The sequence below is a fragment of the Engraulis encrasicolus genome, chromosome 7, assembly GCF_034702125.1.
Source record: "Engraulis encrasicolus isolate BLACKSEA-1 chromosome 7, IST_EnEncr_1.0, whole genome shotgun sequence".
Taxonomy (NCBI): Eukaryota; Metazoa; Chordata; class Actinopteri; order Clupeiformes; family Engraulidae; genus Engraulis; species Engraulis encrasicolus.
This window is the reverse complement of record NC_085863.1, coordinates 41,191,111-41,309,567: the sequence shown is the minus strand read 5'-3', so window position 1 is coordinate 41,309,567 and position 118,457 is coordinate 41,191,111. Positions and strand designations below refer to the sequence as shown.

Sequence of the window (118,457 nt, the reverse complement as noted above, 5' to 3'; positions counted from 1 at the left end):
AGAGAGCGCAGACCTCTGCCAAGGAAGCTGCTTGACAGAACATTTGACTATGTTACACACTATGTTCAATTTCTGGTCACTAGGGGCCTCTAGATATGTAGGCCAGCAGAGCCGTATATAAAGAGAGTCTGGCCATCTCGAATCATGGACGCCATTTTCACTCCCCACGGCCAGGATTCTACAGTGTAACCCTATGGTAGCATACCGTCAAAATCGCTGGATCTAAAATACAAATAAGGCTTCATAGACCATCAAAACATGGGTTCCAAGATCCCAACATATGAAAACAAACGTTAACAAGTTTGTTCGTATAGAAGGGGTTTGCTTAAAAGAGGGTTTTGTCAGCATAGTTTTGATGTGCTCAGCAGTGCATTCAAGCGTTACTTCATGTTGTTGTTGCCTAGGTATAGGCCAACGTCAGAGTAGATATTTAAGTAATGTACAGAAATAATATTCACAACAATGGTCAAGTTCATGTACAGGGACCCTGGTGATACTTGCGCCAAAGTTTCACGTTGTGTCGAGATTTAGTAGTTTAAAAATAACGATGTGCTCAGCAGTGCATAATCGCGATTGCAGACAGTAGAACTGTAGGATGAGTCTGGATGGTAGTAGGTTGAGTCTGGATATTCATAGTATGAGACTGGACGTGAGTTTAAATTGCAGGGGGAAAAGGACCTTATTAGCGCGACAGAAATAACTTGGTGGGCAAAGTTATGTTTTCACAGTATAGCATAGTTACAGGTGGCAATTAAGATTTGACAAGCTAATTTCAAGTTATGACAGAAACCTAACTTCATTCGTTTTCAAAGTGCGGACAGGAGTTTTTGAGAGCATGTCATCATCATGACTATTTCTTTCAAAAGTAATTGTTAACAAAAGTCGAAGGGGGAAAAAAATACATTTACCTCACACACAACACGGAGAAATCTGCTGCTTTCCGGTTATTAATTCTGACCTTTATATTCCATAAAGGGGAGTTTATATCCGTGTATGTCCCAAATCCTCCGTTTCTGTCACGAGTTAAACGATGCTGTTTTTTTCTCCTGACCCGGCCCTGCACTACAGCCATATGCACAACAGTTTGTCATAATAATAATGTTATAATATTATAGTGTGCGTTATTTTTTATATCTGATAATGCTCATTAATGGGAGCGTGGGGAATGAAAATTGCGTCCATAAAACATGTGAACAGCCCAGAACCAATCAAAATAGCGGGATAGCTCGAACGTTCGAATCCATAGTTGGCCAGACTCTCTCTATATACGGCTCTGTAGGCCAGCAATGGTGAAGAATCGGAGGTAATAAGTTCTGAGTTGGTCAGAAAACCATCCTGAAAACCTCATCAAAATCTGTCTATTCAGTTTGTGAAATCCTGCTGCAAATGTTATTATAAAGAACTAACACAAAGAACACATTGGGTGGACTAAAGAGAAATGCAGAGACAAGTTGTGGACTAAAAAAATGCAACTGGATTTGAGGGTCACAGTTGGGGCAGATTCCACACACACCCATATTCATATGATATATGATTCATATGACATTTACTCATGATTTACATATTTGTACAAAATTAAATAAATATAAAAAGAAGCAAGTTTTCCTTATCATCGCCAGATATGTTCTTTCTTCAAATTACATTTAAGTAATTTCAAAACGATTTGAATGTAATCTTTCATCGTGCTCTAATTTCTTAGAAGACACAGTAGACAGTAAATCAACCCATATTACATCTTCTTGGCTTGGCATGCGAAGCATCTGATAACGGTTACTGAGACATGTTTGTGTAAGGCTTCCCTGCAGCACTGTTGCGGTTGGAGCTCAATTATTACCCCTCTCATCATCAGCATTTATGTTTCATCAGCAGCAATTATGTGCTCTTGTGAGAGAACGAATACACTCAAATAATATCTGGCCCGCATGTCTTGTCGATACCCCCCACAGTCACTGTTCTTGTGTATTAGCCTATGGGCCATGCAACTTATCAGGGTAATTAATACATTTACTTATTTTGTCAACTTTCAGGAATTATGCTTTATATCAGTCAGAGGTTGGCAATGGTGTAATGACGGTAGATATAATGATTAGATATAAATAATTGCTGTGCCAAGGTACAGCAGGGTTTAACAACATCTAGTGTGCGTTTTAATATGCGACCTTGCCTCCTCCACTTGCGCTTGTCTCCTCGTCCCGCCTCCTGGCCCCTCCTCCGTGGAGAAAACGATAAAGTTTCCCAGCTGTCAGCTTAGCCACAACAACTTTTGAGGGACTGTTTTTTATTCACCTTCCCAATTGCAAATGAGAAAAAGACTTTACAATTCAGCTTTTGCAAGATATTGAAATATAATGCTGTTGTCAGTGATGTCATCATGACGAGAAGCAAGTGGAGGAGGCAAGGTCGCATATTGCAACGCACTCCTAGTGTATTTGGTATATGGAACTCTCTTGAGCGCTAAATTAACACTGCATTTAAAAACAAAATTAGACCCAATTAAGGACCATTTCGTCACATTTTTCAATGACCAACCTGTCAACCGATTTGCCGTAGCAAGCTACACGTTTTAGACAGAACCAATTCAGATTCATATTCAAATTCAGAACCCTTATTTGTATATACGTAACTGCTCTTGCAGACTTATTGTAGGCCTAGTGAAAAAAAAAGTGAGAGTTCACCTCACAGTATTTAACGTGCTGGATATGCTGCATGGTTTATTATTCTATTGCACACCGTAGTATCACGAGTATGCATGGATTAGAACAGTAATTCCCAACCTATGGGCGGGGCCCACTGGTGGGCCCTGAAGGTATTCCAAGTGGGCCTTGAAATCATTTTCCAAAAATAATAATCATATTTTGGTGTGTGTTGTTGTTGATTTATTTGAGTTTTATTCTTAATTGGGTCAGAGGTGGGCCCCGAACATTTTTGACAATTTCGAGTGGGCCCCAAGTGGAAAAGGTTGGGAACCCCTGGATTAGAAGATGGATGTATAGTGCAGTGTGCACAGTCAACCCCCATCACGTGTTGGTGTAAAATGGCAGATTTTTACAAGCAACACGCAAGGTCAAAAATTGCAGGGAGCAAAATATCTACTGTGCCACTAAATCAATTCAAAACAAACAGCATATGCAGGTCAGGTACTGTATGTACTCTAAATAACAACCTATCCCAGTGTACTCACTAATCATTCATTTTGGTTAGTGCCATCTGTCAGTTTGGGAAATGTTGAAAGTGAAACTAAGTGAGACATGCTCGACAAAACTCACTGATGATCAGCATTTTGAATGAAATGCAAGTCAAGTTTCTAGATTCATGTTTTTACCAGAGCCAGGCTGCCTAGCCCTCACCCTACTCCTATCTATCTACAGGGTTCCCACTGGTGCTTGAATTCCTTGAAAATGCTTGAATTTCAATTAAGTGTTTTCAAGGTTGTGAAAATGCTTGAATTTTTGGTTAAGTGCTTGAAAATGCTTGGAATTTGTGTCAAGTAAAACTCAGTGAACCAAATAATAGAAATATAGGTACATCAAAAATCTGAGGGAGTTAGATGTCAGATGGGATTTGGCATTCAACATCTTAACATTCATTAAAATGCAGGAAATTGCATTTTAATAACACAACATTTTCTGGGGGAGGACCCCCACACCCCCTTCCCGCAACCTATTAAAGGTGCTTGAAAACTGAAAATTGGGTGCTTGAAGGTGCTTGAAAAGTGCTTGAATTTGTTCATGAAAAAGGTGTGTGAACCCTGTATCTACTGTATGTACAAACGTAAAATTGTTGTAAGTGATGTAATGTTACAGCAAGTTTATTATGTTACTAGTTTTGACTTCCCACTGTTACTGTATGTCTTGAAAGAATTTCCCATGAGTCAAAGTGCAGTACCTGTGGACCACTCTTAACCCTTAACTCTTCCAAACTCGTACAGTGGCACTGCCAGCATCAGAGAAATAGATCTTGTGTCGCTTGTGATTAGTCATAGAATGGGGGTTTTTGTTTATAATTTTTCACTAATAAGAAGACTATTGTTTTGTCCTGATACCAGCTCAATGAATATACAGTACATAAAAGATCATACCTGTTCCTAACTAAAATCAACAACAAATACAGTAGGTCACAGCAGTGTTTTCAGTTTCAAAATTGGTGCCACTAGATGACTTTTAAAATGTACAGCTTCAAATAGAACTGACATTTGAGGGAACTTAGTGGTCTGTCTCATCATCCCATTTAACCATTAAGGTTAATTACACCCCACGACTCCCAAAGTGAGGTGTGTTTCTGAGGTGCGTTCAGAGCTGTCTTTGTTTTCATCACCATACTGTAACATTTACTGTGGAAAGTCAACACTTCAAGAGAAGACCCTAAAACATGTATAACATAAGAGTGTTAAATATGGACTCTTGAAGTGTTGAGTTAACACCCATTCAACATTCAGAGAGTCAAATTTACTACTCCTCTATAGAGTGATCCTAATCTATTTTTGGGGCTTTTTGTCTTTATTATGACAGGACGTGACTCTTGACAGGAAAGTAGTGGGGGAGAGAAGGGGGGGAGGATTGGGAAATGGCCTTGGGTCAGACTCGAACCCAAGTCCCTGGCAGAGGTGTCAAAAGAAAAAAAGTTTTTTTGTGTGTTTTTCAGTAACAACACAGTCTATCCACCACATTAGGTATATGGCTGGTGTAACAGCTAGGTAATATCATGTGTGCTAGTGTTGTAGACCCTACTTGGACCACAAATCTACTTTTTCTTTTACTTAACTTTTGACACCTCTGGTCCCCGGATGTATGGTATAGAGAACTTCTGCCAATTTCAATATTCTGTTGTTGCTCACACTACCCTTGACTTGTCACTACCCAGTGCAGTAATGCTGCATTTTTCGGCTCAGCCCTTTCCGAGATTTGAGCTATTCTAATGGGGGCAGACTTTGTTTACATCAAAAACCTTCTTCACATAGGCCTACTCCAAATATTATCCGAAAAGGTATCGCTGTAACCTTTTGGATGTTATTGGGAATAAATCAAGATGTTTTTTTATTTTTTTATTTAAACATACTCTGCCCCCATTACAATGACCAGGATCTCGGAAAAGTCTGAAGAAAAAACAAAAATATTTCTCAGGTACTGACAAGTCCAGGGTAGAGTGAGTGAGCATTACAACTGCGGGTCGAAATTGGCAGAAGTTATCCTTTAACACTTAACATTTTACTATGCACGAAGTGTAACACATCACAGTCAAAAGCTGTTGTCACTGTCTTTCAGATGTGTGATGAGTCACACCCTTGAGAGGCTTCATTGGCTTCTGCCAAAGTATTGCCAAAACGTCATAACCAAGTCATGATCCAAACACCCCACCCACACCATAAAACAAGACAGATTTCGTGTGTTGCCATTTTCATCACGAACAATATAACCGGTCCTTGGATTCAAAAGAATGACTAATTTTCCATTTGTGACATGTACGTGAACCACTGTATGTGGTGTTTTGACTAGCTCTTCTGTGAATCTAGATCAGTGTTTCCCAACCAGGGGTACGTGTACCACTAGGGGTACGCAAGCACACTGCAGGGGGTACTTGGAAAAATGTTATTATTATAAGAAATGTATGGAACAGTCACATCAGGACAGAAAAAGCGATACAGTATATGAATTAGGGGTACTCATGGCACAACTAAGATGCTTAGGGGGTACGCAAGACAAAAAAGGTTGGGAAACACTGATCTAGATGATTATCATTCAGGATAAGGGCTATACATAACAATTCCCTGGAAACATAATTGTTCTTTACAGCACAAATGTAGAAAGAGCGGAAGAACTGATTCAGTGGAAAGTAAAAAAAAAAAAAAAAAAATGTAATGATATCTCAATTCATTGTCCAACTCTTATCAAACCCTTGATAATTGCTACCAAAGTTTCTGACTACAGCAACTGCTCTCTCATATTTCATTATTAAGAATTATTTCAGTAATCATTTAATGAAGGTGTTAGTCCATGGGAAACAGCCATATTTCTATTTCTATAGAGGAAATGTGTGCACACCAGGTGCAGGACAGGACAAAGTCCACAATTGTGCTTGTCAACAATTGACAAACAAAATAACATAACAAAATAAAACATAAATTAGATACATTTATTTAAAACAAAAATAAGACAAAACACCTGGGAAACTAGCAGTATTGGAGACTTTTTAAACATTTTACTCTATTGGGGAAAATTATCATGAAAACATGTGCCTCATCCTCCAGTTGCAGCCTGTATCCCTCTGTGATGGGCAGAGAAGGGGTCAGTTATCCAGAGCCCATGGGGGGGGGGGGGGGGGGCAGAATTTGGGGGCCCTTTTGGATGATTTTCTCCTGGCCCTGGCCAAAGCTATCAGTGGCCCCTGGTGATGGGACAAACTGAGGAGTTGTTGAGGGGCTTGTACAGTGACTTGTCTCCAGGATTGATGGACAAATTAAGGCATTTTGTCTTCACATGTTTTCAGAAGAAGGCTAACAGGTGGCTAAGGGTAAGAGCGAAATGAAGAGAAGACACGCAAAATTAATTACAGGGCTCATATATGCCTGACAGCCTTGCTACATAAACAGGGATATTTGGCTTGTGAAAAAAAATATTTGGGAAATTAAATAGTGAATTAGTGTACGGCAACAGATCAATATCTGAAAAAAAATCATCTTTAATTGATCCTTTGCAATTACTTGAATTGTGTATGTGTTTGGTATTTTTTTTTACTGTAATACCATTTGCTGTCATTATATTTTTGACAAAAAAACATTCCCTTGTATGCAAAGTAACCGCTAAATTGCAGGTTTGTGGACAACTATGTTAGTAAACCACATAAATGTCCCAGCATCATCATGTTCAGGTGATTGTGAAAAAAACATAAACACAGAGCCCTTTGCCAGGAGTCGTGTTGCGACTTGAACCCTGTGTGTGTGTGTGTGTGTGTGTGTACATAATCACCTGTTCCATCTGCAAAATGACACAGGGGTCTGCCTTGCTGCTGCAGCCACTGCTGATGGGGAGTAAGTATGCGCTCCATGCGGACATGCGTTTCTCCAGCGACACTGCCGATGCACCCAAGCTGGACAAGAGCCCCGGGGCTGCTGCTGCTGCTGCTGTGGCTAACGCTTGGTCTCTCTCTGGCCGCCCCACTGGCCCCCGGCGTGGGACACCATCAGGATGAGGAGCCCCGGGCATTTGCAGAGGTGAGCTCAGCTGATCGGTATTGGCGGTTGTGTGAATCTTACTGCATGCCTATATGGTTTTGTGAAATTGCGTAGAAATATGGAAATACTTGCTGCATAGACATTCATGTACTGTCATGAGTTTGGAAAAAGCACAAAAAGTCAACTGTGGTCAGTGTTTGCATTGTTTGTTACTCAGCATTGCATTACTTTGGTGATACATACGGTGTAGAACGTGAGAAACATTGTTTGGTCAAAATAGATTGTGATTTTACACCTGGCAGTTGTTTTTTGATTGAGTGAGGTGCAGTATGTGTTGGATGCATCAATGAGGCACATGTGATATGAAAAGGACCATATGCTATAGTAATATTCACTTAGACTATATAGCTTAATATGCACTCTGAACAAAGAACACATACAGCACAGTTAGACTCTATGACAGGCATTGCTGTTGGGTTTTGTTTTTGCTCTTTACTATCTTCCTTTATATTAAATTGTCTCTGATGAAAACTTGACTGCTAGCCTCCGGCTTTTTGATGATGACATACTGTACTCCAGCTGCAATGCAGTGAGTTTATTTAGAAATTGATTTATTGATTGCCTCAAGCTGTCTATAAGCTTTCTATACCATATCAGATTTTGGCAGCTGTATTCTTGCTTTGATCCTTTTTCAGCTGAAACTAAGATAGTCAAGTCGGCTGTGTCCTCTGACGAAAAAGGGCTAAAGCTAATTCAAATATCTTAGTAGCTCTCCGAAAACTCAATGTCACAAAACAACAATGTTACAGTCAGTGAGACTTGTAGCTCATTCCTCATGGTGATCGTTAATTGACTGGGCATAACAGTGGATTAAAATTAGTAATAACTCAAAATGTGTAAGTAGTGTATACTTAAAGTGACACTATGCAATATTTTTAGTAGCTTATTTTCAGAATTCATGCTGCCCACAAATGTTATACTAACCATCATCATGACATTCTTAGTATTTATTATGACTGGGGAAATTGCACTCTTTATACATGAAAAGATGGCTCGTCTCCATGCCTGGCATTTTGAATTTCAAGAAATAGACCGTTTTTAGCGGGAAAACGTACTGTACTTTGATCATACTGGAACAAAGCAAGTATATTACAGAGTAAATATTCATGAGAAAGACAAATTTGGCAGCTGCACTGAACAGCATAGTTGCAATACCTCCTCTGACCACAATCCTACATACTGCACATTTAATTATTTTATTCATAAATAAGAAGGGGTAAAGGAAAGACAGACAATAACAAGGAGGGTGATACTGTTTTAGAGGACAATGCCTATCCATGTCGGAGAGATATTTTGCATTTTGGGGAGACATGGAATAATTAGTAGGTTGGCATAACATCTCTGCCTCAGACGTCTGTTTTTTAGGTGTGGGGAATCCCTGGAATGTTTACAGTACAGAAGTGCAATTTATGGATATGTTGAATGTTCAAACACATCCTTTTCTTGTCATTTTTGAGGTTTCAGAAAGTGTTTTATTCTCTTGTCTTTTGTTTGTGTGGGTCTATCTTAGGGCCCTGTAGGTGTGTGTTTTTGTGTGTGTGTGTGTGTGTGTGTGTGTGTGTGTGTGTGTGTGTGTGTGTGTGTGTGTGTGTGTGTGTGTGTGTGTGTGTGTGTGTGTGTGTGTGTGCGCGCGCAGAGCCGCTGACAGCTTTTGATGTCCCCGGGACAGTCATCTGTAAGGGCCCCCCTCCCAATACATACAATGAGGACCTAATTCTTTGTGCCTAGGGCCCGGGACAACTGATCCCTTTGTCCCCTGTTGGCTTCCCCGTGCGTGCGTGCGTGCGTGCGTGCGTGCGTGCGTGCGTGCGTGCGTGCGTGCGTGTGTGCGTGCGTGCGTGTCTGGACCCCTGTTGCGAAAACAAAGCAAAGGGCAGAGTCAAAGGGGACCAGAAAATGACAGATTAAAGGAACCGCAATAACAAAAACAAAAAACACTTTGTCTTACAGACTTACCAACATCATGCTTCACAGTAAACAATGCAGTGTTAATTTAACACTATTCTGAGAATATCTTGTCCCATTCAATGCTAGTGTTGAACCCAATACTTTGAGTGAAGCCATATGTGCTCTAAAACTGTTAAATTACACTCTATATGTGTTAATTTCAACACTCAAACAGTTGAATTAACACTATTGAATTAACAGAGCATTCTTGACACTGACTTTTAAAAGCATTTTGGGGCCTCAAGAGAAGTCAGGAAATGCTTGTGTGTGAGAGAGAGACGGATTAAGGCCGGGGAATGACCTTGGGACTCAATTGAACCTGAACCTGAATTGAAAGATTGAAAGCCATTTTGGCTAGTGATGAAAAAAGGTTAATTTAGAGCCCTGGTGCTACTTACAGTACATACCAAAATAATCAAACCCGTCTTCCACCCTACAGGCCTATCTGCAGAAGTTCTTTGGCTACGAACCTCCTCCTCTTCATCCTCTTGACCATGATCACGGAGGTCGAGAGAAGCGCAGCTGTGGCCCGGACGCCTTCCAGGTCAAAGTGCGTCAGATGCAGCGCGCCTTCGGGCTGCCAGAGAGCGGCCAGCTGAACAGCGAGACGCTGGAAGCCATGAAGAAGCCACGCTGCGGCCTATCAGACGCCGAGGAGTTTGGCCCTCTCATGAGGTGGACCAATCACAACCTCACCTACAGGTGAGGGAAGGCGTCAAGGTGATAGCAGAGAGAGTAGAGAGAGAGAGGTTCCATTGGTCCATTGTTTCCGAGTTCTATTATTGCAAGGGGGAGGGGGGGTCCCCCTTTAGGCAGACCTAGGCAGACCTAAGGACTGTTCTATTCAATGCTAGGAGTATTATGACACACCCCTTTAGGCAAACCGGAACCTGGTCATGTTAGGTGTCCATAGCAACCTATTACATTGGCATATCTCTATAAAGAATCTCTGGTGATAGAGGTCATGTGGTGTTCTGGTGTCAAAGGTAGTGGTGTTTGGGTCATCCTGACTCCTCCGTTGTCAATATTGGTCCTCCCATCCTTTCCTATGGTCTCTCTGGCCTCATGCGTCAAGGCTCGACCATAGATGAGAGAAGTTTCTGTTCAATATTTTGTAAAAAAGAAAAGTTTTTTCTCTCATGCAATTGGGATGATGAATGGGTGAACCACCTCTGCTCAGATGTGGAAACAACTCTGCTCAAATGTGGAAAGTCATTTTTTTTCTAAGTTGTTACGAAAGGTAAGTTTTGGCACTGGGCCTAATAACACAGAAAATGACTTTCCACACCTGAAGATGCTCTGGTGACTTAGTCCTTAGAACTTAGTCCTCTCCAATAACGCACCAGATTGTGAAGTGCAGGAGCACGGATGATACAGTACCTTACTCTTCTGTGTGCGTGTACTGTGTGTGTATGTGTTTAGCATTGAGAGGACCGAGCAATGCATCCTATACAGAATTATGTGGTAATCTCTCTCTCTCTCTCTTGTTGTGTGTGTACATGTACTATGTGTATGTGTGCATGCGTGTGTGTTTGTGTGTATGTGTATGTGTTTGTACGTGCGTGTGTGCGTGTGACTGTGCGTGTGTGTGCGTGCGTGCATGCATGCGTGTGACTGTGTGTGTGTGTGTGTCTTTGTGTGTGTCTGTGTCTGTGTCTGTGTGACTGTGCATGTGTGTTCAGCCTTGAGGGGACTATCCCCAAGATGAGGCCCAAGCATGTGCGGAAGGCCTTCAGGGAGGCCTGGAGGATGTGGGCGGAGGTCACGCCTCTCAAGTTCCGCCGACGGGCGCGCAGAGAGGCCGACATCATCGTATCGTTCAACAAGAGAGGTGAGCCGGAGTGTGTGCGTGTGTGTGTGTGTGTGTGTGTGTGTGTGTGTGTGTGTGTGTGTGTGTGTGTGTGTGTGTCTGTCTGTCTGTCTGTCTGTCTGTCTGTCTGTCTGTGTGTGTGTGTGTGTGTGTGTGTGTGTGTGTGTGTGTGTGTGTGTGTGTGTGTGTGCGTGTGTGTACTGTAAAACATTGTAGCCAGTTAAACGTAATAAAGTGAGTTGCCCCGCTACCTTAGGTTTGTAAGTTAACTCAACTTGAGAAAGCCTTGAGCTGAGTTACAGTAAGTCTCGAGTTGAGTTAACTTGTAAGCTTAGGGCAGCAGGGCAACTTACTTGTTGAGATTTAACTGGCTTGCAATGTTTTACAGCGTGTGTGTGTGTGTGTGTGTGTGTGTGTGTGTGTGTGTGTGTGTGTGTGTGTGTGTGTGTGTGTGTGTGTGTGTGTGTGTGGAGTGGAGTGGAGTGGAGGTGTTGTTGGGTCCCAGCTGGGTAGTTCAAATGAGGTGAGCACCATCAGGGGCATGGTCAGCCACAGCTGGGTACAGTGTGATCACAAGCATAGACATATCTATTGTATGTACTGTATATGGTCTATGTGTCTGTGTATATATGTCCAGGGCCGGCCCTTGCCGATTTGCTGCCCTAGGCGAGTATTCAATTCAGCGCCCCCTACGCGCTAACATTTTGCGGTTTGTTGCAATTTAACTTCTTAAACAGTACAGGGGGAGGCAAATAAGGCATTGTTTGTTTAGTTTAATGTTGATTGTGTTTATTGTGATGATGTATTATATTCTTAAGAATAGATTAGATTAGATTAGATTTGTTCGATTTTTTTAAAAAAAATCCCTGATTCTCTGGTGCGGCGCCCCCTACTGGAGTGGCGCCCTTAGCATTTGCCTATACTGCCTATGCCAAGGGTCGGCCCTGTATATGTCTATGATCACCAGTGATGAGGACTGGTTTGCAGTTGAAACGCGTATGCATATCCCACAAAATAGAGGATCTTTAACCTTTTTCTCTAAAATCAGTGCTCCTCAGAACTTTCTAGATTAGCACCTACAACAAGGGGCGTTTTCATGTTGTCTTCTGTTACATAGGATGAGCCTTTAGGATAGGATGAGCCTTTATTGTCTCATTGTCTCTCTTGGTATGGGCACAGAGAGTCTAAACGTTTACACAAAGAACACATATCAACACATTAGACAAACACATAAACACACTTAACATACTCCATGGGCCCTTCTCTGGGACAGACAACAAGAAAGACCCCCCCCCCCTCCATGGGTAGTGCTAGTTTACAAAAAGCTTCAGGGTTTTCACATCTGGGGTGAATTTCTCAAAACCAAAGTTGCTTACTACATTAGCTACTTTGCTGTTTTCAATGCATTTTCCCATTAGCAACTACCGAAGTTGCTAACAGGCTAACAACTTCTCTTTTGAGGAACTCAGATTAGGATTGTAGGATTTTAATGCAATATGAAAAAAGAAATAGAGAGGCTTGGGCTTTAGGGGCCCCCTTGGTTCTTGGGCCCCTGGGCCTGGGCCTGGTAGGTCAGTGCACTACTCCGACCTTGATGATCACAGCTGGGATATCAGAAGTCAGAAGTAGCCGGGGGGTTGTAAGCATAGCAGGGAGGAGAGGAGAATACAAGTGGACACGGCAAGGGGTTAGACTCTGAGGGGAGTGGGAGGGTCGGGTTAGGTCATATCTGGATCGGGCACTGGAGGGGAGCAGCACTAGTGTGTGTGTGTGTGTGTGTGTGTGTGTGTGTGTGTGTGTGTGTGTGTGTGTGTGTGTGTGTGTGTGTGTGTGTGTGTGTGTGTGTGTGTGTGTGTGTGTGTGTGGGGGGGGGCATAGCTGGGTATAGGGCAAGAGAGAGGAGCACTGGGGCAGGGGATGATCACAGCTGAGCTGGACAAGCGATGTGAGCAAGAGTTTGGGGGGGGGGGGGGGGTTGTTGTGAAATGTGTGTGTAAACAGTGTGTATGTGTTGTGTGTTTTTACTGTATAAGGCAAGCTGGTGGGGCAGGCTGCCTGGGTCTGAGTAATCACACATAGCCTGGGATTACAGCACCATACATGCTCAGTCAATGTGTGATAACATCATCAACTTTTATTTCAGACTCAAGAGACTCAATTTTACACACAATGACACATACCCGTATAAAAAAAGTGAAAGTGAAAACGCCCTCATGCCTCTGCAGACCACGGCGATGGCTCATCGTTCGATGGCAGCGGTGGAATCCTGGCACACGCCTTCCAGCCGGGCCAGGGCATCGGGGGAGACGTCCACTTCGATGCAGAGGAGGACTGGACCATCAACGCCAAAGGCAAGTACCGTACTATGCAACAGAAGACAACCTGAAAACGCCCCTTGTTGTAGGTGCTAATCTAGAGAGATCTGAGGTGCACTAATTTTAGAGAAAAAGGTTAAAGATCCTTTATTTTGTGGGATAGTATGCATACGCGTTTCAACTGCAAACCAGTCCTCATCTGGGCTTTCTCTGTTTTTGAAGAGCACCTGATTTTTATTCGAACAACTGGCCCAACATAGCACTCTCGCTCCTTTTCTGAGTGGGTCAATGGCCTGATAGTAGTAGCACACGGCATTACAGGCCCGTAGCCAGGGGGGTTCGAGGGGTTCGTTCGAACCAACCCTCCCGTCCCCGACCCCCACTTGTATCCCCCAACACTGGGCCAACAATGAAAAAAACTAGCAGTAATTTGAAGCAATTTATGTCCATTTATGTTAAGAATGGGGAGCAACAGACAAACAAATAAGGACAGCAACAGACTCACAGCAAACTCATAATGAATATACTAAGTCTAAATTAAAATATAAGTGTGCTCGTGTATTTGAGGACATTGGAATAGGGAGCCAAATGAAGTCCACTTTCGGGGTAAAAAAGATCCCCCCTACCACAAGGCTGGCTACGGGCCTGCATTAGATGTTGTACTACCTGACGTCTGAGCCCAAAAAACAAAACGTCATTGACCCAAGTATGTGTGTGTTTTCTTGTTTAGACCCCGCATACCTTTGGCCAATGCACAGCTTTTTGCACCCCTGTCCTTAACTGAGTTTTTTCTTTTGCTGCTGCAGGGTACAACCTGTTTGCCGTGGCCGTGCATGAGTTTGGGCACACTTTAGGCCTGCCCCACTCGCCTGACCCTGGCGCAGTCATGTACCCCTCCTACAACTTTGTCACTCACAACGACTTCCAGCTCTCTGATCAGGACGTGAAAGACATACAAAAAATCTATGGTATGTCTCACCACAATCATCCATGATGCCAGTAACTATCCCTTTCAAAACAAATCAAAATTACATAATGATTCAAGCAACAAAAATGTATAATTCTATTTTATTTAATTTATCTATCGAATCTAGTCTACAGAAATGTATGAACAACAATGAAATATATGAACGTATTTCTGCTTTTGCGCATGTGTGTGTGTGTGTCTGTGTGTGTGTGTGTGTGTGTTCGTGCGTGTGCGTGTGTGTGTGTGTGTGTGTGTGTGTGTGTGTGTGTGTGTGTGTGTGTGTGCGTGTGTGTGTGTGTGTGTGTGTGTGTTTACATGTGTGCACAGGGGTTCATCCAAACTACAGTGTCCTGAAACTGTTACGTCCTCCGCCAAAGACCCCTGAGCGCTGCGACCCCAACCTGGCCTTCGACGCGGTCTGTGGCATGCAACAGGAAATGGTTTTCTTTAAAGACAGGTATAGTATGCACAGTAAAAAAAATACACTATCCTTAAACTCTTAGAGAGACGATTTAACACCTTCTGGAGTATATTTGGCCCCTGGGTACTCTCTAAGTGTTGATTTAACACTGCAGAATTTACTGTGTATACTTGAAGGGGCACTGTGTGACATTTTTAGTTGTTAATTTCCAGAATTCATGCTGCCCATTCACTAATGTTACCTTTTTCATGAATACTTACCACCAGCATCACATTCTAAGTATTATAAGTATATGACTGGAAAATGGTCCGCCATTTTGAATTTCCAAAAATAGACTTTTTTTATCTGCACAAATGACTGTAATTGGACCATACTGGAGAATTTTGTTTATTACTTTGTAAACTTTCATGAAAAGATCAAATTTGGCAATAGGCAGCCCAGTTTCAATGAGCAGCATAGTTGCAGTACCTTTTTTGACCATTTACTGCATAGTGTCCCTTTAAAGGACACACGTGTATACATGAGTTCTCAATTTCTGTTTCCCCCTGACTGCGTGAAACTAGTTGCGCACAACTCAACCTCTGATTGTTGGTTACCGCTGTCGGTCAAAAAAAATATCTCACATGGTTGGCTGCCAGTGTCTTTGCCCTCCTCACAACATTGTGTTTACAAACACGGCGAACCCATGTATACTGTACATAGACGTCTTGATATTATTAACTTATGGAAAATGGCTGGTTTCAACATAACTAATGTTTTATCGTCTGTTTTTACCACAGGTTTATGTGGCGATTCCATCCTAGTTTTGACAAGATTAGTGTGGCATTTATTGTCAGTCTGTGGCCAGATGTCCCCTCGTACATCGATGCAGCATATGAAGATGTGGAGAATGCCGCAATGATGTTCTTCAAGGGTAGGTAAAATTATTATACTTGGGTCCAGGGCTCTAAATTAACTTTTTTCGTCACTAGCCAAGATGGCTAGTAGATGGTTATCTTACTAGCCAAACAAATACCCATTAATGGGACAAAGTGGCTAGTAAGTTGGTCTTTTTTTCCCAGCCAAACTGAAAATTCACCAGCATTTGACCGGTTGGCTGCTGTTAATTTAGAGCCCTGCTTGGGTCTTAGTGCAATCTCAAAAAACTAGTGAAAATAGATAACAGCACACTATTACGATTTACAACTAATGATGTCAGACATAGCCAGCCTACAGTACACCTAAGTGTGAACCAAATCTCAGTTCTTGTTTTTTAAAATGGTCATTCATTTACATAGGCAGTCAATTCTGGAAAATCAAAGCGATGGCCTTGGTAGATGGTTACCCCAAGAACATCTCCGATCTGGGCCTGCCGCCCGGTCTGAAATCTGTAGATGCTGCCCTTCACCTCCGTGAGCAGCGGCAGACCGTCTTCTTCACAGGCAGCGAGTGTTGGAGGTGAGCCTGCAACACATAGACCACACCTCACCACCATCATCTTTTCTCAACGTTGTAACTGTAGATCAATTGTATCAAAGTATTGTAACCGTTCAACAACTAATGGGGCGCTGAATTACCTAACTTTATTGTTTCGAGTAAATTGGCCATTCTATGTACACTCTGATTGAGATTTCAATTATTTCAGTGACTTCCCGTCATTTCAATTGATACATTTTTGTACAGATATGACAATGACAGGGAACAAATGATGAGAGGATACCCCAGACCTATTGCTCACGAGTGGCCGGGAATCGATTCGTCTGTAGACGCAGCCACTGCCTCAAATGGTGAGTCCAGTCACTAACACGTATAAATAAATAAAGGATTAAGTAATTAATTGTGCATCAATGCACACGGTTGTATAAATAAGCAACTAATTAGCTTGTTAAATAATTAAGTAAACAACGTAAAGTGCATTAATACACAAATCTTAAAGGGGTATGCCACTATTTTGGGGCTTAATACAGTTAAAATCGTTGGCTGGGGTTTATAAAGGTGGTAAAGTGTCTTATTTTTCATGTTAAGCGTTGTCTTACTTTAAGACAAGTTAAAAGAGGGAATATGTCGCTAAGCTAGTGAAAGTCAATGGATCTGTGTAGCACACATGGCATTAATGACAAAACACTTGTACATTTTTACAGGCTTTATCTACTTCTTCAAAGGGAATAAGCAGTATCAGTATGACCCGCAGCGGAGGTACGTCATGAGTGTGACTCCAGCAAACCAGTGGCTTCGGTGTTGACATAGCCCTCTACTATAGAGGTTCCCAAACTTTTTCATTGGGGACCCCCGTTTAGACCTCAGAATATTTTCGTGACGCCTCCACCCACCATAGTCTTAGCCTAGCAATGGATCTCTGGTAATATCATCGCCTGAAGGCAATTTTTTTGTCTTGCTAGATTTTCCATTAATAGTTTGTCCGCAATTATTGCTAGAAATCGTCAGGACAGCAACTACATCAATTAAACAAGTGAATACTGTTTCAAACTAAATTATGGAATTATGTTCCCTTTTGTCCGTGACCCCCCTTCACTACCTCCCTACCTCCAGGGGTCCCGACCCCCAGTTTGGGAACCGATTGGCTTAGCGACTGCAACTATCGGGCATTATTACCTGTCCTCCCTGGAGGGCATTGACCGTCTGTCTGTCTGTCTGTCAGGCTTGTACGAAATTCCGAATGGAAAGAATTTCAATTCAAAGTCATGCCATAATACGAACACTAGGTGGTGGTGTTCTATGTACTTTCAATGGGTGTTTTAGATTAAATTCAAAGAAATTCAAGGTAATGGCACCACCTAGTGTTCGTATTATGGCATTATTTTGAATTGAAATTCTTTCCATTCGGAATTTCGTACAAGCCTGCTGTCTGTCTGTCTGTGTACTGTGTGTCCACCAGCAGTGTTTTGGGTCACCTGTGTGTGGCGCCAAATACACAACATTGCGTGCATCTTGAGCATGGGGCCAGATTGCTGTTGTTCTGTGAAATGTAATGTTACAAGTTACATGACAATGTAAATATGTAAATTATTGGGTGAGGAGTTAGTTTAAAAAAATACTATAAATAAAGAACTATTATTTTTGTCGACTGTTGCAATCTTTTGTAAAGAATTCCAAGCACTTAGATTTATTTTTGCTCTACCTGTACTTTTTGTCTAACGATTCACATTTGTCTGAAATAAATAATTGTATGCCCCTTACAATATTTCGCGTTGTCTGTTACTTCACCTTCGATACGTTTGCCTGTTGCATTAACATTTCACATAAAAAAGGTATTGGAGTCAAGCCGCTAGAAGCTAAATGCATTCCAGACCTCTATAAGCACTACTCTACAGCCCACCTCCACCTCTTAAGTACAGGGTTCAGTCTAAGCAAATGTTTGACTTCGTGAGTGATGTGGGCCTACTCTACTCTACACTCCCCCTTACTATACTGCAGCGGTAGGCAAACTAAGGGGGGCACTATGAGGTTAAAAAGGGATTGGTTGTTACAGCTAGCCTGGCTCTCGCGCAGACCCTTAGTGCTTCGTACATCTTCGTGCGTGAGAACCAGGTTATGTTACAGCAGCCTCTTACAGCAAATGGGCCGGTCGACGGGCGACTGCATCATAAAAACATTGCTATGACAATCCACAAAGGCTTGGTCATTACCATTCCGGTGACAAAAAGGTTATAAACACAAGGTTATAGCAGAGGCTCTGTGTTAAGGGGTTAACTTGACAGCAGTCCTCGGCCGTGGCTCAAATGACCAACTGGACCCAGGTTCTATTCCCAAGTTAATTTCTCAATCATCCCCCATCGCTCTCCACTACTAACGTCCTGTACCACTCTTCACTCTAACAATCATAATGAGGGCACCCCCCCCCCCCCAAAAAAAACCCACAACCAAAACCACAAAAAAACAAAAACAAAAAACACCACGTTAAATATAATAGCAGATAATTATTTCAGAAATGGGGTGAGATTGCCCACCTCACTACTGTACTGTACTGCATTAAGTCATAGGCTTTATGCCATGACTTAACCTCTTCAAGTTCACATGTCAATTTAAATAAATGTCATTGACACCACGCACCGACCATAGGATGTACCACTATATAAGAAACATATGTATTTTGTAAAATAAATAATGATAACTAAAGTAGAGATAGGCCACTGCTCATCTGTTTAGAAGGTGCAGGATTCAGTTGAAATTTCTGTATAAAAAGGAGATAATCCACACACTTCAGGTCTTTTTTTGTGCAAAGAAGCTTTACTTGACTAGCAAGCGGTCTGGACTCTGCGTGCAGCCCTATACACACCGTTCCACCAGTGGAACACTGTAATAGGCATTGAAAAGTTAACTACCATACTACACTACTACATAACACAGGGGCTTAAGTAATGCACTACGACTTGGTCGTTGTCATTCTGGTAGCAGCAAATTTATAACGCTGTGTCTTAACTTGTCAAAGACCTTAAAAAGTCGTAACCTCATTCCAAAAACCAATGGTCATGGTCTTGACTCCGTGTCAACATAGGTGATCTTGCCCCCATCACTATTATCTGGACTCCTCTCCAATGAAATTCACTGGAGAAAAGATCAAATATTCTCAGGGCCCACCAGGGCCAGACTATGTTTCCATGGGCCGCTGGGCCACACAACAAGAAAGGCCCCCTCCATGGGCGTTGCTTGTTTACAAAAACGCAGTATGAGAATGAAAATATGGAGGCTTGGGCTTCAGGGCCCCCTTGGCTCTTGGGCCCCTGGGCCTGGGCCCGGTAGGCCCATGCAGTAATCTGTTCTTAGTGCCCACAGCAGAAGCACAATGCGAATTCAAATGTACACGAGCAGCAAAGGGAAGGAAGAAAGTCCTGCTTTGATGTTAATCATTCTTTCTCTGGAAAAGAACAATTCCCCCAGGTTAACACAGGCTCATCAAGGCCTCATCTCCAAACATTTCCCTACATTCTTATGTTGTCCGGGAGCCACTGTTCATAGCTATCAGGCTTCTAGATTGATATCTGATTTTTTGTTTAGGTTAATTTCTCTGGAAATGTGTGCATACATGTGTGTACACGCGTGCACACACACAGACACATCCACACGCTCACACAGACGCATGAACACACACACACACACACACACACACACACACACACACACACACACACACACACACACACACACACACACACACACACACACACACACACACACACACTCATAAACACACACACAGCAAAACAATAGCCTGTATCCCACAAACATGTTGATTACAGACACTCAGACCAGCAGTGCTGTAGGTGACTCACTAATGTGGAAGAAGACCTGACAGGGCAGTACAGCACGCTGTTTTATTTGGAGTGTGTGCTGAATGATCCACTAGGCTACTTATTGATCACAGCAACTGACAACTGTTTCGTTAATTGACCTCTGAGTCAGGATGGGTCAGAATATACAATCCACAGGGCACTCCTTCCTTGCCTGCTGAGTCAGGGGGTGGGCTCAGAGTATATTCGGGGAACTCAGGGTTTTTTTTCACCTCATCATGACCTCTGTCGCCGTGCCCGGTTTTGAGTTTCTATCATGTGTTATTAAACTTTGGGGTATAATAAGGTATTATAAGGACTATTTTTGTTACTTGTCACAACAGTCATACAAGATCCGTGTTGAGTAACAAACTGGTACATACTGTATGGGCGTATGTGTATGTAGTTGGTAATGAGAGTAGTGCATTGTAGAATAGGGCCGCCAACAAGGGGGGACAAACAGGTCAGTGGTCCCGGGCACAGGGGGTGAGCAGAACTGGGTCCTCATTACTGCTGTGGGGGGCCCTTTCAGATTACTTGTCCCGAGCCAAAGCAGTCAGCAGGCAGTAGTACAGTAGATGTGTAATTTGGACGTGTATTTACTAGAGATGCACAGGATCCAAGATCCGGTTCTGGATCCGGCAGGATAATAGGGTTTTTCATAGGATCCGGATCCGGAAGGATCTTAAGCAGTGGATCCGGTATCCGGCAGTTACCTAAAAATCAGGATCTGGTGCATCTCTAGCCTAGGTTTTTAAGTCAGTCTTTCACAACCCCAATTGCTGCATGGAGTGAAAGAACTTTGGAAGCGGCCAGTGCAGGCAGTGTGGCAGTAAGCCAATGAGTCTAAAAAATAGTTTGAGCCAACGTAATAAAAAGGGCCCACATGTGCGAGTAGGCTATGTGTTTCAAAACTTTCGTAGGATCCGGTATCCGGTTCCGGATCCGGCAGGATCTTAAGCAGTGGATCCGGTATCCAGCAGGATCCTAAAAATCAGGATCCGGTGCATCTCTAGTATTTAGGGTCCATCTCTCCTCTGTGCTGAGCCTGGCGTCTGAGCCCTCTTCTATACTCTTCTGCCTCAAAGCACATACTTGTACATGTCAGAGCATCTTTTACGCCCCAATGTAGAGTACGGTAATAAAAGTGAAGACTACTGTACCTTGTCTTACGGTATATTCCATGGATAATTGGGAGGTGTTGACGTGTGTGTGTGTGTGTGTGTGTGTGTGTGTGTGTGTGTGTGTGTGTGTGTGTGTGTGTGTGTGTGTGTCTGTGTCTGTGTCTGTGTCTGTGTCTGTATCTGTGTCTGTGTGTGTCTGTGTCTGTGTCTGTCAGTGTCTGTGTGGCATGGCAAGGTTTTATAACTGTACCTTTAGACAGTTGTGTTATAACATCAGAGAGATGGTACAGTAGTAACTCACTGTCAATACTGAAATAAATCAAATAAATGATGAATCCTGGTTGTCTTTTTTATATACGTCATTGTCAAACAGTCATACAGATGTCATATCACCAGGATTGATTTCACAATCTTTTCAGGTATTTGAACAGATTACACCGCACTCAGGATTAAAAGGTGCCAAACATGAACAAAAACTGTGGAACAAGAAAGAAAAATGTCTGCACACTGTCTGACTGAGCCCTGAGGAAGGTCTGTCGACCGAAAGCTTGGCGATTAAATGAACAAAAGGATTTAAGTGTGCCCCATCTCTCCAGGTGCAATACCCACAACCTTTGTTCAAAACTGAGGATTTAAGTTTATCAGATATTTGAATGGGCTTGGTGTACCATCCCAAACGATGCCACTGGCGATTATGGCTGCTGCCAAGGTTGTGCTCTGAAATGAATGAAGCCAAGGGAGTGATAATACTTCATAGCATGCAGGTCAAGATACGGTTCACATCTGGATTCACAGTGTCACCTGCTGGTCAAAAAGAGGACAATACAAAAAACACAATGTTTGTACAGTCTAGTTGGAGCAAAACATTTCATTAGGTGTAGTAGAGAAACAATAACAAAATGGCATACAAAATATGTGCCTTAGAATAGAATAGAATAGAATAGAATAGAAGTTGTCTGTGTACAACAATGAAATTAGGCCAAACTTAATTCAATCTCTTCCACAAACCTCCGCTGAGCATTTTGTCCTAGTGTCGATATCTTTGAAAACATTTGTGCAATTCATTTCACAATCAATATTAGGCAATATTAGTTCATGCGTAAACAACATTTGCAAATCAGATAGCTGAAATATATCCAGTTAATACGGTAATGATGATCAACCTGACCTAAGGTGCTAGACTAATTGTGTTGTAATGGAACACGCCTTAACTGGACACAAAATCTCCGATCCGTGAATGCTACTTGCATAATACTCTTGCAGTACTGAAAGTTACTCTGTGTATCTTGCCCCAAGTACCCAGTCAGAAATGAATGACGGAATAAAGTGTTGGCCCAGTTGTGGATATAATGGCTGGGTACAAGACTGCCAAGTGGGCAACCCGGGTTCGATTTTCGGCCCAGGGCATTTTCTGATCCTTCCCCCCAAGTCTTTCTCCCCTCTTGCTTCCTGTCTCTCCTCCACTTTCCTCTCTGAAAAATAATACCCCCCCCCCCGAAAAAAAGAAATAAAGTGTTGCTGTGTGTAAAATGTTTTACCCCCCAGCCCATAATAATAACAATAATGCATGAGGCAAATGCAAGTATGTGGGGATCGATCAGCCAAAGGCCTCTGTGAAAACAGCAACTGTCACTAAAGGCCGTCACTGTCACTTGAGTCTGCTGCAGCCCTCGGAAGGGGTGCGTGGGGGATGAGGAGGTAGGAGAGGAAGCGGGGTGCCAGAGTAACGGATGCCGACTAGTTTGGTGGTAGAACCTCCCTCCCAAAGTCTCATACATACTATGGCACTGAGCTATCGCCCTACACCTAGTTTTGTAACCTGTTTTGAACTTGTTTTGTAACCTCCCTTGCCGCACAGTTGCTGATTGGGAGTTTGAGCTCTGTGTTGCAAACTAGCACGGAGGAATAATACCATATAATAATTAGAGATGTACAGGATCCAAGATCCGGTTCCGGATCCGGCAGGATAATAGGGGTTTTTCAGACTATCCGGATCCGGTTCCAGGATCCAGGATCCGGTAGCCGAGGTTTTTAAGTCAAAATAGTTTGAGCCAACGTGATAAAAAGGGCCCACGTGTGTGAGTAGGCTATGTGTTTCGTAGGATCCAGTATCCGGTTCCGGATCCGGCAGGATCTTAAACAGTGGATCCGGTATCCGGCAGGATCCTAGAAATCAGGATCCGGTGCATCTCTAATAATAATACCAGACTGTGGAGAGATGTACTGTATAGGTGAAGTGGAGAGGGCCTCTCCCTGGGCCCGGAGGCGACAGGTATAGACGAGATGGGACATTCCGTGGATTTTGTGACTTTTCTCTTGTTGCTTTGTTCCTGTTTTATGCCCTCAAGCAAGTGACTCCCACAGCCTGTCTGTTTTTGTCAAACATATCACAGGTCCTATAGAAGTGTGTGTGTGTGTGTGTGTGTGTGTGTGTGTGTGTGTGTGTGTGTGTGTGTGTGTGTGTGTGTGTGTGTGTGAGTGATTTTGTTGTTACTGACAAATTTAAAAAACGCAAAAAAATATGTTTTCTGACAAAGTTGTCGAGGGGTTTAGTCGGGGCACAATGCACAAACTTGCGCCTCTGTTTGTGTCTGTGTCTGTGTGTAGCCTATGTCTTAAGCTTCCTGGTTTCACTGTTTGGTTGTTGTTGCCTAAACTGGGGGTGGGACAGGTGATGCAAACCATTTGTCATTACAATACTGCCGTATGATCTTGAAAATAATCTTCCATAGGCACTGAAAAGAACTACGCCTTATGCTTCGGTCTGTTCGATATGAACACTGTACAAGGGAGAACTAAATGAAAAACATGAACAGTTCGGATTCCATCCGTACTAGGCCTAATCTTTTAAAAGATCCCGTTGATGATTCCCTCTCTGATTCCATCAATCAGAGTATACTGTATAAAAATATAACTGAAGCATGTTTGTGGCCAAGCCAACATAATAATAAGCATTTGCAAGTACTGAAAGCCAATCTCATGACATTGACGACTTTCTTGCCACCAGACCTGGACTGGCGAATCCGATCTGGAATACAGGGCATTTCCCAGTGGGCCGACAGTCCTCAGATGTCAATGCTGGGCTTTCTGCATTTTCTGAGAGGGGACTTGCACAAACATGCCCAGACCTTTTCATTTTCTTTAATAATAATAATTTTTAAAAGGCTCTTTCCATTCCTGCTCCCTTTGAGAGATGCTTAAAATGATTTGCTGTAGTAATAATAATATCAAGAAATGTATCTTCTCACCACATATTTGCCATTTACCGAGAGTATTCATTATCCAAAAGAGAAGGATGATTACAGACGGCAAAAAGGTCATTTTTCACTTATGGATTAACCCCCAGGTTCCACCTTGTAAACTTTGGATGAACTACTTGAACAACATTGTTCTTGTTACCTGATTTGTATATGATGTGTATGCTGGCAGGGGTGTTTGGAAGGGGGAGGGGGGAGGGGTGGATGCAACAATTTGTATATTTTTGTATATTTGTGTTTTTATTCTGTGAGACCAAAGGCAATTTTCTGCTGGCATGACAATAAAGTCTATTCTATTCTATTCTATTCTATTCTATTCTATTCTATTCTATTCTATTCTATTTAATTAATGTAGAATATCACACAGCTAAAGTAAACAAAGCCTGCCTTCCATGTTACAAAAATAGCAAACATTTCTTGTTAGAATTCAAGATTTAAATGGACAATCTCCCCTTCAGTGAGTTTACATACGTGTATGTGTTTTTTTTTCTCTCTTCTTCCTAGCTGAGTGCTTTTTATTTCTATGTCACTACATGTCTTTTTTCCTGTAATACTCTTGTGGGCCAAAACCTTGGCATTTGGACTCTGATGGGCTCAATGGACTATATGGCCTCAAGGGACATATTTATTATTCACATGTACCAGAGCTTGATATGACAGACACACACGCACACACACGCACACACACACACACACACACACCCACGCACACACACACACACACACACACACACACACACACACACACACACACACACACACACACACACACACACACACACACACACACACACGCACACACACACACACACACACACACACACAGTGAGCCACCGATCAGCAAGCAGCAGAGAGCTATTACGAATGTTGGCAGGCACGCTAACGGTAGCCTAATTATATAGTAGTGTAGCATCTTAAGATCAGGGTGCCCTGATGTGGATTATAACACAACAGAGCTGTCACACATGTGATGTGTTGCCCTCCGGCTGGCATGCATGCCACAAATGCTTAAGTGACATACGTAGAGAACGCACCAGGGATGAAACCCACAAGCTTTACTGTACATAGTTGCCTGAAATCTGCGATTGGCAGATTTTTTTCAGGCACCTGTTGGTGGTGTTGAAAGATTGTTTCCTGGATTAGCAACATGTTGACACATGTACCTGTAATAAATTAGACCACATGCACATGTGTAATAGAGTGTGATCATCTCATTTCTTGGTGGCATGTATAGGATAAATTTTGGTTTTATAGACTTCATTAGTGACAGGACAGTTTGAGCGAGAGAGACAGGAAACGTTTGGGAGAGAGAGATGGGGAAGGGTCGGCAAAGGAGCCGGACCAGAATCGAACCCAGGTCAGCCACATCAGCAGACATGTGCCCTACTGTTAAGCCACGGTAGGGCCATAAATTGATGAAATTTAACCCAAAATCTTCCCTTGCTTTAAATTGCTGAGATAAAAAACAATGTCGTATGCCAGAGCCATAGGGATGTCAATGCCATAGGGACAGGACATAAGACAAACCAGAAACAATTTCCTCCTTCCCTTGTGAATCATCCCTATACGAAACCCACCTGAATGGGTCGTAGGTGTAGTTGCCAATTATTATCAAGAAGAACAATGGCAGGTCAGTCAAAACATGGCCATCACATACAGGGTCTCTCCTGTCATTGGAAATTCCCAGGGCAAGATCCACACGGAGACCTGGCACAGGTATTACCTGGATAGTAGGGCTGTAACGATACACTCAACTCACGATTCGGTTTGTATCACGATTCATGACAAACGGTTCGATACACCCCTCGATTTTACATTTTCCAACATTATAATCTTTATGAATAAAAACTATGATTGTTCAAAGGTAGAATGGGTTACAAGAGGCTACAAATAAGTTTTAAAAGTTTCACTCACTTCATATCATTTGGTTGTTTTCTGGGCAGATGGCTATCAAAACGTTAAAAGGGTGTATCACGATACTGCCTCTTTGTATCACGATACAGTATCGTGACTCTGTGTATCACGATTTCTCGGTTCGATACAATATCGTTACAGCCCTACTGGATAGCATTGACTCATCATGTCCATCATTACCTGTACTCATGTGGAATCACAGTGTCATGACCCCTAGTGACTCATCTGCCCACGACTCCACAAGAGTACTTAAGCAGTCTGGAATCCAGGACAAAAGCATCAACACAGAGACCTGACCTGCAGACACACTGAAGACTCTTCTATACACAACAAACAAGGTGACCTGAGGACAAACAAAATTCTACACACAATAGCAACCAAGCCAAGAGGACATAGATTCTTTTCTACACAAAGTCTCATCAACTGACAGACATGAAGACTGACAGTATCTGGATTCTACTGGTGCTGGCAGCAGTGGCGTACTCAGTGCCTTTGTTGTCCCAAAATGACGCCGAGGAGAGCAGTGATGATATTGCTGAGGTGGGTCCAGATTTTCTTTTCCACTATTGATTTCAACAAAGTTATTTTAACCCTGTATACTGACATGTTATGTGTTGTGATAAATGTTACTATCCAGATGTTTTTTAATTTATCCATACTCATACCTAATTTACTGTTTTTGTGTCCAGTTGTAAACAATGTTGGTACATAATTAAGTCATTTTTAGACTTCAAACTTGCAATAATTATGGACTGATGATATTGTATTTTATACATGCAAGAATATCATTGATACTTTTTTATACATGATCAGTCACAACACACATTCAGACAGACAGACAGACAGACAGACAGACAGACAGACAGACAGACAGACAGACAGACAGGTGGAGGGAGGTGTGTGATGACAAACTACTGTAGCCTATGTAAATACATTGCATACATAACTCATGCTCTATTTACTCAGTCAGAAGAAATGTAAGCCTAAAAATAAACAACTGCGATGTAATGTTAACAAAACTACAGTCAATCAATCGCAACCAGTGGTGTAGTCTACGTAGAACGCAGGTATACGGAGTATACCCACTTCTAAATTTCAGGGATTTCAGTATACCCACTTAAAATTGATTGATCCATTATTTAGAATAGCACAAAACAGTATACCCACCTCAAAAACTTCTCAAATATACAGTATACCCACTTCAAAAAAGTAGACTACACTACTGATCGCAACTAATCGTCCCTCAGAATTACCTGAAGCGGTTCTACAACCTGACCGAGGACCCCAATGCGTCGCGTAGGCGAGGGGGTATCCAACGGAGCAAGGTCCTGGCCGAGATGCAGAGCTTCTTCAAGCTGAGGGTGACAGGAGTCCTGGATGAAGACACGGTGGAGCTCATGAAGCAACCCAGATGTGGTGTTCCTGACGTGGCTCGCTACAGCACCTTTGGCCCACGCCTCAAATGGACCAAAACCAAGCTCACATACAGGTGCTTTCATGTATGGCTGTGGGCACAACCAGTAGAGGAGACTGAATATCTAAAACATCAATTAGGATGATATTGCTCCTATATCTACAATATATTTAGGGCCTAACCTAAGCCATTGAGGTTATACACTCAGAAGAGTTTTAAACTCAATTACTAAATCTCAACATGTGACTGAAAAAAATGAGGCCATGTTTCCACATTGTGTGTTCCTTTTAATTTCTGGATTCATTATGGTTCTACTTCTCTACTTCAATTTACAGCTGTGGTTAATTCTGTGGCTGAAAAGTTGAATGCATACTGTCCACTTAGGGTCCCCATGAAAGGTTGTTGATAATGCTCCTTGCTTACCATATTGTTAACATTTCAAGCCTCACATGATACAAGTATGAAATTTCAATTTACAGACGTGGTTAAGATGTGGCTGAAAAGTCAGAAAGGCTCTCTCATTTAAGGGTATAGCAAGTAATGAACACATCATAAAACATTACATGGGATGCTATCGTAATGTTGGAACACACATTATTTAGCCTGAGACATAGAGGCAATTAAGTTTTAAGAAGGTTAAAACAAAATTTATTATATAGCCTACTGCTAATCAAAAAGCAAAAAAAGAATAATTTAGACTTGGGGTTTGATTATGTGATTTCATCATCAGGGACCTATACTAAGAAGCTGGTTCAGGAGTAAACCAGGTTAAGTTAAGAGGTAAATTATCTAATATAAGAGCCCAGAGTCCTTATTTTCAAAAAAAACCCACGAGGACTCCAGGCTCTTCTATAAGATGATTTACCTGTTTTACTCCTGAACCAGCTTCTTATAGGCCCCTGGCCCTGGTTTTGAATTGAATGCAACTATTGACACAGGGTGAATCTGTGTAAAAACGCATTAAACATAATCCCTGAGTCAATATGCTCTCCTCCCTCCTCCCTATCCCCTGCAGGATCGTAAACTACACACCCGACCTGCCCAAGTCAGAGGTGGATAGTGCCATCGAGAAAGCCCTGCAAGTCTGGGCACGAGTCAGCACCCTGAGATTCACACGCATCAACGCTGGCACTGCAGACATCATGATCTCCTTTGGCAGCAGAAGTGAGCCTCGCTAATGACTAAGTCCACACTGACTAATTACAGACACCCTTGGCTAATATCACGCTAATCTCCTCCTGAATCATCTGCGTAACGGTATTTCAACAGACAGGCAGACAGGTGGAGAGAGGTTTGTGATGACAAACAAACAAGTGAATATTACTACATCACATGCATGATTGATGCTCTGTGCTGTTTACTCAATCAGACGAAATGTAAGGCTGAAAATTACATATAGCCATACAGAGCAATCTAACCAATTAAATGTTAACAAAACAAAACTGTAAAACCATTGTCTGTCCTACTCACTACAAGTAGGCCAATGTGTAGTAATAGCCATATGGACAATGGTCATTTTAATGTATTAATACCAATAGCTGCATTAATATGTACTTGTAACCCCAGCTGATGTAGTCTTAATGTAGAATAATCACTTGCTCTGCCCTTCTCCAGACCATGGTGATCACTACCCCTTCGATGGACCAGGGGGCACATTGGCTCACGCCTTTGCCCCATCCGAAGGCATCGGAGGAGATGCGCACTTTGACGAAGACGAGACATTCACCTCTAAATCCTATCGTGGTAAGCATAGCCTATACATTATTTTTTTTTAAATAGAAAATATCTGTGTTTCCAGTTTCCATACATTAAAGCATAAACAAATGATGGCCACATTTTCCAGTTGGAACCACACATAAGGAACACGATGTGTGATGTAAAACACTACAAGGTTTAGCTTTTACTCCAAGTTAAAGTCTAGTTTTTCATCTTTGGTTGCTGTGACTTGTTCCTGTTCTTGTTAGTGCTTTTGTTTAATGACAAAATTGAAGAGGTGAAGATTGTGCCCAGGAGAAGGGTTTCAAGTGTGCAGACTCCTTACTCTGAAAACGTTGTCTTAAAGGGGTATGCCACTATTTTGGGTGTTTAATACAGTTAAAATCGTTGGCCAGGGTTTATAAAGGTGGTAAAGTGTCTTATTTTTCATGTTAAGCGTTGTCTTGCTTTAAGACAAGTTAAAAGAGGGAGTATGTAGCTAAGCTAGTGAAAGTCAATGGATCACTGTAGCATGTAGAATGCTACACGGATGCATTGACTTTCACTAGCTTAGTGACATGCTCCCTCCTTTAAACTTGTCTTAAAGCAAGACAACGGCTATAAGACACTTTACCACCTTTATAAACCCTGGCCAACGATTTTAACTGTATTAAGCCCCAAAATAGTGGCCTTTAATGACAGCCCTAATGGCATGTTTGTCTTCTCCCTCTGCTCCAGGTTATAACTTGTTCTTGGTGGCGGCTCATGAGTTTGGCCACTCTCTGGGTCTGGACCACTCTAAGGAGCGTGGGGCTCTCATGTACCCCATCTACAGCTACAGGAACCCCAGCACCTTCACGCTGCCTCAGGACGACGTCAAGGGAATACAGTCTCTCTATGGTAAACACCACACAATCTGATCAGTTTGGCTTTCCAGACTCAGCCGAGAACTTTGAAGTGTGTGGGAACAGCAGGGGCTGACTACCCTATACAGCAACAAAATGTAGCATTAATTTAACTCAATAGTGTTAAATTAAACATTCTAGGTGTTAATTCAACACTGTCGATTGGGGGCATATTTTCTCAGAATAGTGTTGAAGTAACACTGCATTTTTTACAGTGTCAGGAACTTCTAAGTGTGCGGGGACAGTTACTGACGATCCCAGCGAGCCAAATGCACTGCAAATATAGAAAGAAGAGGGTGATCACAAAGATTGCTTTGTTACTGCCATTACTCTCTATACTGTAGCAGCATGTAGTATATTGCTCAACATAAAGCTCTCTGATTTGCATATACTAGTTTCCGATGACAGTTGTGGGTGTTCAGATGTTGGCATAATATAATCTGACAAGTGACAACCCTGTCAAACCATAACGAGAGATGCGCACAGTGGGATGTGTACAGCAGTGGGATACCTCGCAAAATATATACCAACCTCTTCATTTGCGGACATGTAGGAACATGCTTCACCGGCACTAAAGAGTTTTTATAGGTGATGCCAGAAGCAAGAAATCCTTTCCAAAGCTAAAGGGCACATACAAAGTACAGTACTTGGCAGGACAAATCTTCTGACATTTACAGTACATAAACATGTTTACTTACGTTTTATTTCAAAAACATTTTGTACCCAAAGGTCAGCCTTTTTAGGTTGTTGCCCCATTTAGGCTGTGACAAATGCAGTGTCTTAATAAAAGGACAAGGCATATAGGCCATGTACAAGGCCAGTGTGTAGAATTTCTCCTATACATCTGACTTCTAACTACCTGACCCTGACTATGCAACATTTTCAAGTTAATCACCTTTGTGAGTTATGCTTGAATGAGTGATTAACAGACAAAAAATAGGCTCTCTCCAACTGTGTCCAAGGTCTATGGCCTGAAAACGACACTTGCAAAGTCTGAATGGACGACCCGGACACCACCACAAAGCACACCTAATAACATCTTTGGTATCCAAGTAGATATAATCACGTTTCTATCGATTGCTGCAACTGTGGGGTGAAAAACATTCAAGGCATGAGAGGAAAACATTTTTTAAGACAATGCAGGTTTTCATCAGGCTTCTTGAGAACTGATGTTCTGCAGGGTTATAAAACAATAATGTATGCATATAAATAGCAGTCCTTGTACAATTACTAGCACTGACATATACGTGAATGGTTACTAGTTCTAACAGAATTATGTTGAATCTTAGGTTCCAATACTGAGAAGCCAACGCCAGAGCCCAAGCCAGAGCCAAAACCAGAGCCTAAGCCAGAACCTAAACCAGAGCCGGAGCCTCCCACCATTCCTGACGCCTGCGACCCAGACCTGGTCCTGGATGCTGTCACAAACCTCCGTGGCGAGATGTTCTTCTTCAAGGACGGGTATGGTTCACCATAGGAGGCTTTTGCACACCTTGGGTGATTAGATCATCATCGGATATCACTATATATAATATAATTAATTACCACACATGCAAAGCTGTTTAGGACGTGACATGACTTGTGCATCACACAGCAACACCTGAGGAGAAGAAACTGGTGTAAAACACCATGATCTTAAAACTTAAGACGGCCTCACTCGAAATACCTTATTGCATAAAACACAACAATGTCTCTGTGAAAATGAAAGACATGATCGTGACAAAAAAAGGCCTCTTTGTCCCTAGCTTCTTCTGGCGTAGCTCACCATATAGATGGTCCGCTGAGCAGCACATGATCAAGAGCTTCTGGCCCGAAGCCCCCACCTCTATTGACGCAGCCTACGAAAACCCATCCACAGACAGAGTCATCCTCATCAAAGGTAATCTTAAACTTTGATAAGTGAGTATGACCCCTGAAAGATGAAACCTTCAACCTTGCCTGGGCCGTTGTCTCCCAGTTAAGCTAATAACATTCTTCTAGGGAGGCAGGTTCCTAAGTAAGGTCATAACCCATATATGGATGTCGTTGTGGCCTAATGGTTAGGGAGCGTTTCACAGGAAGTGGGTCTTTGGATCAGAAGGTTGCAGGTTCAAATCCCAACCTTATCTGTAGGAATGTTCGTGTTCTCCCTACACCTTCATTCAAGGCGGAAGTGCCCTTCAGCAAGATAGCTAACCTCACTTTGTTCCAGGGTAATTCCACTCCACTGTCAACATACCCTGTAGTAACTGGAAGTTGCTATGAATAAAAGAATCTGCTACATGTAAGTGTTGGTTAAAGTAAAGTAACAGTGCATAACTCACATATTAGCTCTGTTAGGGTTGGGCTGGGACTGAGACCCTGGCCACTGGCCTAATGCAGTGAACACCCCCTTGGCAAAACAGAGAAATGACTCAAATGCAGAGGACTGACAAACAAGGATCAAGTTCAAAAAGGTTTAATTTGGCAAAGTCCAGGAAAAATCCACAGCATGCAAAAGATATGTCCAATTCAAGGCAATCAAGGTTTCCAAAAAATAAAGTAAAATCCAAACGCACAGAGGATCCAAATAATTTCAAACAAAAAGCTTCGAGTGGCAAGTTCCAGGATTAAGTTCAACAAAAGTAGATTTTAAAGTCCAAAAAATAACGAAGGCAAAGATTCAAGAAAGCAAAAAGTAATTCCAAAGTATTCTTCAAAGAATGCAAGTGACTCACCCTCAACCAGCACAAAGACTCAGTGACAAGAACAAAACACAGGGCGGAATAAATACCCATAGTCAGGGTCATTTTTCCAAAAAGTGTACACCTGAAGGCAAATCATGTTAATTTTCGGCATACAACTGATTTAGGGGTATTCAAGGGTGCTGAATCCAAATCTGCCGTATGCCGGACGCAAAAATGTACCGAAATGCCTCAAACAGGCAAAATCCAATATGGCCGCCGCCACCGTGTTAAAATCCTGCAATCACTTTTCTTTTGGTCTAAATAAGGTATGAATTTGAAAATAGCACTTATTTTTATGTTTTCAGACATGGGGAAAGCCATTATGTCATCAGATTTAAGCTCAGATTGGAAGAAAATGCTTATGTCATTGGCTGGCAGCCATTTTAAAAGCAGAGAGCCTCATATTGTCATGGATTTTTAACATTTTTACTAATCTTTCAAGATTCACAGAAAAAATGCTCTTTGTCTCTGTGAACACAAATACTACAGAAAACAACACTGAACTGTCTACTTTCACCTGGAAAAAGAAGTTTGAGTCTACCCTTTTCCATTCTTTAGTTATGGGCAGTAGAACATGGGATGACACCACAAAAAAACACTGATTTTTGACCCCAAAATACTGCACTTCTCTCTGCCCATAGTTTTGCTTTAAGGACATATTGTCTTTGATAGTGTTCATGTTTGATGTGCAACATTTTCAGGGGGTTTGATGCCAATATGATGAATAAATGAATATATATTCCCATGGTACATCAAAATGAAGGAATCCAATATGGCCACCATCACCAGTCTACAGTGTACATTTCTTTGATTAGAAAGGTAAACTCTTAAGTACATTATGTAGCATTAGGTTCTCATACAGGGAGAATTAATTTCCATACTCAGCTTTAAGATAGATATCAAAGGAAATTATTTCAGTGTAGTCTATATTCATGATTGCAACAGGAACATATGGTGACACCAAAAAAAACAATATTTTTTGACCCAAAATACTGCACTTGTCTCAACCCACATGTGTGCTTTTAGAACAAAGTGTCTTTGATAGTGTTCATGTTTGATATGCAGCATTTTCAGGGGTTTTGAAGGGTGCTTAATTCAAATATTCAAATATGCTGTGTATTAGGCTCAAAACCTCTTTAATAGGCCTACCTCAAAATGAATTAATCGAATATGGACACCATCACCAGACAATACCAACCATTAGGCCTATCAACCTCCTCCTCTCCAGTGATTTGGCAGGACACACAATATCATGCACTGCATGGCACTTTGGCTGCAAATGCAACAAAAGCAAAGTATGACGTTTTGCAATGATCAGTCCTATCTAATTCAGATGTCACATGGTTACATAAAATGCCCCACATTATCAAATCTCTATATTGAGTCAGGCCCACATACCCCTTCCTATCCTCCTGCCAGTCACCGAAGTGGGATGGGTGGTATTGAACAGGGCTTTAGTCCCACTGGTCCTGTATATGCCACTTATACATGGGTTCTCATTGTTTATCAACACAATGTTATGAAGAGGGGCAAGACACTGGCAGCCAACCACGTGAGCTATTTTTTTTTGACAGACAGCGGTTTCCAACAATCAGAGGCTGAGTTGTGCGCGGCTAGGTTCGCAGTCAGGTTATAAACAAAATTTAGAACCCATGTATTCTCAAGGCCCACAAAGACATCACAACTTGTGCTTGCCTCATCCAACACTGCATCTGCAAGAAGTGGCATGGAGTACATGGAGTCAAGCAGTTGCTGCAATTCAGCAACTCCAGGAGGGGTGATTAGGAATAGGTTAACTTAGTATACCAAGTAAACAATTTTGGTTAGAGTAGAGGAGGGTGACTGTATGTGCATATATATTTGGTATATATAGGCCTATAAACTGGTATCAGAAGTAGTGTGGAGTCAAGTCTCTTGGCGGAAATACGTAGGATGGTGCGCAAGGTTAATAGAAATGGGCACCCTCCTGTCTTTCTCACAGCACATGAACACAATATTCAAAAAAGGACATTCCAAGTCAGCAAGGACATTCTGATTTTTGATACCTCCTCCTCGTATAACTTAAACCATTGTGTCCTGGAAACACATATAGGTTTTTCAGGATCTTGAGATTTTAGCTGTTTTATTAACTATGTGGGTATGTTAGAGCTGAATGAACACATTACAATGCAAGGGGAGGGTATTGGCTTTTAAATGTAACTCATTTCATGTTTGTATGTGCTTCAGAGGTTGAGACATTGCGGATTTAGTAGGAAGAGGGCACCCTTTCCCAAAAAGGGCGTAGGACAAAATGGGTTAATTAGCAGTCCATTTTTGAGTATTGTGTTCATGTGCTGTGAGAAAGACAGGGAAGTGCCCATTTCTGTGCCTAGGCACCTTAAAACTACCACTTGCTCTTCTGCCTGCCATTGGCTCTCTCTCTCCAGCTGAGCACCGTTATTGATACACTGCAGATGTACATTCCAGTATATTTTAACTAGGCCAATTTAAAGTCTATACTTGCACAATTCTACCAACAGAAGATAACAGACAGACTATCTTTTCCTCCTGCTCCCCTGTTCAGCAGGGCTGGATCCCCACATGGCTGCATGCTGAGCCCCCATCTAAAGTCTATCCGTCCATGACTGCAGCATGGCCAGCAAAAGGGAGTGAAGGTGGCATGGTGTACAGAGACCGAGACAAATTTCTCTAGCTCTGAATGAAAAGAAAACCAAAGAGATCATTGCTGCCTTCAGGAGGCACACCTATAGCGAGAATAGACCTAGCCCTCTCTGAACTTCCCACTGTCACAGAGCTAAAACATTGTCTTGGACATTATCCTGGTTCTGAGTTCTTGGGTCTCTACAGATGTATCATTGGCACTACAGATGTATCATCAAAGTAAGGACCAAAGACTAAAACCACATTTCACACACATGGACTGTCTGACTGTTCATTACAATCTCTTGTTCCCCTGATCTCCTTCCATCCTCCGATTGTTGTGAAATAATTGATACAGTGCAATGTGTTGAGCTGAATTCTTGCTGTACTACAGAACAAAGTCCAGCCTTGTAATTAATGGTTATAATTGTCACAGAGTGGCCATCTCAGCTGAAATATGTACATTAAGCAAGAAAATCTATGCAATAACTTTGGATGACTGATGTGCAATACCAGCCTGAGTATGTCCTTTGTGTATATATTCACACACACACACACACACACACACACACACACACACACACACACACACACACACACACACACACACACACACACACACACACACACACACACACACACACACACACACACACACACACAATGCCACTCCCTTATCTGTACACTCTATTCTATTCTATTCTATTCAATTCTATTTTATTCTAGGCCTATATATTATTCAAATCAGTCTGCTTCTTGATCCCCTTTATAGGCATAGATATACAGTGATCTGAGCACAGCAATTAAACCGGCAAACATGAAGTAATTCCCATTGTACAAAGGATAATATTAGAAAATATTCGATTTCAGACTCTTGTGGTCATTTATTTTTTATGGGTGAAGAGGTGTGGAAACATTGTGTGGTGGTTTGAGGTGGGAACATTTTTCATGGTATAATGCATTAAAAGTGTAGGCCTAATTGAAATGGGGAGAGATTTAAATACAAATGGTCAATTTATGGAAAAGATAATCTCCTGTTGCAAACATGAATTCAGTCTACACTTAAATAATTTCCTTTGATATCTATCTTAAATCTGAGTATGGAAATTAATTCTCCTTGTATGAAAACCTGATGCTACATAATGTAGGCCTACTTAAGAGTTTACCTTGTGTAATCAAAGAAATGTACACTGTAGACTGGTGACGGCGGCCATATTGGATTCCTTCATTTTGATGTACTATGGGAATTAAAGGCATTAAGCACCCTTCAAACCCCCTGAAAATGTTGTATATCAAACATGAACACTATCAAAGACAATATGTCCTTAAAGCAAAAATATGGGCAGTGAGAAGTGCAGTATTTTGGGGTCAAAAATCTGTGCTTTTTTGTCGTGTCATCCAATGTTCTACTGCCCATAACTAAAGAATGGAAAAAGGTAGACACAAACTTCTTTTTTCAGGTGAAAGTAGACAGTTCAGTGCAGTTTTCTGTAGTATTTGTGTTCACAGAAACAAAGAGCATTTTTTTCTGTGGATCTTGAAAGATTAGTAAGAATGTTAAAAATCGTTGACAATATGAGGCTCTCTGCTTTTAAAATGGCTGCCAGCCAATGACATAAGCATTTTCCTCCAATCTGAGCTTAAATCTGATGACATAATGGCTTTCCCCATGTCTGAAAACATAAAAATAAGTGCTATTTTCAAATTCATACCTTATTTAGTCCAAAAGAAAAGTGATTGCAGGATTTTAACACGGTGGCGGCGGCCATATTGGATTTTGCCCGTTTTGAGGCATTTCGGTACATTTTTGCGTCCGGCATACGGCAGATTTGGATTCAGCACCCTTGAATACCCCTAAATCAGTTGTATGCCGAAAATTAACATGATTTGCCTTCAGGACCTTAAATAAGCACCTTTTCAGAAATCCTGCCTAGACTACAAGGTAATTGGCAATTAAGAATTGGAGGGAAAGTAAACCAAAAACAGGTGGGGCACAAATCACATGACTATCAAAACAAAGCATCACATGACATCAAAACAAGGAAGCACATGGCTGTCAAAACAAACATGGCAAGGATGCAAGAGTGACCCCTAGAGGCCAAGAAAAGTCACAAAACCTAACAAGCTCATCAATGTTTTTTTTTTTTTTTTTTGCTTTTATTCATCCAGGTGGTAAATACTGGAGTCTGTATGGGTACGAGGTGGAGAGCGGCTACCCCAAGAGCATCAGCACCTTGGGCCTGCCCAGCTCTGTGAAAAAAGTCGACGCTGCCTTCTATGACCAGGGGACTCGAAAGACCATCTTCTTTGTTGGCAACTACTACTATAGGTGCGTATGTGAAGCATCAGGGCTGGCCTGGGGAGAGCAGACTCACCGCACCCTCGTGGGCCCCGCACCCTCGTGGGCCCCTATTTTCAGAAATGTTAGAAGAAAAAAAACATTTTGGGTGTGGGGCCCACCGGGAAATGCCCGTTATGCCAGATGGCCAGTCCAGCCATGTGAAGCATTAGGTTCACTTAGAAAACATCTGATCTCTGAATAAAATTACATAAATCTCTATAGGTCTACATAAAATAAACAAAGAGGTAGTAAGCACTAGTAGAAGTACCCTCCCTGTATCTAGGCACTGTGGAATAACTGGTGTATAAACAATGTAATGACATGTCACTAGTGCTGCAAATACATCAGTAAGAATACGAAGACTACTTGACACTGAAATAAATATAAAATTAATAAGCGCCTGAATTTGGTCACTACCATCTGCTACAAGAATCTTACAATAACAGGGATCATTGTGTTAGCACATGAAATACATATGATGTTAATGTGCATGCAGGATAATATATCCTCCACGTTGTTGTGCAGTCAACTTGAATATATTTTACACACATATGGGCTTCTCAATTTTTTATGTATTTTTAAATGTATTGCTAAAATTATTATTAAATTGTATTGCCTTTGTCTTACATTGTAGGTGAAGTACAGTATTTGAAAACAATGGTGTCAACCAAAAAACTGTGGTGTAAACCAAACCTTCTTTATCTTGTAGTTATGATGAGGCTAGAAGAACTATGGATGCCGATTCCCCCAAACTGATAGCACATGGGTTCCGTGGGATGACAAAGCAAGTTAACGCAGCCGTCCAGCGCCGAGGTAAGTTGCAAACGTACAGCACATTATTTGAGGTATTATGCACCTTATCAATATCCAGGGACTTTGTGGGTATTGGGAGTGGGCCCTGGCAGAGAAGAGCAAGACAGTAAAAAATATGACTATTGAAAATATAAGATCCCCAATGTATATATCACAAATTAGATGCTAATTTTAAGCTATAGTTTTATTATACAGTTTTTATTATGTAATTTGTTTGCCAGCCATTATTGTCATTTTGTCCAATGACTACTGGGTATCCTCTAGTGTTCACTGTCTCTGTGCCCATGCCTCTTTGTCTTCATTCATGTGCTCTCTGCTATGGTATTTCTGTGTATTTCTGTGTTGATTATATATTTGATTTTGGGGACGTGCCAAAACAAATTCCTATCAACTGTGATGACATAGTAATTCATAAAATTAATAAACTTATTGAATCTTGAGTATTGCCTATAGGGCCCCAAACTGAGGGCCTCTCATGGTAGTGACTGGTTATATTTATAGTATAGCAGTATTCACACGACAGCATTGGCAACATGGTGGGTGTGGCAAGACCTCCCCCCTGCTATGGAAATCTCCTGCTATGGAAATCTCCTGTCCTCCATATTATATACTGTATATAACACACACACACACACACACACACACACACACACACACACACTACATATATACATATATACATATATACATATACAGTGCATATACATACAATGCATGTAAATAGTGTATTAGTTGTCAGATGGAAGAGCGCAACACTGCTGATGTTTCGGCATGGCACTCAGAGTCGTTATGTGTGACCGACTACTTGTCTGCAGGCTTAGCCTTCATCACTGTTGTGTATTTGCTTTTTCTCCAGGCTATACCTACCTCTTCAGTGGCCCATACGTATACGCGCACAGCTTCAGGACCGGAAGATTTTACGGTATTCTTAGGACCAGATCTTTCTTAAGATGTTAGACCATATTGGTATCAGAATCGGCATCAGGATCAGGATATTTTTCATGGTGATGGGAATTTAATGGATTTTGAGGGACATGTTTTAAATCACAATGAATTTGTATTGTATACTTTTTATTTGTACAGATAGTAACACTGTATGGTATGTGCTGTATGCTTCCTATGTGCCTCCTAAGTTTAAGATGTCAGATGTAAAATGTAAATGTACTAATTAATAATAAAATAAAATAAATGAATTATATTTTCGATGTTGCTTTTGTGTCAACTGACACTTCCATTTGTTTTGGTAAAATGAAACAGACAATTATTGAACAATACTCAAAAGTCAAATGTTCATATACAAGTGAGCAGTGACCTCTGCTGGTTGCAGGCCTATTGTGGTATGAGATATGTGATGATGAGTGTCTGCTGGTGTTCAGCTGCAGCTGGTAGGCCTGCCTGTTCAAGGCCCTGGTACTCCCTCTCCTGTCTATCCCAGTGTCAGCATTCTAAGAACTTCTGCATGTGGTACAACTCTTGAGCTGTAGGCTACCTGAAGTTCATGGTGTGTAAGGTAAAGAGTACACAGAAAAAAACAGTGGTAATGTAATGTAATGTCATTTTAGTTGTACAGCACATTTTATACATGCATGCAGTTCAATGGGCTTTGCAATTACATAAAAAAACAATAAATGTGAAATCAATTTGCCTTACAATTGCACAAGAATGGGTGAAACATAAGAGCAACACTGAGTGGATGATCCTAGATTCTGGAATAACTGAGATTTTATCTTTTTTTAAAAAAAAAATACAGTAGGCCTATTGAGGGCACAATAGCCTATTGGGGCAGTAGCCTAATTGAACACAAAACCATAGGCCTATTATGCAATGGATAGGCCTAGGGTACTGAATGAGATAAAATCAAATAAAATAAATAAAAAGTTAAAGCTTTTCTACTTGTTTTGCCGTTTTCGCCTATAAGGAATGCTGTATCCATCTAAATCACTTTTAGACTATATATCTGGTTACTCCATTCAGTCACTATGACTCAGCACTTTTTTTTTTACATCAGATAAATTACTTGAAAAAGCTCTGTGGGCGGAGTTCTGTGGTGGAACAGAACTTGCTCCTCCACTCCACCATCAAACGTTTGCGGTTGTAAGCTACTTTGTTGAAGAGCTGACACAATGTCGAAAAAAGTTGCTGTTGTCACAGGTGCTAACAAAGGCATCGGATTTGCAATTGTGAAGGGGTTATGCAAAGCTGGATATACTGGCGACATTATTCTCACTGCCCGTAACGAGAAATTGGGACAAGAGGCTTTGCAACAAGTGAAAGCGGAGGGACACCAAAACGTATTGTACCATCGCCTTGATCTGTGCGACCAAAGCACTGCGGAAGAGCTCCGGAAATTCTTGGAGAATAATTATGGCGGGTTGGATGTCTTGATCAACAACGCTGGGATGGCGTTCAAAGGTTTGTTTGCCGTTGGTTGGTCGCACACATGGCTGCCTATGGCTATTGTTACTGGCGACAGGAATCCGCCACCAGGGTTCCACCGATGCACGATAATAATGTAACAGTTTTGTTGCAAGGGCGGAAGTAGTTGGCATGCACCTGTAGGTGAACATATTTACACCCTGAGCATTTATATCTTCTGATGTAACGCTGTCTGTAACCAAACACAACACAATACACATCAATGAGTCAACACAGCCGTTGTTTTTATCTGCAACTCATGCATTGCGAATTTGCGATACTGAGTAGGCCTATAGCCTACTGCCAATCACGGTTTCATTTGCCCTTCAGTGTGGCCAAATGCATGTCAGGAGCCTACGTCATTGCAAGAAAAGGGACTGTCTCTCTCTCACTGTCTCTCTCTCACACACACACACAAACTCACACAATATGGTATAATGAATATGATATCACACTAGTCTTAAAGGGACACTGTGTGAGATTTTTAGTTGTTTATTTCCAGAATTCATGCTGTCCATTCACTAATGTTACCTTTTTAATGAATACTTACCACCACCATCAAATTCTAAGTATTCATTATGACTGGAAAAAATGCACTTTTCATACATGAAAAGGGGGATCTTCTCCATGGTCCGCCATTTTGAATTTCCCAAAATGACCATTTTTAGCTGAAAAAATGACTACTTGGACCATACTAGAACATATTTGTTTATTACTTAGTAAACTTTCATGTAAAGATCAAATTTGGCAATGGGAAGCCCAGTTTCAATGAGCAGCATAGTTGCAGTACCTTTTTTGACCATTTCCTGCACAGTGTCCCTTTTAAAGCAGTTATTTGTCTTTTTTGCTTAGTGAGTGCAACTGAGCCATTTGGTGAGCAGGCTGATGTGACCATGCAGACCAACTACTGGGGCACTCTGGCGGTGTGCAAGGCTCTCCTCCCCATCCTGAAACCCAAGGCACGAGTGGTCAACGTCTCCAGCTTCGTCAGCAAGCGCTCTCTGGACAAGTGCAGTCCTGAGCTACAGGCAAAGTATGATCGTAGTGAACACTCTCCTGGTCATTTGAAGGGCACATGTCTTCTCCCTGAAGCGTTATGTTTTTGGTTCTCTGTAGAATATATGGAAAAGTGCTACATTAATGCTGCACTTCGGAGGTCACCACACCCAGACACTGTATGCTTTGACATCAAATAAACCTTTAGTCTGAAGACATGATGTCTTCCAAATGTCGTAAGTTTTAACAAATCTATTGCAAGAGATGGATGGGTTGCTCACTCATTTTACTAGACGGCTGACCACATAAACCAAATTCATGTTTCAGATTCCGTAACTCGGACATTACAGAAGAGGAGCTCGGAGGACTCATGAAAGACTTTGTGCAGGCAGCTCAGAAGGGCGATCACGAAGCCAAAGGATGGCCTAACTCTGCCTATGGCACAACAAAGGCAAGGCCACACCTCAGCACATGCATGCACACAAACACGGCATGCAGCTGTCGCCTCAACCTGACAAGAGTATGGGTGGATTCCAATATGCAGACTACCGTCCTCTAGGGCTGCACAATTAATCGAAAATAATCGAAAATCGTGATTAAATCGTGAAATCAAAGTCATGATTTCAATTGTGATTTAATCGTGGCAATAGTGGCCTACCTTTGAGAGCGTCCTTGAAGCCAGAACATACTGACGGGCTGGTGTTTCTGGTCAGAAATCTGTCCACCTAGGTTTCATGCTATTGCCTTTACAATTATTACAATTCATTTTATTTTGCCCATCCCGCATATAATTAATTCTTGCTTATATTTCATCTTGTTATAATTTTCAAAAAAATTGCAAAAAATCAATAATCTTGATTATGATTTTGACCAAAATAATCGTGATTATGATTTTTTTCCATAATCGTGCAGCCCTACCGTCCTCCCTTGCTCACTTGCCTCCTCGTGGCCTCGTGATGACATCAGTGACAACAGAATTGTATTTCAATATCTTGAAAAAGCTTGATTCTAATCATTTTCTCATTTGCAAGCGGGATGGTGACTGAAGTATAGTTCTCCTAAAGTTGTTGTGGTTAGGCTGACAGCAGGGAAACTTTACTGTTTTCTCCACGGAGGCGGGGCGTTAGTGGACGGGAGTCCACACAATGGGAGTCCACACAATGACACTGCACTTTTTCTGCTGTATCATGCAGGACAATGAAGGTGATTCTAGGATAGCATACCAGGTGAAACAGATGAAAGATGTATTTGGGAGCACTCCACATCTGTTTTCTGGAATGATTTTCAGTATTTAGCCTTTATAGTCTTTTTAGTGAAGCACAAACCTCCGTTTGGAGGGTTGATGTTGTATTTCACAATTTTATAATTTCTTCCATTTGCAGATTGGGGTGACGGTGCTGTCTCGGATACAGGCGCGTGTTCTGAGCCAGACCAGGGCATCGGATGGCATCCTGCTGAACGCCTGCTGCCCTGGCTGGGTGCGCACAGACATGGCGGGCGATAAAGCTCCCAAGAGCCCAGAGGAAGGAGCTGAGACTCCCGTGTACCTCGCCCTCCTGCCCGACGGAGCCACGGGGCCGCACGGACAGCTGGTCTGGGACAAAGAGGTGCATGAGTGGTGAAGTGGACCACAGGTCAGCAACAGGCAGAAAATATCATCAATGAACCATGACCCCATTGAAAACATTATCAGCTACGTTTGGCCTTCTCAGCGTTGTCATGCCTTTCTTAGAATGTATATTGTCATATTCATAAAGACTGCTTTATAGAAAATCTCAAGGAATTTATTTTTTGACTTACTCAAATTCTTGCAAGAAATAATAAACTAACTGCTTACTTCAAACTTACTACAAATGTACTGTAATGTAACAAAACTGCTCTCTGCACTCTCTCTTACAATTTTTGAACTCTTGAACAAAATTGAGCTGTATCATTCACCACATACTGAATAATCTATGTGAAGGAATATTTTTCTATTAAATTGATCATGCCTTTTGTAATTCTGCATTACTGGTTTTTTTTTTCTGTTGACATGCCGCTCACACTCAGATATGGTGCTGACTGTCACCAGAACAATGCTTAACAAACAGCCCGCCCCATAATTTATGTTACATAAATAGACAATTAAAAAACAACCACACACTCACCATTTGAAGGCAGTCATAGGTAAACAGTTAGGGCGTCAGACTTGTAGCTCAAAGGTTAAAGGGACACTCCACCCATTTTGCATTAGGCTCTCCATTGCTAGACACCTAGTCATACTTTTGAATGGTCTTGCAAAAATCTCTCAATTCCCCCTGAGATAGGAGAAACCCGCATTCATCTCTTAACACTTCCTATGTCAATGATGTAAAAATGGTCATTTTGCATCATCGACATAGGAAGTGTAAGAGAGGTGGATTTCTGTTGAGACTACAAGCCTTTTTCCCCACCTTTTCAACCCCGCCCATAGGGGGTTGGACCTAATGCTCTAACAGACCTATCACAGATCAGTGTCCCAGTGCTTTTGAAATCACTGGCATTGAGGCTCCGGTAAGCAGTGTTGCCAGATTGGGCTGTTTCCCACACAATTGGGCTGCTTGAGATAGCCGTCTGCGGGTAAAAATGGCATTTTACAGGAAAACTCGCCCAATCTTTCCCATCGACATCAATAGAATTGGGCGGGATTTAGTGCTTCCAGGTGGGTTTTGAGCATTTTTTGGGCTGGAAATCATCAGCCTCATCTGGCAACACTGCCAGTAAGTCACTGGCATAGCTGGAAAGGAGAAGCTGGACCACACTGCAGCTTAGTTTTCAAGACTTTATTTTTTGCACACACCCGACCAACGTTTCGGTGTTGCTACACCTTCTTCAGAGTCAAATGATGGCAAGAGAGAGACACACATTTCAAGACTTGACATTCACAGGTGATCCCACTTGGTTTGGCTAAATTGGTCTCATCTCATTGCAGGTAATTGACCCCACCCCCCAACACCAGGACAAGATTGCAGACAATTAGACAGAGAGGCTTCGTAGAAAGGCATTTTGGATTCATACTCTAAATTCAGTGGAGCCTCAGGGCATAAATGAGGAACACAATATGTCTTTCTCTCTGTAACAAATTGTTCCAGCATCGCGGCTGTATGTCTTCTAATAATTGTAGCTGTGGTTTTATTGACAATTTTCTTTGTGTATTGTTTTTTTCACTTTTTTATTTTGTTTTGGGAAGTTGGCAAGCTGTCTAATTGTCCACAATCTTGTCCTGGTGTTGGGGGGTGGGGTCAATTACCTGCAATGAGATCAGACCAATTTAGCCAAACCAAGTAGGATCACCTGTGAATGTCAAGTCTTGAAATGTGTGTCTCTCTCTTGCTATCATTCGACTCTGAAGAAGGTGTAGCAACACAGAAACGTTGGTCGCGTGTGTGCACAAAATAAAGTCTTGAAAACTAAGCTGCAGTGTGCTCCAGCTTCTCCTTTCCAGTGATGTCTGTCCCACTGTGATGCACCTGCAAGCAGGGTTGCCAGATGAGGCTGATGATTTCCAGCCCAAAAAATGCTCAAAACCAGCCTAGAAGCTCAAAATCCCGCCCAATTCTATTAATTTCTATGGCTAAAATTGGACAGGTTTTTCTGCTAAATGCCATTTTTACCCGCACACGACCATCCTAAGCAGCCCAATCTGGCAACACTGCCTGCAAGCTGAGGGAGGGATGATGCATAGAGTCCCAAATAACTGGGTGTGGCCTGTGGAACTTGAGCATCGCAGTGCATTATGGGGATTGTTGTCACAAATCCACAAGCACTAAAAAGTCATTTTCTGCCTTTTCTTGGCCAAGAATGCACCAAATTAGAAATGTATGTTACTATTCTACTATAAATATGACCCACTTTCAGTAACATATTCATGTCTCCACCGGTGGAATGCCCCTTTAACGGCTTGGCTCCCAACCGGCAGGTTGGTGGGCGGAGCAAGTTGGAGATATAATCGGGAAGGTGTCGTGGAATTTAACTAGGATCTGTAGGAGATTTGCAGTCACTATGATGCTGCATTTTTTGCTTAATCTGATGAGCCTGGATGAGTGTGGATTTGGGTGGAGTTTAACCATGGAACCTGCTCTTCCACTTTAGAATCTACTGTATGTATAAGGACACGCTTCCAATTCACACCATTACACGTTCACTGGCAGCAGTACACCTGGCAGAAGCACTCTAACAATAATGACGAAAAAAGTTACTGTTGTCACCGGCGCCAACAAAGGCATTGGTTTGGCAATTGTGAAGGCGTTATGCAAAGCTGGATATACCGGCGACATTATCCTTACTGCCCGTAATGGGAAATTGGGACAAGAAGCTGTTCAACAAGTGAAAGCGGAGGGTCACCAAAACGTATTATTCCACCGCCTTGATCTGTGCGACCAAAGCACTGCGGAAGAGCTCCGGAAATTCTTGGAGAATAATTATGGCGGCTTGGATGTCTTGATTAACAATGCTGGGATGGCGTATGTAGCAGGGGGAGGAGTTTGTAGCGACTACGCCACCTAGAGGCAGGGCAATTTTACCTCCAGGAAAGATCTAAACCTTAAATTAGCACAAGTTCGAAATACACAGGACAGAGACGGGATCCCAAATATAATTCTCTTTTATTGTTGTACAAATGTGCAAGACAAAAATATTAAAACAATGTGCAAGGTCGCAAAAAGCCCGGTCGGGCACAGTACACAGTATCGGGGGAGGGGCCGAGAGGAGAGGGAGAGAGAGAGAGAGAGAGAAAGAGAGAGAGAGAGAGAGAGAGAGATACAGAGAGAGAGAGAGAGAGAGAGCGCAAGTGGGAGAGAGAGCGCAAGTAAGAGAGAGAAAGGAATGAACCTGGTCGTGCAGCCTGGGGCACCACTGAGATCACTAAACCTATAAGGATCTGTAGTACTACTTATCTTTCACTGTGTGCGCACACAAGGGGTTCCTCTCACCACCAGGCTGCCGACGTACTACACTCAATGGGTTCCACTAGACCAAAAAGGGAATACAAGTAAGGACTCTCTCCTTCACACACATACACTCACACACTCACACACCCTAAGCACTACCCAAACTGCTGAGGGAGGTAGCAGTTACCAAGAGTTCCCTGATCCCACCTTAAACCCAAAATAAATACAATAAATGCAAAATAAAGTAAATTAAACACACAGATAATGCACACAGTAAATGAAATGAAAAGAAGGATAAATAAACAAAATAGGCACTGCACACATATAACCCTTAGCAACAGGGATAGCTATAGCTACCGGCACACAAATAGTTAAAGCAAGCAGCAGAGCACACAGGCATGCGGGAGCAGGGCAAGCAAAATGGGAGCATGCAGCAAACAAAATAAAGAAAACCAAAATAAACATGCAGAAGCAAAATAACAAAACATGCAAAAGTAAATCAAATGAAAAGAAATAATAACTTGGCGAATAGCAGGCAAGGGTCCCGAAACTGCGCACCCTCAGACAAACATAAGCAGGGCAAAGGGGTAAGCGTGGCCAGCAAGCGGGGTACTTCCCCAACCCCAGCAGAGCAAAGCACAGACAAGCAGCAGGTGAAGGAGGGGTGCAACAGAGATTCGAACCAAATTATCCAGCGAAACAGCAGCCGAAGAACATGTAGGCTCACCACACTGGCTGGTTCTTGCCGGAGGGGCCGCCGATGAAAGCTACAAATATAGAAAAGTTGCTATCAGTAATGCGTACTGGAGTAAGGAAGCGGATAAGAGAGCAGACAGGCATTATACGCACCTTAAAACAAGCGAGTCACCGGCACAGCGTTTCCAAGGATCGCCACGCCACACCAATTACCTCGAGCAGGCTAACTGGCTACAAACATCAAGATGGTTCGTATTAGGGGGGCAGCAATAACAGAAGGACATCTTATCGAGAGGATGGAGACCAAACTCACCCTATCAGCCAGCTCCTGGCTCCTAAGCGCCACGTAGGTTACAGTGCGCTTCAAACGATCACAAATGCAGGTGAGTAACGCCGCTCTGCAAAAGGAAGCGTCGCTATAATTCCCAAGTCACAGAACTCAATTGCCGGTAAATACAACAGAACACATGCTCACCTTCGCAGTTCATCCGCGGCCTCTCGGTGGCCAACACAGCCCAACCTCACACCAAAACAACAGGTCCCAATGGAAACGGAAGCGAGACAGGAAACCAGTGTCTACCTGGATAAATAGACTTAAGCCCGCCCCTTGCTGTCAATCACGAGCTGTCAATCACTCCTATTACGCAATGCCAATTCCATCCTGCTACAATCCACCCCCCCTTTGTGAATCGCCGTCCCGGCGATTAGGGCTCTGAAGAAGCCTGACTTGTTCCAATGGCGTTCGGGATGGAAACAGAGGCTGGGTGTGTCACCACCCCATCTGCTGATCCACTTACAGGCCTTGGTAAGTGGTGGACATTTGAGTGCTGTCCTGCGGTGGAACGGGATGATCTTCGGACAGTGCTGCCCTGGGTCTCCTCACGGGCCGGAGGCTCGAGGACCGCGGTCACCACAATAGCCGGTGGCTGTCCAACCACCCTGGAAGATGACGGTACTACCACAGCAGATCCCTCCACTCCAGGCTCGCCCACTGCCCGGGGCGGTGATGCTCCTGAAGATACGGACGGGTTGTGGATGTTGACTAGGGGCAACCCCTGGCACACGGCCATTAAATCCATTTCTTCAGCTGACTCTAGTTCAGTGGAGGATGTTTGAGGCGCACTGCTGGTGGGCGCCTCATGTGGATCAACTGACGTGGGTGGGTGGGTCCCCAGGACAGCCTTCAACAAGGACCGATGGACATGTCGAGTCTGGTCAAGACTGTGCACGGGAGCTATCGTATATACAGATCCGCCTGCGCCAGGCGCCTTAACAACCCGATACACCACCGGGCTCCACAGGTCCTGGATTTTGTGACGCCCCCGTACGCCAACATTGCGTAAGAATACCAACTGACCCTCCCCCAGTGGTGCATCACGCACCTGTGAGTCATGGTTCCTTTTCCGACGGGCCGCGGCGGTCTCCAGACGGGCTCGAGCCCCGTCAAAGGCAGTCTGCAGTCGGACCTGATGTTCTTGCAGCCATTCGTGAACACCCCCCCCAACAGGATCCTGAACCCGGCCCAGGAGGAAATCGAGGGGCAGTCTAGGCTCCTGTCCGAACATGAGGAGGAAGGGGGACTCACCCGTCGACTGATGGGGAGTAGTGTTGTAACAGTAGAGTACCTGCGGTAAACACGTATTCCAATCCTCTTCCGAGACACTGGCAAGGTCCGAAGCAAATTGTGCAGGGTCCTGTTAAACCGCTCACACTGGCCATTTCCGGCCGGGTGATATGGTGTGGTGCGCGTTTTCTGAATCCCGTAGAACCCACACAACTGCTGAATGAGGGAGCCCTCGAAGCTCCTACCCTGGTCAGAATGTATTCGGGAAGGAACACCAAACTTACAAAACCACTCTGCTACCAACACCTGAGCCACAGTGGAGGCACGCTGGTCCCGAGTGGGAATCGCCAGGGTGTATTTGCTGAACACGTCCGTCATGACCAGGACGTTCTCTTGTCCATTACGGGCGGGCTCCAATACCGTAAAATCAATTGCAAGGACCTCGTTGGGCCGTGAGGCCAACAAGTGCCCCATGAAGCTTTGTGCCGCTGGCTGAGAATCCTTCACAACCTCACATCTCTCACATTTCCGACAGCACTCCGCAACGTCGATGGACATAGTCGGCCAAAAGCATCGTGGACTCAAGAGCTCAAGTGTTCGCTCTATCCCTTGATGACCATGCACTTGGTGAACTTGGGTCAATACCCTGTTTTTCAGGGACTCTGGCAACAACACCTGGAGAATCGGTTGTCCGCCATCCGAGCGGAACTTTTGGCGGTACACGATGCCCCCTTCCTCCACCAGGCGATCCCACTGCTTGAGCAGGCGTAAGACCGGTTCCGGAGTAACCTGGCGCTCATCAAAATTAGGCCGCCGCTTCCTCCTCCAAAACGCCATCGCCCCCCGAATCGTGGGGTCAGCCTGTTGGAGCTCCGCAATCTCAGTGGAAGAGTGACCGGGCAAAACAGTCATGGCAGCTTGAATTACTTCAGCCGGTGCAGGCTGCAACACTTCCTGGAGTGGCCTTGGAAGGGCAGTACCAGGGGCCAGTGTCTCCACTGGACCAGAAGGATGCTGGCGGGACAACGAGTCAGCGTTTCCATTGCTTTTGCCTGACCGATACTTGATGTCAAAATCAAAAGAGGCTAGCTGGGATGCCCAACGTTGCTCAAGGGCACCCAACTTAGCGGACGACAAGTGACTGAGCGGGTTATTATCTGTGAAGACAAGACACCGCTGCCCCAGGAGGTACTCGCGAAACTTTTCCGTCATGGCCCATTTAAGGGCCAAAAACTCAAGTTTCATCGAGCTGTAATTTTGCATATTACGCTCGGTAGGTCGCAGCCCACGACTGGCATAGGCTATCGGCCTGACCTTGCCATTTTGTTCCTGCGATAGCACGGCTCCCAGCCCCCCATAGCTCGCATCAACCTCAAGAATGAACGGGAGGGAGAAGTCCGCATAAGCAAGGACTGGCGCAGTTGTGAGCTTCGTTTTCAAGGCCTCAAAGCTGCCCTTGCATTCCTCCGACCAAGGCCCAAGATGCCCCTGACCACCCCGTTTCTTTGCTCCAGGTGTCCCGTGTTCTGCCACTAACCGGTGTAAAGGAGCGGCCAATTTGGCAAAGCCCTCCACGAAGCGGCGGTAATAGCTGGCGAATCCTAAAAAGGAACGCAGCTCCGACACAGTGGTGGGCTGCTGCCACTTGGACACCGCCTCAATTTTACCCGGATCAGTGGCAACACCTTCAGCGGAAATGACATGGCCCAAGTACCGCACTTCTTGTTGGAAAAAGGCACACTTTGGGAGTTTCGCCTTCAAGCCCTCATGCTCCAACCTACCCAATACGGCGCCCAGCCGCTCTACATGCTGCGCTACGGTGGAGGAGAACACCACAATGTCGTCAAGGTACAAGAGGAGTGACTGACACTGCTGGTCACCGAATATGCGCTGCATGAGGCGCTGAAACGTGCTGGGGGCGTTACAGAGCCCAAAGGGCATCCGGTTCCATTCAAACAACCCAAATGGCGTACAGAAGGCGGTCTTGGGCCGATCCTCTTCCCGAACAGGAACCTGGTTGTATCCGCTGGCCAAATCCAAGGTCGAGAACCAGCGGGCCCCAGTCAAGGCATCCAGGGATTCCTCGATCCTCGGCAAAGGGAAGGCATCCTTCCTTGTTTTCGCATTTAGCTGCCGGTAGTCTACGCACATGCGAAGACTGCCATCCTTCTTTTTCACCAGCACGATGGGGGATGCGTACGGACTACTGCTGTCACGGATCACTTGTGCCTCCAACAATTGGTTGATGTGATCTTTAACCACCTCGTACTCAGACGGGGGTATGCGTCTGTAACGCTGACGAATCGGAGCGGTGTCTAACAAGGGAATATCGTGGGTCATGAGGTTAGTACAACCCAAGTCCATGTCATGAGCGGAGAATACATGAGTGAACCTACGGAGAAGTGACCGCACCTGCCCTTGTTCGTCAGTGGACAAGGATGCCAAATCCATAGCCTCGATCTGGGCAGACACAGACGGGGCTACGGTCTGGGACGAGACTGTCGCAATCTGAGAGGGCACCTCGGAAACTCCCACCGGAAGGCTAACAACGTGAGCCACATCCAGTTCTCCCAAAACGGTGCGGGGGTAAAGCGTTACATCCGTCAAACCCACATTGACGATGGGTATAAAGGCAGTACCGTAGGTGACCCGAACTAGTGCAGGGGAGGCCAGCAATCCAGCAGGTAAGCCCGAATCTGGTGGCTCGAACAGTACCGTAGTCCCAGAATACTGTGCCGAACACGTCGCGGCCACTAACTGCATCATTCCACCTGGAATGCGACAAACATTCTTCCCCCGTACCTTCACTTTCCCAGGGGCAGCTGGGAAGTCCAGCGCACTGTTGCATTGCTGTAGAGCCTGCAAGACCGAGGAGGGGGCTGTGGACACCTCAGGAAGGTCAAAGAGAGCAAGGCCATGGTTTCCAAAAAGCTCCTGGTAGCATTTCCGGATCACATTCATCCCAAGGACACCCGGGACTTTTGGGGAAAGACCGCCTGGTGGATCTCGCACCACCAACACCCCACATTGTGGCATGACCTTTCCGCAGAGCTCAATGTCAAGCTCTAAGTAACCCACATAGGGAATGGCCAACCCATTGGCTGCCCTCAACTGTAACCAATGACAAGACTTGAGGCGCTCATTGCCCCAAGATGCAAAATGCTGCAGGAAAAAGCTTTCCCTCAAGGTCGACACCATGGAGCCGGTATCTACCAGGCAGGGCACTTTGACCCCACCCACAAGCACATCAAGATGCGGACATGAAGACATTAAAGTTGAAACCCTCCCCAAATCCCGTGAGCCAATAGCGGCCCCAACCGAACTGTGGCCCTGAAGTCCGGTGGGCGCTAGTTTCCCGAATGCGGAGTGGAGCTGGAGTTCCGGGCTGCAGGTGGAGGTGTAGGGCCAGAAGGCTGGAAGCGAGAAAACGGAAGAGGAACGGTGCAGTCTCTGGCAAAGTGTCCGTGTTGCTGGCAGCGTCTACAGATCAACGGACCATCGCGGGGGGATCGAGATCGTGGCATTGAATTCTGTAGGAGGGTGAGGCCTTCGTTGAGCTGCTGTAGCTGTTGTTGTTGACACTTCAGCTGCTCCTGCTGGACCTTAAGCAGTTCCTTCAGTTCACTCACTTCGGTGGACTGAGACCTATCCGGCCCGCGAGGAGGGTTGCCATGGACCCCATACTGAATCCCAAACGCAGAGGGGACTGACAGGCTACGACCCCGTGCCCCACCGGGTAGACCCTCCCGTTCCCAACGAATCGCTTCGGTCCGCACTTCCAACAGGGTAGACGCAGGCTCCCGACGCACCTTCTGCTTCAGTTCGCGCCGGAGAGCGCCATCGAGAACATATTCTACAAACTGGTCTCTCAATAGTGTTTCTGTGTTAGTCATGTTGCTAGGCGCCCGTTCCTTCACTTTCGACATTAGGCTCATTAGGGCAAGTGAAAACTCCTGCAAAGTCTCCCCTTCTTGTTGCTTCCTAGAAAAGAACGCCTCTTGCAAAGCCACATACGAGTCTGAACAACCATACACTTCCTTCAACACTGCTATGATCCTGTCTGGGTCAGCACGATCGGTTGGACGGTATTTGAGTTCCTCTCGGGCCTCCCCTTCTAGATGGTCATAGAGAAAGAAGGCTTGGTCGGCCCTAGCCAAACGTCTCACGCTCATACAGGCCTGTGCCTCATCAATCCATTCGTTCAAGTCAATGCCAGTTTTCCCCCTAAACATTGGACATTTTTTATCCCGTGGAACAAAAACCAACCTTTCTGATGTCGATGCACTGCCCGTAGCAGAAGGCGATGGCGTGACTGCCTCTTGGGTCACTGTACCAGCACTCGCAGGAATCCGTTCTTGGCGGAGTCTTTCATTATCCGCCCTCAACTGCTCCAATTGATTTCTCAATTCCTGTAATTCCGCTTCCATTACCACAGTATCACACACACTGCTAAGGGAATAAAGGGACAACTGTCCTAAACGTCACCGCCTACCTTCTTATTGACCGTCCACCGGCTGCTGTTTCGCTGTTTCGCCTGTCCAAAAAAAAGGAAGAAAACAAAACAAAACAAAAAAAACCAGGGCAACCCCCAACAACCCACTATTACTGGTACCCCAACCAAAAACACACAAGCAGAGTTTGGCACCTTAATTTCACACAGTACAACAACAAAATTGGGACCCACGTCTCTGTAATAAGTATGTGTAAATCCTGCCGAATCCTACGCCAAATGTAGCAGGGGGAGGAGTTTGTAGCGACTACGCCACCTAGAGGCAGGGCAATTTTACCTCCAGGAAAGATCTAAACCTTAAATTAGCACAAGTTCGAAATACACAGGACAGAGACGGGATCCCAAATATAATTCTCTTTTATTGTTGTACAAATGTGCAAGACAAAAATATTAAAACAATGTGCAAGGTCGCAAAAAGCCCGATCGGGCACAGTACACAGTAGCGGGGGAAGGGCTCCCGAGAGAGCGAGAGAGAGAGAGAGAGAGAGAGAGAGAGAGAGAGAGAGAGAGAGAGAGAGAGAGAGAGAGAGATACAGAGAGAGAGAGAGAGAGCGCAAGTGGGAGAGAGAGCGCAAGTAAGAGAGAGAAAGGAATGAACCTGGTCGTGCAGCCTGGGGCACCACTGAGATCACTAAACCTATAAGGATCTGTAGTACTACTTATCTTTCACTGTGTGCGCACACAAGGGGTTCCTCTCACCACCAGGCTGCCGACGTACTACACTCAATGGGTTCCACTACACCAAAAAGGGAATACAAGTAAGGCCTCTCTCCTTCACACACATACACCCACACACACACCCAAGGCACTACCCAAACTGCTGAGGGAGGTAGCAGTTACCAAGAGTTCCCTGATCCCACCTTAAACCCAAAATAAACACAATAAATGCAAAATAAAGTAAATTAAACACACAGATAATGCACACAGTAAATGAAATGAAAAGAAGGATAAATAAACAAAATAGGCACTGCACACATATAACCCTTAGCAACAGGGATAGCTATAGCTACCGGCACACAAATAGTTAAAGCAAGCAGCAGAGCACACAGGCATGCGGGAGCAGGGCAAGCAAAATGGGAGCATGCAGCAAACAAAATAAAGAAAACCAAAATAAACATGCAGAAGCAAAATAACAAAACATGCAAAAGTAAATCAAATGAAAAGAAATAATAACTTGGCGAATAGCAGGCAAGGGTCCCGAAACTGCGCACCCTCAGACAAACATAAGCAGGGCAAAGGGGTAAGCGTGGCCAGCAAGCGGGGTACTTCCCCAACCCCAGCAGAGCAAAGCACAGACAAGCAGCAGGTGAAGGAGGGGCGCAACAGAGATTCTAACCAAATTATCCAGCGAAACAGCAGCCGAAGAACATGTAGGCTCACCACACTGGCTGGTTCTTGCCGGAGGGGCCGCCGATGAAAGCTACAAATATAGAAAAGTTGCTATCAGTAATGCGTACTGGAGTAAGGAAGCGGATAAGAGAGCAGACAGGCATTATACGCACCTTAAAACAAGCGAGTCACCGGCACAGCGTTTCCAAGGATCGCCACGCCACACCAATTACCTCGAGCAGGCTAACTGGCTACAAACATCAAGATGGTTCGTATTAGGGGGGCAGCAATAACAGAAGGACATCTTATCGAGAGGATGGAGACCAAACTCACCCTATCAGCCAGCTCCTGGCTCCTAAGCGCCACGTAGGTTACAGTGCGCTTCAAACGATCACAAAGGCAGGTGAGTAACGCCGCTCTGCAAAAGGAAGCGTCGCTATAATTCCCAAGTCACAGAACTCAATTGCCGGTAAATACAACAGAACACATGCTCACCTTCGCAGTTCATCCGCGGCCTCTCGGTGGCCAACACAGCCCAACCTCACACCAAAACAACAGGTCCCAATGGAAACGGAAGCGAGACAGGAAACCAGTGTCTACCTGGATAAATAGACTTAAGCCCGCCCCTTGCTGTCAATCACGAGCTGTCAATCACTCCTATTACGCAATGCCAATTCCATCCTGCTACAATCACAAAGGTTTGTAGCGTTGGTTCATTTACCTACATATGGCTATCACATACTAGTCATGTTTTGAATGTGGTCACAAAATGGTCTTTTGTAATTGGTTGCAATTTTTGTCCTACAGTATGACTTGGCTAGCCTTGGCCTAATTGGTTATGGATGTGAGGCTTAGATCAAAGGGCTGCAGGTTCGAATCCCACCATTACCCATAAAATGTGTTTGTCCATCCTCATCCTTGATGTAAGTGCTCGCAAGGCATGAAACCTCAAGTTTCTCCCGGGAATGTACAATACCATGTAATATAACTACTATGCTATGATTTAAAAGCGTCAACTAAGTCCACTATCTTTGTTTTGAAGATAGCGCAACTGAGCCATTTGGTGAGCAGGCTGAGGTGACCATGCAGACCAACTACTGGGGTACTCTGGCGGTCTGCAAGGCTCTCCTCCCCATCCTGAAACCCAAGGCACGAGTGGTCAACGTCTCCAGCTTCGTCAGCAAGATGGCTCTGGACAAGTGCAGTCCTGAGCTACAGGCAAAGTATGTTAGTAGTGAATGTTTATTTGTTTAGTTGGAGTGTGAGCTATTTCCTGAAAAGTGTTCGGAGGATGGTGCTCTGTAGAGTACCTCTATACAGTTATGCTCAAAATAATAGCAGCGTCTTTGAAAACATGTGCAAATGTAAAATTCTTCAAATAAATTGTACTTAATGAACACAAATGCATCAGGAACTCTGTACATTCTATTTCAGAGCAATAAAATCAGACAAAAAGTAATACAGTTTTACAGTAATTCACAGAAAGTGAAGAAATGTAATGCTCCAAAAATAGCAGTGTTGACATCTGTCTTTGGAAACTAAACAAATGCACCATTCAAACTAAGAAACTGTTGAAAACAGTCCTGAGACTTAAATTAGTGGGCGAAAGCGTTTTCCTGCTGACGCTGCAACATGATCTCCAAAAATTCTGTGCTCCTGGACACGGATGTTAAGGACACAAAATCTGTGTCCAGGAGCACGGATTTTGCCAAAATTCTGTGCTTCTGGACACGGAATTATTTTCCGTGATGGACACACAGAAGTGCTCTCTCTATACTAGCCTGGTCCTGACCATCCCATAATACTATCATTTCATTTCGTATTCATGGTCTGGCATTTGTTTGCTCTGAAGCGATTGTAGGAAGCAGGAAGTTTGCACTCAGTTATGGTTTGAAATTATTGGACACCTCTCACCCAATCGTTGGCAGTTACTCAACAACAACATAGCGCAGACCAATGGCTCTGGCGCAGATGTGTACGTCATTGTCATGAGCGTCCTCCCCCTTTCGCCCCCACGTAGGGGGCGTATTCACTTATTGGCCGTTTTCTGGGGGGGCGTTGCGATCAAAATTCTTCTGCTCCAGGCACTCCACAGAGAAGCACGGCCAGACTACAGTAGTGGAGCCAATCCTTTGGCGGAAGTACGTAGGATGGCTTGCGAGGCTATCTCTATACTCCCACAGCTCTATGTTTCCACAGTCTTGTGTTTTCTCAGGATTTTTCTAATTTCAAATATTTTTTCTCAAAAAAACATTTCTTACTGACAGGTTAGGGTTAGGGATTGTTTTGGTCTGGGCACAGCTAGTTTTCTTTCATTCATTATATGAATTTGATAGCCTAGCAACCAACTGGAAAAGGTATTTCTCAAAAATATGTCTTTAATGACAGGTTAAGGTTAGGGAATGTTTTGGTCAGGGCACAACTTAAATTGCTATAACATTATTTTGTTTAGGATTAGCATTTGGTATGTATTTTCTAATGATAGAGTTAACACAGTGCTGTGGTAATAGCCTATAGAAAGCACTTCCGTGTGCCCATCACGGAAAACAATTCCGTGTCCAGGAGCACGAAAAACAATTCTGTGTCCAGGAGCACGGAATTTTGGCAAAATCCGTGCTCCTGGACACGGATTTCGTGTCCTTAACATCCGTGTCCAGGAGCACGGAATTTTAGGAGATCAGGCTGTGCTGACCCAGCCATCGTCCGAATCTATCAGCACTGACCATAGCTTGGTTATGCATAGTGGCTGCTGTCTGCCGTCGCCCTTGAAAGATTTTTGCTAAAGGGGCGTCATTGACTGGATTTTCCCCCCAATTATTTTCCGTGTGCTGTACATTCCCATCGATTGCAAATGGATTCAGACAATGCCTGGTTCGCAGAAAAAACGTTTTCACCCATGTATTAAAGTCTCGGGATTGTGGGGAGACCCTCAATTTGGCCTGCGAGGGGCATATCCCTTTAACACATCTGTCTTTACTGATGACTACCAATGACTACCAATCTAAGACTGCCAATCACATGAACCAAATCCATGTTTCAGATTCCGTAATCCTGACATTACAGAAGAGGAGCTGGGTGGACTGATCAGAGATTTTGTGCAGGCAGCTCAGAAGGGCGATCACCAAGCCAAAGGATGGCCTAACTCGGCCTACGGCACATCAAAGGTATGGCCACTCCTCAGCACACGCTTACACACCCACACAAATACTTCTCAACCTGACAAGCTGCAAACTGCATCTCTGCACCATTTTTTTAACAAACTTTTTTGTGTGTGTGGTTTTTTTTATATATTTGTAATCAAGCATAAAATGTACATTTTATGGAAGGGAAGGAACAAGTGTTGGGGGGAAAAGGTAACTTTTGTTGTGGCCTAAGTGCTGGCATTTTTCGCCCTCTCGACAAAAAAAGTCACAAAATTGCCAACTTCGAAATGCAACATTCAAGCACCGTTTTATCCTCCAATTTGTTTTAACACGCTCCTTTTAATTTTACACAAATTGATTTTAGTTAAGTTTATTTCCCAGCTGTTTCTGAAAAGATTGTAATATTTATTTCGCATTAATTCGCAGCTATGATCCTTTTTTTAATTGATGCATAATATCGATTTGGATGGATGATGTGGTAGCCTATTGCACAGTTTGCATCTATTGTTCACACAATCCATTCTCCAACTGTTTGCCAATTCTTCCATTTGCAGATTGGGGTGACGGTGCTGTCTCGGATACAGGCGCGTGTTCTGAGCCAGACCAGGGCATCGGATAGCATCCTGCTGAACGCATGCTGCCCTGGTTGGGTGCGGACAGACATGGCAGGCGACAAAGCTCCCAAGAGCCCAGAGGAAGGAGCTGAGACTCCTGTGTACCTCGCCCTGCTGCCCGACGGAGCCACGGAACCGCACGGACAGCTGGTCTGGGACAAAGAGGTGCGTGAGTGGTGAAGTGGACCACAGGTCAGCAACAGGCAGAAAATATCATCAATGAACCATGACCCCATTGCAAAGATGAGCTACATTTGGCCTTTCTTTCCTTTCTTTTTTGCATTTGTTAATCTTGTGAAGCACATTGAGTTGCACCTGTGTATGAAATGCGCTATACAAATAAACTTGCCTTGCCTTGCCTTGCCTTGCCTTGCCTTGCCTTCTCGGCGTTGTCATGCCCTTCTTACCATGGATATTGATATATCCATAACGACTGCTAACTAGAAAATCTGATGCAATTTATTTTTTGACTTACTCAAAAATTCTTGCAAGAAATAATAAACTCACTGCTCACTTCAAATCACTACAAATGTACTTCTCTCTGCACTCTCTCTTACAATTTTTGAACTCTTAAACAAAATTGAGCTGTATTATTCACCACATACTGAATAATCTATGTGAAGGAATGTTTTTCTATTAAATTGAGCATGCTTTTTGTAATTCTGCATTACTGTTTTTTTTTCTATGGTACAATGTTGACATGCCGCTTACACTCAGATATGGTGCTGACTGTCTCCAGAACAATGCTAAACACACAGCCCACCCATAATTTATGTTACATAAATAGACAATTCAAAAAACCTCCCACATACTGACCATTTGAAGGCAGTTAGACAGTTGGGTAAACAGTTAGGGCGTCAGACTTGTAGCTCAAAGGTTAGGGGATACCGGGGCTAGTTGGCACAGGGGTAGGTTGGCACACACTCATTTTCTGGGCCATTACAGGTCACATCTTCAAAATTCCAACTCTAAAATGATGATGCCCATCTTGAATAGAGTTAATACAACTAATTCAGAGTGATCAAGTTTGTAAAATGTAAAGTGAGTGAAACTTTTTTTATTTTGTGATGTCCAAACCAAGAATCGGCACCTTCCATTAAATTTGTTCTAGAAAGCTAATAGTAAGGAATATAAACATATAAATATTCTTTGTGATAGATAGGGGATCTAGCTCTAATTTTATATTAAACCTGGAATTATGTGATGTCAAGTGTTAACAGGATAACATGATTTCAGTCAAGAGTGCTGTCCTGTTGTGTATGGGGCAAGTTGGCACACATGTCTGGGGCAAGTTGGCACATGTGCTTCCATTGACTTCCTATGGCATGTGCCAACTAGCCCTGTAGTCATAAGAATGTATTGTAGAAAATTCTTATTCTACTACTATCTACCAATAATATGAGTATGGTTGCAATATATACAGTATAGTTAATGTACTTGTGCTACTGTGTAGGCCTACATGCCTATAGATTTAAGTTATAGTCAATATTGAAGCGCCAATTGTAGCCACAATGGAGCATTCACAGTGATTATGTTTCACTCCATTATGAAGAAGTCAGTGTTGTTTTATTTTACTAAACAGTAACTCATGATATTTTAAATATTCTGTATTCAGTCACTTTTGAGCAGTCTTCATGTTCTTTGACATAATTTAATGCAATTTAAATGCGCGCCAACTAGCCCCACACACGTGTGCGGACTTGCCCCTGGTTGGGGCAAGTTGGCACAAATTCACAACAACACTTTAATCACATATAGATGGAAACAATGGATTATCAACCAAAGGTGCATTTGTCTAATATTTAGCTGAGATGTAACCCTTTTAGAATATCTTAGTATGGGAGTTTTAAAGCAATGTATGACAAAGATATGACACATACTCGAACTGAAAAGTGTGCCAACTAGCCCCGGTCTCCCCTACCGGCTTGGCTCCCAACCTGTTATGGTTTTCACTAGGATCTGAATGACATTTGCCCAGTCACTATGATGCTGCATTTTTTGCATAATCTAATGACCCTGGATGAGTTCTTTGGGTGGAGTACAGTCATGGAACCTGCTCTTCCACTTTTTAGACATCTACTGTATTGAGGGACATGCTTCCTCTTCACACCATTAGAGCTCTGCACGTTCACTGGCAGCAGTACACTTGGTTTGAAGAGCTGTGACAAAAATGACGAAAAAAGTTGCTGTTGTCACAGGTGCTAACAAGGGCATTGGATTGGCAATTGTGAAGGGGTTATGCAAAGCTGGATATACTGGTGACATTATTCTCACTGCCCGTAGTGAGAAATTGGGACAAGAGGCTGTGCAACAAGTGAAAGCCGAGGGACACCAAAACGTATTATTCCACCGCCTTGATCTGTGCGACCAAAGCACTGCGGAAGAGCTCCGGAAATTCTTGGAGGATAATTATGGCGGCTTGGATGTCTTGATCAACAACGCTGGGATGGCGTACAGAGGTTTGTAACTTTGGTTCATTTACCTACATATGACTATCACATACTAGTCATGTTTTGAATGTGATCACAAAATGGTTTTAGCAATTGGTTATATATTTTATCTTACAGTATGACTTGGGTAGCCTTTGCCTAATGGTTATGGATGTGATGTTTAGATCAGAGGGCTGCAGGTTCAAATCCCACCATTACACATAGGAAAAATATATTTGTCTATCCTCTTCCTTGATTTAAGTGCTCTCAAGCAAGGCATCAAACCTCACGTTTCTCCAGGGACTGTACAATACCCTGTAATTAGCCTGATAAACCAGCCTAAATGTGAGACTGGATGTGTAATTACCTCCGCCAAGGAGGTAATGTTTTCGGTCGCATTGGTTTGTCTGTCTGTCTGTCTGTCTGTCTGTCTGTCTGTCTGTCTGTCTGTTTGTGTGAGCAGCATAACTCAAAAACTTTTCAACGGAATTCAACGAAACTTCGTGGATTTGTTGATGATGACCCAAGGAACAAGTGATTAAATTCTGGTGGTGATCCGGATCACGAACCGGAACCAGGACTTTTTTAAAGATTATGTCAGCAGGATAACTCAAAAACTAATCAATTGATTTGGACGAAACTTTGTGGAGCTGTTAGCAATGACCCAAGGAACAAGTGATTAAATTCTGGTAGTGATCCAGATCACGAACTGGAACCAGGACTTTTCAAAAGATTCTTCACCATCTAGACGCCTCCTAGTGACCAGAAATTGAATTGCGGGAACAGCACAAAAACAAGGCAGAAAGACTTATATTAGGGTGTAACATAGTCAAATGTATCAAGCAGCTTCCTTGGCGGAGGTCTGCGCTCTCTGAGTGCTTCTAGTTTTCTTTGCTATGATTAAAAGCGTCAACTAAGTCCACTGCCTTTGTTTTGAAGATAGTGCAACTGAGCCATTTGGTGAGCAGGCTGAGGTGACCATGCAGACCAACTACTGGGGTACTCTGGCGGTGTGCAAGGCTCTCCTCCCCATCCTGAAACCCAAGGCACGAGTGGTCAACGTCTCCAGTTTCGTCAGCAAGATGGCTCTGGACAAGTGCAGTCCTGAGCTACAGGCAAAGTATGTTAGTAGTGAATATGTATTTGTTTAGTTGGAGTGTGAGCTATTTCCTGAAAAGTTTTAATAGGAGGATGCTCTGTAGAGTACCTGTAGTAGTGCTCAAAATAATAGCAGTGTCTTTAAAAATATGCGTAAATGGAAAATTCTTCAAATAAATTTTACTTTAATGAACAAAAATGCATCAGGGACTCTGCACATTCAATGCAGTTGGAAACAGTAATTCAGTTTTACAATATTTCACAGAAAGTGAAGGAATGTAATGTAAAAAATGTTTGCAGTTTTTTTGGAAACTAAAAAATGTGCCATACAAACTAAGAAAGTTATAAATGATGCCAAGTAGGCCTATCCTAAACTAATATTTTGTTTGTTTTTCTGCCAACTGCTTTGCATCTGTGCTGCATTTACTCACCTTTTTAAAGACACTTATTTTTAGCGAAACTGTAAAGTGTTACAGCCTACACAGTAATCCAGTCACTAGTCATTCATCACTTGTAGAATTCAACATATTTTCACAGTTTAATGTGAACAGAATGTTTTTATGAATACTATTTTGGTGGCAGTCACAGTGGAAGAACGTGAATATGTAGTTACATTGTAATTACCTCCGCCAAGGAGGTAATGTTTTCGGTCGTGTCTGTTTGTCTGTCTGTTTGCTTGTTTGTCAGCACTCTCAGCTGCCTGCGCGTGCATCCCACATACTGTAGGCCACAGGGACAGCTAAGGAGATAAATTACATGAACAGAACTGGATGTTATGAATTCTCTGATGCTGTTGTACTTAAAAATTATACAACCTAATGGACTAAACGATGACTTTGATTTAACATGTTTCCTATGATTAATAATTTCTGCGATATTTTATCTAGTGATGATGTTGTTTCTATTGTTGTTTATTTATGTATTTATTATTATTATTATTATTATTATTATTATTATTATTATTATTATTTTCATTGTTGTTCAGCATTACCCCTTTTCAATTCTTTTTATTTGTGTTTTGTTTCCTTATGCATTCTCCCCCTTATGGTAGCCCATGACTGCATTTTGCCAGTTGTCTATGACAGTAATCTATTGGTAGGATGTCTCCATCCACCTGTCTATCAACCTGGATCCAAGCTAGGTTGAACTACCTGTCTTCCGTGAACGTGGCCTTTACTCTATATAAGGGCGTGTCTTTATTTTCAATGGTTGCACTGATGATGGTCTGACTGTGACCGAAACGTCTGCACTACACTTGGGTAGCACCTTTTTTGTTTTTCTAATGCATTGAAAAGTTCAATATTGCATTCGGCAGTACGGTGTGCGAGTTCCCCTTCCTTGCTTCAAGTTAATCCACTGGAACCTACGCACCCACCAGGCATCAAGTTCAAAGGTGCGGTACCTCCACTGAAAGAAGGTTTCCTGGTGACTCACTATTGTCCAAATCTATCAGCACTGACCATAGCTTGGTTTCGCGTAGTAGCTGCAGTCCTTACGCGTGCTGTATGTTCTCCCATTTATTGAAGTCTCTGGATTGTGGGGAGACCCTCAATTTGACCTGCGAGTGGCACTTTAACACAAATGAGATATCCCTTTAACATATCTCTGTCTTTACTGATGACTACCAATGGCTACCAATCTAAGACTGCCAATCACATGAACCAAATCCATGTTTCAGATTCCGTAATCCAGACATTACAGAAGAGGAGCTGGGTGGACTCATAAGGGATTTTGTGCAGGCAGGTCAGAAGGGCGATCACCAAGCCAAAGGATGGCCCAACTCGGCCTATGGCACATCAAAGGTATGGCCACTCCTCAGCACACGCTTACACACCCACACAAATACTTCTCAACCTGACAAGCTGCAAACACAATCACTGCACCATTTTTTTAACAAACTTTTTTTTGTGTGTGTTTTTTTAATATATTTGCAATCAAGCATAAAATTTGCATTTTATGGAAGGGAAGGAACAAGTGGTAGGGGAAAAGGGTAACCTTTATTTTGACCTAAGCTCTGGCATTTTTCACCCAATTGGTACAAAATTGCCAATTACAAAATACAACAGGCAAGCACAGTTTCTATCCTCCTTGTTTCAACCCACTCATTTTTATTTTATTTTAGTTTATTTCCCTGCTTTTTCTGAAAAGATTGTAATATGTTTTTCATATAAATAATCTTTTTTATTGAAGCAAAAATTTCGATCTGGATGGAGGATGTAGTATTGCATGTTTGCATGGACAGCTCACACAATCCATTCGCCAACCGTTTGCCATTCCTTCCATTTGCAGATTGGGGTGACGGTGCTGTCTCGGATACAGGCGCGTGTTCTGAGCCAGACCAGGGCATCGGATGGCATCCTGCTGAACGCCTGCTGCCCTGGTTGGGTGCGGACAGACATGTCGAACGATAAAGCTCCCAAGAGCCCAGAGGAAGGAGCTGAGACTCCCGTGTACCTCGCCCTGCTGCCCGACAGAGCCACGGGGCCGCACGGACAGCTGGTCTGGGACAAAGAGGTTCAGAAATGGTGACGTGGACCACTAGAACAGATACTGTATGAGCTATGGCCTTCTCTGGATAGTCATGTCCTTGTTAACATGGCTATTGGGATATCCCTAAAGACAGCAAAAGAACATTTCATGAACTTTTGTTTAGTTGCTCAAATGCAAACAAGAAAATATTTAAATGCCTGCACACAGTTTAGAGGAATAAACTTGATGAGCTGTAATGAGGTTTTTTTTTTCAAACTCGTTACAAATGCATTCCGTTACAAAACTGCATATTAGAACGGTCTTCATAAACAAATGTATGGCCCACAGTACAGAACAATACATGTGGAGAAGGAATGTACAGTGAGGAGAATAAGTATTTGAGCCCTTGCTGATTTTGTTGGTTTGCCCACTAATTACGACATGATCACTCTTTAATGTTAATGATAAAATGTATTCTAATATGGAGAGACAGAATATCAAAAAGAAAATCCAGAAATTAACTCTAAAGAATATATATTAATTGATTTATATTTCATTGAGGGAAATAAGTATTTGATCCCCTGCCAACCATTAAGAGTCCTGATCCCGCAGATCAAATGGCACTTCCAATTAACTTGTTATCTGAATTGAACACACCTGTTAATAGTAACCTGCACAAAAGACACATTGAATCTGCAGAATCAGTCCATAGTATCAGTCAATCAATCAAACTAAACTCGCCAACATGAGACAGACAAAAAAGCTGTCAAAGGATGTCACGGACAAGATTTTAGAACTCAAGAAGGCTGAAATGGGCTCCTGGATATTAAAGATGGTGAATGTTGGTGCATTTCTTCCAAATTATAGGACAAACAAAATGATTATCAATCATCAATCTTTGGCCTGTTTGTGGTTCCTTACTAGATTTGACCTTGTAGGGATTCAATAACCAGACAAACAGAGATAAAGCACCCTAAAACTGTATGGGAAGAGCTAGGAAATGATCTCAAGGCAGCTGGGACCTCAATCACTAAGAAAACTATTGGAAACACTTAATACCACAGCGGATTAAAATCCTGCAGTGCATGTATGGTACCCCTGCTTTAGAAGGAACCCGTTCAGGCTCACCTGAGGTTTGCCAATGAACATCAAACTGGATTAGGATATGATTGGGAGGTGCTGGAATCAGATGACACCAAAATCAAACTGTTTGGCATTAACACAACTCGATGTGTATTGAGGAAGAGAAATGCTGCCTATGATCCCAAGAACAACACCTTCTCCAACATCATACATGAAAGTGGTAACATTATGTTTTGAGGTTGTTTGTCTGGCCAAGACACAGGACAACTTCACATCGTCAAGAAATGGATGGAGGGAGACATGTAAACATACAATGCTGCATGCCAACCTCTTTCCCACCACCACTAGACTGAAGGTGGGTCATGGATTGGCCTCCCAATATGATAATAATCCATAACATACAGCCCAAGCAACGAAGGAGTTGCTCAAGCAGAAGCACATTAAGGTCATGAAGTGGCCTAGACAGTTTCCAAACATTAACCCTATAATAATCCTGTGGAGGGAACAGAGGAGTCGTACAACTTAAATTATTTAGAGATGATCTGCAAAGAAAAGTGGACAAAAATCCCTCCTAATATATCCACAAACATTGGCATTAACTGAAAGAAACATCTGAACTCTGTACAAGAAAACAAGGGCTTTAAAACCAAATATTTTGTCTTCTTGACTAGAGGGGTCAAATACTTATTTTCCTCAATGGAATACAAATCAATTAAAATATATTCTTGAAAGTTATTTTCTGGATTTTCTTTTTGATATTCTGTCTCTCCATATTAGAATACATTTTATCATTAATATTATAGACTGATCATGTCTTTATTAGTGGGCAAACCAACAAAATCAGCAAGGGATCAAATACTTATTCTCCTCACTGTACAATGTATAATAAAATTGATCAGGCTTTTCTCAATCATTCCAATCAATGCTTTGATTACACCAGAGATCCAGGCCCGTAGCCAGCCTTGTGGTAGGGGGGGATCTTTTTCCCCCGAAAGTGGACTTCATTTGGCTCCCTATTCCAATGTCTTCAAATACACGAGCACATTTCAAATATTTTAATGTATACATATTTTATATTCATAATGAGTTTGCTGTGAGTCTGTTGCTCCCCATTTTTAACATAAATGGACATGAATTGCTTCAAATTATCGCTATCTCACAGTTATTTTCATTGTTGGCCCAGTGTTGGGGGTTTCGAGTGGGGGTGGGGGACGGGAGGGGGGGTTCGAACGAACCCCTCGAACCCCCCCTGGCTACGGGCCTGAGATCCATTACCGGCATGAGGCGTGCAGTGAAGTAACTGCTGCCAAAACATCCTTCCAGTCTTATTTTACTTTTTGCACACATAGATTTGTCAATATAGTGAATACGATGCAGACAGCAGACTCTACAATGAGACCGCCATGACAGTGGTGTTTTTGAAAGGTGAGTACAAACAACTGTCAGTGAATTGATGATGATGATGCATTTCACATTTTCACCTGTAGAGGTCACTGTCTACTTGAAAAATGACTGGACTGCATACCTCAGCAAGGAATCGAGCTCACAAGGCCTGAGATCCTCAGCCTGCCTTACTGGTCTACTACACATATGAAAACTCCACGTTCCCTTTCCAGGTAAAGCTGAAGAGACTAGCATCATGAAAAAGACAGACAGATGTGAACAGATCGTCATTTTCTGATGTTGACAAAGGGTCACATAATGTTGTCCTGTTGTCAATGTCCATACATAAAAAAGACAATACACGTGCATTCATTCACTACAATTTTAAAATTTATTCCAATAGTATCTGACAGTGATGATATTTCTTTAGCTGCATTTGCACGTCCGTACAATCATATTTGATAGCTGCTCCACCTGTGAAACACACAAACCAATGATTTTCAAATGATTACAGAACTAACTCTGAAGTTAAGAACTATGTAACTACCAATTGTGCATGTTAGTCCTTGATAAGCGTGACTACAACTTAAGTCTTTAACTTTAGTCGAAGTTGATTAAAACGTTAATCAATTACTTTTTCTTAAATTGCAATTTAACTGGCGAGCCAGGTGAAATATGGCATGCCGAAGTGCGTGTGAAGAGGGGTGTTAAGAGTGGGAATATTTCAATCACTTTTGGATTAAAGAATATAAATAGAAATTCATTTAAATGTAGCATTGTAGCATTTTAGATATGAATCTTTTTTCGGAGCGAGAAACATGGAGATGGGGGATGGGGGGGGGTATCAATTAATTGATAATGTCAGTCAATTAACAATTAATGAATTAATTGATCATTTGCCTCCTGTAATGTTTACCTTGTGTTGTCTTCCTACATAGTAGAGAATGGGAAGGGGGTCCATGACATAGGGCACACAGCAGGGCTGGGCTGATGCTCCAGGGTTATGGTGCATGTAGAGGGACAATACCTGAACATCAAAACATCACATCATTACAAGACCCCATTTCAGGAGCAGGACTGTAGGTTTTGCATAGGCACCAAAGGAGCATTTTAAAACCAATATTTGAAGATGAAAAAATAGTGTATCATTTTATTTTAATATAACAAAATGGTGAATTTATCCACATACTGTATTTGTTTGCAAACTAAGCTATTTTCATTAGTTCAGGTAGCCTCTTCTTTGAAAAGTTTAAGGGTTCTTCATGCATCTGTGACGCAAAGGCTTATCATGCTTATCATGCTTATCATGCATTTCATCATGCATCTTCACCTGAGCATATTTGTTTTCAGTGTTCCAGACGTATGAACAGGAACCTATGCAGTAGTTGGCATAGTAACCAGCAGGCTCATGTATCCATTTCCAGCCAAGATCCTTCCGGAAGTCTATGTACAGTTTCCTCACACAGCAGTTGTCTGACGTTCTGCGGGATAAAGACACCCTTTACACCAAGTAAAGTCATAGAATTAGTTTCCAATTTCAATTGTCAAAAGGCCCCTTACTCTGTGCATGGTTCATCAGTGGGCGTCGTCTGTCGTTTCCTTCGGGAGTGGGGGTCATCCTGTTTCTCCACAGGAAGTGACATCACTAAAATGTGAGGCTTCTGCATGTACATGCTGGCCAAGGCCCCAGTATCTCCCCTCACCTTGGTCATGCCTGCGTAGATGCATATAATACTGTCAGGTTGTCATGCACCCATTGAACATACCTGTAGTATGTCCTGAAGCTCATGGTATGCAGGGCTCTAGATTAACACCAGCCAACCGGCCAAATGCTGGTGAAATTTCAGTTTGGCCAGTAGAATAGACCCACTTACTAGCCACTTTGACCCATTAGTCAGTGTGTGTTTGGCAAGGATGAACATCTTATAGCCATTTTGGCTAGCGATGAAAAAAATATGAACGATGAAATACCCTGATGGTATGTCCTAACATAATTTTCATTCACATTAATTTGATGGTGTCTTTGGTGCTCCGTACCAGATATTGAGAAGAGAAAATCCTCCCTTTCCTTGCCACAGTCGCAGTGTGGCTTGAGTTGAAATCCTTGTTCTGCCTCTGATCAAGAGGAGAGAAATATTTACTCTTAGTTGCAAAATGGAACTCATCTGTTTGGGGATAGAGGTTCAGGCTTACCGGATGGCATACTTGACATATTAGTTGTTGTTAGGTATCCAAGAATTACATTTATTGCCTATCTATTGAGACATGCAGTGTGATGGAAGCTCGCTCTGACTGGCAGTTTATGATGTAGAAAAAAAATGTGGGATACTGTTTGAAAGAGATAAGACACAACATGGACAAGAACTATTTTAACATCCTCATGGATTATCAGCATGAACAGACCCATATTTAGAGAATGATACCAATGCGCGTGCACACACACACACACACACACACACACACACAATTCAAGTAAACATCTTGGCCACTAATTAAATACACTAGTCATCTCTCGCTCTCTTTCTCTCTTTCTCTCTTCCTCACACTTTCTCTCTCTCTCTCTCTCTCACACACACACACACACACACACACACACACACACACACACACACACACACACACACACACACACACACACACACACACACACACACACACACACACACACACACAAGGCTGGACTGGTAATCTGGAATACAGGGCATTTTAGCGTCTCCAGGGGCCAAAGCTGTTGTAATTTTACACCATTTACACGGGGGAGCCCATTGGTAAATGGTAGGCCTAAATGGACGTCATTTACAGTATGTTGCGCCTTTCCATTCCTTCGAGCACTCAAAGCGCTTTACATTGTATGCCTCACATTCACCCATTCACACTCACATTCACACACCGGTGGCCGTAGCTGCCAGGCAGGGTACCACCTGCCACCAGGAGCAACTTGGGGTTAAGTATCTTGCTCAAGGACACAACGAGGGAGTCAGGCAGAGCGGGGCTCGAACCTGCAACCTTTGGGTTGCCGAACGGCTCCTCTACCACCGCCCTCAGTCCATCGGTCCATCTTTACTGTTATAGACAATGAGCTGAGCCAGTCATAATATTGTAAACAAACATTGGGGGCTGTGTGAGGGGCAGATTTATGGCAAAAATGTCCAGGCCGCATTCCATGTCCTAACCCAGCCCTGCACACACACGCACATGCACACACACACAAATTCACAGACCTACAAGTCCCCATCAGAATAGTATCAGCCACCTCCACACTAAGAAGTGTTACCACTGCAATCACAGTGACAGTGATGTTTTGGATCCGTGTGTCCACAGAACCGTTTTCCCTCACCCGTTCCCTGAAGCCAGCCTTGCAGCGTTTCTGTCACGTCAAACGAGAGCCAGCTGTCGGCCGAGCCCCGCGACACGAAGCGGGAGCCCAGGTAGCGGGCCTTGGGGCCTGTCCCTCTGTAGAGCTCCAGCCTCTGCTCCGTCCCGTTGGCCATGGAGGGGTTCTTGATCAGGAAGCGCAGCTCTGCTTGAAAGAGCACGTCCGAGCCCAGACTGAGCCTCATCTCCGTCAGGTTGAACAGCATTTGATACTTTGTGCCGTTATCAGCTTGTGATGTGAAGGGGAAAAAAGGACAACACACTTACTGTAAACAAACAAACAAAAAAGAAGTATTTGAAGATCAATGAGAATATGAACTACGAATATGGATAAAACATGGAAACTTGCTAAGGTTCTTTATCAAGATTTGTACACAGAAAAAAATGCAGTGTTACATCCACACTTAGAGTCGATTTAACATCTTCTGAATTGTATTTAGTCCCAGAGTTGAATTAACACTGCATTTTGTGCTGTACTGTGTGTATATTAAGTACCACCATGGGAACGGCTCTCTCTCAAGGCTGTATTGATTTGGGGCACAGGTTTGTGTTACAGAAAATGCTGCTGCGAAGCAGGCCCCACAGACTTGAGGTTTCCCGTTTTAGTTCCATCCATGAGGGTTCTCTCCGCGTCTGTCGCATGGGGCCAAAATTGACCCTCTATCATACAGTAATTACACATTGATGAGACCGCTGTGAACCAGCGCCAAACTCACTCCACCGCTCCCCACCACAGACTTCCTCGGAGCCAATTTCACATTAGGCCTTTCCTCTAGCAATTACATGTCCCTATGTGGTGGAGTGGGGAAGAGGACTTGGCGGCCAGCAGACATCCATGGCTTTATGAAAGACGGGGAAACCCTGGAAAAAAAAGGGGGGGGACCATGGCTATCGCCGATGTGGGGGTTGGAGAGAGCACACATCTGGAGGACAAGAGGAGACATCCTTGGGAGTCTGCCTGGGACTGCTCTATTGGAAGACTTTCCTAGATATTGTTAATTCAGCTCAGGGAAGCAAAGAAAGATACACCCATATACACCCGACCACAGCCAACGGCTGAAATTATAGAGCATCTGCATCTTTAAAACCACACCCTGTTTCTAAGTTAAAAAGATTCTAAGGCAACTCAAACGTCTTCCATATCTACGTAGGCACACATCAATCTCCCACATCTACCAAAGGTTCAGATCTTCAGACTACACTCAAAGTCAATCAGTTTTTTTCTGACAAAGAAAAGGGTCTTCACACCTTTGGCACTGATGTAGCTTTGAATGTGTCACAATGCCAAGGTCTGTGTGCTTTATAGGCCTACTGAATTTATTTTGTTATTATTAGTTGCTCAATTCAGTTGACTTGGTATTGCACAGTGGGAAAGGTACTATGAGATCAAGCTTCTAACTGAAATCAATTTGATGCAACTGAAAAAAAATGTGCATGGGAAATTTAGATTATAAATAGCTAGGGAATTCTGGCAGCAGTAGACTAATGCCATGAGGGAAATCAGCACTTCAATTTAATTATTCTTTATCCTTTGGGGATAATCTACAGTACAAGAACGGCATTACATCACAGTTTTATGACAAGGCTACTCTTCAATTCATACTGTTTTTATATATATCGCCTATAAAAACGCGTGCGTAATGCCAAAATTGGACTCTTGCGTAATGTTTTGGCAACAGTTCAAACGAACTGCTGGGGCCAGAGGACCTAAGGATAAACCGTCTGTGACAGCCATGTCATAGATTGGGATGTCTGGGCGGATGGTTCATATTTGTTTTATTGAGTTGAGGCATTGTTGACAGGAAATTAGTCACTCGTGCCGCATGCTGAGTGCCCTCTTCCTTCCCACCCACATAATCAGCATGGAAACACGCACTCGCTTGCTCCAAACATACACGCCTAGACTGCTTCTTCTACTACCCAGAGACACATGTGAACAGTCCACAGCGCACAGTAACAAATTCACACGTTTAATAAAGTTGCACCCTGTAGACTAAGTCCCGTTTTCTATTTCCCCACATTTGTACAAATTGCGCGTTTCGGTGCTATACTGGTTGCGCGTCAGTAAAACGCCTCATCAGGACCACTTACTGTGTTTCATGATGAACTTGTGCACCTCTTTTGCGTAGTACTCCCCTTCGTCGTCGTCTGCAGCCGGCGGTACAGGCGTGCGTCGCGTGTGCTCGTCGCCCAGCTGGATGGTGCTGTTGTAGACGGAGAGCAGATCCGACGGGACATCCTCTCCATCGTCCTCCTGCTCCAGCTCCGGCTCCCTCGCCAGTCGCAGCTTGCTGAGGATCTGGCCTCGAATAGCTTCGATTCGTTTTTTTCTCAGCAGCCCAATGTCCAGAGATGAGCAGGTGGACAAGCCTGCGCAGTGGGCTATGCATGACAGCGCACAGAGCCCCACCAGAACGCCACTCAAAATCCTCATTTTATCCCCTTCGGTGTGCACACACAGCACGCAGCGAGTTTTCTGCCACTGTCGTAAATCAAGCCAAGATGACTAAGATGACTTGGGAGCCGTCTGGTTTAGGAAAGCAGCTGATTAGGTTGCTGCCGCGATGCACTCAAAAGAAATTCCCATTCCATTTGGCAAAGTGCCTCAGTAGTGGCATTGAATAATAAGTATGCAGGTAATTTCATTGCCACGGATGAAAAATGACCGAGCACTCTTCCCAACTGGCAAAAATAAGTTACCATCCACCATAATCTATTCTGGGGTTTAATTATTTACACTGAGACGGAGGAAAAGGAACAGACATAGCCAAAACTTCCTGCCTCCCTGTCAAGATACTTCCTTTCTGGGTCACACACTCACTGCCTCCACAAAATCCCACTTAACAAAAATATTAAGGCTACATAACCTAACATAATTTACAGCACATTAGCCTATTGGAAGAGGGGGAATTCATTTTCCCAGTGCCCTGTGAAATAGAGCACAACATTCACTAAATGAACATTTAAGAAATGAAAGCGTATACGTTATCTCTTTTAAGAAAAATAACCCCTGGAGATTTCTAAGCAAATTGCATATCCAGTTTCCAGTCCCTTAATTGCACACTTGCCTGCGAGTTCTCCCGGGACACCAAAATCCTCCACAGTAAATTCAACCTGACAGGCCCCTTCCTCCTCAGAAAGTACTCTGCTTTCTCTCTGACTCAAATCTCTCCACCCTTTTCCACTCAGGTTCTCAGCCATTGGCTAAAAACCTGATCTGAGCTAACATATACAACGAAGAAAACATACCCTACCCCAAATTGCCATACTTCTCAAAATGGTAAAATAACATAAATCGGCTGAGAAGCCAGTAACTAAGTCAGCGTGAGCATGAGCAGGCGTCTGTGTTGACTGGAGGGAGATATGCGTCAGTGTGTACCAAGTGTAATTCTACTATGGGGTCCGAACAAGTGTTCTAAAAAACAGAGATTTAGCGTATAGGGTGACAGAGTATTACAAGAACCTGGCTCATTAGTAAACCAGGTTAAGTTAACCTTGAGGAAGTGGGAAATCATCCTTAGAAGAGCTCAGAGTCCACATTTTCTGAACTACATGACACCTGTGGTCTCGGTTGGCAGGTTTAACATTTCCAGTAGATAAACTTTGTCAGGTTTATCACTTAACCATGTTCCTGGAATACCCCAGAATTGTAGATTCGTCTAAGAAGGATGGACTGATGACAAATGATGTCAAAAATTTTGCGACTGTAGAGGGAAGTTATACCAGCCACATTACCTGGAAGTTCATTTCAGACATTTTAGGTTCTATGTCAGTCCAGAGCAGGCTTGTACGAAATTCCGAATGGAAAGAATTTCAATTCAAAATAATGCCATAATACGAACACTAGGTGGTGCCATTACCTTGAATTTCTTTGAATTTAATCTAAAACACCCATTGAAAGTACATAGAACACCACCACCTAGTGTTCGTATTATGGCATGACTTTGAATTGAAATTCTTTCCATTCGGAATTTCGTACAAGCCTGGTCCAGAGTAGACTGACTCAGTGAGATGTTCACAGGGTTTTATGTAAATGGGATGACCCTAATAATTTAAGAAAAATAGGTAAACAAAGTTACATATTGAAAACTTTATTACATAAAAATGAGTCATTTGTTGTCATCACAACTCAATACCATAAAATAATTTTGTAGAAATGTTTTTGTTATGAAAGTTTCCTTTTAAAATGTGAGACTTCAAAAGCCTTCAAGTCATAAAAAGTTTATGTAAAAACATGATGGGTCATTACAAAAAGGCATCACGTGGCTTACAAAAACGTATCTGTAGGCCCCTGGCCCTGAATGTTACCGTGGGAACGTACCCATGAGTCTTTGTGACACACCATGAATGTCTTTTCATTCAGCGTTTTTTTTTGTGTGTGTGTGGTGGCGGCAGATAATATTTCAGCCTCTATGGACGACCAGGAGACCACAACATGTCTAAGGGCGTTTCAGTACCACACTGTGCAATAATCTTTTGCAGCCAACATAATGTCTTCATAGCGATTGAATTTCTCTCGGCATGTCTTTCTGTCTTTTTAATGTTTGTTTCCGAAACTAGTCCTTTTGGGAAGGGTGCGCACATCCAAAGACTTTTTTTTTTGCAGGTGCCAGACAATAGGGTAGGTCTGCATACTGCCAAATTAGCTCAGAAAATAAACTTAACGAAGATCCAGGGGGATCGAAACATTGCTTGTTTTTAACCTGATAAAGTTTATTTTTGTGAGCTCACTTGGCAGTGTGCACACCTACCTTTTTTACCTGTTTACGAACCATTTCAGCCTTCCACACCCTTTTTTGGCTATTGTTGTGTTTGTTGTTGTTGTTTGTTTGTTTTCAAACCGTTTCAGCTCTCCACGCCGTATCTGTCGAAATGGCGCAAGATGACCCCCAGCTCCACCTCCACCACCCCCATAGCCACCGTGTGGAGGCGGTAGCGGTCCGCGCCGCTGTAGATCAGGTCCGGCGAGCGCAGTTGCGGCCCGCCCCCCACGAACATCTGGGACAGCTGCTCCTGCCAGGAGCCCAGGGGTCGCCAGGTGGCACACTGCAGCCGGTGCTGTCCCGGGGTGGACGGGACGTGACAGTAGCCGTAACCGTACAGCTCGCAACGGCCGAACGAGTCCTGGTGCCACACCTGCACGTGGAGCTTGGGCCAACCTGCAACAGGTTCCGGTTAGATTAGCGACAGAGAGAGTAGAGAGAGAGAGGTTCCATTGGCCCATTGTTTCCGGGTTCTATTATTGCAAGGGGGAGGGGGGAAAATTCCCCTTTAGGCAGACCTAGGCAGACCTAAGGACTGTTCTATTCAATGCTAGGAGTATTATGACACGCCCCTTTAGGCAGACCGGAACCTGGTCATGTTAGGTGCCCATAGCAACCTATTACAATGGCATATCTCTATATACTTAAAGAATCTCTGTTAGAAACAGCAACAAGGGAAGGGGGCAATGTTTCCCTGTATTGCCTTTGTAAGCTCACTGGGCCTATTAGAAAATAGCTGACTTCCTGCTTGGCATTGAAATACTTGATGAAGATTTTTTTTGTCACTATCAATTGTCAAGTCAAACAACGCATCGCTTCTAAATCAAGAAGTGTATACAGTATATCTGCTTGTTATTATTATGAGATGATATAGCATATGGGTGGTTGACGTTTAAGGGCGTAACGCAAAAAAAAAAAAAAAGTTTTTCAAATTCCTGAAAAAAATGATGGATAAAAATTGGAAAAAATAGAAAAAAATAAAGCACTTAGTGGTCTGTGGAATTTCACCTTATTTTTGCCATTTTTGGGAAAATGTGTCCTGCATCAACACATAGCATAGGCATGTCACACCGCAGGAAAATGGAGTCACACCACAGGGAATTCACTGCATTATGGCCATTTTAATCCTTTTGTATACATGACTGACATCTGAGCTCATGCTAACTTGATAATGATATTGTGTTTAATCTTAATATGTGTTTTCATTAATAAAAAAAAACTTTTTTTCCTCCTATAAGAGCAGTCACACCACAGGACACCATAAAATGAACCTAAGCATTGCGTGACAGAAAGATTGCAATATGAAGACATATTAAGAGGTTAAGAGTCACCTTAAACTTCCACAGCACTCTCCAATAACTGAGGTACTGACTGGTTAGGAGCCAGTCTTTAAGACCCTTGTAGTTGGCCTTGCAGCTGCCCATTCACAAACATTGACATACATGTCACCCCACAGGACGCAATTTGTGTTACGAAATTGAACTTGTAGTTAATATTACTGTCTTGAGTTTTTTCCACATTCACATATCTTAATCTAAAGTTAAGATTTATGCAATCATGCCAAATGCTTCATACATTATTCAAAATGTTGTTGGTTAATTTATATATATATTATTATATATTGTTTCATTAATGTTACAGTCACACCGCAGGAAATTTGACATATAAACCTTTACATAAATCTTAACAAAAATGTTTCTTCTCATCTAAGACTAATATGAAACATAATGTACCACATCTTCTTTCATTGACATTTGTTTTTTAAAGGAAAATAACAGTTTTGTAGGTTTTTAACCAATGTTACGAAAAAACAAGGCGTCACGTCTCCCACCCATATACTATAGAATTAAATATGGCCAACAGTATTCCTCAAGCAGGGCTTTCTAGTTTGCATCCTCCATGCAGATAATGTGTGTGACAAATAAATATCCTTGTATCCTTGTATCCTTGTGTATTTTTATGGGCTTTTTCAACTTTATTGCGGATAGGACAGTGAATATGGGGGGGGTGACCCTGGTCGGACTCTAACCGGAGAACGTACCCGCTGGGGTGCAAGCCCATGATATGGCATGGTGTGCAATAAAGCAATATGCCACTTAAACTCCCACCCCACCCCCACATCCAGGCAGATTAAAAGCCTTTTATGTTTGATGTTCACATTGATTTCCATTAGCCTAACCGCCATACTGCAACGCACAATTTAATTTGACGAGGGAAATTTCCACTTACCCTGAAGACCTTTGGTGGTGTAATGAATGTCAATGGGGTGACTCCAGTAGGCCATTTCACCTATCTGGGGGAAATCGACTTGGGTCTGCCCCTCCCTCAAACCAGACAAAAGTCTCCATGCGCCTCCTGAGGGAGGGGGAGGCGTGGAGGGGGGACAGAGAGACAGATAGAGAGAGATGAAGACATCTGCATATAGTGTCTGTACAGTGTGTACCCTCATTTTGGTGATGCTTGGGTCAATAACAGTTTTTTTGGGGCTCATAATATGCGTCAGGTGGTATGTAATGCCCATTAATGAACTAGTAGTTGGTAGCCTAATTAGTGCACTGCAATGAATGATTCTTAGATAAACCACTAAAAACACAACAAACAAACAAAACAAAAAAACACATTTGATCCATACAACAGTGTCATTAGCTGTGGTTGTATATCATCCTGATGATGTGCTACAACTAAAACATATTTTTTCCTACCTGTGTGGATACCCCACTTGCAAAACAGACTGCTTTGAGGAAATCCGCTGGCTCCAACGATATGGCCTATAATGTGAAGCTCTGCCATAAGCCAAACTGGACTTTCACTGCAAAGTAATAAAGAGGCATTACATTTGTTTCTCATTCAGCAAGCATAATAATGAGGAAGCAAATTTCGGTGTAGTGGAACTGGAAACAGATACGCGTTTTGAAAACACATTACTACTAGTATCTGCCAAACAGAAGAATCAATATTTCGGCACATTTATTTGCGATGATGACTTTGGGTTTGGGTACCTGTAGCCTACCCTAAAGCCTATCAAACACGTCGCTGGTAAACCGCTAATGCTCTACATGGGTAAATTGCATGGTGCCAGTTCAACAACCAGAAGTTTAACTTTACATCATTCAGGCTTGACTGTTCTCGATGTAACGTTAATCAGTGAGAGTCATTTAGACAAGAGGAGACAACACAATCGAGGATAGTAGGCTAATTCATCCGTTTAGATGCAGCTAGGTTACAATGGCTAAGATTAGGTGAAGTCTGAAGTGAGATAATCCAAGACACATACCAACAACCACGGAACTTCCATCAACTTGTCCTCCCGCCTGCAATGTAAGGCTGGCTATAAAACGTTTTAAAAGACAGTGCAGTGAGTCAAATTAAGTTATGGTAACAGCAAGCTAATCACAGAAACATGAAGGTTGTTTATGATGCTCAGCTGTCGCTACGAGCAACCAGAATTAGCTTCTTCTAGACTCATGCAGGAAAATATGGCGCGTTGTCGCCACCAAGTGGACTGGAGACGAAAATGTAGTTCTAACAAGACTTGCTGTAAAATTATGAGACAGTCTAACCCTTCCTTGGAAAATCTGTGCTATTATTACACATTTTAGATTTGTGTGTTTATTATTTAGATATTTATATTTATAATGATATATAGGGCTCAATATATAGATAACCAGAAGCACTCAGAGAGTGCAGACCTCCGCCAAGGAAGCTTGATAGAACATTTGACTATGTTACACCCTATTTTCATTTTAAGTCTTTCTGCCCTCTTTTTGTGGAGTTACAAATTGGAATGTTTTGCCCCGGGTCATTAGGGGCGTCTAGATTTATAGGCCAGCAATGGTGAAGAATCTTTAAAAAGGTGTTCCGGTTTGTGATCCGTATCACCACCTGAATTTAATCGCTTATTTCGTCCAAATCCGTTGATTGGTTTTTGAGCTATCCTGCTGATAGAATCTTTTTTAAAAAGTCCTGGTTCCGGTCCGTGATCCGGATCACCACCACAAAGTTTCATCCAACTTCGTTGATTAGTTTTTGAATTATGCTGCTGACAAACAGACAGACAGACAAACAGACAGACAGACAGACAAACCAACGCAACCGAAAACATAACTAAAAAACAAAAAACAAATAACAATCTAATAACAAAAATGTAGACTTTATTTGCAAAGCTTAACTCCCTTGTAATTCTCAACATTATTCTATATAACCTAATCTGCGCCTTGATTGTATCTCAGGGTCAGTTTTTATGAGATCATTTGACTAATAATAAACAACATTTACTTGAGGCTCAACCCTGGACAGCCCTGGCTCAGTTTAACCCCTGATTAGCGTCACACACTTCTAATCCTAATCACAATCCTACAATCCTTTTTGTGCAACCATGAAACTTGGGTCTTCAGGACAGTCACACCAGTTAAAATGTCGCTTCTGCAAATGTTCAAAGTTATCGTCATATAGGCCTAAATGTGTTATACAGTACTCGCCATCTTGTGTTTTGCTGTTTGCCTTGTAAACTCAATCGATGCTCTTATTCCATGCTGAACCTGATGCTGTCTTTGTATGTGATGGGACTATGAAACAAGTCTGAAGGCCGAGGTCAGAGCTGGTGTGTGTGTGTGTGTGTGTGTGTGTGTGTGTGTGTGTGTGTGTGTGTGTGTGTGTGTGTGTGTGTGTGTGTGTGTATGTGTGTATGTGTGTGTGTGTGTGCGTGCGTGCGTGCGTGCGTGCATGTGTGCATGCAGGGAAGCCGACAAGGGGGGACAAAGGGGACAGTTGTCCTGGGCCCAGGGAAAGAGGGGACCCAGAATTGCATTCTCGTTAGATTATATGTATTGAATGGGGGGCCGTTCCAGATGACTTTGTCCTGGGCCCAGCCAAAGCTGTCAGCGGCCCTGTGTGCTTGCACGTGAATGCAAAACAATTACAATCAACTCTGTAGTAGGATATTGGGATATCAAATAAATGTTTATTGATATAGCTTAAGGAAACTCCCGCACACTGACCATTTCGCTGTTCTTTCTTTAATAAACAACGTTTCAACTTCATCAAGGGATTGCCTGATGAAAGTCTAGTACCGAAACGTCGTTTATTAAAGAAAGAACAGCGAAATGGTCAGTGTGCGGGAGGTTCTTTAAACTATTGCTGAGTGACCCCTGGTGCCATCTCCGACGCACCTGCCAGCTGAGGTGTGTGAAAAAAGCCGAAGTTTATTGATATAGCTTGCAAGGATTCAGTCAAGTCAAGTCGGCGTTGTCAATTTCTTTACATGCGCTGGTCATACAAAGAATTCAAAATATTCATGGGCCACTGCAGAGATAACAGATCATCATCATCACCATCACCATCATCATCATCAAACATCAAACCGAAGTTGCTCCTGCCTGTTGCAATGGCTGGCTCTACAGGTATAAACAGGGGACACTGAAATCTCTAGGTAGTCAGTCTCTGACAAACATGTTTTGCACGATGGAAGACTGACAAGACATGAGCCCCATCTGAGAGATTGTCGTAAATAATTAATACGTTTGTATGAAACATCAGCCACGATCCAAATGAGCAAAATCAGGAGGGGAACTTCAACATGACACCAGGGAGACTGAATGAACGAGGCAACCTGTGTTCAACACGCCAAAGCTCATCATAAACGTCCACAGAGAGTTATACACAGCCCCAAATGCTTCCACACGGGCTGTGGACATTACAGAGTGTTTTTTAATCTTTTGGAATATGTACCAGCAGGGCCACCCCTTGTCGCTTTGCTGCCCTAGGCGAATATGAGTTCAGCGCCCCCTACACACAAAAATTTTGCAGTTTGCTGTCACCCTGCCCAACACATTGCTTGTTTTGCAGTTTAGTCCGGGAGCCGTGGGGTTGAACCCAGATTTCTTTGATAAAGTTTTTTTTTTGCTTTATCTGATAGATTTTAGGCAAGTCTTCAAGATTTCAGACGATGCCCGGTGATATCCCTTGAGCATTTCCAGATTTTGAGCCTTTATTGTCCCATAAATGCAAATTATGACAAAAAACTAAAGACACCTAATATTACTGTGAATAATGTTACAAAATGTACCAAATTGCTTATATTACCTGAAAAACATTCACATTGGACTGCCTTAACACTGCCCTTATTGAAACAAACCCAATATGGGGTAATACTTAACCGTTTCATAACAGCAATCCCACAAATAGACACTGTAGGTGAATAGGGTATTTTTTTTTACTTGCATATATCAATATGAAACCTTATCAGATGATTACTCGTATGAATTGGAGAAAAAAACGTATTACAAGTTTTCTATATTTTATGTTTAAATATGCTAATTAGGCTATTATCTAATTAAATATGCACTAATTTGCATATATTTTGATGCAATGAATCTGACCACCTGAAAATGCCAGCTTCAAAATTCCTTTTTTATTTTGTTAATATCGTACATACAAGAATATTTACTGTGGTTAATTGTGGCTATCTCCTTTTGTTATCCAGGTACAGAGAAAATACTGCTAATAACCTTAAAAATGCGATTTCGGCCTATTTTTATGCATTTAGTTATATAAATCAGGTCATGAATGACAAATCAAGAAATGCCTCAGTAAAAACATTCACAACATTGCTTAGAATAAGACTGTAAAGTATGGAACGGATTGTGCATTATGAGATCCTGCATAACATCACATCATGACAACATACATGACAACATCGCCGGTAGGTAGCCTACCACAAATAGCCAACATAAAAGAACCGCCCCCCCCCCCACCCCCCACCCCCAAAAAAAAGAACAACAGAGTGTGGGGGTAACTGGTGAGCAGTCGTTGGCTGTTCCAAAAGATGAGTAAAGAAATGACATACATCCAGTGTATCCAGACTGGTATTGAATGATCACTTAAATTCATAAAGCCATCAAATAAGATCTGTACATGCATTTAAATTTACACAGAAAGACCTATATACACTGCAACATACAGTACCGCACGCTGAGAGACAGTGAGAGACAGACAGTGAGAGACAGAGAGAGAGAGAGAGAGAGTGGTCTAAACATAGGAAAACAGCTATACATTATATATAGCCTACTGTTGAGTCAAAAAATTAAGTCAATCCAGTGTGTCCTGACTGGTATTAAATGATCACTTAAAAGTCCATAAAGCCATCAAATAAGACATGTACATGCATTTAAATTCGCACAGAAAGACCTGTCTACACCTATACAACATACAGAGTCCTTAACACCTAAAACACCTATAGCCTACATTATATACACTACACGCACACACACACACACACACACACACACACACACACACACACACACACACACACACACACACACACACACACACACACACACACACAGTAAAGCTCACACAACATTGGTTCGGCAGCATCCCAGCCGAAAACATGCACAGAAAATGGTGCAAGGCACACTGTTTACAGCACAGCTACATTTCTTAGAATTGCAGGGGCTTTTACTCTTGCAACCACATCTGATCATCTGTAAAATGTAGTCTGGCGCCACTTTGACATTTTCTGGAACACTTATTGGTATCAGTGCTTTGTTGCATGGGCCTTTCTTCCATCCAAATGCTTCAGGAGATAGTTCAGGTGGAGTGTGAACCAATGTCCTCCACAATATTGCTTGAAAATGAGCCCTTTTCACATTCTCAAGAAATGCCTCTGTTGTTGGTGGAAGAGCAGCCAGGTTAGGTGAAGATAAATGACCTTTCCCATTCTTTTTTCCCCATACCACCAACCTTGTATGTGACATGCTAATACTGTCTGGAATGCCATAACATGCCGACACAAAGTTAGTGGCCTCACTGGAAAGTTGTTGGAATGGTGCCAGCACATTACCAATTGATTGGGTCAAGTGATATCCGGCTGGGAGGGGTGTTATTTGATGAAAATGTTCAGATTCAACTTTAGCCCAGATTTTCTAATGCTACCATGTCTTAGGAATACATTGATGTAAAAATTTTAAAAATCAAGCCCGAAAACCCCCCCCCTACCCCAGAAATTACTTTTTCACCCCAAAAACGCCTGTTTTTGTGCTAATCGTCTATAGTTCCCAATGTTTTATGAGGTACAGAGTGAAAATATGTCCATGCTGGATCATCTAATGGCATTTCATGTGGCATGCCATGCTGGAGGTGTACTTTGAGCAAAAAAAAGTCAAATGTCAAGGTCATATTCAAGGTCAAAGGTCATCAATATGGTCTTAAATGCCTATTTTCTGCCATTTTTCCATGGTTCCCCATCTTTTATGGAGTGCAGAATAGAAATATGTTCATGCTGGGCTATTTGAAGGGTATTTCATGTACTATGCCATACTGGAAGTGAGCAGCAAAATGTGTAGTGTCAGTCCTACTTAAGGTCAAAGGTCACGAAAATGGTTTTAAAAGGCCTATTTTTGATGTTTCAGTGTAGAAAGTTAACTAAGGGCACTTAAATGGTTACTTATGTTGTATATCAATATTTTACACAATGCAATATCTTATTTCTAGGTTATTTTGAGGGTTAAAGTAATCAAAATTGCTTGAAAGTCATGTGAACTGATCATGGAATATAGCCTCTTTGTACAGATGCGCCCACCTACATTCCATGGTCAGCTCAGACCCAATCAGACTTTGCTGGAATGACTCAACTACATCATAACATTGATATGAGAGCCTTAGATAAGAGATTAAGACTTAGTCATTACAATTTTGAGGACAATAAGGTGAAAACATAGGCTCTGCGCAAAGGGGTAAACACATTGTCTCTTTTATGTCACAATGATCAGTGTGGATCACTTTTGTGATATCAGCATGTCCAGTTAGGAAGCAACACTGTGAGTCCATTTGACTACTGTTGTGCAAATTTAACAAATAGTGGGTAGAAATGGTAACGGTAATATAAACAAGCCCCAAAACAGAGTTATCCTGTAGGCTGTGGCACAGTCTATCTCTCTTTTCAAGTTCAAGTTCAAGTACTTTTATTTGTCACATACATGGTAATTGTAGTGAAATGATGATGGGGTCATCAGCTCTGCATCTTAAAAAATAAAAATGAAAAATTAAAATTAAAAATTAAAGAAGTAAATTAAAAAAGGAAATAAAATGTGAGAAATAAGTTAAAGAAAATAATTATTTGAAAAAGTCTCTGTTCAGCAGTCGCACTGCCTGGGGGTAAAAACTTTTCCTCATTCTCTCTGTTCTGGCCTGAATGGTTCTGAGTCGTCTGCAGGACTTAAGTAGGGTGAACATGTAAGAGTTGGGGTGTGAGACATCCTGCATTATCTTCCTAGCCCTGGCTCCCACTCTCTTAGTGTAAAGGCCCAAGAGTCCTGGAAGGTTGGCTTTGATAGTGCGCTCTGCAGAGCGCACCACTCTCTGTAGGTCCTTCTGTTGTTGTTGTGTGCAGCTTCCAAACCAGGCCGTAAAACAGCCTGTTAACACACTTTCCACCGCTGATGAATAGAAGGTGGTCAGGATGGGAGTGGAGACCTTAAACTTCCTCAGTAGGCGGAGAAAGTACAGCCGCTGCCTGGATTTTGCTGTCAGGTGTTGAGTGTGTTGTGACCAGGAGAGGTCCTCAGTCAGGTGTACTCCCAGGTACTTGTAATTTGAGACCCTCTCCACAGGCTCCCCGCTGATGGTAAGTGGCGTGTATGCCCTGCTCTGCACCTTTCTGAAGTCCACTACCATTTCTTTCGTCTTGCTGACGTTCAGGGCCAGGTTGTTGGACTGACACCACAGTGCTAGGTCATCCACCTCATTCAGGTAGGCTGTCTCGTTGTTGTTTGAGATGAGACCCAGCACCACAGTGTCGTCAGCGAACTTTAAGATGGAATTTGAGCTGCTGGTGGTTGTACAGTCATGTGTGTAGATGTTATAGAGCAGTGGGCTCAAAACACAGCCCTGGGGCGAGCCAATGTTGAGGGTCAGCTGACTTGAAGTGACACCTCCACCTATTCTGACCACTTGAGGACGATCAGTGAGAAAGCTGAGCACCCAATTGCACAACTGTGTGTTGAGTCCCAGCCCCCTCATCTTGTCAGCCAGGCGCAGGGGTATAATGGTGTTTTCCCATCCTTTCTGGCTGTTTCTTGGTCACATGAATGTTTTCAATGTCCCACCCCTGGAGTTGGTGTCTATCACCCACTAAGAGCATGGACGAGGTGCCAAGAGACATGCCGTTACACCAGGGGACGTATAGGAGACTAGAACGGTTTTAAAACTTAGAAGCGGGATCACCATCTCCTTCCTTGGGACAGGTGGCACAGGGAAAGCACTGCCAGAGCCCTGAAAAATCAGTTTTGTAGGGTACTGATGTGCATGTTTCTGCTCAACTGGTCAGAAATAGTCTTCATGAAGTCTGTTTGAGGGCCTGGTATCCACAACTGAAGCCTATGCTTACAAAGAGGAAAAGAGCAATTTGCATGAACCAAAAAACATCAAGAAAGGCACATTCACCATTGGTAACATTGATGCTGTTGTTGTTTTCTTCACATGTGAAACTTCAGTTATGATGGAAGAGGGTATTGACCCTGAATAATAAACCCACATTACAATTTTCTAAGCATAGTAGCAACTGTAGATCTGATTTGAAATTGGTGCCATGCACATAAAGTTAACTGATTTATCATTTTCACTTGGGTCATCCAACTTGCTTGACCTTTGTCTCTTAGGTCCCTTTTGTTCTTTACACCACATTATTGTGACACATTAGCAATATTTATGATTAGAAAAGTCAAGAGCTAGATCAACAGTGTGTTAATATTACAGGTTTATTCATTTTCACATTTGTTTTTTTTTTGTTTTTTCGTGAAAAACGGTTTGAAAATAGCACCCCCATCAATATTGTGTAACATTTGACCTGTATTATGACCTTGAACCATTGTACTTGCATAGTTTAAAGACCTAAGATAATTAAATGGACCATTATGAACATAGTCTATGTGTTGTATGGGGTCAGCAACCCAATGACACAATTTTTTCCTTAAAAATCGATATTTTGTAACCTTTGACCTCTATTATGACCTTGACATTGTACTTATATAGCTCAAAGTTCTACTGTGATATAGCATCACACATTTTAGACTATTAAATGGGAAATCATGAACATACTCATGTGTTGTTCTGGGATAACTGTGGATAAACTGGCAAAATAGGCGAAAAACACATCTTTTTGGGTGGGAAAAGTAATTTCTGGGTTAGGGGGGGGTTTTCGGAAGATTTTTTCAAAAAAATTACACAGCAGTGTTTCAAACATGTGGTAGCATCAGAAAATCAGGGCTATTGTGGTATTTGGTATTTACACCCCCCCTATGTAAAAGGTCAATTACAATGTCATTTTGTGGATTTACATTTTTAATTTTATCTCTTTCCATGTTAATACGACCACCACTGAAATTATGTACTTTGTAGGCAAACAAATAATCAGCCAAAAATTATGTAATTATTACTTACAATTTTTATTTTGTGTTACAACAGCACAGGAAGAGTAAATAGCAATGTATGAAATGGTGAAATTCTGCGTTGAATTAGGAATCCTTTCTGGGTATGTCTGAGCTGACACCACCAATATTCGCCTAAATGTTACATATTTCTGCTTGACAAACAGCTAGTTATGTAATTGTCTAAAATTTATTTGGTACGAGGACACTTTCTCCACTTTGATGTGGCAGGCCTACCACCCAGAATGCTCTATGGTTAATCATAGTGCAGTTATGAAGCTGTCAAAAGCTTGAGGGCTATGGCTGCAGCGAAATCAACATGAAAGGGTTAATATATGAAATTGGCACATCTCCCACTCTTATCCTGATGGGTAAGTGTTGGAAAACTACAAACAGCAAAACCAAACAACCCACTATGAGATATAAAGCCACGTTTGGCGAAATGTTGGCCTTTGTGTCTCCGACTTGGAAAATCAGGCTTTTTGGGTGAATGCCCCGCCCCCAAACATGCATGACCACACCCCCACTGATGTCCATACCTCACCACCTGTTCTTATACACATCCTACCATGTAAACAAACACAAAATAAGTATGGTATAGGGTATTTGGTCAGCATAACATGAATTGGGAGCCAAACACTGTTGTAATCTATGGCTGCAGCACATCAAGCATAAAAGGCTCAATATCTGAAAATGCTCAAGGGATATCACCGGGCATCGTCTGGAATCTTAATAGGTACACCTTAAGCAACCACAAACTGCAAAGAAAAAAACTTTATCAGACGAAACTGGGTTCGGCTGATATTTGGCTTTTGGCTGCCGGACTAGTTCATTTACAGTTTGCAAATGAGGCATTGTTTATTTAATAATGTTGGATTAGATTCGTTAGATTTTTTTTTTCAACCCTGATTCTCTGGTGCGGCGCCCCCTACTGGAGTGGCGCCCTTAGCATTTGCCTATACTGCCTATGCCGAGGGCCGGCCCTGTGCACCAGTTACTGCCAATATTTCTATGTATTGTATGAACATATATGATATTTTGTTGGATCAAATAACTAAACGAAGACATTAGTAACTGTTTTTTTCTTTATTACCCATTAACCCATGTAGCCCTGATGCTGTGTATAAGACCTACACTGCATTGACCTACTGTATAGACGCCTGGAGTGACATAGACGCTGCATTCAGGGTCTTGAGATTTGAGGGGTTTTTAAATAAAAGATTGTGGGTACGAAAGAGCTGAATGAACACATTCCAACGCAAGGTGAGGGTACTAGCTTTTAAATGTAACATATTTCATGTTTTCATGTGTTTCAGAGGCTGAGATATTTAGGTTTTTATAGAATGAGGGCGCCTTAGTTCATTAGCTCATTTTAGCAGAACAGATTACGTTTTTCTCCTTTGCCCTCTCCAGTAAACCCATTTTAATGGAAATACATCACACAAAAAGCATTTTGAAATCGCAATAGCCAATAGCCTGTCATTGAGAAGGAGGCATGAATAACAGGTGCTCCATCATCCATATAGGGAGCAATTCATTTTTTTTTTACCAAATGATCTCACCAATCCAACTCCAACATTAAAATGTACATTATTTACATTATTCAAGTACACATTGATGGGAAAACACCACAAATGTTGTACCTGTAGTGTTTTCTAATGATCATGGCATCTAGCGTACTGATATATTGTTAGCCATCCACTGTAGTCATACAATTTCTTGCCAAACAGTATTTGATTTAATCAATCATTATGGATTGCTAAGTATATCTGTCCGCATATAAGAACAATCGATTAAAATTGTTAATGATCCAAAACAGAAATAACTTATGTCTTGGACTGCAACATTCAGATTCAGAAACCTGGAGTCACTTGCAGGTTATTTTATTCTGTCTCTTTTAGAGATGCACCGGATCCTGATTTTTAGGATCCTGCCGGATACCGGATCAACTGCTTAAGATCCTGCCGGATCCGGAACCGGATACCGGATCCTACGAAAGGGTTGAAACACATAGCCTACTCACACACGTGGGCCCTTTTTATCACGTTGGCTCAAACTATTTTGACTGAAAAGCCTCGGCTACCGGATCCTGGATCCTGGAACCGGATCCGGATCCTGTGAAAAACCCTATTATCCTGCCGGATCCGGAACCGGATCTTGGATCCGGTGCATCTCTAGTCTCTTTGTCTACTTGTCACTTGTGACACATAGGCCTACTTTTATGGGTTTTGCACAGTCTAGTAAAAAACAATGATCAGAACTGTGGTTTATAGAGCTTTGCTTTACATGAAAAAATTGACAAGGAAAGCATATGCTATACGTGTGTATACTGCTATTGCCTTCATGTAGGCTTAACCATAGGTTTGGTACCAAATAAGAAGTAATATTTAAACATCCTGCCAAAAGCCTGATCTCTCAGGCCGTAAATAAGAGGGCCGAGGCACCTGGGGAAGATGATGAGGCTCATAAACAGGAAATACTGCACGTTTAGAAATGTTATCCCTTTCAGCTGGTACTTCAGTTGCGCAGTGAGTGCGTAAAAGAAAATAGAAGACAGACACAGGACGAGCTGCACCAAGTGAAGAAGCACCGTCTTGTTAGACTTTGATTTCTGTCCCCTATTAGATGATCTGGCTGCTTTCACAATGGCAATGTACGTGTACATGATGATCACAGATGAGCCGATGAAGAAGACAACAGTGAACGCTACATCTATGCGGTGCATTTCAGAGTCAAACAGGACTGCCTTCGAGCAGTATGGCTCTCCTAGAGATGAGGACGGAGACCTGCGAACAAACACACAGGCCTGAGACAGGGAGTCCAAGGTCCCCAACACCCATATGACACAGATGCACAGCCTGGTTCGCCGCACGGTGCTCATCTCCCCGTGACGCAGGGGGAAGCAGACGGCCACAAATCTCTCTAGCGACATCAGCACAAGGTTCAGGGGTGAGATGCGAGAGATGATGGTCCCAACAGTGAGAACAACAAAACAAGTCAGTTCTGACAAAGCTTCTCCTACTATAGCAAACAGATAGACGAAGGCACTGTACAACAGCTGGAGGCTGTCAATGTACAGCATGTGGCCAAACAAGACGTAGCGGGGCTTGTCCATGAACGTAGTCCTGTACTGAAGAGTAAAAATCATCATACCGTTGACATACAGAAACAGGTAGCACGGGGTCACTGACAGAAAAGCTTTTATGAAAATCCCCCTATTTTCCCTCAGCAGGCTGATAGTAATGTTTGCCTGAATGACTGAAATATTCTTCATTTTTTAACACAAGGAAACGTATCTGTAACATCAAGAGTCTCAGACTAATGAAAAATGTCTAAGATGATGAGAAAGCTCAATGTGACTGTGAAAGATCCTTCTTGTGGACGCCACTGAACTTACTGCTGATGGTCCCACCCTTATATGACCCATCGGCATTCTCATGGCAACAGTACCCAATCTGGAATGGTGTCTTAAACAGGGCTTGACATTGGCACCTGCCCAGGCTGGGAGCCAGGTACATAATACTCCTCACGATGCCTTTTGTTAGTCTTTTCACTGTTATCTTGCATTTTTGCCCACCATAGGTTGATAAAGGCCACCTTAAATTATAGGCTCTTTTAGGGCCCACACCACACCCCATTTAGTCTGCCTATTCAGTTGTTCCTTCTTGAGCACCCTCAGGAAGTGTATCATTGCTTTGACCTTTTTGACCACAGCTGAGGCACTGGCTGACCAGTTTGCAGAGGTGTTTTGCGATGCAGGGTGAATTCTTTAGCACGAGCGCTGCCAGAAAATTTGGGCCCCATGACGGTACATGCACACCAAGATATTCGTGTTCACTTAACGTCTGCGGGAGCAGTGCGAGTCCGAGAGGTTCGCGGGCTGCCTTGCACACTGCACAGTCAGCGTCCACGTTCTATCCGCGGCCATTAATTTTCAATGGAGCCCGCTCATTCAACGCGGACATCCGTGCAGGAAAATAGATTCGAGTTCAATTTTCAAGGAGCAACGCGGACATGTCCGGTCGGGACGTAAATGCTCCGCGCTTACACCTCGCTCCTGTGTGCAAGGCATGATCTCTTTACATGTATTCTAACCGTTTCAGACTGATACCGGACACGTTCAGTGGACATTAAGTGGACGTCCGCGCTGTCGGTGTGTATGCACCGTCAAAGATTCAAATTTTGGGCCCCCTTAAGGGCGCCTGTCAGTGCTTGGGCCCTTAGAATCTATAACACCTTTCCCCCCCTAGCGGCACCCATTTTCCTTAGTATGATCTAGTTTTAGGACCACACTTCTGTAGGCTGTCTCCTTCTCTCCTCTCAGCCCTAACATTGTGTCATCAGCAAGTTTGACAATGATTTCCTGTTAGTTTCCCGTCTGCTAAAGATGCAGCGCTGGTGGCATAGATTTCTCTCTGTGGTTGGCCAACATCAATCCATGAGAATGTGAGTCCATCCATCACATTACGATACTTTTTTGCTTGCAGCCCAGCAAACGAATTGTTCTCCGACAGTTAAGCTTTCTACATTTTCACTCTCACCTCTTGTCTATGAAAAATCTCCAATCATTCTTACACCAGCTTTGAGTATGGTGACCTTTGCAATTCAGTGTTGGGGGAGGTGTAACCTGGTTCTCACGCAGAGGGGAGGTGGTCTTTTTCTGTTCAAAACAGACATATGCTGGGCAAGATCCCCAGGGCCATCCAGCTGTTCAACATCACATAGAAGGACACCCAGAAAGAAATCATCATTGGGGACTGGACTGCATAACTCTTATTGACTATTATTGATTGCTGTCCTAACAACCAGGACTACAGCTCTGCTTTAGCCAGGCCTTTTTTTTATTGTACTGACTGTTTTCTCACACTGAACAGTACATTACCTCTTGTACCACTGTGTGTGTGTGCGTGTGCGTGTGCGTGTGCGTGTGCATGTGCGCATGCACGTGTGCGTGTGTGTGCGGGTTGGTGTGAGTGATTGTTAAGTTTGGGGTTGGGGGGGTCACATAGGCAACACGCACGCACACGCACGCACGCACACACACACACACACACAAAATAATAATATATTTTTTAAAAAAACACTAAATCAAGATTGCCTTTTTTGGGGGGGAAAGAATGCATTTGGTTGGAGTAGCTCCCTGCTGATATTTGTCAAGAATGATTTATGTGCAGAAAATGTAAATAGGCAGAGAATGTGCACACACCAGCAGTCTAGGTGCTGGACAAAGATCCAGCACACTGATCAATGCTCCTAAAAGTTTCAATGGCATAACGTTTCGGACTCTCAGGTCGACCTCTGCCATTAAACTTTTGGGAGGTGGGGGCGGTGACGTATTGCTCTAAATTGGGCACATATGTGGTAATATTGCATATATTGAAATCAGACAGAATGAAAATGGCTTGATCAGATTGATTTGTAAGTGTTTTGTTTAGCATAAACAAGCCTCCCTTTAGAAAAGCTCCCACAATATAGTATTACTAAGGTAACAAGTTATATGAGCCAGTTAAAGTGATACGGTCCCATTTTTGGAAATAAGCTGGCGGCTAACTGGTCTCATAGGACTCCATGTTAACTGCTAGCTTAGAGGTAAAATTTGCGCTGCCATACTCAGAGAACGGTTGAAAGTACAGGAGAAAGGTAAAACACAATAATTTAACTCAATGAGAGGTGTAAAATAAGCTTATTTCCAAAAATGGGACAGTATCACTTTAAGTTAGAGTCATGAGCAAGTCTTTTGTGAATGTTTTGCAAAGCATGACCAGGTCTCACTTCAGAGGAGCTCCCCAGATATACTGAGGTAACAAGTTAAAGGCTACTGTAGGTACAGGAACTGGTTATATATTTTTAAAGTCCTTTCAAGATGGTCCGTCCAATACAAGAGGCATCAGAATCAGCATGCTGTATCGAGTTATAACCATGCTTATCGTAATGTTCAGAATTCAAATGACTGCTTGACTTTTTTTTCTTTCTGAAGCACATTGACTGACCACACATATGATAATATGCTTACATTTTGATTGATTTTAACAAATAGGAGTAAGGACCAAATACCAGTTCACCAAACATTAGTCCAAAGATGGGGGAAAAGAGATTGCTTGTCAATGTTGTTGCAGAATGTTTTTGAAGGGAACTTTCAGACAGCTGAAGTAATCATTTGCAGTTTATTTTATTCCATCTCTGCATTTGGTTTTCAGTGGAACACATTTTCAATGGAAAACAATTATTCAGAACTGTGTAGGCAGTCTCGGCACATTTCTGTCTAATATTGGTTTCATCATGTAGGCTTTACTATAGGTTTGGTACCAAATAAGAAGTAATATTTAAACATCCTGCCAAAAGCCTGATCTCTCAGGCCGTAAATAAGAGGGCTGAGGCACCTGGGGAAGATGATGAGGGTCATAAACAGAAAATATTGCACATTTAGAAATGTTACCCCTTTCAGCTGGTACTTCAGTTTCTCAATGACTGAATAAAAGAAAATAGAAGACAGACACAGGCCAAGCTGCACCATGTGAAGAAGCACCGTCTTGTTAGACTTTGATTTCTGTCCCCTAGTAGAAGACTTGGCTGCTTTCACAATGGCAATGTACGTGTACATGATGATCACAGATGAGCCGATGAAGAAGACAACAGTGAAAGCTACCCGTATGTGGTTCATGTGAGAGTCAAACAACTCTGCCTGGGTGCAGTATCTCTCTGATACAGCGGAAGACGGCGACATGTGGACAAACACACAGACCTGAATCACAGAATCCAAGGTCCCCAACACCCATATGACACAGATGCACAGCCTGGTTCGCCGCACGGTGCTCATCTCCCCGTGACGCAGGGGGAAGCAGACGGCCACAAATCTCTCTAGCGACATCAGCACAAGGTTCAGGGGTGAGATGCGAGAGAAGATGGTCCCAACAGTAACGAGAACAAAACAAGTAATTTCTGACCAACTGACTCCCGCAATAGCAATTAGGTACAGGATGGCACTGAGTACCAACTGGAGGCTGTCAATGTACAGCATGTGCGCAAACAAGACGTAGCGGGGCTTGTCCATGAACGCAGTCCTGTATTGAAGAGTAAAAAGCATCATACCATTGACATATAGAAACAGGTAGCACGGGGTCACTGACAGAAAAGCTTTTATGAAAACCCCCCTATTTTCCCCCAGCAGACTGATAGTAATGTTTGCCTGAATGACAGACATATTCTTCATTTTTACTGACAAAGCCCCAGCTAACATAAAAACAGATCAAACAAACAATCAAATATTGTGTTGCTACAATGTCAAAGTACAAAGAATACAACTGAAAAAATGCCAAAGATGATTAAGTTCAGTCTGCTAGTGAGAGATTCTTGTGGAAAGAGCTTTGTGAACAGCTTGCGACTGTATCTACTGCTGAGGATCCCGCTCTTATAAGACCCACTGACATTTTCATGGCACCTGTAGGCCTACCGCTGTGGCACAGAGTGGCCCCACCTGGTTTCAAACCCACATCTCCAGGGTAACAAACACGTGCGCATGACTGATACTCCAGACAACCAAGCTCATTGGCATGACCGACAGAGACCACACAGAAAACCCTTGTGATGGTCACTCCATCACACTGCCTTCTCCTGCATTAAGCGGACATATACATATGCTTCACACACTCAAGGTAACACACAATCACACCCTCACGTTAATCTTACACAATACTTGTCCCATCCAATGTTTCAACTATCCTTGGGATACCTCACAACATGGTCACATATCCAAGGGGTCCCTCTGGCACTGTGAGGCCATCAGAAACACAGCCATCCCCTTGCTTGATGAAGGTCAGTATACTGAAACGTCGCAATTGAAACTTTGCAAACAAGGAGAGTGTGCATGAGTTCTGCTTTCTAACTTTGATGACCTTTGGAATCTCCAACACACCTGACTAAAAGAAGTGTGCAGGAAAAAAAGATGCTATTTGTAACAAAAGGGAGGAACATTGGCCCATGCTGCTTCAGGCCAGTATAGTGACGGTGACGGTCAGACCACACCCACACCCCTAATCAGGGCCACTGACATCTTTGGTCAGCCAGGGATGAAGTCAAGTGAAAGCCCTAACCCCATCACCCACCCAATACAGACAATGTAATGCGGACTCAATTCCGGGCCCCTCTGCCCCCTGGGCCTGGGACAGCTGACCCCATTGTCCCCCCTTACTGGATTCCCTGCCTCTACCTATGGTCACGCTCATCTCAGAACCAGGACTATAAGCTACAAAGTACTTTAGAGTTGTAATAAGTTGCAGTAAATGCCTTTCTATGAAGAAGTTGTCCTCTATCTAATACTAGGATTGTTTTTATTAAAATATTTGACCTGTACTGTACATATAACATACATATGCCAGGGCTAGGCCTTTAAACGGTCCCTTTTGTATGGCACCTGCGACAAGTGATGTGAGCACCCTACCCAAAATGACAGTAATGAATAAGCATGCATGCTGTTAAAATCCTGATAGCTTGCTGCAAATACAACTGACTTCAGAATGTGTTATAACATGACTCACGTATGAAATTGGACTCATGTACGCTATGAGTTTGGATCGTAATTTGGCCCTAAAAGCTTCACTTGTGATGACATTTCAGCTTAATATTTGAATTCAGTTCTTGTAGTCATAGTCATGCCCTTGTTTTAATGTTCAGAGTTCAAATGGCTGGTTGAAAAGCTGGATTTCTGAATTACATATCTACACGTACAGCAAACATTGACCTTATTTAATGGCTAACAAAAAACAGTAGTAGTAATGCATTTGGTTACAGTAAGGTGAATTCCAGAATCCATGCTACCCATTCACTAATGTAACTACCTTTTCCATGAATACTTACCACCACCATCAAATTTTAAGTATTCATTATGACTAGAAAAAAATCACTTTTCATACATGAAAAGGGGTATCTTCTCCATGGTCTGCCATTTTGAATTTCCAGAAATAGCCATTTTTAGCTGAAAAAATGACTGTACCTTGGGCAATACTAGAAAACATTAGCTTATTATTACTTACACTTTCATGAAAATATCAAATTTGGCAATAGGAACCCCAGTTTCAATGAGCAACATAGTTGCAGTACCTTTTTTACTGTGCCACCCACTAGGGAGCAATTAAATTCAAGATGACATGAAAACACAAGAGGAAAAGTTGAACATTTAATATTAAAATAAACATGCTGCTAAAGTGCAAACATAATTCGACAAGGATAACATTATACAGTTTGTTTAAAAAAAGATCAGATTTACAGACGTAAATTAAAACACAGACACGTACATGATTATTACAAGATTGTGGCGACTATTTCTCAGAGACTTCATCAGATTTGATTATGTTGCCAAAGTAGGCTGTTATTGTCTTTAATTTGGTGTTCAGAAAGTTTTGCTCCACCTCTACCTTTCCACCAGGGCCAGCAAGAGAAGCAATCTAGAGAAAGTAGAAAGAAAATGTTACTTTGTTTGTTCAAACAACAACAACCAAGAGTTGTCTCTTTATCTAGCTGCTAAACAATTTCAGTAGTACATGAAATAGCCCATTACGGAAAAAAGACCAGTTCTCTACAGTATGACACAGAAGTGAGTACACCCCTCACATTCCTGCAGATTTGTAAATATATCTTTTCAGGGGAAAACCTAAAAACACTTTGACACAATGAACAGTAGCCTGTGTACAACTTATGAAGCCGCTTCAATTTATTGTTCACTCAAAATAATTTGAAATACATCCATTGATGTCTCAAATTGTACCTCACAAACGTGTGTAAACCCTATGTTAAAATCCCACAGAGAGAATTATGATTTGCTTTGGTAGTCACAGTACATGTTCACATGCATGTTTCTTTTGGTGAAATTCAGCTTTCCAATGTTGACGGCATTCATGCAGCCCTAAACCATGTCAGTCCCAGAGCCATACTTGATTTTACTCATCGAACACTTGTCTTTGTACAAATCACTTTTTACCACCACACATGCTTGATACCATTTAAAACTAAATTGTTTATCTTGGTGTCATCAGACCATACAACACAATTCTAGCAATCCACATCCTTACTTTGGTTGTCTCTGATGAGAACAAATGTGAGGAGTGTACTCACTTCTGTGACATTCTCTTGTTTACACATTTAAGCATCCCCTTGATTAGCTTAACCCAAAAAAGTTTGGAGCATCTCTAATAGGTATAAATTTAAGACATTTCTGACTTCAGGAGAGCAGGGAAATAGGATAAAAGCGTAACATTTCAGAGGGGGGGAAAAATCAAAATGATGTCTGTAACTTACTTGCTCCACATCTGCGTTTCGAGGAAGGAAGTAAACAATATTATCTGATATCATCTTCGCCAAATTGAAGATTTCAAATGTGGACATGGTTAAGAAAAAAAAACTATTCCAGAGGTCAGTCATACTGAAACAGCATACATGTAGCTACAATAAAGAAAAATGATTCTTGCAGTTGCCCTGAGGCACTGCAATGTCTCATAGGATTAATATTAATCAAATGAATGAATAGTATGAATGGTACTTAATGATAATGAATGATACTTAAATCTAGAAAACACATTAAACCAAAAGTTTGCATTTGAACACGAAACGATACACTATTAATTAAAGTAAACACGCTGGTACTGAGCAGGGGCGTCAGCTGACCTAATGCTATACAGGGGCACAGACAGATAAAATGAGTGTGGGAAGCACGCGAGCAAAAACATTGTTTTTTCCGTTATTGATTTTAAAAGCTTGTAAATTAATTATACTACTGCAAGTTGTGCATGTACAGTGCACTATTTTGTGTGCATTCTGTAGATTAGTCCAAATGCTAAACTTGAGGCACAGCAAATACCCAGGCACGCGCCCCTGTAAAAAAAAGACCTGGGGACACCCCTGGTGCTGAGATCTAACAAACACAATAAAATAAAGGATTCTAAGAAAGATGGAGTCGGACTGGATCCATATCTCTGCCAACTGATCATGCTAGTCTCTCTCTAACTCTGAAATAAGTCTGGTGTGTTTTGTGTAACTGGCAATTACGAACTTTAATTCGTAAAATAAATCCAGAACGTTGTCTATTTCTGTATCCTTTATTTTCTTCCTTCAGCTGAAACACAGTGTGCACTATGAATGTGTGGCTCAGTAAATGTTCTGAATTCACAAATGGGTTGTCCTCAGTTACAGTTCCTGCGCATGGTTGGACTAATTTGGTCGTCGGACCAATGCCACTGGACCTGTAAGACTTGCCTGCACGAGAAAGACAAGAAACAAAAGGATATCCATTGGGCGTCATCATGGTCCTGATGTCGAAGACTTCAGCGGAGAGGTACTCGGGCCCTCCCCAGGGTGGACTGAGGAAGACAGCATCCGCCCGGAGCCCGGGGGCCAGCACCAGGAAGTCCCCCTGCACAAACTCGATGTGATCGGCGACGCCGTACACCTGCGCATTGTGCTGCGCCAACGCAAGCCGGCCACCATCAATGTCAATGGCTATCACTGCCACAGGAAAACAAGGAGAGAGAGAGAGAGAGAGAGAACAAGATGAAAATACTAAATATCAAAGTTTAATGCCAATATGATGCCAAAAACAGGGGGGAGGCTTTATTTAAAGATTTCTTGGAAAAAAGTATGCACAGCTGAGATCTGCAATTGTGGATATGATGGATGTATAAGCAATCACATAGATTTTTTTCAAGCAAATCCAAGGGGATTGAGTGGGGACCTTTTGCTGATTGCAGCTGGAATGAACCAATTTGTTTTTTTAAAATAAGTGAGCTGAAATTAGGGTGCCATGTTGTGCAACCATTTTGAAACCATGACCCCCGAAATAAAACTATAATATATATATATATAATTAATATATATATATAATTAATATATATATATATAATATATATATATATATATATATATATATATAATTAATATATATAATTAATATATATATATATTAATAAATATATAATTTAATTTGAATTTCTCATTGCATTACAGGAAGGGAAGTTGTTAAGCAGCATCCACATGAACATCCACATGAACATCTAAATCTTACCTCTTTTTCCAGTGAGTGCAAATTGAATAGCGTTGCCTCCCACTCCACAGAACGCGTCGACGATCAACTCACACTGAGGGCAGGCCTTCACTCTCTGAGCGATGTACTCAGCAATCCTCTCTGGTGTCACAGAAAACCAGCCCTCTGTTGAAAGGCAGAGAAGATTTTCAGTTGATGCCCGCTTACAAACACATTGAAATCAAGCCTACACAGTTACAAACTGCCGGAGTTACATCACAGAAACCCTCTCAAATCACGGGTTAGTAGGTAAAGCTCCTGCCATCTCAATCATTTGAGGCAAACAAAAAAGATTTAGTGCAAATCTGCCCATCCAGTGAAATAATGTAAAACGAAAAAATTGGCTATGTATCATTCCGTGTTGAGGTGCAAGACGCCTTTGCAAGTTAAGTCATGTTCCTCAATGCCACGGGAGGCACTTTTCTAAGTGACTAGGTTTGCGGATGTAGAAAGTACTGTCTGGCAGAAACGCCCGTTTTCTAAAACAATAAATATTTCATCATTAAAAGTCAGTTTAAAATAATTAATAGATCTCATACACTCATGGAAACTGACAAACAATTAATTATTGATTACTGAAAAGTGGAGTAACGAAGTTTCTGCCGGACAGCAATGTTGTGCAAACACTAAAAGCCAAAGACGGCAAACGCACAGTATGTACATCACTCACCGTGGTCCAGCTTGATGCCCTCGTCAAACCTGGAGAACAGGCGGTAACGCTGCGCCCAGTACTTGGCCAGTTCGGGTTGGGATGCAATCTCAGGGGGCATATCAGGATCCGCCCGCCGCTTCCTTGCTTTCCTCTTCTTCTTCTTCTTTTTCGTTTTAGGCTCACCCTCAGCTGTGGAGATACAAAGGTTTTTAAACTCTCTACTGTTTTCATTCAAAGGACTAGCCTGGCAAGCCAGACTCTACACCTTACTATCCACTGTTACACGGGCTGCACCATTGCCATTTTGGTAGCAGTTGTTAGTGCTAAATCATTCAGAAGGGCTATAGGCAGCCTAACAGGAACTACCAAACCAGAAATCATGCTGTAGTGTCAAAGACATGCAAAATGAAACTGTCATTCAGTGTATGCCTTCTGCTGACTGTAACTTTAAAAAACATGGCACTTTTTATATAATTTTTTTCCCAGTGAATTCATGAAAGCCTCGGCTGTCATCCATTCACTTGAAACATTTTAAAAATCATGTTGTTTTACAGTTACAGTCAGCAGAAGGTATCTGTTACACCGAATGACAATTTCAGTTTGCCACGTCTTTAACCCTGTAGCACAAACAATGACTTTTTCTCAAAGTCAAGGATCCTGGCCTTGCTAGGATGTGAAAGGCCAGTCCTAGCAAGGCCAGGATCCTTGACTTTGAGATACAGCCAATGTTAAAATAGACAGTGTTAGTGGGCATGGTAATGAGGTGGATGGCATGAAATGAATAGCCTGGGGTCGCACCATAGTAAACCACAGCCATGCAATATGATACCACAGCCACGACTATACCGTACGATGTGACATTTGCAGACAAGAGTACAAATTTCTTTCTTGCCACTTGTGAACCACTGCTCATAGAAAAGAATGACTAAACAACACTTACCATTTCCAACGTGAGTACCTCCATCTTGATCATTCTCAGAGACGGGATCAGGTAGCAGGAAGTCGGGAATATCCAGGCTGTAAACCTCTCTGGGCGCCTTGATTTTCTCACTGCTTCTTTCAGCTACCTCCATGTCTGCCCCCTCCTCGTCTTCCTTGGTCCTCTCCTCTTCCTTGCAGCCCTTTTCTCTCTTGTTCTCCTCCACCTCCTCCTCCTCCTCCTCCCGTTCCTCTTCAGTGAAATTCCAAACGTTGTTGTGAAGAAGCAGGGTAGAGCGGCTGCCTTCTAGAAAGGACTTGGTGGAAGCATGGGGTTGCTCTTCCACTTGAGGTGCAGGTGGAGGAGGGCCGGAGGGAGCATCTTCTAGATGTGTAGATGGAGGGCAGGGGGGAGCATCCTCTAGATGTGTAGATGGAGGAGGAGGAGGAGGAGGAGGAGGGCCGGAGGGAGCATCCTCTAGATGTGTAGAGGGAGGAGGAGGAGGAGGGCCGGAGGATAAGGTCGCCGCTTCAGGATCATGGGCAACATCCTCATCAGCTTCACTCTGGACCAGTCTTAGAAAGTTCTGAACCTGTAATGAAGTTCACACCCAATGGCCAGAGGAGACTAAATGAGTTTCTGTGACACGACAGGTCATTTCCCATTCTTTTAATGGTTAAAAACATGATAGGGTATTTGTAACCTGCAGCGTTTTTGGAGAAGCTTTTGCCTTTATTGGCATAGGACAGGAAATCTAGACAAGAAAGTAGTTTGGGGGGGTGTAAATGACCTAGACCGGTTCAAACCTGGGTCCCCATAGAATAGTGTTTCTCAACGTAGGCGTCGGGGGGGCGTTGAGAAGTAGAGAGTTGACAGGGAGCGGTGCTTAGTTGCAATTGGAGGACATTAATCAATTGCATTTTTTAATATTAAGGGGGGTGGGGGGAGGCGTTGGCAAGCTTATGATGAGGTCAAGGGGGCATTTGTTCAATAAAGGCACAGAACCATAGAATATGAATGTGGTACATATGCATTTAGTGAAATGCCCCACAGCATCCGCAACCTGCTGCAAATTGTAACATGGACTAAAACTTACTTTATTCAAGGTCTTGGAGGATGGACAGGCATCTCCCGTCTCGGTGAAGAAGAAGTGCTTGTTCACTTTGCAGGCGGCTCTTTTCCGCCTCGCAGGTCGCGACCTTTTGCCCTCTGAATCCCAGCCCACGTTGCCCTCGTGGCCTTGCCTAAAGCTCATCACACTCTCAAACCTGCGAGAGAGAGAGAGAGAGAGAGAGAGAGAGAGAGAGAGAGAGAGAGAGAGAGAGATGGTGAGAAAGGACAACCAAAGATGCTGGACAAGTCAATCAAAATGAGTGGTTAAATTGGCTGTAGGTTTGTCTGCTGCTATACTCAAGACATTTGATCTTGCCACCAAAAACGTCCAATCCATACAATGTTCACCAGAACCCGATGTGCTTACAAGGTAGGACTCGCAACGGAGCAGAACATTTCCTCCTCATAATCACACCAGCAAAATTATAGTCATCACATTTTTAATGCCAAAGTCCTATCTATGAACTGAATGTGTTCCTGTCTAGGAACTAAACTGTGAATTGAATGTGAGTCAAGTGCTGTAGTGATTTTGTGTTTTGCAACGTTTTCAAGGAGCCCCTGTCAATGCTCTGTGGACCCCACATGGAGAATCAAGCATGCACCATTTCTCTGCAGCGGGTCTTACCTGTGCTGTGTGCCTCGTTTCAGCAGAAGGCTATCCCACGCCTCCTTCGCAGTGATGGAGGGATTTTCTTCTGCATCCAGTTCATGGCTGTGGGAGAACTATCGAGTTACCACACACACAGACAAACATGGCCACAAACCTCTGGCCAAACAAAATAAATCACCCTAAGTCACCAAATCAATTGGGGGGAGGAAAAGGGAAAAAATACAGTGTGTATAAGGAGATTTCAAGTTATTCTGTAATAGTTTCACCTTCAAAGTTATTATGTAACGAATCAAGATCAAAAACCAACTAACCTCCTCTTCAGTTTAGCCGCTTTACTCTCTGGAGGGTTGTCATCGTCCTCCTCATCATCATCCAGATTTCTTTGTGAAAACATGGCTGGCAGCGCTGGTTTGTCAGCTGTCTGACTTGAGTGGCTTTGCTGGTCTGGAAGATCACACATTTGTTCTGAAGTTAATTAAACATTCAAGCCGGCTTTTCCACCTCACCATACCACAAGACTGGCGGCAAATGGAAAAAAAGTATTCTTGCACACCGACAGACTTGGAAGACCCTGGGTGAATTACGGTAGTGGGGAATGACCCAAAACATCAAGAAAACAACAGATAACACGAAACAAAAACACACCAAAAACATAATGTAAATAAAAAAAACTTACCTCCTGATTCAGGGCAGTTATTGTGTGACACAGCCTGGCTCTTGTCGTCACCCTTGTCCTTGGCACACTCATGGCCAGCAGGTGTGCAGTCCCGCCTGATACATCCAGTAGCCTGCTCTGCATGTAAACTCAATGCCCCAACCAGCTGGGTCACATTTCCCATATCACCACAGTCCTCTGGCGCCCTGCTACAAGTGGCCTCTGTGTCATCCTGGCTGGAGTGGTCCACCTCTGCAGACTCTGCTTCTGCTGACTGCTCCTCCTCCACTGCGTCCAGTGAGGGCTCACAGGCAGAGGGTACAGCGGTGTCGCCGCCGGGGTGGGGAGAGTCTTCCTCTCCTCCTACTGCTGGTGATGCTTCCTCCTCCATAGTCCAGCCTTGGGAGGCCCAGTAGCAGAACTGTTCCCAGTAGTAGAGGTAGGTCTGGCTGGTGTGCTGCTCCCACTCTTCAAACGTTTCAGGGCAGTCCCAGGGCCCCATCGCTGGGGTGCCCGAGTCTTCTTCACTCCCCGGGTGCTTCTCCAGCCAGCTGCTCCAGAGCAGGCTCTCCCCCTGCTGCGCCCAGTACCGTTCCCAGGCAGCGTCCTGACCTGCAGGGTTCACCAGAGGATCGGCGGCGGGTGGAGGGCAGGTCTCGGAGTGATCCTCACCACCACAAAATTTGTCTTCTCTAAGCTCAGGCTGGACGGAGGGGGAGATTATTTCTTGCCGACACGAGGACTTTGCAGTTCTCTTTGTACAATTTCTTACCTGAAAATGGAGTAAAATTACATGAACACTTTTTGTGTCTCCAGGAAGCAAACATAAAACATCCATCTCACTTCAAGTTGAAATTTTACCAAGGCTGTTTTGTCAACTCACTCACCGACGTTTTCTTAGAAGAGGTGCTGCCAAACTGTACTGGGAGTCCCATGCTCGCCATGAGCATCCTCTCCTCGTCAATTTCCTCTCCATCTTCACTTCCATCGTCTACTGACACATCGTGGCCAGATGACGCACCTTCACAATCCGAGCCTAAATGTATCACAATACAGAAATGTAGGCTGCTTACTAGGTTAACCAAATTGATTACAACAAGTCATCTACAGGTCCATCATACCCACATTGCCGCTACAGACACGAGTACATCCAGAGATTGCATGATCGAACTAAAAAAATCGTGACACGTAACACAAATAGACACACAAACCTTCTTCAACGGCATCATCATCCAAGTCTTCCCGAATCGAATTGTAATCTGAACGGTACAGCTCTCTGTCACTGCAACAGCAAGACATTTCAACATTGATTAGCCTGCTGTCACAGCTAAGGACACACGGCGTGAGGTAGTTTTTAATGAATATTAAAATCAACTTACTTTACAAATGCTCTTGAACACAGGCAGTGCATAGGTTTGAGCGCTTCTGTATCATTATAAAAAAGTATGTCAGCTATCGCCACTGCTGCCCATTTTCTACCGTAAGTCATGTTGCAACACCAGAAAGTCTATTCCCAAATTAGTAGCAAAAGTGATTAATATAACCGTTATGACCTGACAAGGTTAGCGAAGAGACCATATTCGTTATAAAGCTGCAGTTTCCCCACAAACAATCACTCAAGAATTGCCATCACAAGCGCATGCTACACGAGAGGCGCGCACGCACGATTTTGGAAATCACCGCTTCCGGGTCTCAGTTGATGAAATATTTCAAAGTAAAAGCCTCGGTTGATGAAATTATTTCAAAGTAAAACCCAACAGACGTGTGCTTATCTATCACAGTCATAACTGATGCATCGCACATGGCGACTAGACAGTGATGAGCACTGTAGGGGAGACTGGGGTAAGATGAGCCACTTTTTACATTTTTCGTCACAGCTAAGCGATGAAGGCGTATTTGGTTAAAATGTTCACATCATACCAAATTTCAAAGTGTCCTGATACTATTAGAGCAAAAACTAATTGATAAACTGTCATGGTTAAAATGATATTGCCTTTTAAAAATATTTTTTCAGGTGGCTCATCTTACCCCTTGTATGGGGTAAGGTGAGCCACTGCTTGGGGTAAAGTGAGCCCAGGCAAAAATCTCAGCTAAACAACTTTTATTTATTATAACAAATGTAACTAATGAATCTATGAAATAAAACAACTAAAGCAACAGAACTATGCCAAAAAATACATATTGTGGGCCCTTACAGCTTTGTTTGAATACAATGGCGAACAATGCAGAGTGCAATGTAGAAAAAAAGTTAATATTATTGTTTGAATTGGCTGAAACATGCATAAAGTCATTAATCTCAACTCATCTGGGTATGATATGAAAGAAATTATCTGGTTATGCTGAAATATCATAACATTGTTTTCAACCATTATGCATCCCAATAGGATAAGCGGCTCATCTTACCCCATCTCAAAAGGCTCACCTTACCCCATGCCAAAATTATGTAAATAAATGCTCATAAAATTATCATAAAAGTGCGAAAAGACTTAAAATATCACTCATATAGTAGCTTATTACGTAACATTTCAGACATGATGAGACCAGAAATTGTTCTATTTTTGTTTTCTCTAAATCATCCATGTTTTGAATATACATGGAATTCACAGCAAAAAAACACATTTTCACAAATATCTCTCTTGCCAAATTTGGTACATGCTTCACTTTTTCACAGGTGTTAGAAAAGGATTTCCACCACCTTAGAATGTGGTGACATGTTAAAATGTATTCACCTTTTTCGAGAAAAAGGGGGTGGCTCACTTTACCCCGTGGCTCACCTTACCCCATTTTGCAACTCGGATTGCATTTGGGCAAAAGTAATGGATGGGTTTTTTTTCAATGCATGGTGGGGCGCCGTCTTTGTCTCCTGTAGGCCTACTGTGTGTGTGTGTGTGTGTGTGTGTGTGTGTGTGTGTGTGTGTGTGTGTGTGTGTGTGTGTGTGTGTGTTTGTGTGTGCGTTTAGGCCCACAGTGTTATTGCAGGTAAGGTTGTTTAATCTCTGCTACACCATCACATCACCAATTACAAGGATTTATAACACCAAAAAGGTAGCATGCAACTGCACTCATCATCATAGGCATGAGTTATCATGTAGCCACACAGCCTACACATGATGATATAGGCCTAGGCTATAGTAGGCTATAGGCCTATTGCATGTCAAGCACCTTTCACTTCAAATGGTTGCAAAAGTGGGATGGCTCACCATGAGGTCATTACCCCATACTGTAGTGTGGCCTGAATGGGATTAACGATGGGAGTTACTGTATATGAGGGTGGGAGTTGGCTATGGTGGGAGGCTACATGAGGAACGCCTTGCACTTGAACTGCAATCCATGAGCTTCGCCACCTGGAGGGGAAGGCAATGTGATGTGTGACCATGACTGGAGTTGTGAGAGTCCTGTACAGTCACGACAATGACTCTTACTTGTTTTCTACCCCGCAGGCTCATGTTTAGGTAAGCTACACCAGGTAAAGCCCTCTCACCTGAGTTCACTAGACCAACCCTATTGGCAGATTTGTTTTTTTCCTGCCTGGCAGGTTGGTCTGGCCTCGCACTATAGAAGATAATTTAAGTTGGGCCATGAATCTGGCCTGGCTCTTTCCTCTGGCAATGCTCTGAGTAGTTTTGGATCCGTGTAGTGAGCCATTGGGATGGGCTCAGCAATTAAGTTGTGTGTCACTAATATTATTTTTTTTGCAATAATACCACTGTTTTTATATATTTTTTTATTTTTATTTGAATCCGCAAGGGATAGTCTTCTTTGGATGCTTTTTTAAAAATGATACAGCTGAATATATCTTGAATATATTTTTTTTTTCACTGAAACATTACAGAGATCCAGATCTTAGTGACCACGTAGCTGCCTATGGCCATGGTGGCTGTGGCCTAATATGCGGGGAACTCTCATTCAAGGTTAGAGTGGCATAGAACAACGTGCCCCTTCCGATATTTCTCTAAAGACTGTAAGCACTTAGCAGTTTTGTCTATGGTGTGAGCCCAGCCTATACATTTCAGGCTACAGGATAGTCATTATCCCATGAAACACAGTTAAAGCTGCATGATCGTTCGAACTGTGCTATAGAAATACAATTAACTGCTGATCAGTGGCACTGCTGTCTGGGCCAAAGCCTGCAACCTCATGCAGTCTAGTGGCTCCAGTGGCAACCTTTACTTCAATGTTGAGACACTAACACCACACACAGAACATACCACAGCCGACATCATGCATACACTACTGACCAACAGGGACTAATTGTGAATCCATGGGCCTCTGGGCCACACAGCAAGATAGGCCCCCTTTCCATGGGTGCTGCTGGTTTCCAAAAATAATCAGGGTTTTAGACTGGATGTTAAGAGGGGGGTTTGGTACATTGTTGGGAGTTCGGTGGTTTGCCCCCTGAGAAAATTTGAAAATTCAGTTGTTAAAAGTGAATTTTTTTATCCCAATTTGAGAATGGAATTAGATTTGGACTTCAGGGCCCTCCTTGGTTCTTGGGCCCCTGGGCCAGGGCCCGGTAGGCCTGTGCAGTAATCCACCCTTGCTGACCAACCGACTGATTTTGACCTACCACACTAAAGGGCACTGTTGGCCTATACAGTATTTTGTTTTAAAATCCAACCTCTTTCAAGATTTCAGAACCCAGCCTCCTTTTTGTTACGGCCTTGGCACAGGGTTGTAATAGTATTAATACAAACATTTATTTCTGGGTTATAACAATGGTCTTTTTGAGGACGTGCAGTCAACTCCAAATTGCTTTAAAAAGGTGCTTTGGGTGTGAACAACTGAATCAGCAACTGGAGAAACTGGATCAATGCATTTGTAGTTGAAAAGCCGCACTCTTGACCTAAAATCTTGTTTTATTTAGTGGATAGCACACAGACATTTCGGGCTAAGCCAAGGCGATGAAGATGGCCGAGGAAGACTCTCTGTGTGTCAGGCTTATCCATTAAATAAAAAAACAAGAATTGTAGTCGAGAGTGCAGCTTCTTTGCAATTATAATGATGGCCATTCCCAGCTCTATGTTTTAGTTCTGTTAATGTACTGTTTTCCATAGAGTAGAGAGTAGAGTGCTTTTATTGTCACTACATAAGCCTAACAGTTACGTACATTAGTCCAAAGTTGTCAGGAGACTGGCCTATGCTATGATACAATCTTTATTATTTTACTTTGCATTAGCAGGGCTCTCAAGTCTCACGCGTTGAGCGTGTGACACACTCTTCAGAGTGTTTTCACACTCTCACACGCCACACACGCGTTTTCACACGCCCGTCAAAAAAACTCGCCAGAGTCAAATATTCTTCTGGCTGTTTCTAAGTTTTGTTAAGGGTTCTGGTGAGCCACTACAGGCTTAACCGCGCATGACGATATTGGATGCATCAACCTACAGGTGTTGTGCGCCAGCTTGCACAACAATGGTGTCACAACTCTTTAAAATATATTAAAAAAAAACATCCACCCCAACATCGCGATCATAAAATGTTCACAATAATATCTCCAGTATATTTACACCCCCAGTACATTAAACATTCACAAACACACTTAAAAAGCCAAAACAGTAATAGCATAATTAGTAAAGTGAATGCACTTAATGCATTATCACATCCCTAAACAAATAAATAGAAAGCCTCATTCTGGTAAAAATCTTCACAGATGACCTGCATTTCCGAGCATGTGTGCTTGTGGAGATTATGTAATGCAAAAAAGAGTAACACTTTTGTCAAGCATATGATCTTGAACTTGAACTGCAAAAACCCACTTCATAACAAACATGTGGCCTAAAGGCAGAAAAATACATCCAGACAGGAGATGTCAGAACAGAAGACTATGACACAATCTTTATTACAATACTTTGCCTTAGCATACATCACATGTGCTGTAACATTAATTTATAACACAGGTTATAATAATAATATTTTCAGTAATTCAGTTCAATAATATTCTCAGTTTTCAGTAAAGATTTTAAAACGTGAAAATGTAGAGCACATGATTTTTTGATTCCAAGCTAAACATCAAGCGCTGAAGGCAGTATTTTGTTTCGGATGCAAAAAAGAAAATGGTTCCTGAAATGGGCCCTAAACATATTGTCTCTTAGACCGTAAATGAGAGGGCTGAGGCACCTGGGCAAGATGTTCAACGTTATGAACAAAAAAGTTGTTATTTCTTGCACAACCACCCGGCTCAGCCCACTCATAGCCAGCGACCTGCGAATGACCCCAAACAGAAGCGATAGCATGCAGAGGCCAAGCTGCACCATGTGTAGCAGCACCGTTTTGTGGGCCTTAGTTGCAGAGGAGGAGTCCTTAGTGTTCGCTGAAGCCCTGGCCGTCAGCATGATGGCTATGTATATACACGCAATAACAACACTCACCAGCGCGAACACAAGGCCAGTCAAGGCGGTGTTGACCTGATAGGTGACTGACATTTGGGAGAGGATGAAGTCCGTACAGCTCCCCTGGCCGGCCTGGAATGCCATGGCAGCGGCCAGGTCGACTATCCAAAGGACTGCGCCCAGTATCCAAACAGAAACGACGGCCACAATGGTCCTGCTTTTGTTGGCTATGTCGGCGTGTCGAAGGGGAAAGCATATGGCCACATAGCGCTCCAGTGACATAAGGCCTAGATAAAGCGGGGTGAGATAGTTGTTTGTGATTCGACAGACAAGGTAATTAAAGAAGCAGTAAAAGCCTATTACGCTTAAAGTTGCCTCATCCAACGGTGCCGTGTAAAGTATGTAGTAGATAAAAGTGCACCACATCTGCATCGAGTCGGACAGGAGCAAGTGACAGAATAGTATGTAGCGAGGAGTTTCGGTGAACATTTCTTTAGACCTCAGTGTGAACAACATCACTAAGTTCAGGTACAGACAGAATGCACAGGGCGCCATGGAAAAGAACCCCTGCACTATGTACCAGTCTTGATAAGACAAGAAGGTGACAGGGAAAAGGGCAGGGGATGTAATGTTAGACATGGCTGGAGAAAGCTGCAATAATAACAAAATCGTATGCCTGCAAAAAATGTTTTTCAATTAAATCTATCAATCTACCAAGAAACCTGACAAAATCATGTCAGTGGGCAGAAGCACAATATATCTCACAAAACACAATCGTTTCTCATTTAAAGTCATTGAGCTAATGGGTTATTGAATTATCCGAGTTGTTTTAGATGCAGCACACAATGAATAAAAAGACAGGAAGTGCAAATTCACAATATAGTTGATTCAGATATAAAACATTGTCATTGAATAGTTTTACCACCATAGCACAACACTACATTACACAGTCTTAATACATGTCTGACTTGGTCACTTCCATTCCAAATGTACAACAGGGCCATGTCTTAATACATTACGAAGAAGTAAACACCTAAATCATTACTCCAGGCCTACTCTTTTCCTAGTCTCACATCACATGCCACGCCATAAAAATACAGTTTGGTTAAAAATCTCAAACAAAAGAAAAGAAAGAAAATGATAATAGCAATAACAGGATGCCAGGCACATACAGCACATATGACAAACAACACATATTTGATTTGAGAGGTATGAAACGGCCTCTCATCTGTGGACACAGATCACTGGGTGCTGTATTTTTATCTAGCTCTCCTCAAGACATTACGTCATCTCCATCTTATGTCAGGGGTGTGCAATTACCTTGGGCCAAAAGGGCCACATCGCGTTTGGATTGACAGAATTTAGGGCCAAGTATCGCTGGCAACTTGCCGGTGCCAATAATAAGTAATAATGTACACTCGGATAACTTGTTGGCCAATGCATTCCTGCACACTGCACTGAAATGTATGTAGATGCATACTGTGTACTAGCCTATAGGGACATGGGTGATCCACAAGACCCCTGTCGTATTGTGGTGTTGAATCTCAAGAGGCATTCGTGTGTGTGTGTGTCAGTGTGTGTGTGTGTGTGTGTGTGTGTGTGTGTGTGTGTGTGTGTGTGTGTGTGTGTGTGTGTGTGTGTGCATGCATGTGTGCATGCATGTGTGCCTGCTTGTGTGTACACAAAAACATTAACCGTCATTTGAGTTGAACTATAACCATTTACCGTAACACATCCCTAAACAAATATATTGAAAGCCTCATTCTGGTAAAACGCTTCACAGTTGACCTGCATTTCAGACTCTGTGTGTGTGCTTGTGGAGATTATGAAGCAATTCTAAAAAGACCCTCTGATGAAGACGGAAGTAACACCGTCGAAACATGTCAGGTAAAAGATAAAAACTTTTACATGTCTTAAGGCAAAAGAAACCACTAAGTGTTTAAATTCTAAAAAGAGTAACGCTTTTGCCAAGCATTTGATCTTGAACTTGAACTTCAGAAACCCGCTTCCAGCAACCACCTAAAACAAACATGTGGCCTAAAGCAAACACATCCAGACAGAGGACAGTCTGTCTGTCTGTCTGTCTGTCTGCCTCTCTCTCTCTCTCTCTCTCTCTCTCTCTCCAATGATTAATTGTGTAACTCTACCGTTAAACATACTAAATAAACGCACATTTTATCTTGTCAGCACACAGGGGCGGATTAAGAAATTAGGGCCAGATACTGTTTTGGGGGTGAACATTTTGCATGTTTTAGATGCAATTTCCTGCATTCTTATCAATTTTAGGGCAATGAATGGTAAATCCCATCTCACTCACTCCCTCAGGTTTGAGATGTTGAGATGACAAATTAATGTCACATGGCCACGCATGTGATGCTATGCTGAGATTACTACCTATCAGTCATGACTGAAAGCCCAAAAGCATAATTTGAAATGCCGAATCCACTAATCAGAAGGTAGGCCTACACACAACACAGTCTTTTTCGTAGCTACCACAATCAACAATTTAGAGTGGTTAGGGTGACACTATATTGTAGCATTTGAGGATGGGTCTTCCACTCTTGACAGACAGTCACTGGGCCACTTGGGGTGCCAAGTGTGACGGAGGTCATCTTGCACCTGTTCGTCCCCCTCGCGGTTCTAACCTGCGACCTCGTCAATTACAACGGTCCGGCAATGGGAGACACAGTACGATACCGCTGGACTAAGAGACCAGTCTCCCAGTCGAACGGCATCGACACTGTATGAGGCTTTGGGAGGGAGGTTTACCAACGTTCCAAGCCAACTCTGCTAGTTAGCTTCCGTTACACAAGGACACAAGATCTTTTGCATTATTAGTGTAACTAAACATGATAAAATCATGAAATAAAAAATACCTTGATGTGCACAAGGCTGTATAGAAGGTTTTAAAAAGGGTTTCACTTTGTGATTGTTTGAAGTGAACTTTTTCTTTGCGTTGCTGTAGGGCAACGTTGTGTGATAAAGGGGTACTTTTTTGGGTGACTTTGTTATTATTGTTTTGTTTGTGTGTGGTTGTTACCACATCATCACATGCATTTTATGCAGTAAAGACATAAACTAATGTCTTGAGGTACTTTTTAAAATTGGAAATATCTTATACATATCTTAAATCTTATATTTTATGCACATTTTGACAAACAAAATTAACTTAAGAATGCTTTATGGATGAGGGCATCAGGATCTGTATGTTAGAGAAATTCCATCTGAAGTAGGTAATGAAGACAGCTATGTCAGTGATGAACATCTAAATGTAGAAGAGAGGGCGTTATAGTGGAGGAGGGGAAATAGGGTATTAACTACTGATTATTATTTTAAATCTATGGGGGAGAATTGCCGTATCCAGCTTCAAACTCAGACCTACTACAATAGTGGTACTGGGTACCTAAAGAATCAGACTCATTGATAAAGTCAAAGCACACAAACTGTTGTCTCTAGTCTATCTATTATACTCTCTCTCTACAGGATGTTAGTCAACTCTGCCTTCCTGCTTGGGAAGCACATATTTTGTGCTTTAAACACTCACAGTGTTCCCCACGCAACTCCCACCATACTTCATTTAATTTATTCTGGGCTTGAGTCCTAGAGATAAGGCCATCCTTGTAGTCACTTGCATGGAATTATGGCTCTATCTAAAAGCAATCCCACTTCTGACACCAGCAAAAGGGGACAACATTGCTTGTCCAGCTTCAAACACAGGCCCTTGGGGTGCCAAATGTACAAAAGGACCACCACAACAACCAAACAGCCAGTCTCATTACGATGACATTTAGGGCACACACACACAAACCTAGTGATGATCATTCCATCACTGTGCACCCCTGCCTTACGTGAGGTAATAACATGTTTTGTTCAATTTTAAACTGAATAAAAATAAGAATATTGGGCCTACAGGATAAATAATCCAGTGTCACAATGTCACAGTTTCATATAAATGTTTTGCTATATAGTAGTAGGATATGTTTTTAAAAGTGTAATAGGCCTACTATACTGCTTTGTAGAAATTGTATATGGGTCATTCCACGCCAAATCAACAAGAGCCCGCGCACTTAGGTCTCAAAAAATTCTGAAAATATTACCAAGTGCACCCACTTGTGCCCACATGTTCAGGGTGGAAATTAAAAAAGAAAACATCACATAAGACAAGTCTCATTGGCATTTTTAAAAAGAAGACTTCATGGAGAATGAAGAAAAAAATAAAATAAAAATCTGTGGACAATCCCACAAGGGGTTCTGGAGCTCTGAAAATGACACCCAAAATGATTTGTCAGACTTGTGAGGTCTTCTGGTCAAACACTGATGGGGTTTCCTTTCTATTTATAGCTTTTTATGAGAGTGTTCCTACTTGTCTCTACAAGGGGAAAAAATCAAGAGGCTATGTTGGGCACAAATATGTCTTCTGAAGGCCTAAACAGAGCACAGCCAAGAACTCCAGTACAAATTGTATCATCTTTGAGGGAATACTATGACGATTCAGGATCATACAGACCAAAACTGACAGTTTAGCAACAAATTTTTCCTATCTATTTACCAGCATGCCAAATTTGAGCTTCCTACATGGTTTAGTTATTGAGCTACGGGCTTGTGAACTTTGACAAAAAAAAGAGTGTGAACAAAATGGGCACCCCCCTCCCCCAGTAAAATTGGCTGTAACACGGAGAGTATACATCTTTCATTCAAATAAATTTACAGTGTTTCTCTTAAGTACCACATGTACACTTGGTAATATTTTCAGAATTTTTTGAGACCCAAGTGCGCGGGCTCTTGTTGATATGGCGTGGAATGACCCATATGACTCTGACCATGAAAAACGTCTATATGATTTTGTACCATTATCGCACAACATTGCCCTCAGGCAACGCAATAATATCTGGAAAGGGGTGGTCCAAAAAAATAAAAAAATATATATATTTTATCAATAAAATGAACTAAAAAATCAACTGGAATATTTTTTTTCAAATATATATATATTTTATGGGCTTTTTGTCTTTATTGCAGATAGGACAGTGGAGAGTGACAGGAAGTGAATGTGGAGAGAGATGGGGTAGGGTTTGGAAAAGTGGTCCCCATGGGCATGCAAGCCTAAATGTGGGGGGCTTAGTCCCCCCCGGAATATTTCTTTATCATGCATAGTCATATTGTGTGCAGTACAGGGTTACATTAAAAAGCTATGCCCACCAGTAATGGCCAAGGATTGTACTGATAGCAGTATTTTATATGGATTACACAGCACTTTTCTCTGTCCGGTTAAGCATTATTAAAGTAACTTATTTCCAACATAAGTTTCTCCATATGCAAGTAGCTTTCACTTTTCACTTTCACACTCACACAAACCAAAACAGGCAGTTTGCCTACCTGTGTGTGTGTGTGTGTGTGTGTGTGTGTGTGTGTGTGTGTGTGTGTGTGTGTGTGTGTGTGTGTGTGCGTGTGTGTGTGTGCGCGTGTGTGTGTGTGTGCGTGTGAGCGTGCTGGCGTGTGTGAGTGCGTGCGTAAGCGAGCGAGCGAGCGAGTGAGTGTGGTGTATACTAAAGAGCAAAATATCCATCTCCCTAAATAAATAAGAGGATGGGGTCATTTTGGGTAAAACTGTCTGCAGTTGACCCACTAAGAGTGCACCCACAGGACCTGGGCCACTGACAGCTTTGACTGGGCCCGGGACAAAGACATCTGAAAGGGTCCCAAACCCAATTCATATAATGTAATGAGGCTGCAATTCTGCCCCCCTCTCTCCCTGAGCCCTGGACAAGTGACCCCTTTGACCCCTACCCCATCCCCCCCCCCCCCCCCGGACATCAATAAAGCCAAAATAGGAGAGCCAAGGGGGTTACGCAAAGAGTAGCTGATCGATAAGGTGACATATAAATGGTGGTGGCAGAATCAGAATACAGTTCACTTCTGTCAAGACCAACGCATCAGGAAGAAGAAGCCTTTCCTTCGAAGTGCAGCCGTGCCATAAACATGGGGTGCTCTAACTCCTCTTCAGCCCACATGGCTATTCAGAGTATCTCAGAAGCTCCTGTCTATCCGATGTTTGAAAGGTATCTCTCCGTAAACTCATCGCAGCACCTTGACTACCATTATGCCTCTGTGCGTGACTCGCTCACCCCCCTGCAACTCACCAGCTTTGACCAGAGTTTGAGGACAACCCTAGGAGGAAACGGAGCGGTTCTGTTTGGTGGGGTCGGTGTGATGGCTTTGGCCTTAGCCATGGTCTTCGATGTTCTGGCCTCACAGGCGAAGGGACAGACGCTGCCTCCAGACCCCATCCACCGAATCTTCCACGGCGAGGGCGAGGCGCTACAGAGTATGCGTAGCGCCATGAGTGACTGTCTCCGTCGCCTACCGAAAAGTGGCAACAATGAATGGAGGATGTTGGATGAGACAGAGCTTTGCTCCGCACAATTGAAAATAGCTATTAATGACTACACATCAGAGGTCCTGGAGCAAGCACAGGCCACGGGGCACAGGGTCAACAATAATGCAAGGAATCACTTGCTCAATGCTCATCTCTTTTACCTTCATGTGGGAGTGCACCGACACCGACTTGAACGTTCCACTATCGATCCGCAACGATCCCTTGACCCAGGAGGGGAACACTTAAGAGGAGCACGTACAGTTGAGGACGATATTATTAGCCCCCCTCCTGAAATTAGACATATCTCTTCATTGATCATTGAGAATGATCATTATTAATAAATGTATGTTATTCTGGAAACAAATACACCATGGAGATAGTATCCAATAAGTTAAATTTGGACTTTTCCATTTTCACAATGAGTTTAAACAAAAAAGTGTAAAAATGGCAAGGACAAAATTATTAGCCCCCTTATCATTAATAGTCAATACAGTGCCATTTATGAACAAAAATTGACACCAGGCACTTTGATAAGTTGTTAACTATGTTGGCACATGTCCTACCAGGGATTTTGGCCCATTTTTTTCATTGCAAATAGTTAAGCTGGTCCAAATTGCATGGATGTTGAGGATGGACATTCATTTTCAGCACTCTTCAAATACTATCTGAAGGATTGAGGTCTGAACCACTCCATGACCATGGTTTTAGTATCCTTGAAGAACATTTGAACTATTTTGGATGCAAGTTTTGGGTTATTATCTTATTGAAAGATCTAGTGAAGATCTTAGCTCCCTCTATGAACATATTTTTGCAAGGTCACTTTCCACATTCTATCATAATTTTCAGTTTTTATGGTGCCGTACACCCAAACAAGGTTTCCTGTGGCTGAGGCTGCCACAGAATGATGCATCCATCACCATGTTTAATTGTGGAAACCATCTTATAACGATTCAGGGCCTATCCCTTTCTTCACCTGACAGAAGCAGAAGTCATGCATCAAAGCAGGTGCAATTGAATATCATCAGATGAAAGCAGAGACGTTTAAAACTCATTTTTGACTTTCAAATGTTCACAGGCAAAGCTCAATAACACTCTGATATGCACTGCCTTTTGTAAAGGGGTTCTTCTGTGATGATGGCCCCAAAGCCCAATATGATGACAAGCCCTAACAACTGTCTTTCTTGGGGGGGAAAAAAACTCCAGGTGAGGCCAGGTCAATAACAATCATCTAGGCAGGTGTCCAATGCTTCTTTGGTCTAATGAGGCTAAGCAGTTTCCACAGTTACACATAGTGGAAGGGCATCACGTTTAGTCTGTTATTCAGCCTCAGACACAGGGAGTCTGGGTCTGAATCTGGATTGCTGGGTCTTCGAACAACATTGTAACCCAAAGCATACATTTAGATTAGTTCAGAGGTTCTTCAAGGACACTAAAACCATGATATTGGAACCACCCGCTCATAGTCCAGTCCTCAATCCCACTGAGAGTCTGTGGTCAATGTCTATGCTCAGCATCCATGCGATTTGGACCAGCTAGAACACTTTGCAGTGAAGAAATGGGCCAAAATCCCTAGTGGGGCATGTGCCAACCTAGGTAGCAACTTATCAGAGCCTGTTGTCAGTTTTGGTTCATAAATGGCGCCATATTGACTATTAATGATCAGGGGGCTAATAATTTTGTCCTTGTCATTTTTGCCCTTTTTTGTTTAAACTCATCGTAACAATAGAAAAATCCAAATTCAACTCATTGAACATTATCTCCATCAGTGTATTTGTTTCCAGAATAACAGAAATGGTTAATAATGGTCATTCCTACTGAGAAATCAAGAGAAATGTCTAATTTCAGGAGGGGGCTAATAATATCGTCCTCAACTGTATGTACCTTGCTGCTGACGCAGTGGATAAACAATGGCCATTTATTACAGCGTTTGCTCCTAATGTCACGTATGCCATCCACAACTGGGACAACTCAGAAGATGATAAAATGCGTTCTACTTTGGGAGGCGCATTTCTTCATTTCCCTGGTGTTGACCCTGAGCGCTCAAATGCTTATATCTCATCCATGAGAAATCATCAATTCGAGAAACTGCGTGTGCAGAATGAAACCTTTGTAGTTTTTCAATGAACAAAGGGTCCATCATGAGCAAATACTTGAAGTCACAAATGTTGTAGCAATTTTGTTGAATGTCCATAACTAATTTGCATTATTTTAGGTGTTCTGTCTAGGCTTGCATGCAAACACAATTTTGGGCTATTTGTGATAATGTATGAATAGTGGTCTGTACACCTATCTGTTCATCACTAATGGTGATTATTCAATACTGATCTTGCTTTGCTGGTGTGAGTTACATGCATATTCTCACAGACCAGCACCACGTTCAATCCATCTTCATTCCTAAAGATGCAAACAGTCATGTGCTGACAAAAACATATAGTACCCTACAATCTTGTGGTCTTAAGAATAAAGACCAATGAAACTCAAGGTGTACTTAAGATTTGACTGTTATTTAAGTTTCATACACTAAAAAAATCATCATGTCATTTTTTATTGATTAAAAGAATTTAATTTGCCTTTGAAATGTGTGTCTATGTGTGTCTAATTTAATTTGCCTTTGAAATGTGTGTCTATATGCGTTATTTTAAAACTGTCTGAATAAGGAGTCAAGTGTTTACCACAGTGCATTTAGTCAAGGTGGTTGGGGCGGACAGGTGACAGAATAGCCAAGGTGGGTGGGGGCAGCTCTGGGTGACCTAGAAAGGCTGCAAGCTTGTTTAAC

The 118,457-nt window shown here is 42.7% G+C and overlaps 10 protein-coding genes across 16 annotated transcripts; 4 read left to right on the top strand and 6 right to left on the bottom strand.

Annotated features, from left to right (window-relative positions):
• Positions 1-7,030: 7,030 nt before the first annotated feature.
• LOC134451842 (uncharacterized) lies at positions 7,031-39,896 on the top strand. The gene is made up of 21 exons (XM_063202241.1): positions 7,031-7,207; positions 9,615-9,877; positions 10,858-11,006; positions 13,211-13,336; positions 14,107-14,283; positions 14,631-14,724; positions 15,468-15,601; positions 15,966-16,125; positions 16,351-16,454; positions 16,809-16,902; positions 23,687-23,750; positions 26,647-26,790; positions 27,498-27,739; positions 28,680-28,828; positions 29,279-29,407; positions 30,098-30,259; positions 31,554-31,725; positions 32,010-32,143; positions 37,779-37,938; positions 38,660-38,763; positions 39,620-39,896. The coding sequence occupies exons 1-21, from the start codon at positions 7,031-7,033 to the stop codon at positions 39,718-39,720; spliced, it is 3,039 nt and encodes a 1,012-aa protein (XP_063058311.1). The 3' UTR covers positions 39,721-39,896.
• Positions 39,897-40,808: 912 nt separating this feature from the next.
• On the top strand, positions 40,809-44,174 carry LOC134452904 (carbonyl reductase [NADPH] 1-like). Its single transcript, XM_063203580.1, has 4 exons — positions 40,809-41,175; positions 42,031-42,211; positions 42,502-42,625; positions 43,557-44,174. The coding sequence occupies exons 1-4, from the start codon at positions 40,887-40,889 to the stop codon at positions 43,794-43,796; spliced, it is 834 nt and encodes a 277-aa protein (XP_063059650.1). The 5' UTR covers positions 40,809-40,886; the 3' UTR covers positions 43,797-44,174.
• A 2,070-nt stretch (positions 44,175-46,244) lies between these two features.
• LOC134451841 (carbonyl reductase [NADPH] 1-like) lies at positions 46,245-59,597 on the top strand. Its single transcript, XM_063202240.1, has 9 exons — positions 46,245-46,659; positions 48,953-49,116; positions 49,285-49,364; positions 49,544-49,678; positions 50,951-51,189; positions 55,684-55,738; positions 56,202-56,403; positions 58,221-58,344; positions 58,878-59,597. The coding sequence occupies exons 1-9, from the start codon at positions 46,375-46,377 to the stop codon at positions 59,115-59,117; spliced, it is 1,524 nt and encodes a 507-aa protein (XP_063058310.1). The 5' UTR covers positions 46,245-46,374; the 3' UTR covers positions 59,118-59,597.
• On the bottom strand, positions 46,942-49,407 carry LOC134452903 (uncharacterized). Its single transcript, XM_063203579.1, has 3 exons — positions 48,253-49,407; positions 47,809-48,175; positions 46,942-47,160 (listed from the first exon to the last, which is right to left on the bottom strand). Exon 1 carries the CDS (start codon positions 49,340-49,342, stop codon positions 48,482-48,484), a length of 861 nt encoding a protein of 286 aa, XP_063059649.1. The 5' UTR covers positions 49,343-49,407; the 3' UTR covers positions 46,942-47,160; positions 47,809-48,175; positions 48,253-48,481.
• LOC134452902 (uncharacterized) lies at positions 52,209-55,849 on the bottom strand. 6 transcript variants are annotated; one of them, XM_063203578.1, is made up of 3 exons: positions 55,232-55,849; positions 53,834-54,587; positions 52,209-53,750 (listed from the first exon to the last, which is right to left on the bottom strand). In XM_063203578.1, exon 3 carries the CDS (start codon positions 53,571-53,573, stop codon positions 52,689-52,691), a length of 885 nt encoding a protein of 294 aa, XP_063059648.1. In that variant the 5' UTR covers positions 53,574-53,750; positions 53,834-54,587; positions 55,232-55,849; the 3' UTR covers positions 52,209-52,688. The 6 variants fall into 6 exon arrangements, with proteins under 6 accessions (XP_063059648.1, XP_063059644.1, XP_063059645.1 ...); XM_063203574.1 differs by having other exon boundaries at positions 52,209-54,587; positions 55,232-55,271; positions 55,354-55,849; XM_063203575.1 differs by having other exon boundaries at positions 52,209-54,587; positions 55,232-55,431; positions 55,514-55,849.
• A 529-nt stretch (positions 59,598-60,126) lies between the features above and the next one.
• LOC134452905 (carbonyl reductase [NADPH] 1-like) lies at positions 60,127-65,300 on the top strand. The gene is made up of 4 exons (XM_063203581.1): positions 60,127-61,396; positions 62,306-62,486; positions 64,143-64,266; positions 64,754-65,300. The coding sequence occupies exons 1-4, from the start codon at positions 61,108-61,110 to the stop codon at positions 64,991-64,993; spliced, it is 834 nt and encodes a 277-aa protein (XP_063059651.1). The 5' UTR covers positions 60,127-61,107; the 3' UTR covers positions 64,994-65,300.
• Positions 65,301-67,801: 2,501 nt separating this feature from the next.
• On the bottom strand, positions 67,802-74,030 carry LOC134452185 (transforming growth factor beta-1 proprotein-like). The gene is made up of 7 exons (XM_063202553.1): positions 72,866-74,030; positions 70,737-71,003; positions 69,437-69,514; positions 68,960-69,113; positions 68,730-68,880; positions 68,316-68,426; positions 67,802-67,873 (listed from the first exon to the last, which is right to left on the bottom strand). Exons 1-7 carry the CDS (start codon positions 73,206-73,208, stop codon positions 67,826-67,828), a joined length of 1,152 nt encoding a protein of 383 aa, XP_063058623.1. The 5' UTR covers positions 73,209-74,030; the 3' UTR covers positions 67,802-67,825.
• Positions 74,031-75,153: 1,123 nt separating this feature from the next.
• On the bottom strand, positions 75,154-78,996 carry b9d2 (B9 domain containing 2). Its single transcript, XM_063202552.1, has 4 exons — positions 78,812-78,996; positions 78,240-78,346; positions 77,767-77,892; positions 75,154-75,933 (listed from the first exon to the last, which is right to left on the bottom strand). The coding sequence occupies exons 2-4, from the start codon at positions 78,325-78,327 to the stop codon at positions 75,620-75,622; spliced, it is 528 nt and encodes a 175-aa protein (XP_063058622.1). The 5' UTR covers positions 78,328-78,346; positions 78,812-78,996; the 3' UTR covers positions 75,154-75,619.
• Positions 78,997-96,122: 17,126 nt separating this feature from the next.
• Positions 96,123-104,608, bottom strand: tgs1 (trimethylguanosine synthase 1). 2 transcript variants are annotated; one of them, XM_063202549.1, is made up of 13 exons: positions 104,359-104,608; positions 104,191-104,261; positions 103,867-104,015; positions 103,001-103,751; positions 102,636-102,768; positions 102,340-102,426; positions 101,698-101,869; positions 100,623-101,193; positions 99,701-99,871; positions 99,013-99,156; positions 98,240-98,456; positions 97,254-97,332; positions 96,123-96,403 (listed from the first exon to the last, which is right to left on the bottom strand). In XM_063202549.1, the coding sequence occupies exons 1-13, from the start codon at positions 104,466-104,468 to the stop codon at positions 96,278-96,280; spliced, it is 2,781 nt and encodes a 926-aa protein (XP_063058619.1). In that variant the 5' UTR covers positions 104,469-104,608; the 3' UTR covers positions 96,123-96,277. The 2 variants fall into 2 exon arrangements, with proteins under 2 accessions (XP_063058619.1, XP_063058621.1); XM_063202551.1 differs by lacking the exon at positions 104,191-104,261 and having other exon boundaries at positions 104,359-104,607.
• A 3,259-nt stretch (positions 104,609-107,867) lies between these two features.
• On the bottom strand, positions 107,868-109,863 carry LOC134451840 (odorant receptor 131-2-like). Its single transcript, XM_063202239.1, has 2 exons — positions 109,058-109,863; positions 107,868-107,916 (listed from the first exon to the last, which is right to left on the bottom strand). Exons 1-2 carry the CDS (start codon positions 109,861-109,863, stop codon positions 107,868-107,870), a joined length of 855 nt encoding a protein of 284 aa, XP_063058309.1.
• Positions 109,864-118,457: the final 8,594 nt, after the last annotated feature.

Excerpts from the sequence above, each read along its gene's own strand:
- LOC134451842 (XM_063202241.1), top strand. The coding sequence starts at position 7,031 with ATGCGCTCCATGCGGACATGCGTTTCTCCAGCGACACTGCCGATGCAC. Across the intron at positions 29,408-30,097 it reads CACCTCTAAATCCTATCGTG|GTTATAACTTGTTCTTGGTG; the intron begins GTAAGCATAGCC and ends CCTCTGCTCCAG. Across the intron at positions 38,764-39,619 it reads CGCAGCCGTCCAGCGCCGAG|GCTATACCTACCTCTTCAGT; the intron begins GTAAGTTGCAAA and ends CTTTTTCTCCAG.
- LOC134452904 (XM_063203580.1), top strand. The coding sequence starts at position 40,887 with ATGTCGAAAAAAGTTGCTGTTGTCACAGGTGCTAACAAAGGCATCGGA. Across the intron at positions 42,212-42,501 it reads AGTCCTGAGCTACAGGCAAA|ATTCCGTAACTCGGACATTA; the intron begins GTATGATCGTAG and ends TTCATGTTTCAG. Across the intron at positions 42,626-43,556 it reads CTGCCTATGGCACAACAAAG|ATTGGGGTGACGGTGCTGTC; the intron begins GCAAGGCCACAC and ends TTCCATTTGCAG.
- LOC134451841 (XM_063202240.1), top strand. The coding sequence starts at position 46,375 with ATGACGAAAAAAGTTACTGTTGTCACCGGCGCCAACAAAGGCATTGGT. Across the intron at positions 49,679-50,950 it reads TGGAGGCACGCTGGTCCCGA|GAACGCAGCTCCGACACAGT; the intron begins GTGGGAATCGCC and ends AATCCTAAAAAG. Across the intron at positions 56,404-58,220 it reads AGTCCTGAGCTACAGGCAAA|ATTCCGTAATCCTGACATTA; the intron begins GTATGTTAGTAG and ends TCCATGTTTCAG.
- LOC134452903 (XM_063203579.1), bottom strand. The coding sequence starts at position 49,342 with ATGTTCGGACAGGAGCCTAGACTGCCCCTCGATTTCCTCCTGGGCCGG.
- LOC134452902 (XM_063203572.1), bottom strand. The coding sequence starts at position 53,768 with ATGGAAGCGGAATTACAGGAATTGAGAAATCAATTGGAGCAGTTGAGG.
- LOC134452905 (XM_063203581.1), top strand. The coding sequence starts at position 61,108 with ATGACGAAAAAAGTTGCTGTTGTCACAGGTGCTAACAAGGGCATTGGA. Across the intron at positions 61,397-62,305 it reads CGCTGGGATGGCGTACAGAG|ATAGTGCAACTGAGCCATTT; the intron begins GTTTGTAACTTT and ends TTTGTTTTGAAG. Across the intron at positions 64,267-64,753 it reads CGGCCTATGGCACATCAAAG|ATTGGGGTGACGGTGCTGTC; the intron begins GTATGGCCACTC and ends TTCCATTTGCAG.
- LOC134452185 (XM_063202553.1), bottom strand. The coding sequence starts at position 73,208 with ATGAGGATTTTGAGTGGCGTTCTGGTGGGGCTCTGTGCGCTGTCATGC. Across the intron at positions 69,114-69,436 it reads TTTTCTCTTCTCAATATCTG|GCATGACCAAGGTGAGGGGA; the intron begins GTACGGAGCACC and ends GCATCTACGCAG. Across the intron at positions 67,874-68,315 it reads ATGTAGGAAGACAACACAAG|GTGGAGCAGCTATCAAATAT; the intron begins GTAAACATTACA and ends TGTGTTTCACAG.
- b9d2 (XM_063202552.1), bottom strand. The coding sequence starts at position 78,327 with ATGGCAGAGCTTCACATTATAGGCCATATCGTTGGAGCCAGCGGATTT. Across the intron at positions 77,893-78,239 it reads CAAGTGGGGTATCCACACAG|GAGGCGCATGGAGACTTTTG; the intron begins GTAGGAAAAAAT and ends CCCCTCCCTCAG. Across the intron at positions 75,934-77,766 it reads CACCACCAAAGGTCTTCAGG|GTTGGCCCAAGCTCCACGTG; the intron begins GTAAGTGGAAAT and ends AACCTGTTGCAG.
- tgs1 (XM_063202549.1), bottom strand. The coding sequence starts at position 104,468 with ATGACTTACGGTAGAAAATGGGCAGCAGTGGCGATAGCTGACATACTT. Across the intron at positions 101,870-102,339 it reads AAACGAGGCACACAGCACAG|GTTTGAGAGTGTGATGAGCT; the intron begins GTAAGACCCGCT and ends TCTCTCTCGCAG. Across the intron at positions 101,194-101,697 it reads CCTCCAAGACCTTGAATAAA|GTTCAGAACTTTCTAAGACT; the intron begins GTAAGTTTTAGT and ends ACTTCATTACAG.
- LOC134451840 (XM_063202239.1), bottom strand. The coding sequence starts at position 109,863 with ATGGCGCCCTGTGCATTCTGTCTGTACCTGAACTTAGTGATGTTGTTC. Across the intron at positions 107,917-109,057 it reads TACGGTCTAAGAGACAATAT|CCTGACACACAGAGAGTCTT; the intron begins GTTTAGGGCCCA and ends TTAATGGATAAG.